The sequence below is a fragment of the Oncorhynchus clarkii genome, chromosome 3 (assembly GCF_045791955.1).
Source record: "Oncorhynchus clarkii lewisi isolate Uvic-CL-2024 chromosome 3, UVic_Ocla_1.0, whole genome shotgun sequence".
In the NCBI taxonomy this organism is placed as follows: Eukaryota; Metazoa; Chordata; class Actinopteri; order Salmoniformes; family Salmonidae; genus Oncorhynchus; species Oncorhynchus clarkii.
This window is the reverse complement of record NC_092149.1, coordinates 86,971,680-87,110,375: the sequence shown is the minus strand read 5'-3', so window position 1 is coordinate 87,110,375 and position 138,696 is coordinate 86,971,680. Positions and strand designations below refer to the sequence as shown.

The 138,696-nt window shown below is 43.1% G+C and overlaps 4 protein-coding genes across 5 annotated transcripts in view; 3 read left to right on the top strand and 1 right to left on the bottom strand.

Annotated features, from left to right (window-relative positions):
• The first annotated feature begins 35,098 nt into the window (after window positions 1-35,098).
• On the top strand, window positions 35,099-38,677 carry LOC139405536 (tubulin alpha chain-like). The gene is made up of 4 exons (XM_071147949.1): window positions 35,099-35,209; window positions 36,803-37,025; window positions 37,132-37,280; window positions 37,544-38,677. The coding sequence occupies exons 1-4, from the start codon at window positions 35,207-35,209 to the stop codon at window positions 38,519-38,521; spliced, it is 1,353 nt and encodes a 450-aa protein (XP_071004050.1). The 5' UTR covers window positions 35,099-35,206; the 3' UTR covers window positions 38,522-38,677.
• A 9,211-nt stretch (window positions 38,678-47,888) lies between these two features.
• Window positions 47,889-51,705, top strand: LOC139405535 (tubulin alpha chain-like). Its single transcript, XM_071147948.1, has 4 exons — window positions 47,889-47,999; window positions 49,426-49,648; window positions 50,173-50,321; window positions 50,570-51,705. Exons 1-4 carry the CDS (start codon window positions 47,997-47,999, stop codon window positions 51,545-51,547), a joined length of 1,353 nt encoding a protein of 450 aa, XP_071004049.1. The 5' UTR covers window positions 47,889-47,996; the 3' UTR covers window positions 51,548-51,705.
• Window positions 51,706-53,802: 2,097 nt separating this feature from the next.
• LOC139405534 (dnaJ homolog subfamily B member 6-like) lies at window positions 53,803-102,001 on the top strand. Of its 2 annotated transcripts, XM_071147947.1 has the most exons (11): window positions 53,803-54,086; window positions 58,848-58,937; window positions 72,808-72,917; window positions 73,035-73,091; window positions 78,056-78,172; window positions 81,754-81,855; window positions 83,267-83,402; window positions 83,570-83,640; window positions 83,798-84,133; window positions 100,434-100,507; window positions 101,689-101,707. In XM_071147947.1, exons 2-10 carry the CDS (start codon window positions 58,873-58,875, stop codon window positions 100,460-100,462), a joined length of 1,023 nt encoding a protein of 340 aa, XP_071004048.1. In that variant the 5' UTR covers window positions 53,803-54,086; window positions 58,848-58,872; the 3' UTR covers window positions 100,463-100,507; window positions 101,689-101,707. The 2 variants fall into 2 exon arrangements, with proteins under 2 accessions (XP_071004048.1, XP_071004047.1); XM_071147946.1 differs by having other exon boundaries at window positions 100,434-102,001.
• An 8,668-nt stretch (window positions 102,002-110,669) lies between these two features.
• Window positions 110,670-138,696, bottom strand: part of LOC139406202 (receptor-type tyrosine-protein phosphatase-like N) — a 93,075-nt gene continuing 65,048 nt past the window's right edge. Inside the window, exons 13-23 of the mRNA XM_071148709.1 lie at window positions 125,856-126,065; window positions 120,644-120,892; window positions 118,251-118,398; window positions 117,329-117,402; window positions 117,134-117,215; window positions 116,611-116,726; window positions 115,061-115,227; window positions 112,526-112,579; window positions 111,357-111,421; window positions 111,135-111,208; window positions 110,670-111,022 (exon numbers count right to left, since the gene is read on the bottom strand). Of these exons, the coding sequence (XP_071004810.1) occupies window positions 110,951-111,022; window positions 111,135-111,208; window positions 111,357-111,421; window positions 112,526-112,579; window positions 115,061-115,227; window positions 116,611-116,726; window positions 117,134-117,215; window positions 117,329-117,402; window positions 118,251-118,398; window positions 120,644-120,892; window positions 125,856-126,065 (1,311 nt within the window). The 3' untranslated portion in view covers window positions 110,670-110,950. The remainder of the gene's footprint in view (window positions 111,023-111,134; window positions 111,209-111,356; window positions 111,422-112,525; window positions 112,580-115,060; window positions 115,228-116,610; window positions 116,727-117,133; window positions 117,216-117,328; window positions 117,403-118,250; window positions 118,399-120,643; window positions 120,893-125,855; window positions 126,066-138,696) is intronic.

Here is a 138,696-nt window from a genome sequence, read left to right as displayed (position 1 = left end):
AGACTTGATACCCTAATTGATACCCTAATTGATACCCTAATTGATACCCTAATTGATACCCTAATTGATACCCTAATTGATACCCTAATCGATACACTAATTGATACCCTAATTGATACCCCAATTGATACCCTAATTGATACCCTAATTGATACCCTAATCGATACACTAATTGATACCCTAATTGATACCCTAATTGATACCCCAATTGATACCCTAATTGATACCCTAATTGATACCCTAATCGATACACTAATTGATACCCTAATTGATACCCTAATTGATACCCTAATCGATACACTAATTGATACCCTAATTGATACCCCAATTGATACCCTAATTGATACACTAATTGATACCCTAATTGATACACTAATTGATACACTAAAGTAACGCACTTAAAGGGATGAGGGGGCCATTTTGGAGTTAAAATAGTATGTTCTGCTCTCTCTATTTAAAGTCAACATGAGGGATGGTTTATTACAGTTTGAGTGAGGGATGGTTTATTAGTCAGTTAGCATGAAGGATGGTTTATTAGTCAGTCAGCATGAAGGATGGTTTATTAGTTAGCATGAAGGATGGTTTATTAGTCAGTTAGCATGAAGGATGGTTTATTAGTCAGTTAGCATGAAGGATGGTTTATTAGTCAGTTAGCATGAAGGGTGGTTTATTAGTCAGTTAGCATGAAGGATGGTTTATTAGTCAGTTAGCATGAAGGATGGTTTATTAGTTAGCATGAAGGATGGTTTATTAGTTAGCATGAAGGATGGTTTATTAGTCAGTTAGCATGAGGGATGGTTTATTAGTCAGTTAGCATGAAGGATGGTTTATTAGTCAGTCAGCATGAGGGATGGTTTATTAGTCAGTTAGCATGAGGGATGGTTTATTAGTCAGTTAGCATGAAGGATGGTTTATTAGTTAGCATGAAGGATGGTTTATTAGTCAGTTAGCATGAAGGATGGTTTATTAGTCAGTCAGCATGAAGGATGGTTTATTAGTCAGTCAGCATGAAGGATGGTTTATTAGTCAGTTAGCATGAGGGATGGTTTATTAGTCAGTCAGCATGAAGGATGGTTTATTAGTCAGTTAGCATGAGGGATGGTTTATTAGTCAGTTAGCATGAGGGATGGTTTATTAGTCAGTCAGCATGAAGGATGGTTTATTAGTCAGTTAGCATGAGGGATGGTTTATTAGTCAGTTAGCATGAAGGGTGGTTTATTAGTCAGTTAGCATGAGGGATGGTTTATTAGTCAGTTAGCATGAGGGATGGTTTATTAGTCAGTCAGCATGAAGGATGGTTTATTAGTCAGTTAGCATGAAGGATGGTTTATTAGTCAGTCAGCATGAAGGATGGTTTATTAGTCAGTCAGCATGAAGGATGGTTTATTAGTCAGTTAGCATGAGGGATGGTTTATTAGTCAGTCAGCATGAAGGATGGTTTATTAGTCAGTCAGCATGAAGGATGGTTTATTAGTCAGTTAGCATGAGGGATGGTTTATTAGTCAGTCAGCATGAAGGATGGTTTATTAGTCAGTTAGCATGAGGGATGGTTTATTAGTCAGTTAGCATGAGGGATGGTTTATTAGTTAGCATGAAGGATGGTTTATTAGTCAGTCAGCATGAAGGATGGTTTATTAGTCAGTCAGCATGAGGGATGGTTTATTAGTTATCATGAAGGATGGTTTATTAGTTATCATGAAGGATGGTTTATTAGTCAGTTAGCATGAGGGATGGTTTATTAGTCAGTTAGCATGAAGGATGGTTTATTAGTCAGTTAGCATGAGGGATGGTTTATTAGTTAGCATGAAGGATGGTTTATTAGTCAGTCAGCATGAAGGATGGTTTATTAGTCAGTTAGCATGAGGGATGGTTTATTAGTTAGCATGAAGGATGGTTTATTAGTCAGTCAGCATGAAGGATGGTTTATTAGTCAGTTAGCATGAAGGATGGTTTATTAGTCAGTTAGCATGAATGATGGTTTATTAGTCAGTTAGCATGAAGGATGGTTTATTAGTCAGTCAACATGAAGGATGGTTTATTAGTCAGTCAGCATGAAGGATGGTTTATTAGTCAGTCAGCATGAAGGACGGTTTATTAGTCAGTCAGCATGAAGGATGGTTTATTAGTCAGTCAGCATGAAGGATGGTTTATTAGTCAGTTAGCATGAGGGATGGTTTATTAGTTATCATGAGGGATGGTTTATTAGTCAGTCAGCATGAAGGGTGGTTTATTAGTCAGTTAGCATGAGGGATGGTTTATTAGTCAGTCAGCATGAAGGGTGGTTTATTAGTCAGTTAGCGTAAGGGATGGTTTATTAGTCAGTTAGCATGAAGGGTGGTTTATTAGTCAGTCAGCATGAAGGATGGTTCATTACAGTTAGCCTGAGGAATGGTTCCTTACAGTTAGCATAAGGGATGGTTCATTAGTCAGTTAGCATTCAATGCATTAAATAATCTAAGTCGAATAAATGAAACTATTCAAGACAGAATGAAATTCCTGTTTTAAGGCAGTAGCTACTTACCAATGAGGAAGCTCTATTTTAAGGCAGTAGCCACTTACCAATGAGGAAGCTCTATTTTAAGGCAGTAGCTACTTACCAATGAGGAAGCTCTATTTTAAGGCAGTAGCTACTTACCAATGAGGAAGCTCTATTTTAAGGCAGTAGCCACTTAACAATGAGGAAGCTCTATTTTAAGGCAGTAGCTACTTACCAATGAGGAAGCTCTATTTTAAGGCAGTAGCTACTTACCAATGAGGAAGCTCTATTTTAAGGCAGTAGCCACTTACCAATGAGGAAGCTCTAGTTTAAGGCAGTAGCCACTTACCAATGAGGAAGCTTTAGTTTAAGGCAGTAGCCACTTACCAATGAGGAAGCTCTATTTTGAGGCAGTAGCCACTTACCAATGAGGAAGCTCTATTTTAAGGCAGTAGCTACTTACCAATATCTGCTACCAATATCTGCTATCTGAGCAGCTAACCGATCGCTGCAGCTGTACATAGTCTATTGGTAAATAGCCCACCCATTTTCACCTACCTCATCCCCATACTGTTTTTATTTATTTATTTTTCTGCTCTTTTGCACACCAATATCTCTACCTGTACATAACCATCTGATCATTTATCACTCCAGTGTTAATCTGCATAATTGTAATTATTCGCCTACCTTCTCATGCCTTTTGCACACAATGTATATATAGACTCCCCTTTTTTCTACTGTGTTATTGACTTGTTAATTGTTTACTCCATGTGTAACTCTGTGTTGTCTGTTCACACTGCTATGCCTTATCTTGGCCAGGTCGCAGTTGCAAATGAGAACTTGTTCTCAACTAGCCTACCTGGTTAAATAAAGGTGAAATAAAAAAATAAATAAAAAAAAACCAATGAGGAAGCTCTATTTTAAGGCAGTAGCTAATGACCAATGAGGAAGCTCTATTTTAAGGCAGTAGCTAATGACCAATGAGGAAGCTCTATTTTAAGGCAGTAGCTAATGACCAATGAGGAAGCTCTATTTTAAGGCAGTAGCTACTTACCAATGAGGAAGCTCTATCTACTCTGTGCTGGAAAGACAGGTTTCTAACGTTGAATTTGAAAACCATAAAGCTTAACGATGAGGTAGAGCAGTCTTATAGTCCGCAGACTCTGATACAATAAGAATAAGAACTCCATGTGACCAGGTTTATGGGGTAGCTTGTCTCCTGGCTGGGGTGTCTGTGGTGAGGTTTATGGGGTAGCTTGTCTCCTGGCTGGGTGTTGTGAGGAGGAGTGTCTGTGGTGAGGTTTATGGGGTAGCTTGTCTCCTGGCTGGGGTGTTGTGAGGAGGAGTGTCTGTGGTGAGGTTTATGGGGTAGCTTGTCTCCTGGCTGGGTGTTGTGAGGAGGAGTGTCTGTGGTGAGGTTTATGGGGTAGCTTGTCTCCTGGCTGGGGTGTTGTGAGGAGGAGTGTCTGTGGTGAGGTTTATGGGGTAGCTTGTCTCCTTGCTGGGGTGTTGTGAGGAGGACTGTCTGCGGTGTTTGCCGAGGAGATTGATTAGGACAAAGAGTGAGGCACAACATTACTTTAATCCGGCCGACCGACCACCGACAGCTGTAAATCCACTGACCAGAACAATCTCTGATGATGGGTTTTATATGTACAGACAGTAACAATATAACGGCCTCCATATCAGATGTGTTACCATTCCATGTGTACAACTACCTACGTCATAACATTTGACTTAACTTCCTCACCTTAATATTCATCTTGTGGAGAGGCCAGAACAATCTCTGATGATGGGTTTTATATGTACTGACACAGGGTGATAGACGGCCCTGGTCTTAAGATGTGTTCTGTTCTATGTGCTTTATAGGAGCCGTGTGACTCGGTTGGTAGAGCGTGGTACTTGTAACGTCAGGGTTGTAGGTTCGATTCCCACGGGGGACCAGTATGGAGAATGTATCACTACTGTAAGAGCGTATGCTAAATGGGCTCCTGAGTGGCGCAGCTGTCTGAGAAACTGCATCTCAGTGCAAGGGGCGTCACTACAGTCCCTGGTTCAAATCCAGGTGGTATCACATGTGATTGGAAGTTCCTTAGGGTGGCTCACAATTGGCCCAGTGTTTTCCGGGGCAGGCCGTCATTGTAAATAAGAATTAGTTCTTAACTGACTTGCCTAGTTAAATAAAGATTTTTTTTATTTTTATACTCAAGTGTAATCATAACATTTCACTTTACATTAATACAGGAAAAGTCTCATACCAACATCCTCCACTAAAATGTACCTTGTGGATGGAGTTGGTGAGGTTCAATACAAAAAGTTGAGGTTTACTAGAGTAACTAACCACTGGCACATGTTGCCTTCAGTCCAGGTGGAGATGAAACTCTACTGATGTGGCATTACTGACCTCTAGTGGAATTCCTATGACACTACATCTAGCCAGCAGATAGAGGCACTGGGACAATCTCAATTGCATTCTCCACACATCCTCTTCTCTCTCTCTCTCTCACCTCCTTCTCAAAACCCATTGGAGGAAGAAGGTCAGAGAGGCGGGAACTCTGACCTTCTCTTCCAATAGGTTTTTGAGAAGGAGGTGAGACGCGAGGACGTGAGGAATCAAGGAAATACAGTTGAGATTTCAGGGCTTGATCCTTGATGAGGTCATACAAAATTGCAGTATAGGCATCAACAATATTGGTACGGCATACTTCATTAATATGAGGGAGATAAATAAGTCATAATGTATGTATGACGTGTGTGCATGTAATCAGCAAATACATGGTTGATGCTTGGTCAAACCTCAAAATGTCAGTATACTGCTGCAGTAGGATAATATACTAGGAGCTAAATTAGCATGTGTAGGCAGCTGGATTAATCACTGGTCAATTTAAAGGTAGAATCTATAAGTCAATGGTTAACATCACCTGGTGGAAACAATTTATCAAGTCGTGGTGTTTACAATATATGGTTTCTTCCCTGGTTCCTCTCTAGGTTTCTTCCTTTCTAGGGAGTTGTTCCTCATAGCCTGGTTCCTCTCTAGGTTTCTTCCTTTCCAGGGAGTTTTTCCTCATAGCCTGGTTCCTCTCTAGGTTTCTTCCTTTCCAGCGAGTTGTTCCTCATAGCCTGGTTCCTCTCTAGGTTTCTTCCTTTCCAGCGAGTTTTTCCTCATAGCCTGGTTCCTCTCTAGGTTTCTTCCTTTCCAGCGAGTTTTTCCTCATAGCCTGGTTCCTCTCTAGGTTTCTTCCTTTCCAGGGAGTTTTTCCACATAGCCTGGTTCCTCTCTAGGTTTCTTCCTTTCTAGGAAGTTTTTCCTCATAGCCTGGTTCCTCTCTAGGTTTCTTCCTTTCCAGGGAGTTTTTCCTCATAGCCTGGTTCCTCTCTAGGTTTCTTCCTAGGTTTCTTCCTTTCCAGCGAGTTTTTCCTCATAGCCTGGTTCCTCTCTAGGTTTCTTCCTTTCCAGGGAGTTTTTCCACATAGCCTGGTTCCTCTCTAGGTTTCTTCCTTTCCAGGGAGTTTTTCCTCATAGCCTGGTTCCTCTCTAGGTTTCTTCCTAGGTTTCTTCCTTTCCAGCGAGTTTTTCCTCATAGCCTGGTTCCTTTGAGATATCAGCTGATGTAAGAAGGGCTTTATAAATACATTTGATTTGGATTTCATTTGTAAAAAATACATTTTTTTTAAAAGAAAACAAAGAGAGAAAAAAAATATATGTATATTTTGAGGATAACTTTATTGAGCTTGGACAAAGCGGGAAAAAGCCTCATTATAAAAACTAGCATGTTCCTGTACAGCTTCTGCTTTGGCAGAATAAAATAAGTAAATAATATAACCAATAAAACAGTGATGGAGAATAACTCTGTCAACAACAAAAAAAAGGCAAAAGTCAAATCAGGAAGAAAAGGGGTTACGTTTCAGTGTTACAGCAGTTTTATGTTCTAAGAAATGTGAATTGTATGATATGAATATTAAATTCAGTGTTAAAGACATAGAAGTTAAACTCATGTTAGATAATGCAGAGACATGACTCCTTTGGGCTCCTTTGGCAACTCATCTTGTAACATACATTTGGTTTAATTCGGTCTCACCACCAAATTGATGTTGTTTAAGCAAACCAAATGGCACTATTTTTTTATTGACGGATAGCCAGAGGCACCAACACTCTGACATAATTTACAAATAAAGCATGTGTGTTTAGGGATGACCAGGGATGTTCTCTGTTTAGTGAGTACTCCAGATCAGAGACAGTAGGGATGACCAGGGATGTTCTCTGTTTAGTGAGTCCTCCAGATCAGAGGCAGTAGGGATGACCAGGGATGTTCTCTGTTTAGTGAGTACTCCAGATCAGAGACAGTAGGGATGACCAGGGATGTTCTCTGTTTAGTGAGTCCTCCAGATCAGAGGCAGTAGGGATGACCAGGGATGTTCTCTGTTTAGTGAGTCCTCCAGATCAGAGGCAGTAGGGATGACCAGGGATGTTCTCTGTTTAGTGAGTCCTCCAGATCAGAGGCAGTAGGGAGGACCAGGGATGTTCTCTGTTTAGTGAGTCCTCCAGACCAGAGGCAGTAGGGATGACCAGGGATGTTCTCTGTTTAGTGAGTCCTCCAGATCAGAGGCAGTAGGGAGGACCAGGGATGTTCTCTGTTTAGTGAGTCCTCCAGACCAGAGGCAGTAGGGATGACCAGGGATGTTCTCTGTTTAGTGAGTCCTCCAGATCAGAGACAGTAGGGATGACCAGGGATGTTCTCTGTTTAGTGAGTCCTCCAGATCAGAGGCAGTAGGGATGACCAGGGATGTTCTCTGTTTAGTGAGTACTCCAGATCAGAGACAGTAGGGATGACCAGGGATGTTCTCTGTTTAGTGAGTCCTCCAGATCAGAGGCAGTAGGGATGACCAGGGATGTTCTCTGTTTAGTGAGTACTCCAGATCAGAGACAGTAGGGATGACCAGGGATGTTCTCTGTTTAGTGAGTCCTCCAGACCAGAGACAGTAGGGATGACCAGGGATGTTCTCTGTTTAGTGAGTCCTCCAGATCAGAGGCAGTAGAGATGACCAGGGATGTTCTCTGTTTAGTGACTCCTCCAGATCAGAGGCAGTAGGGATGACCAGGGATGTTCTCTGTTTAGTGAGTCCTCCAGATCAGAGGCAGTAGGGATGACCAGGGATGTTCTCTGTTTAGTGAGTCCTCCAGATCAGAGGCAGTAGGGAGGACCAGGGATGTTCTCTGTTTAGTGAGCCCTCCAGATCAGAGGCAGTATGACCAGGGATGTTCTCTGTTTAGTGAGTCCTCCAGATCAGAGGCAGTAGGGATGACCAGGGATGTTCTCTGTTTAGTGACTCCTCCAGATCAGAGGCAGTAGGGATGACCAGGGATGTTCTCTGTTTAGTGAGTCCTCCAGATCAGAGGCAGTAGGGAGGACCAGGGATGTTCTCTGTTTAGTGAGTCCTCCAGACCAGAGGCAGTAGGGATGACCAGGGATGTTCTCTGTTTAGTGAGTCCTCCAGATCAGAGACAGTATGACCAGGGATGTTATCTGTTTAGTGAGTCCTCCAGATCAGAGACAGTATGACCAGGGATGTTCTCTGTTTAGTGAGTCCTCCAGATCAGAGGCAGTAGCGATGACCAGGGATGTTCTCTGTTTAGTGAGTCCTCCAGATCAGAGGCAGTAGGGATGACCAGGGATGTTCTCTGTTTAGTGACTCCTCCAGATCAGAGGCAGTAGGGATGACCAGGGATGTTCTCTGTTTAGTGAGTCCTCCAGATCAGAGGCAGTAGGGAGGACCAGGGATGTTCTCTGTTTAGTGAGTCCTCCAGACCAGAGGCAGTAGGGATGACCAGGGATGTTCTCTGTTTAGTGAGTCCTCCAGATCAGAGACAGTATGACCAGGGATGTTCTCTGTTTAGTGAGTCCTCCAGATCAGAGACAGTATGACCAGGGATGTTCTCTGTTTAGTGAGTCCTCCAGATCAGAGGCAGTAGCGATGACCAGGGATGTTCTCTGTTTAGTGAGTCCTCCAGATCAGAGGCAGTAGGGATGACCAGGGATGTTCTCTGTTTAGTGAGTCCTCCAGATCAGAGGCAGTAGGGATGACCAGGGATGTTCTCTGTTTAGTGAGTCCTCCAGATCAGAGGCAGTAGGGATGACCAGGGATGTTCTCTGTTTAGTGAGTCCTCCAGATCAGAGACAGTAGGGATGACCAGGGATGTTCTCTGTTTAGTGAGTCCTCCAGATCAGAGGCAGTAGGGATGACCAGGGATGTTCTCTGTTTAGTGAGTCCTCCAGATCAGAGGCAGTAGGGATGACCAGGGATGTTCTCTGTTTAGTGAGTCCTCCAGATCAGAGACAGTAGGGAGGACCAGACATGCTCTCTTGATAAGTGTGTGAATTGGACCATTTTCCTGTCCAAATGTAACGAGCACTTTTGGGTGTCATGGAAAATGTATGGAGTAAAAAGTACATTATTATATTTAGGAATGTATTGAAGTAAAAGTTATGAAAAATATAAATAGTAAAGTACAGATAACCCACTGCTCACAATGGGCCCGTTGAGATTTTAATATAGTCTCCGGTAGGTGGAGACAGAGATTCAGAGAGAGAAGATGAACGTAAGGAGAGAGAGAGGGTGGGAGGGGGAGAGAGAGAGAGAGAGAGAGAAGATGAACGTAAGGAGAGAGATATGGTGGGAGGGAGAGAGAGAGAGAGAGAGAGTGGTTAGAGAGAGAGAGGGTGGGAGGGAGGGAGAGAGAGAGAGAGAGAGAGAGAGAGTGGGTGGGAGGGAAAGAGGGGAGAGAGAGGGCGGGAGGGAGGGAGGGAGAGAGAGAGAGTGGTTAGAGAGAGAGAGGGTGGGAGGGAGGGAGAGAGAGAGAGAGAGTGGGTGGGAGGGAGAGAGGGGAGAGAGAGGGCGGGAGGGAGGGAGGGAGGGAGAGAGAGAGAGTGGTTAGAGAGAGAGAGGGTGGGAGGGAGAGAGAGTGGTTATAGAGAGAGAGGGTGAGAGAGAGAGAGAGAGAGAGAGAGAGAGAGAGAGAGAGAAATAGAGGGTGGGAGGTAGAGAGAGAGAGAGAGAGAGCGAGAAAGAGAGAGAGAGAGGGTGGGAGGGAGAGAGAGAGAAAGAGAGAGAGGGTGGGAGGTAGACAGAGAGAGAGAGAGAGAAATAAAGGGTGGGAGGTAGAGAGAGAGAGAGAGAGAGAGAGAGAGAGAGAGAAAGAGAGAGAGAGAGGGTGGGTGGGTGGGAGAGAGAGAGACAGCTGATGCAGCTGTTGTTGAGGCTCATGTTTATGACATTGGAGAAAGGGGTTGCTACCTCTTGCTGCTCTTCTATGGGTACAAAATGCCTCTTGTAGGCCAGCCAGGAGTCAAACTTAACAGTATATATTTGCCTCGTAATAACTGGTTTGCATTAGCCTCTCCCTTCTAAGCACACAGAGAAGTAGTGGTCACTTTACAAGGTGACGGAGTCCAAACTGACATCTAGGTGGCCAGACCGGTTTGTCACCAAGACAGGACAGGACAGGGCAGGACAGGACATGGCAGGACAGGGCAGGGCAGGACAGGGCAGGACATGGCAGGACAGGGCAGGACAGGGCAGGACAGGACAGGACGGGGCAGGACAGGACAGGACAGGGCAGGACAGGGCAGGGCAGGGCAGGACAGGGCAGGGCAGGGCAGGGCAGGGCAGGACAGGACAGGACAGGACGGGGCAGAACAGGGCAGGGCAGGGCAGGACAGGGCAGGACAGGACAGGGCAGGACAGGGCAGGGCAGGGCAGGGCAGGACAGGACAGGACAGGGCAGGGCAGGGCAGGGCAGGGCAGGGCAGGGCAGGACAGGACAGGACAGGGCAGGACAGGGCAGGGCAGGGCAGGACAGGGCAGGACAGGGCAGGGCAGGGCAGGACAGGGCAGGACAGGGCAGGACAGGGCAGGGCAGGACAGGGCAGGGCAGGACAGGGCAGGACAGGGCAGTCTATCAGACAAACAGTACGGTGTCTCAGTATATATTTGTCTCGTAATAACTGGTTACAAACAGTACGGTACATACAGTACGTGTCTCCCAAATGACCACCTATTCCATTGAGAACTTATTTTGATCAGAACCCTATGGGCCAAAAGTGGTGCCAAGTAGAACCATACAGGGTTCTTTGATTTGTCCCCATTGGGGAACCCTGATGCTAGGTAGAACACGTTGCAGAGGGTTCCTCTGTAAATGGGTCTACCTAGAAGCATCTATGTAAAGTTCTTCATAGAACCCTCTATAAATGGTTCCACCAAGAACCATTTCATTATCTAAAGGTTCTTCATAGAACCCTCTATAAATGGTTCTACCAAGAACCATTTTATTATCTAAAGGTTCTTCGTAGAACCCTCTATAAATGGTTCTACCAAGAACCCTTTTATTATCTAAAAGTTCTTCATAGAACCCTCTATAAATGGTTCTACCAAGAACCCTTTTATTATCTAAAAGTTCTTCATAGAACCCTCTATAAATGGTTCTACCAAGAACCATTTTATTATCTAAAGGTTCTTCGTAGAACCCTCTATAAATGGTTCTACCAAGAACCCTTTTATTATCTAAAGGTTCTTCGTAGAACCCTCTATAAATGGTTCTACCAAGAACCATTTTATTATCTAAAGCACATATGTCAGAGTCAAGGCCCGCGGGCCACATCCGGCCCGCAAGAAGGTTTTTTACGGCCCCTGGGATGATCTTGATTTATTATTAGAACCGGCCCGCAGCAAGCCGGCAGCCCGCAGATCTTTTACACGCACCAATACTACATTTCCCACAATGCAAAGGTGACGCACCGAGCAGTAGGCTGCTTCATTTCAATATTTATTGGCACAGCAGTCGTCAGCATCACAGTAAAATTAACTTTCAGATACCCATCAAAAATGGCAAAACGGAAGGTGGATACTGAGAACCGGGGGTTTCAAACAAGGTGGGAGTCGGAGTATATGTTCACGAAGGTAGCTGGAAAACCTGTGTGTCTTCTGTGTGGAGAAAGTGTGGCGGTACTGAAAGAGTATAATCTGAGACGACATTATGAAACGAAACACGCGGACAAAAACAAGAATATGGACATGGAACAAAGGCTACAAAAGGCAGAGGAATTAAAACGAGGCCTCAAATCTCGACAGGCTCTGTTCAAAAAAGCCAAATCACAAGGCCAGGCTGCTGTCAAGGCCAGTTTTATTTTGGCAGAAGAGATCGCTAAATCAGCCCGGCCATTTACGGAGGGGGATTTCATCAAAAACTGCATGATTAAAGTTTGTGACGAAGTTTGCCCAGAAAAAAGGCAACTCTTTTTAAATGTGAGTCTGAGCAGAAACACCATTGCCGAGAGAGTAGACCAGTTGTCCATCAATCTAAAAGAGCAGCTTGTGAAAAAGGGAAAAGATGTTATTGCATATTCCTTGGCTGTGGATGAGAGCACCGACATTTCTGACATTGCCCAGTTGTCAATTTTCATCCGCGGAGTGGACTCCAACCTAAGCGTGACAGAGGAGTTTTTGGCTTTACGTCCTATGCATGGCACAACTACGGGGCATGATTTGTATGAAGAGGTGTCAAGATGTGTAAATGAGATGGAGCTGCCTTGGGAAAAACTCGTGGGTTTGACAACCGACGGAGCACCTGCGATGTGTGGACACAGGAGCGGACTGGTGGCGAAGATACGGGAAAAGATGCAAGAGGAAAACGCGACAGGTGAGCTGACAGCTTATCATTGTATCATACACCAGGAAGCGTTGTGCGGTAAAGCCTTGAAAATGGAGCATGTAATGAGCATCATCACGCGCACAGTTAACTTTATCAGAGCCAAAGGTTTGAATCACCGCCAGTTCAAGGCATTTCTGACGGAGTTAGAAACGGAGCATGGTGATTTGCCTTATCACACAGAGGTGCGATGGCTAAGCCAGGGAAAGGTGCTTCAAAGATGTTTCGAGCTTCGTGAGGAGATTTGTCTGTTCTTGGACAGCAAAGGGAAAGACACAACACAACTCCGAGACGAAATGTTTCTGTGTGAAATGGCTTTTCTGTGTGACATTACGAGTCATCTGAATGCAATAAACTTGCAGCTGCAGGGTCGGGATCGTGTCATCTCTGATATGTACAGTCCAGTGAAGGCATTTAAAACCAAACTGACTCTGTGGGAGACGCAGATGCGGAAAGAAAATTTGAGCCACTTTCCCAGCTGCCAGACCATGAAAGAGAAGCTCTCTACCAGTGCGTTCCCGAGCACACAGTTGGCTGATAAAATAGGTATGCTTGCCGCTGACTTTCGACGCCGATTTGCTGACTTTGAAGCACAAAAAAGCAGGTTGGAACTGCTCGGTAACCCATTTGCTGTTGACGTGGAAAGCTCACCACCAAACCTCCAAATGGAGTTGATTGACCTCCAATGCAATGATGCACTGAGGGCAAAATATGCGGCAGTGGGTGCTGCGGAGTTCGCCCGTTTCCTCCCCGGCACAATGCCCCAGCTGCGCATCCAGGCTGCTCAAACGTTGTCTATGTTTGGCAGCACATACCTGTGTGAACAACTGTTTTCTTTGATGAACCTGAACAAAACATCACACAGAAGTCGACTTACTGCTGAACACCTCCACTCAATTCTGAGGATTTCTTCAGCTCAGAGCCTTACCCCGAACATTGATGAACTTGTGGAAAAGATGGGACACCACCAAGTATCACCCTCAACCTCAAACAAGTGAACATTACTGTGCAATCACATATTTAGAGTTTTTACTCAGTTCAAGTTTAAAAGTTAAAATTTAATATTTGTTTTCACTGCATGTTACTTCTCCTTAAACAAAGTGTTGTTTTTGATTAATAGATTTTTGCACTTTATTTTTTTGTATTTCAATCCAATTATATTTTAAAAATATTTCAGTTGAGTGGATGATAGAAAATTGCTATTATTGTTTTTTCTTTGAAGTAAATTTAGCCCACTTTTGCTAAAATAGAAAATATAGTCTACTGATGGTGCCTTGAATACCGGTTTCTTTCATTTAATGTTCATGTTATGGGGATATTTATATAAAGGAAATTTGTCTTTTGTGTCTGTTGAAAATTAAAGATTACTGACAGAGCCATAAGAAAATATTGCTTTATTTATCTGATCATATTGTAATATATTTGTTAGGTTTTCAGTAGGTTCAATTAGGTTCACTAGACTATATGCGTCATTTAAAAAATTTTCAATGAACATTCGAACAGTCCGGCCCTCGTCTTGTAGCTGATTTTTTTATTTGGCCCTCCGTCCATTTGACTTTGACACCCCTGATCTAAAGGTTCTTCGTAGAACCCTCTATAAATGGTTCTACCAAGAACCCTTTTATTATCTAAAGGTTCTTCGTAGAACCCTCTATAAATGGTTCCACCAAGAACCATTTTATCTTTGAAGGGTTCTTCCTACTATTTTTAAACCTGTCCCATTGCAGCTAATCCCCTGGAGACGGAGTGATGGACAGCGGCCTACTGGGGAGAAGATCATCACGACGTTTGGGCAACGCTTGCCAGGCCAGGGCCCCAGCTGGCTGCTACTTCTAGGGAACTCTCAGCATCTGTTAACCTTATTGTTGTTTTAAATAGAACCTTTTCCTGGAAGAAGATGCATATGCTCCTTAACGGGTCATTTTGTCAAAAATGTGAAAATGAAAAAAAAAATAATAACAATGCAGAAGTAGATGAAATGATCAAACTTAACAAAATGGCATCTTCAAATGTTGAAAAACTTGTGTTAAATAGGCACCCTGGAGCCAACTTCTTCCAAGATGATGCCTGTTCTTTCCAAGATGATGCCTGTTCTTTCCAAGATGATGCCTGTTCTTTCCAAGATGATGCCTGTTCTTTCCAAGATGATGCCTGTTCTTTCCAAGATGATGCCTGTTCTTTCCAAGATGATGCCTGTTCTTTCCAAGATGATGCCTGTTCTTTCCAAGATGATGCCTGTTCTTTCCAAGATGAGGCCTGTTCTTTCCAATATGAGGCCTGTTCTTTCCAAGATGATGTGTGTTCTTTCCAAGATGTTGCCTGTTCTTCCAAGATGATGCCTGTTCTTTCCAAGATGATGCCTGATCTTCCAAGGAGAAAATCTTCTTTCAAAGAAGTCAGAGTCAACCTCTCCTGACTTGCTGTACTCACCAGGAAGTCACCACCCCAAATCCAGCTAGACAGAAACTCAGCTCTATCAAACCTTAAAGTGCTAGTTATCTAAGACAACTTCATGCATCATCTATCAAACGTTCAAGTAACCACATCACAGGGTTAGGGAGATTACAACTGTGCAGTAGTCTGTGGTTCTAGCCTTGATAAACCCGCCTTGAACGTTGTTGCTCACCAATGAAGTGATGAGTTCAGTTTGGTTTAACCAGGCTATCTTGAGGTTCAGAGGAGGCTGCAAAAAAACTCAGGAAGGCCCGAAATAACCTATAATAACCTCAGGCTGGTCATTAAAAATAGACTCTGATTTCAGACGTTTGAAAAAGTCCTGAGAACATGGATATATAGGGGGCGACAGGTAGCCTAGTGGTTAGAGTCTAGTGGTTAGAGCGCTGGGCCAGTAACCTGCAGGTAGCCTAGTGGTTAGAGTCTAGTGGTTAGAGCGCTGGGCCAGTAATCTGCAGGTAGCCTAGTGGTTAGAGTCTAGTGGTCAGAGCGCTGGGCCAGTAACCTGCAGGTAGTCTAGTGGTTAGAGTGTTGGGCCAGTAACATGCAGGTAGCCTAATGGTTAGAGTCTAGTGGTTAGAGCGCTGGGCCAGTAACCTGCAGGTAGCCTAGTGCTTAGAGTCTAGTGGTTAGAGTGTTGGGCCAGTAACCTGCAGGTAGCCTAGTGGTTAGAGTCTAGTGGTTAGAGCGCTGGGCCAGTAACCTGCAGGTAGCCTAGTGGTTAGAGTCTAGTGGTTAGAGTGTTGGGCCAGTAACCTGCAGGTAGCCTAGTGGTTAGAGTCTAGTGGTCAGAGTGTTGGGCCAGTAACCTGCAGGTAGTCTAGTGGTTAGAGTCTAGGGGTCAGAGTGTTGGGCCAGTAACCTGCAGGTAGCCTAATGGTTAGAGTCTAGGGGTCAGAGTGTTGGGCCAGTAACATGCAGGTATTCTAGTGGTTAGAGTCTAGTGGTCAGAGTGTTGGGCCAGTAACCTGCAGGTAGTCTAGTGGTTAGTGTTGGGCCAGTAACCTGCAGGTAGCCTAGTGGTTAGAGTCTAGTGGTCAGAGTGTTGGGCCAGTAACCTGCAGGTAGCCTAATGGTTAGAGTCTAGTGGTCAGAGTGTTGGGCCAGTAACCTGCAGGTAGTCTAGTGGTTAGAGTCTAGTGGTTAGAGTCTAGTGGTTAGAGTGTTGGGCCAGTAACCTGCAGGTAGCCTAGTGGTTAGAGTCTAGTGGTTAGAGTGTTGGGCCAGTAACCTGCAGATAGTCTAGTGGTTAGAGTGTTGGGCCAGTAACCTGCAGGTAGCCTAATGGTTAGAGTCTAGTGGTCAGAGTGTTGGGCCAGTAACCTGCAGGTAGTCTAGGGGTCAGAGTGTTGGGCCAGTAACATGCAGGTATTCTAGTGGTTAGAGTCTAGTGGTCAGAGTGTTGGGCCAGTAACCTGCAGGTAGTCTAGGGGTCAGAGTGTTGGGCCAGTAACATGCAGGTATTCTAGGGGTCAGAGTGTTGGGCCAGTAACCTGCAGGTAGTCTAGGGGTCAGAGTGTTGGGCCAGTAACCTGCAGGTAGTCTAGGGGTCAGAGTGTTGGGCCAGTAACATGCAGGTATTCTAGGGGTCAGAGTGTTGGGCCAGTAACCTGCAGGTAGTCTAGGGGTCAGAGTGTTGGGCCAGTAACCTGCAGGTAGTCTAGGGGTCAGAGTGTTGGGCCAGTAACCTGCAGGTAGCCTAATGGTTAGAGTCTAGTGGTCAGAGTGTTGGGCCAGTAACCTGCAGGTAGCCTAATGGTTAGAGTCTAGTGGTTAGAGCGCTGGGCCAGTAACCTGCAGGTAGCCTAGTGGTTAGAGTCTAGTGGTTAGAGCGTTGGGCCAGTAACCTGCAGGTAGCCTAGTGGTTAGAGCGCTGGGCCAGTAACATGCAGGTAGTCTAGTGGTTAGAGTACTGGGCCACTAACCTGCAGGTAGCCTAGTGGTTAGAGTCTAGTGGTTAGAGTCTAGTGGTTAGAGCACTGGGCCAGTAACCTGCAGGTAGCCTAGTGGTTAGAGTCTAGTGGTTAGAGCGCTGGGCCAGTAACATGCAGGTAGTCTAGGGGTTAGAGGCAGGTAGCCTAGTGGTTAGAGTCTAGTCGTTAGAGTACTGGGCCAGTAACCTGCAGGTAGCCTAGTGGTTAGAGTCTAGTGGTTAGAGTGTTGGGTCACTAACATGCAGGTAGCCTAGTGGTTAGAGTCTAGTGGTTAGAGTCTAGTGGTTAGAGTGTTAGGCCAGTAACCAGCAGGTAGCCTAGTGGTTAGAGCGCTGGGCCAGTAACATGCAGGTAGCCTAGTGGTTAGAGTGTTGGGACAGTAACCTGCAGGTAGCCTAGTGGTTAGAGTCTAGTGGTCAGAGTGTTGGGCCAGCAACATGCAGGTAGCCTAGTGGTTAGAGTCTAGTGGTCAGAGTGTTGGGCCAGTAACATGCAGGTATTCTAGTGGTTAGAGTCTAGTGGTCAGAGTGTTGGGCCAGTAACCTGCAGGTAGTCTAGTGGTTAGAGTGTTGGGCCAGTAACCTGCAGGTAGCCTAGTGGTTAGAGTCTAGTGGTCAGAGTGTTGGGCCAGTAACCTGCAGGTAGCCTAGTGGTTAGAGTCTAGCGGTCAGAGTGTTGGGCCAGCAACATGCAGGTAGCCTAGTGGTTAGAGTCTAGTGGTCAGAGTGTTGGGCCAGTAACATGCAGGTATTCTAGTGGTTAGAGTCTAGTGGTCAGAGTGTTGGGCCAGTAACCTGCAGGTAGTCTAGTGGTTAGAGTGTTGGGCCAGTAACCTGCAGGTAGCCTAGTGGTTAGAGTCTAGTGGTCACAGTGTTGGGCCAGTAACCTGCAGGTAGTCTAGGGGTTAGAGTCTAGTGGTCAGAGTGTTGGGCCAGTAACCTGCAGGTAGCCTAGTGGTTAGAGTCTAGGGGTCAGAGTGTTGGGCCAGTAACCTGCAGGTAGTCTAGGGGTTAGAGTCTAGTGGTTAGAGTGTTGGGCCAGTAACATGCAGGTAGGTTGGAGTCATTAAAACCCATTTTTCAACCACTCCACAAATGTCTTGTTAACAAACTATAGTTTTGGAAAGTCGGTAAGGACATCTACTTCGTACATGACACAAGTAATTTTTCCAACAATTACTTACAGACAGATTATTTCACTTATAATTCACTGTATCACAATTCCAGTGGGTCAGAAGTTTACATACACTAAGTTGACTGTGCCTTTAAACAGTTTGGAAAATTCCAGAAAATTATGTCATGGCTTTAGAAGCTTCTGATAGGCTAATTGACATCATTTGAGTCAATTGGAGGTGTACCTGTGGATGTATTTCAAGGCCTACCTTCAACTGATGCTAATTACTCAGTGCCTCTTTGCTTGACATCATGGGAAAATCAAAAGAAATCAGCCAAAAAATGTTAGAGAAATGTTCAAACGCCTGAAGGTACCACGATCATCTGTATAAACAATAGTACGCAAGTATAAACACCATGGGACCACGCACTAGTGACAAGGCCATACATTGCTTTCAGTCAGATGGCATCAGGACACTTTCTTCTGACCGTCTTTAAGGAATAGAGAAGGGGGAGTGTGTGTCTGTCTGTCTGTCTGGTCTGTCTGTCTGGTCTGTCTGTCTGTCTGTCTGTCTGTCTGTCTGTCTGTCTGTCTGTCTGTCTGTCTGTCTGTCTGTCTGTCTGTCTGTCTGTCTGTCTGTCTGTCTGTGGGGTTATTGGTCCTTCATTACACTTTAGAATCTGTAATTGAAGATTTCTCAACACACCCTGGAACACAACAACAAATCTGCAATTCCTGTCCTGCAAAACAACATGTTGGTTATTGATAGTGTGGCTCAAAAAACGAGACACACCCTAAACCTAATTCGCTCACTCTCTCCGTCAGTAAGAGAAGTCGACAGCAGGCTAAGTAAATATTTGAGTGTTGGCATATTCTAATATTGTATAGTAAGAATCAGTAATTTACTGGAATTACAGTAAATTTGTTCCTGGTCAGTTCTATTTTTTTTTTTATTTTAAAGGGTTTCAATAAACATCTTCCCATAATGATTCAATACATCGTCCTGATAAATGCATTAGCAATTCACATGTAGTCTACACTGCTGTAATATGGCATGTTTCTCTTAAACTACAGTAGAGGTTTATTTTCGATGAGTCAGTGTACTTCTCCTGAGTTCCACACTGTACAGATTGCGATGCATCCCCCTGAACCGTCTGTCGGGGGGTTTTGGGGAGGAATTAAACATTGCGCATGTGTTATATAAGTATTCATACACATAGCTCATATAAACAAAGACATTCCGTCGTAAGAACACATACACCCAGCCACAAGACTGACCCCCTCTATTGGTCGGATGCTCAGGATAAGGCTCTGCACCAATGGGGCTTCTGCTCTGGCTAGAGCAAGGTCCGCCTCCAACCCTCCGACCAGTCAAGAAGACCGAAACGACAAGACTCCACCTACTTTATTCTATGTATAAAAATGAATGTAACCGTTGTATAGGCCTCTTTTTCACCTGGCTCAAGATATCTCTGACTCATTAAAACTGTCTTTTGTTACAACTGAAATCCACTCTGTCCAGCGTCAGTGATTCGGTCTCAACTCTCCAGTTTTTGAACACTAACACATGTGAGCTGTGCGTATCATGCAAGAATTTGAATGGTCAATAGTCTCGAAACGACGATAAAACATGAAGAAGTTTCGCATTATGTTTCTACAAATGAAATGAATAATATTAACAGAAATTGAATAACACACATGTTAAAACACTGATGTATTCTACATATAAACATTTCCATATCGACAATTCCAAATGACAATGTAAACTCACTCACAATTGTGCTTTTGAAGTATCGGTGTCTTGTCTAGACGGGGGGGGGGGGGGGGGGGGGGGGGGGGGGGGGCATGTTTAACGAGGTTGTTTGTTTAACGAGGGGGGGGGGACCACATTCTCGCTGAGACCGTTAATGTGGTCTAGTTTAAACCGGTGGGGAGTCATCCCTCGTAGCCGCACACGGAACGGGACCGACTCCGTCCACCGCAGCGTTTCATCTACGGAGACGTTCCAGTCACCGCGCACGACGCTAGACAGCGGTACGTTACCGTGGACCGCTTAGGCCGCACATTGTGACTCACTTATCGGCAGTATAAATGTCACGGTCGTCCTCCTCTCCATCTGAAGAGGAGAGGCGAGATGGATCGGAAGACCAAAATGCGGCGTGGTAAGTGTCCATGGTAAATCTTTAATCAAGAAAGACTGAACACTATACAAACGAGTAACAAAAACAATAAACCAAATTCGACCGTGAAGCTACAAAATGAGACCTGTGCTGAAACAAGACATCAACATAGACAATCACCCACAAACAAACAGTGCAACCCAGGCTACCTAAGTATGATTCTCAATCAGAGACAACTAATGACACCTGCCTCTGATTGAGAACCATACATACTAGGCCGAAACATAGAAATACCCCAAAACATAGAAAAACAAACATAGACTGCCCACCCAACTCACGCCCTGACCATACTAACTAAATACAAAACAACGGAAATACAGGTCAGAACGTGACAATAAAGCAGCATGTTCGATTGTGAGCTATAATTTTAATGAGGTTTTTTCGTCCCTTATTTTTTATTTTTTACTTCTATTGTATTTCTAAAGTAAAACACCACAAACTCATGTCGGGAAAAGAAAAAAGGCGAAACTAACCTATAAAAACCTTAATGCATCTAGCCTGTCTCTTCCACCAATCCAATGGTCTCTTATGGACAGAAAAGAGCAGAGGCTCTGATCTGATCAGGTCCATTATCTACTGAGTTGCGAGTCAAGAATTCAGCACAGCAGGTTTGTATGAAGGTCTGGTTATTAAATGGGTTAAATAGTTCAATAGGAAAAACCTCTGAAACGACCTGTTTCCAATTGTCCACATGGCTGGGAGAACCTATTCAGGTAACTAAATACATTTTGAAAATGTACAAAAAAACGATGTATTATTAGCTAACTAACTCAAATGAGTTTCTAAATGAGCTATCGAGCCAACTTCACATACTGTATAGATAGCTAGCTAAGGGAATGAAATATCACCATCTACCTAACTTCATTTCAGATAACTATCTTGATGTATTTATCACTGTTAAAACAAACTCCAAATGCATTTGTAGGTAGCTAGCGAACAGCCATGGAGGAGGGTGAAAGGAGAGCAGCCCCAACTGTCAGTGAGAGAGGAGGCTATTCTGGAAAGGGCAGGTACTTTTGTGTAGTTCCTGTCCCTATAAGTAAGGACGGAGATAATAGTAACATAATATTCAGTGTGGTGTAATTTGACTATAATGAAGTGTGTTTCTTGTGAGGTTTTCTGTCCTCGGATAAAGAGCTCTATGAAAGCCTGTCTACATATGAAGAGGTCCCAATGAAGAGCAGTGGTTCTCAGTCCTAGGGGACTCAAAGAGGGGCACATTGTTGTTTTTGCCTCAGCACTGCACAGCTGATTCAAATGATCAACTCATCATGAAGCTTCAAGTGGTATTTATGTATTCATTTGTGATGCTATCCTTGATATGATCCTGTCATTGTCACATGCTACACATGCACATATGAGTGCCCATGTATCTATCAATCCAATGTTATCATGATTTGTTATCAGGGATATTATACTTTAGTAATCCACAATGACCTGGTGATGTAACAGTCTAATAATTACATTGTCTTCCATATTCCTACAGATACCTTGTGACTGGAGATTCCTTCAAAACGATTGCCTACAATTAACGTGTAGGGCACTGCAAGGTTGGGTGACCAGGGCACTGCAAGGTTGGGTGACCAGGGCCATCTGGGAGGGTGGGTGACCAGGGCCATCTGGGAGGGTGGGTGACCAGGGCCATCTGGGAGGGTGGGTGACCAGGGCCATCTGGGAGGGTGGGTGACCAGGGCCATCTGGGAGGGTGGGTGACCAGGGCCATCTGGGAGGGTGGGTGACCAGGGCCATCTGGGAGGGTGGGTGACCAGGGCCATCTGGGAGGGTGGGTGACCAGGGCCATCTGGGAGGGTGGGTGACCAGGGCCATCTGGGAGGGTGGGTGATCAGGGCCATCTGGGAGGGTGGGTGACCAGGGCCATCTGGGAGGGTGGGTGATCAGGGCCATCTGGGAGGGTGGGTGACCAGGGCCATCTGGGAGGGTGGGTATAATTTGTGTAACGTTTCAACTAGAATCTGTTCCAAAAACTCGGTAAATTAAAAGGATGCCAACAAAACAACGCGTACAAAGTAGAATGATCAAATCACCTAGCTAACTAGCTGCCAAATAGGACAAACTCAACGAAATGTCCCTACCTGGTATCTTATTCTGCCGCTATACAACTTTATATACGTTGTTTGTTGGCAACCTTGTTATTTAACAAAGTTTTTGGAACAGATTCCTGTTGGAACGTTCCACAAATTATACCCACCCCATCTGGGACTGCCTCCTGGAGGAATTCAGGTGTGTGAAGGCTACCTGTGTCCTGCGTAACTTCATGAGGATGGACACGAGGACCAGGAGGGGATCTGCAGCTCGCCGCCGCCGCCGTGTCCCAGGGGAGGAGTCTGCTGCTCTGCAGGATGTTTCAAGGATGGGCTCCAGCAACGCAGCAAGACAGGAAATCCGTGTGTGTGAGATATTCAGCTCCTACTTCTAGGAAGAGGGTGCTGTTCCCTGGCAACACCATAGACTACACTATGCACAACCAAAGGCTCTTTTAAGAGCCATTCACATTGCAATAAGAGTATTCTTCCATTTACTTAGCTATGTTAACTGCATTTATTCAATTCCCAGCTTCTCTCCCTTTGATTTCTACTTCTCAGGCGAGGGTGCTGTTTAGGTAAGGGTGTGATGTCTGTGCAAAAACAAAAACAGGTTATTTTTAAATCACCCATATTGAAAAAAATGTAGAACAACTAGACACCCTATAACCCACTCCTACACACTCGTGTATCAATCTGATTGATGGATTGTGTTGTGCAGTTAGCAGGCTCAGGTGTATAACTGTGGCTCCTTCCACCTTCAAATAATAGGCAAGAGGGCCAATCGTGGAGAATAGTAAAACACTTCATTATTTCTATAACTACACTGTATGGTTGGTCCTCGTGCGTCTGTACATGTTCTTCAGCATAAAGTCCTCTGCAGCCACTTAGTGTGGTGTGGACACCAGGTGAGGCCACACACAGATTCCTGTTGAACACTGTCACTTTAACTACCTTATTATCTCAATAAGTCTCTCTCCTTCACTTCATCCCTCTCTCCTCTTCTCCCTAAATCCTCTAGGGTTATATCAGCTGTGTCGGTGAACCCCCCCTGCATCTGCACTGGCTACATAGAGGGCAACAGCATGATCAGAGGTGAGAGGTCACTTGGTCAGGTCAACAGGAAGTATTATTAAGGAGATGCTTTACATTGAAATACAGATAGAGATGCAGTAGTCCCAGAGTTAATGATCCCAGGTCAGTTTATATTATACAGGAAGTATTATTAAAGAGATGTAGTAGTCCCAGAGTTAATGATCCCAGGTCAGTTTATATTATACAGGAAGTATTACTAAAGAGATGTAGTAGTCCCAGAGTTAATGATCCCAGGTCAGTTTATATTATACAGGAAGTCTTATTAAAGAGATGTAGTAGTCCCAGAGTTAATGATCCCAGGTCAGTTTATATTATACAGGAAGTATTATTAAAGAGATGTAGTAGTCCCAGAGTTAATGATCCCAGGTCAGTTTATATTATACAGGAAGTATTACTAAAGAGATGCAGTAGTCCCAGAGTTAATGATCCCAGGTCAGTTTATATTATACAGGAAGTATTACTAAAGAGATGTAGTAGTCCCAGAGTTAATGATCCCAGGTCAGTTTATATTATACAGGAAGTCTTATTAAAGAGATGTAGTAGTCCCAGAGTTAATGATCCCAGGTCAGTTTATATTATACAGGAAGTATTATTAAAGAGATGTAGTAGTCCCAGAGTTAATGATCCCAGGTCAGTTTATATTATACAGGAAGTCTTATTAAAGAGATGTAGTAGTCCCAGAGTTAATGATCCCAGGTCAGTTTATATTATACAGGAAGTATTATTAAAGAGATGTAGTAGTCCCAGAGTTAATGATCCCAGGTCAGTTTATATTATACAGGAAGTCTTATTAAAGAGATGTAGTAGTCCCAGAGTTAATGATCCCAGGTCAGTTTATATTATACAGGAAGTATTACTAAAGAGATGTAGTAGTCCCAGAGTTAATGATCCCAGGTCAGTTTATATTATACAGGAAGTCTTATTAAAGACATGTAGTAGTCCCAGAGTTAATGATCCCAGGTCAGTTTATATTATACAGGAAGTATTATTAAAGAGATGTAGTAGTCCCAGAGTTAATGATCCCAGGTCAGTTTATATTATACAGGAAGTATTACTAAAGAGATGCAGTAGTCCCAGAGTTAATGATCCCAGGTCAGTTTATATTATACAGGAAGTATTACTAAAGAGATGTAGTAGTCCCAGAGTTAATGATCCCAGGTCAGTTTATATTATACAGGAAGTCTTATTAAAGAGATGTAGTAGTCCCAGAGTTAATGATCCCAGGTCAGTTTATATTATACAGGAAGTATTATTAAAGAGATGTAGTAGTCCCAGAGTTAATGATCCCAGGTCAGTTTATATTATACAGGAAGTATTATTAAAGAGATGTAGTAGTCCCAGAGTTAATGATCCCAGGTCAGTTTATATTATACAGGAAGTCTTATTAAAGAGATGTAGTAGTCCCAGAGTTAATGATCCCAGGTCAGTTTATATTATACCGGAAGTATTATTAAAGAGATGTAGTAGTCCCAGAGTTAATGATCCCAGGTCAGTTTATATTATACAGGAAGTCTTATTAAAGAGATGTAGTAGTCCCAGAGTTAATGATCCCAGGTCAGTTTTGCATTTCACCTGATTAATATGATGACTAACGATGTTAGAATAAAAACAACATGTCATCTCTCTCCATCTGTCTCTCGTCTGCAGATATGTTTTGATGTGAGACAATGGAAGAGGGTATAATAATGTTCTGCTCCGGCTGTTAGAAAAGGGAGTAGGTTTACTAGCTAGATAGGGCTATGGGATGACATTATACACATATTCTCCAGTTTAAAACCCTGGAGAGGAGCACTATGAAGACAGGCGGAGAGATTATGGTCAGGGCTGTCTAATTCTAATTCAAGTGAAGCCTGTTTCTTTGTGATGTCTGTCCTCAGATGTGGAAAGCCTGTCTGCAGATGAAGAGGTCTCAGTAAATGTCCCAAGAGACTGCTGCCACATTCTTGTATGCCAAGGGTTGTAAAAGCAATAAATAAACTTCAGTTAGTGCTAAATACGACTGCTAGAATCCTGACTAGAACCCCAAAATTTGATCGTATTACTCCAGTGCTAGCCTCTCTACACTGGCTTCCTGTTAAGGCAAGGTTTTACTGCTAACCTACAAAGCATTACATGGGCTTGCTCCTACCTATCTCTCTGATTTGGTCCTGCCGTACATACCTATACGTACGCTACGGTCACAAGACGCAGGCCTCCTAATTGTCCCTAGAATTTCTAAGCAGACAGCTGGAGGCAGGGCTTTCTCCAATAGAGCTCAATTTTTATGGAATGGTCTGCCTACCCATGTGAGAGACGCAAACTCGGTCTCAACCTTTAAGTCTTTACTGAAGACTCATCTCTTCAGTGGGTCATATGATTGAGTGTAGTCTGGCCCAAGAGTGGGATGGTGAACGGAAAGGCTCTGGAGCAACGAACCCCCCCTGCTGTCTCTGCCTGGCCGGTTCCCCTCTTTCCACTGGGATTCTCTGCCTCTAACCCTATTACAGGGGCTGAGTCACTGACTTACTGGTGCTCTTTCATACCGTCCCTAGGAGGGGTGCGTTACTTGAGTGGGTTGAGTCACTGATGTGATCTTCCTGTCTGGGTTGGAGCCCCCCCTTGGGTTGTGCCGTGGCGAAGATCTTTGTGGGCTATTCTCGGCCTTGTCTCGGGATGGTAAGTTGGTGGTTGAAGATATCCCTCTAGTGGTGTGTGGGCTGTGCTTTGGCAAAGTGGGTGGGGTTATATCCTGCCTGTTTGGCCCTGTCCGGGGGTATCATCGGATGGGGCCACAGTGTCTCCTGACCCCTCCTGTCTCAGCCTCCAGTATTTATGCTGCAGTAGTTTATGTGTCGGGGGGCTCGGGTCAGTTTGTTATATCTGGAGTACTTCTCCTGTCTTATCCGGTGTCCTGTGTGAATTTAAGTATGCTCTCTCTAATTCGCTCTCTTCTCTCTCTCTTTCTTTCTCTCTCTCTGGCAGGAGCTGAGCCCTAGGACCATGCCTCAGGACTACCTGGCATGATGACTCCTTGCTGTCCCCAGTCCACCTGGCCGTGCTGCTCTTCCAGTTTCAACTGTTCTGCCTGTGATTATTAATATTTAACCATGCTGGTCATTTATGAACATTTGAACATCTTGGCCATGTTCTGTTATAATCTCCACCCGGCACAGCCAGAAGAGGACTGGCCACCCCTCATAGCCTGGTTCCTCTCTAGGTTTCTTCCTAAGTTTTGGCCTTTCTAGGGAGTTTTTCCTAGAAGTTATAAAATACAATCTTACAGTGTTAAGCTTTCACAAGGCATTTCAGAGAAACAAGATTGTCATTTTGGTAAGTATAGAACGGAGTCATGAGTGCATTCAGGTTCCGTGTTCAGTGTTCAGTGTTCAGTGTTCAGTGTTCCGTGTTCCGTGTTCAGTGTTCCGTGTTCAGTGTTCCGTGTTCCGTGGCAAATTCTTCTTCACAAATAGACAAACGTTCTGTTCAGAACAACCCCAAAAGGGTATGACGCCATGTCATCTTGTAACTGTACATCAAACATATTGATCATAAACGTTGACACTGTGTATGATATAAATATGTGCGAAGTGCAGACCCGGGTGTTTTAACTTGCTTGTATGATATTAAAGTGGTATTTATTATCTTCAACGTCTCATCTTTCAAAAATACATCGAGACGTCTTAATTTACAACATTTCCCTCACTCAGAGGGAGGGGCAAAAGTAGCGGGAAAAATACTTATTTTACACCATAATTTGCAAATAAATTCATTAAAAATCCTACAATGTGATTTTCTGAAAAAAAAAATCTCATTTTGTCTGTCATAGTTGAAGTGTACCGATGATGAAAATCACAGGCCTCTCTCATCTTTTTAAGTGGGAGAACTTGCACAATTGGTGGCTGACTAAATACTTTTTTGCCCCACTGTATAGGGCCTAACTGAGCCAAGCTGTACTGGGCTGGCCTGGTTTGTCTCTCAGCCAAAAGCCATACAGAGTTGTGAAGCACAGAGACTGTGAGCTTTGGTATCATTTATTATATATTATATATTATAGCATGTTATTTGTACAGTGACTGCTTTCCAATTGAAGTGCCTATCAGTGCTCAAATCAGGCCATTCTCAACCCGTGTATAAGATAGCAGGGAGAATGATCCAAATCACAGGAAACACATGAAGTCACACGTATAACTATCTCAACAATAGCAATCTTGACTCGGTACAGAAACAGCTTTTGTTTAAGAGCTATTGAACATTGAAATCCGTAATATTAATTTTTTGTTGTTGTTAAAAAAACAAACAATAAAACAAAGACGTTGATTGTTCGCCATCCTCCCCTAATTCAGATTCACATTTTCATAATTATGGCATGAAACTGAATATCTAATACAACAAAAAAAATGGTATACCCTTTATTTACCTAGGCAAGTCAGTTAAAAACAAATTCTTATTTTCAGTGACGACCTAGGAACAGTGGGTTAACTGGTCTAGGAACAGTGGGTTTAACTGCCTGTTCAGGGGCGAAATGACAGATTTGTACCTTGTCAGCTCAGGGGTTTGAACTTGCAACCTTCCGGTTGCTAGTCCACCGCTCTAGCCACTAGGTTACCCTGCCGCCTCTACACTCTAACCACTAGGCTACCCTGCCGCCTCTACACTCTAACCACTAGGTTACCCTGCTGCCTCTACACTCTAACCACTAGGTTACCCTGCCGCCTCTACACTCTAACCACTAGGCTACCCTGCCGCCCCTACACTCTAACCACTAGGCTACCCTGCCGCCCCTACACTCTAACCACTAGGTTACCCTGCCGCCTCTACACTCTAACCACTAGGCTACCCTGCCGCCTCTACACTCTAACCACTAGGCTACCCTGCCGCCTCTACACTCTAACCACTAGGTTACCCTGCCACCTCTACACTCTAACCACTAGGTTACCCTGCCGCCTCTACACTCTAACCACTAGGCTACCCTGCCACCTCTACACTCTAACCACTAGGCTACCCTGCCACCTCTACACTCTAACCACTAGGTTACCCTGCCGCCTCTACACTCTAACCACTAGGTTACCCTGCCGCCTCTACACTCTAACCACTAGGCTACCCTGGTGCTATACTGTATGTAGGAATGACATCATGGAAGGGATCCCTCCTACTGCAGTGTACTGACTTACCGTAGGCGTCTGTAGGCTAGCCATAGAGAATGATATTAGGGCTCTAGTAGTCAAACTACTACTACTGGTGACCCTTTTGGAATCATGTGCAAACGGGTCATCAGGAGAGATCAGCCAATCGTGAAGAAGAAAATGGACTACTTCAAAATGGAGATAGCATCGATGGCGCTGCCCATTCTGTCACAGACGCCATTATGGCACGGATACATTGACGATGCCTCTTTCCGTCTCCGAGGCTAGCCGAGGCTATTGGCAGGTAAAATCCGCTGCGTCATTTTTAGCCAAGGAGTGACTCAATTATTGATATTCGGTAGTGATTCAACCCAACATTTCTGCTGAACTTGTACATTTATGCTGATTACATCTTGACTGAGATGGATCTCCCTTGGGTGGGAGCCTCTCCAGCAACAAACTTGGTATGAAATACTATTAATGACTGGGCTATTTTCTCCTATCATTTTCACTTACCAAACATCACATAGTGGATAAGTTGAAACATTTTTACATTCAGCATCACTATATACGTAGTATTCATTATAAATGAATTACTGAAACTAAATGTTTTTAAGGCCCACGTTTTATGATAATTATTTATAAGCAGATCTTCTAGATGTATTGTATTATGTATTTTACAGAGGGGGCAAACTGACGACCAGACAAAGATTTCCCCCCCATATTCTCCCTAGCAAGTGGTTCCTTCCAAGGTGCACAGAGCAAAGAGATGCCTATGCTGGAAGTTAGATCATGTTTCTATGCTACCCATGTTTCTATGCTACCCATGTTTCTATGCTACCCATGTTTCTATGCTACCCATGTGTCTATGCTACCCATGTGCCTATGCTACCCATGTGTCTATGCTACCCATGTTTCTATGCTACCCATGTTTCTATGCTACCCATGTGTCTATGCTACCCATGTGTCTATGCTACCCATGTGTCTATGCTACCCATGTTTCTATGCTACCCATGTGTCTATGCTACCCATGTTTCTATGCTACCCATGTTTCTATGCTACCCATGTTTCTATGCTACCCATGTTTCTATGCTACCCATGTGTCTATGCTACCCATGTGTCTATGCTACCCATGTGTCTATGTGTCTACCCATGTGTCTATGCTACCCATGTGTCTATGCTACCCATGTTTCTATGCTACCCATGTGTCTATGCTACCCATGTGTCTATGCTATCCATGTTTCTATGCTACCCATGTTTCTATGCTACCCATGTTTCTATGCTACCCATGTGTCTATGCTACCCATGTGTCTATGCTACCCATGTGTCTATGCTATCCATGTTTCTATGCTACCCATGTTTCTATGCTACCCATGTTTCTATGCTACCCATGTGTCTATGCTACCCATGTTTCTATGCTACCCATGTTTCTATGCTACCCATGTGTCTATGCTACCCATGTGTCTATGCTACCCATGTGTCTATGCTACCCATGTGTCTATGCTACCCATGTTTCTTTATTCTTACATTTTTTTTCACCTTTATTTAACCAGGGAGGCCAGTTGAGAACAAGTTCTCATTTACAACTGCGACCTGGCCAAGATAAAGCAAAGCAGTGCGACACAGACAACAACACAGAGTTAGTTACACGTGGGATAAATGGCTAGGCTATCCATGTTTCTAGACTATCCATTGAATAACTGACATTGAATTCATTTCCCAGGAATAAGGCTTCATTATCATGCCTTTTAAAGCTTATTTTCTACGAATCTTTTGAGAGGCTATAGGTGTAACCCAACACCCTTATTTTGTGTCGCCCCTCCCATCCCCATCCCCTCCCCCACCTGTCTCCCGTCCCCTACTCCTCCCCCACACTCTTCTCCCCTAGACAATCCCTCTCCTCTTGCCCACTATTCCCCCCTAACCCACCCTTTTCTCCCTCCCCTCTCTTCCCCACCTCACCCCTCCCTCATCCGTCTCCCCCTCCCCCACGCTTCTCCCCTACACCATCCCTTCGTCTTTGTCCTCGTTGTTTTCATAACAGGGTTTTTCCTGAATTGCAGTGGCATTTTTTACTAAATGTACTGAATAAAGACTCACATTTCTTTCAATATTTTACCCAGATTTGAGCAGAGTTACAGCAAAGCATATTAAGTTTATTGTAACAAAGAGCCACCAGTCAGGAGGATACAGACAGCTCAAGAGGTATGCTTAGATGTACAGAAAAATAAGACATATACTGTATTTTACATAGAATTAAGCTTATGGCTCTAGATTTTGGTGCTTAAAAAAATGCACAATTCTCCAACTTACAAATGGGATGGGGGGGGGGGGCCTAGCCCCCCTCCAGACCACTCCCCATCAGTCCTCATGTACTCTGTGCCCCCCTCTCAGATTTGTGGGGTGCATGACTCCCCTGATAGATCACATCACTCTAATAAATACTTTTTAAAGGGTTAAATTCCTTAGATTTGAGCATCTGTGGCTTCCATTGAACCAAAATCCTCAATAAACAAAAAAAAATGTCTAATTGCTGTTATCACTCCTACTGGTGACACAATGTTATCATAATGGTCAATATTATTTAATGTCATTAAGCTGCCATATTAGTTGATTTAGGCCAGTAAGATGTGCCCATTGTGGCTTAGTTGGTAGAGCATGTACCACCATAGTTATTTATTCACCCATTATTTCTATCTCTACTTTGCACATTCTTCCACTGCAAATCTACCATTCCAGTGTTTTACTTGCTATATTGTATTTACTTTGCCACCATGGCCTTTGTTTTGCCTTTATCTCCCTTATCTCACCTCACTTGCTCACATCGTATATAGACTCGTTTATACTGTATTATTGACTGTATGTTTGTTTTATTCCATGTGTAACTCTGTGTCGTTGTATGTGTCGAACTGCTTTGCTTTATCTTGGCCAGGTCGCAATTGTAAATGAGAACTTGTTCTCAACTTGCCTACCTGGTTAAATAAAGGTGTTCTCAACATGCCTACCTGGTTAAATAAAGGTCTTCTCAACTAGCCTACCTGGTTAAATAAAGGTGTTCTCAACTAGCCTACCTGGTTAAATAGAGGTGTTCTCAACTAGCCTACCTGGTTAAATAAAGGTGTTCTCAACTAGCCTACCTGGTTAAATAAAGGTGTTCTCAACTAGCCTACCTGGTTAAATAAAGGTGTTCTCAACTAGCCTACCTGGTTAAATAAAGGTGTTCTCAACTAGCCTACCTGGTTAAATAAAGGTGTTCTCAACTAGCCTACCTGGTTAAATAAAGGTGTTCTCAACTAGCCTCCCTGGTTAAATAAAGGTGTTCTCAACTAGCCTACCTGGTTAAATAAAGGTGTTCTCAACTAGCCTACCTGGTTAAATAAAGGTGTTCTCAACTAGCCTACCTGGTTAAATAAAGGTGTTCTCAACTAGCCTACCTGGTTAAATAAAGGTGTTCTCAACTAGCCTACCTGGTTAAATAAAGGTGTTCTCAACTAGCCTACCTGGTTAAATAAAGGTGTTCTCAACTAGCCTCCCTGGTTAAATAAAGGTGTTCTCAACTAGCCTACCTGGTTAAATAAAGGTGTTCTCAACTAGCCTACCTGGTTAAATAAAGGTGTTCTCAACTAGCCTACCTGGTTAAATAAAGGTGTTCTCAACTAGCCTACCTGGTTAAATAAAGGTGTTCTCAACTAGCCTACCTGGTTAAATAGAGGTGTTCTCAACTAGCCTACCTGGTTAAATAAAGGTGTTCTCAACTAGCCTACCTGGTTAAATAAAGGTGTTCTCAACTAGTCTACCTGGTTAAATAAAGGTGTTCTCAACTAGCCTACCTGGTTAAATAAAGGTGTTCTCAACTAGCCTACCTGGTTAAATAAAGGTGTTCTCAACTTGCCTACCTGGTTAAATAAAGGTGTTCTCAACTAGCCTACCTGGTTAAATAAAGGTGTTCTCAACTAGCCTACCTGGTTAAATAAAGGTGTTCTCAACTAGCCTACCTGGTTAAATAAAGGTGTTCTCAACTTGCCTACCTGGTTAAATAAAGGTGTTCTCAACTAGCCTACCTGGTTAAATAAAGGTGTTCTCAACTAGCCTACCTGGTTAAATAAAGGTGTTCTCAACTAGCCTCCCTGGTTAAATAAAGGTGTTCTCAACTAGCCTACCTGGTTAAATAAAGGTGTTCTCAACTGGCCTACCTGGTTAAATAAAGGTGTTCTCAACTAGCCTACCTGGTTAAATAAAGGTGTTCTCAACTAGCCTACCTGGTTAAATAAAGGTGTTCTCAACTGGCCTACCTGGTTAAATAAAGGTGTTCTCAACTAGCCTACCTGGTTAAATAAAGGTGTTCTCAACTAGCCTACCTGGTTAAATAAAGGTGTTCTCAACTGGCCTACCTGGTTAAATAAAGGTGTTCTCAACTAGCCTACCTGGTTAAATAAAGGTGTTCTCAACTAGCCTCCCTGGTTAAATAAAGGTGTTCTCAACTAGCCTACCTGGTTAAATAAAGGTGTTCTCAACTAGCCTACCTGGTTAAATAAAGGTGTTCTCAACTGGCCTACCTGGTTAAATAAAGGTGTTCTCAACTAGCCTACCTGGTTAAATAAAGGTGTTCTCAACTAGCCTACCTGGTTAAATAAAGGTGTTCTCAACTAGCCTACCTGGTTAAATAAAGGTGTTCTCAACTAGCCTACCTGGTTAAATAAAGGTGTTCTCAACTAGCCTACCTGGTTAAATAAAGGTGTTCTCAACTAGCCTACCTGGTTAAATAAAGGTGTTCTCAACTGGCCTACCTGGTTAAATAAAGGTGTTCTCAACTAGCCTACCTGGTTAAATAAAGGTGTTCTCAACTAGCCTACCTGGTTAAATAAAGGTGTTCTCAACTAGCCTACCTGGTTAAATAAAGGTGTTCTCAACTAGCCTACCTGGTTAAATAAAGGTGTTCTCAACTAGCCTACCTGGTTAAATAAAGGTGTTCTCAACTAGCCTACCTGGTTAAATAAAGGTGTTCTCAACTAGCCTACCTGGTTAAATAAAGGTGTTCTCAACTAGCCTACCTGGTTAAATAAAGGTGTTCTCAACTAGCCTCCCTGGTTAAATAAAGGTGTTCTCAACTAGCCTACCTGGTTAAATAAAGGTGTTCTCAACTAGCCTACCTGGTTAAATAAAGGTGTTCTCAACTAGCCTACCTGGTTAAATAAAGGTGTTCTCAACTAGCCTACCTGGTTAAATAAAGGTGTTCTCAACTAGCCTACCTGGTTAAATAAAGGTGTTCTCAACTAGCCTACCTGGTTAAATAAAGGTGTTCTCAACTAGCCTCCCTGGTTAAATAAAGGTGTTCTCAACTAGCCTACCTGGTTAAATAAAGGTGTTCTCAACTAGCCTACCTGGTTAAATAAAGGTGTTCTCAACTGGCCTACCTGGTTAAATAAAGGTGTTCTCAACTAGCCTACCTGGTTAAATAAAGGTGTTCTCAACTAGCCTACCTGGTTAAATAAAGGTGTTCTCAACTAGCCTACCTGGTTAAATAAAGGTGTTCTCAACTAGCCTACCTGGTTAAATAAAGGTGTTCTCAACTAGCCTACCTGGTTAAATAAAGGTGTTCTCAACTAGCCTACCTGGTTAAATAAAGGTGTTCTCAACTGGCCTACCTGGTTAAATAAAGGTGTTCTCAACTAGCCTACCTGGTTAAATAAAGGTGTTCTCAACTAGCCTACCTGGTTAAATAAAGGTGTTCTCAACTAGCCTACCTGGTTAAATAAAGGTGTTCTCAACTAGCCTACCTGGTTAAATAAAGGTGTTCTCAACTAGCCTACCTGGTTAAATAAAGGTGTTCTCAACTATTCTACCTGGTTAAATAACGGTGTTCTCAACTAGCCTCCCTGGTTAAATAAAGGTGTTCTCAACTAGCCTACCTGGTTAAATAAAGGTGTTCTCAACTAGCCTACCTGGTTAAATAAAGGTGTTCTCAACTAGCCTACCTGGTTAAATAAAGGTGTTCTCAACTGGCCTACCTGGTTAAATAAAGGTGTTCTCAACTAGCCTACCTGGTTAAATAAAGGTGTTCTCAACTAGCCTACCTGGTTAAATAAAGGTGTTCTCAACTAGCCTACCTGGTTAAATAAAGGTGTTCTCAACTAGCCTACCTGGTTAAATAAAGGTGTTCTCAACTAGCCTACCTGGTTAAATAAAGGTGTTCTCAACTAGCCTACCTGGTTAAATAAAGGTGTTCTCAACTGGCCTACCTGGTTAAATAAAGGTGAAATAAATAAAAGGTTGTGGGTTCATTTCCCACAAGGGATCAGTATTAAAAAAAAGTCACAAAAAAAATGTACTCACTACGGCAAGTTGCTCTGGATAACAGTGTCTGCTAAAATGTAATGTAAAAAATAGAGTTATTTTCCTTAAGTACCATTCTAGTTTGTTCAGCCATCCCTATCAGAAAAAATGAATAGGGTTTTGGAATAGAGGCCAGACATGAGGTCTGAGGTTCACACCGGTTTAGGAGATCTTATATGTTTTGTTTTATGAGATAATATCAGTCAGTTAACATGACTTATGAATTATGAAATCTTTATGTGCTTTGTGTAAAAAAAAAAAAAAAAATGTATTACACCAATGCTTCAAAATGCACAAAACAAAGAGTGAAGTTAGCTAATGAAGATAATCTCATAGAACAAAACGTATAAAATATCCTATATCTGTGTTTACCACATAACCCATGTTCGGCCTTTATCGAACGAAATCCCTACAAAAACGTAATTCATTTTCATCCAACGAACCATGTCGGAGTTAATGCCTACAAAAAGACGCCATTACTATTTCTCTCCACGCAACAGCAATTCGAGAACGACCCACCAACGGTGTCCCCAGCCAACCAGATTCTGATGTAGCTTCCTGAAGGAGGAGGGACTTGTTCTTTTCACACCAACCGTGTCCCCAGCCAACCAGACTCTGATGTAGCTTCCTGAAGGAGGAGGGACTTACTAACTTACTGCCTGTCTGTCTGCTTTCCAGGCATATAAAAACCCCACCTCTTCCTTTCTCCGACAGTTCTGCCTTCTCTTCTGAATCCTCGACGTCAGCCTGTGAAGGAAAAGAAAACTAGACAAAATGGTGAGTGCTGACGCAGATTATAAAATAATTGATGTATTTATTTCACATGGTATTCAAACGAAAATGATAGGATTAGATAGAGTTGAAAAGCATGTGGACGATGGATTCTGTTATATAAAGACCATGGAGGTGGCACATGCCTGAAACTAGTTTTGCCAATTACTTATTCATTTTGTCATTGCCTAGTTAAATAAAGGTTAAATTTAATTACAACGTCAGTGTACTCATCGTTCTATAAAGTATTTAGAACGTACTGTTTTAGTAAAAATGAATGCAGTAAGAAATAAATAACGTACCAAGTTCACCCATCCTGAGAATGTAATCTAATGCGCAGTTGGCTTTGATTCCCGCCCTTAACTATCTCATTATCAGCGGATTCTCTGCGTTGCCTGTTCTTCATATGTCGATGTTAGTGTTATGTATACAGCTAATTAAGGATGCATGGGATTTACAATTATTTATGTAAAATAAAACATGTAAAAAAAAATTAAATGTATATTTGTTTGAAATAATCTATAGCTGTACATCCAATGTGGGTCATTGTTCTACTTGTTCATAGACTGTCCATTGTTTAAATGCATTTTTTTTTTAAACACAGCTTCAGGACAAAAACACGGATTGCAGATTTTTTTGAAAATTATATTACAAAAATTTCTTTTTTTAGAAAAAAGAGATTTCGGCATTTCAAAGAGGATGACATGACGCTAAGAAAAGAAGCGGTTTAGGATGGTAGCCATTTTCTGTGAGATCTGTCGCTGTTCCACTGCAGTTGGTGCGCAGCTGGTTGGAGGGAGAAAAGGAGAGTAGGGGGTGGCGCACAGGAACAAGGCACACCTTTTCGTCTCTGCTCCTCTGCTCTTAAAGATACAGGGTCATTAAAAAAACGCCTCTAATGGCAGGATTTGCAAGATAACTTACAGTATGAGTGTCGTATACCAAAGATGGTGACCAAGAGGATAGCCTAGCCAATGTGTTTGAGAGCATCAAAACGATGGCTGACTGATCTACAAATTAACTTTCATCATAAATAGAGACTATTATTTGTAGATCAGTCAGTCACAATTGACCCTTGATACGTTGTGTTTTTGATCCTCTTGGATAGAGCCAATGACTTTGAATAAAATCAAATGTATTTAACTAGGTAAGTCAGTTAAGAATACATGCTTATCTACATTGACGGCCTACACCGCGCTCGCCAGCTTGGAAGTCCTAAAATGTAAACGAGATCCTTCTGCTTCGTTCAACCTCCCCTAAGGGGGAACGAATGGGGTTTTGGAATAACCTCAGACCTTATGTTTGGTGTTTTAACACTGGTTTAGGAGATTTTTTGTATTTTTTATTACCAACTCTAGATGCTTAAATTCACAAAGTTACGTTAGGGCATTATATTACTGTAATAGATAGATACTAGATAGACAAAAGGGAAATGGAGCAAGCAAGGTTGTCTTTTAGTAGGAGTTTTTTTTAAACTATCATGTTAGTTTACTCTTTATTCTATGAAACGGCTTTAAACCTGAACATTTGAACATTTGCCTAGGCATGATTTGATTCAAGTTTCCATGTGGTTGATCTCTTGTACCTCCTCTCTTTCAGCGTGAGTGTATTTCCATGCATGTGGGCCAAGCCGGAGTCCAGATGGGTAATGCCTGTTGGGAGCTGTACTGCCTGGAGCATGGGATCCAGCCGGACGGACAGATGCCCAGTGACAAGACTCGTGGCGGTGGAGACGACTCCTTCAACACCTTCTTCAGTGAGACCGGAGCCGGAAAGCATGTCCCCCGAGCCATCTTCGTTGACCTGGAGCCCACTGTCATCGGTAAGATGAGACATCCTACAGGAAGTCTATTGGTTCATAATCTTTTAACTGAGTTGATTTTAATATTCTGTCTGAAGATATTCTGACTCTACCTTTTGTCTTTCAGATGAGGTGAGGACTGGTATCTATCGCCAGCTGTTCCACCCTGAGCAGCTGATCACTGGTAAGGAGGATGCTGCCAACAACTACGCCCGCGGTCACTACACCATCGGCAAGGAGATCATTGACATCGTGCTGGACAGGACACGCAAACTGGTGAGTCATCATTCTGAAATGGGGTTCTAGTTAGGTTTCTACAGGGAACCTTTTTCCTTCAAGGTTCTTCTATGGAAGAAGGTTATCTAAAAGGTGTTTTTTTTTGGGGTGGTCCTACCTAGAAGATAAAGGGTTATTTCACAGGAACAAGCAAAAAAAAAAACTTTGTTTTCTGGGTAAACTGGGCAAACAGGTTCTCTATTGTATTCTTACTGGCGTAACATCATATGTCGTGAATGTTATTGTACCATTTCTCCATTCAGGCTGACCAGTGTACAGGTCTCCAGGGGTTCCTCATCTTCCACAGCTTCGGAGGAGGCACCGGTTCTGGTTTCACCTCCCTGCTGATGGAACGTCTGTCTGTGGACTACGGAAAGAAGTCTAAACTTGAGTTCGCCGTTTACCCAGCTCCCCAGGTGTCCACGGCTGTGGTGGAGCCCTACAACTCCATCCTGACCACTCACACCACCCTGGAACACTCTGACTGTGCCTTCATGGTGGACAATGAGGCCATCTATGACATCTGCCGTAGGAACCTCGATATTGAGCGTCCCTCGTACACCAACCTCAACAGGCTCATTGGTCAGATCGTCTCCTCCATCACTGCCTCCCTGCGTTTCGATGGAGCCCTGAATGTTGATCTGACAGAGTTCCAGACCAACTTGGTGCCCTACCCCCGTATCCACTTCCCTCTGGCCACCTATGCCCCAGTCATCTCCGCTGAGAAGGCCTATCACGAGCAGCTGTCAGTCGCTGACATCACCAACGCCTGCTTCGAGCCGGCCAATCAGATGGTGAAGTGTGACCCTCGTCACGGCAAATACATGGCCTGCTGTCTCCTGTACCGTGGTGACGTTGTTCCCAAAGATGTCAACTCTGCCATCGCTGCCATCAAAACCAAGAGGAGTATCCAGTTTGTGGACTGGTGTCCCACTGGCTTCAAGGTGGGTATCAACTACCAGCCCCCTACGGTGGTTCCTGGAGGAGACCTGGCCAAGGTCCAGAGGGCTGTGTGCATGCTGAGTAACACCACAGCCATCGCTGAGGCCTGGGCCCGTCTGGACCACAAGTTCGACTTGATGTATGCCAAGAGAGCCTTTGTGCACTGGTACGTTGGTGAGGGCATGGAGGAGGGAGAGTTCTCTGAGGCCAGAGAGGACATGGCAGCCCTGGAGAAGGACTATGAAGAGGTGGGCACTGACAGCGTGGGAGAAGAGGATGAGGAGGGAGAGGAATATTAAAGGGTTAAACAAACTAGGTGTTTGCCGCCCTACATTCCAACACTGTTGGAGTCCTACACTTAACGTGACAGCAACACATTCCCCACTGCCGTGGTAACAGTCTGTTACACCTAGTCATGTTGTGTCAGGGTTCTCAATAAACGCACCATAAACCAACTCCATAAACGTCATGTCTCCTGTCTAGATGGAAAATAGAATGTCAAATGAGTTTGGGTTTTTTTTGGGGGGGAGGAGAATCTGTGGGGCTTTTTGCAGAGGCCACCACCTACTGCTGTCAATATTAACGCTGTTGTAACCTACTGAAGTGGCACAGGTAAAAAATCACAATCATATTTTATCCTCTGAGTGACTCATTAAACTTGATTTTTTTTTGGGGGGGGGAATCTATGGATATTTGGTAGTGATTCAACCCAACATTTCTGCTGAACTTCTACATGAATGCTGATTGCAACTATATTGAGCTGAATCCCCCTTGGGTGGGAGCCTCTCTAGCAGCGAAGGTGGTACTCTGCCTCCATCCTGTACTCACTGATATTTGACTGGGCTATTTGCTCTGGCCATTTCCACCTAGCAAACATCACATACACAGGGACATGTTGCAGCTCTAGTGTTCTCATCTGCAATCAGGAGGTGGCACAGTAACCAAATGTCTTTATAAAGTGCTTATACAGAAACCCAGCCTAAAACGGCAAGCAATGCAGATGTAGAAGCATGGGGCTAGGAAAACTCCCTAGAAAAGCAGGAACCTCGCGAGAGGAACCAGGCTATGAGGGGTGGCCAGTCCTCTTCTGGCTGTGCTGGGTGGAGATTATAACAATGTGGCCAAGATGTTCGTAGATGACCAGCAGGGTCAGATAGTAATCTGTGGTTGTAGAGGGTCAGCACCTCCGAAGTAACTCAGTTGGTTTTTCATAGCCGATCATTCGGAGTGTCTCTACCACTCCTGTCTCTGGAGTTGAACAGCAGGTCTGAGACGGGTAGCACGTCCGGTGAACAGGTCAGGGTTCCAAAGCAGCAGGCAGAACAGATGAAACTGGAGCAGCAGCACGACCAGGTGGACTGGGGACAGCAAGGAGTCACCATGCCAGGTAGTCCTGAGGCATGGTCCCAAGACTGGGTACAGCAAGGAGTCATCAGGCCAGGTAGTCCTGAAGCATGGTCCTAGGGCTCAGGACTGGGGACAGCATGGAGTCATCAGGTAGGTAGGTCCCAGGGCTCAAGTCCTCCAGGAGGGGTGGGAGAGAGAATTAGGAGCGTACTTGTGGGAAATGTACAAGGACTGACGCCATAGAGATTTCTAGAGATCTCTGCTTGGAATGAACCTGTTTTAGCATAGATATCGCCATTAAAGGCTTCCATCTAGTAGTCAGCTGGGTGGGGATGCTTATGGTGTGTACGGGTAGCCTAGTGGTTAGAGCGTTGGACTAGTAACCGAAAGGTTGCAAGTTCATATCCCGAGCTGACAAGGTACAAATCTGTCATTCTGCCCCTGAACAGGCAGCACCTAGGCCGTCATTGAAAATAAGAATTTGTTCCTAACTGACTTGCCTGGTTAAATAAATGATCAGAGCATTGTCTTCAAAGTTTTGGTTCAAGACTGCATCACAGCAGGTGGTGGAAAATCATCAATAAATACAAAATACATAACCTAAATGGCAAATCACACACCATAATGGGACAATCGCTATAACTGACACCTGTCCTGTATCATTTAATTCTGGCTTCTTTCTCATCAGTGGTGTATAGAATGCCTATGTGCCTAACACCAACCCAGTGGTTTTCAACCTGTGGGTACTGCAGTTGGTCTGCAATTTACTTTTTAAAATGCTTTTTTTTTTGTAGATATATTTTTATAGAATTTTGTCATATAATATTTTTTTCAATGAAGAGCAATAAACAATGCCATTTAGTATATATTTTTTTGGGTCTCAAACCAATAAGTTACGAACCTTCTACCAGTTCCATGAGTTACGGACCTTCTAGCAGCTCCATGAGTTACGGACCTTCTAGCAGCTCCATGAGTTACGGACCTTCTAGCAGCTCCATGAGTTACAGACCTTCTAGCAGCTCCATGAGTTACAGACCTTCTAGCAGCTCCATGAGTTACAGACCTTCTAGCAGCTCCATGAGTTACGGACCTTCTAGCAGCTCCATGAGTTACAGACCTTCTAGCAGTTCCATGAGTTACGGACCTTCTAGCAGTTCCATGAGTTACGGACCTTCTAGCAGCTCCATGAGTTACAGACCTTCTAGCAGCTCCATGAGTTACAGACCTAGCAGCTCCATGAGTTATAGACCTTCTAGCAGCTCCATGAGTTACAGACCTTCTAGCAGCTCCATGAGTTACAGACCTTCTACCAGTTCCATGAGTTACGGACCTTCTAGCAGCTCCATGAGTTACAGACCTTCTAGCAGCTCCATGAGTTACAGACCTTCTAGCAGCTCCATGAGTTACAGACCTAGCAGCTCCATGAGTTATAGACCTTCTAGCAGCTCCATGAGTTACAGACCTTCTAGCAGCTCCATGAGTTCCAGACCTTCTAGCAGCTCCATGAGTTACAGACCTTCTAGCAGCTCCATGAGTTACAGACCTAGCAGCTCCAGCTCTAGCAGCTCCTTCCTCGGAGACGAGGCCTACCCCAAAGTATTTAATGAAATTCCATTTTGCCTCTGTTGTCATTCAGTAAAACGTCTTAAGGATCGGACAATTTTTTTCTCCAATTTTAGCCTAAAATGACATACCCAAATCTAACTGCCTGTAGCTCAGGACCAGAAGCAAGGATATACATATTCGTGATGCCATTTGAGAGGAAACACTTTGAAGGTTGTGGAAATGTGAAATTGATGTAGGAGAATATAACAATATAGATCTGGTAAAAGATAATACAAAGAAAAAAAAACATTTATTTTCCTTTTTTTGTTTTCTATCAACTTTCAAATTAAAGAGAAAGGCCATTATATCATTAAGTAGTCTAGGCGCGATATACATTTTGGCCACTAGATGGCAGTAGCGTATGTCCAAAGTTTTACACTGATCCAATTAACCATTGCATTACTGTTCAAAATGTTGTCTCAAATCTGCACAAATGTGCTGAATTGGTCAATTGATACATTTTCAAGTACATAACTATAGAGAACATCTAAAAATGATATGGTAATGAAAAATGTAAGTTTACACACTTCCAGGAATGTCCTAAATTGTGGATAATTAGCTTCCCTTCAGAAAATACGCTAACCTAACTAATACACTAATCTAGATGGGATGACCAGACACAGCAGGGGTTCAAACTGTAGAACCCAGTTCCTACATTTGAATATAAATATTAATTTGATCAAACAAAACTATGCTACATTTGATCTCTGGGACCCTCAGAATCACAAATCAGAGCCAGATTACTGAATGTAGGTACATTATTTACCTTCAGAGGTGAATGTATCAAACCAGTTGCCGTGATAAAAGTGTTATTGTACACTCTCCTCAAACAATAGCATGTTATTTTTTCACTGTAATAGCTACTGTTAATTAACAAAAGTTTAAGCTTTCTGTTTTAATATAATACATGTCTATGTCCTGGGAAATGTTCATGTCACTTACAACGTTGTGCTAATCACGTTAGCTCAACCGTCCCGCTTTGGGGATACCGATCCCGTATTATCCAATACCTAATATTAGATCATGGGAAACTGAGTGAACAAATAACACAACAATTACATTTAGTTCATAAACAAAGTTATGCAACACCCAATGCCCGTGTGTGAAAAGTAATTGCCCCCTGACACTCAATAACTGGTTGTGCCACTCCAACCAAACACTTCCTGTAGTTGTTGATGAGTCTCTCAAGTCACATTTTGGCCCACTCTTCCATGCAGAACTGCTCTACATTCATCATCTACATCCTACATCCATCAACTACATCCTACATCCATCAACTACATCCTACATCACCATCTACATCCACCATCTACATCCACCATCTACATCCATCATCTACATCCATCATCTACATCCATCATCTACATCCTACATCCACCACCTACATCCATCATCTACATCCATCATCTACATCCTACATCCACAATCTACATCCATCATCTACATCCATCATCTACATCCATCATCTACATCCATCATCTACATCCATCATCTACATCCATCATCTACATCCTACATCCACAATCTACATCCATCATCTACATCCATCATCTACATCCATCATCTACATCCTACATCCATCATCTACATCCATCATCTACATCCTACATCCACAATCTACATCCATCATCTACATCCATCATCTACATCCATCATCTACATCCTACATCCACAATCTACATCCATCATCTACATCCATCATCTACATCCTACATCCATCATCAACATCCACAATCTACATCCATCATCTACATCCACAATCTACATCCATCATCTACATCCATCATCTACATCCTACATCCACAATCTACATCCATCATCTACATCCATCATCTACATCCTACATCCATCATCTACATCCACAATCTACATCCATCATCTACATCCACAATCTACATCCATCATCTACATCCATCATCTACATCCTACATCCACAATCTACATCCACAATCTACATCCATCATCTACATCCACCATCTACATCCACCATCTACATCCATCATCTACATCCACAATCTACATCCGTCATCTACATCCACAATCTACATCCATCATCTACATCCATCATCTACATCCTACATCCACAATCTACATCCATCATCTACATCCATCATCTACATCCTACATCCATTATCTACATCCACCACCTACATCCACCATCTACATCCTACATCCATTATCTACATCCATCATCTACATCCATCTTCTACATCCATCATCTACATCCTACATCCATTATCTACATCCACCATCTACATCCATCATCTACATCCATCATCTGCATCCTACATCCACCATCTACATCCATCATCTACATCCATCCTGACACTCAATAACTGGTTGTGCCACTCCAACCAAACACTTCCTGTAGTTGTTGATGAGTCTCTCAAGTCACATTTTGGCCCACTCTTCCATGCAGAACTGCTCTACATTCATCATCTACATCCTACATCCATCAACTACATCCTACATCCATCAACTACATCCTACATCACCATCTACATCCACCATCTACATCCACCATCTACATCCATCATCTACATCCATCATCTACATCCATCATCTACATCCTACATCCATCATCTACATCCACCACCTACATCCATCATCTACATCCACCATCTACATCCATCATCTACATCCACCATCTACATCCATCATCTACATCCACAATCTACATCCATCATCTACATCCATCATCTACATCCATCATCTACATCCTACATCCACAATCTACATCCATCGTCTACATCCGTCATCTACATCCATCATCTACATCCTACATCCATCATCTACATCCATCATCTACATCCTACATCCACAATCTACATCCATCATCTACATCCATCATCTACATCCATCATCTACATCCATCATCTACATCCATCATCTACATCCTACATCCACAATCTACATCCATCACCTACATCCACAATCTACATCCATCATCTACATCCATCATCTACATCCTACATCCATCATCTACATCCACAATCTACATCCATCATCTACATCCACAATCTACATCCATCATCTACATCCATCATCTACATCCATCATCTACATCCTACATCCACAATCTACATCCATCATCTACATCCATCATCTACATCCACCACCTACATCCATCATCTACATCCTACATCCACAATCTACATCCATCATCTACATCCACCATCTACATCCACCATCTACATCCACCATCTACATCCATCATCTACATCCACAATCTACATCCATCATCTACATCCATCATCTACATCCACCACCTACATCCACCATCTACATCCTACATCCATCATCTACATCCATCATCTACATCCATCTTCTACATCCATCATCTACATCCTACATCCATTATCTACATCCACCATCTACATCCATCATCTACATCCATCATCTGCATCCTACATCCACCATCTACATCCATCATCTACATCCATCATCTACATCCTACATCCACCATCTACATCCATCATCTACATCCATCATCTACATCCATCATCTACATCCACCATCTACATCCACCATCTACATCCATAACCTACATCCATCATCTACATCCATCATCTACATCCATCATCTACATCCATCATCTACATCCTACATCCATTATCTACATCCACCATCTACATCCATCAGCTACATCCATCATCTACATCCTACATCCACTATCTACATCCATCATCTACATCCTACATCCACCATCTACATCCACTATCTACATCCATCATCTACATCCATCATCTACATCCATCATCTACATCCTACATCCACCATCTACATCCATCATCTACATCCATCATCTACATCCATCATCTACATCCATCATCTACATCCACCATCTACATCCATCATCTACATCCTACATCCACCATCTACATCCACCATCTACATCCTACATCCACCATCTACATCCATCATCTACATCCATCATCTACATCCTACATCCACCATCTACATCCATCATCTACATCCATCATCTACATCCTACATCCTCATCTCCATCCTACATCCATCAGCTACATCCTACATCCATCATCTACATCCTACATCCATCAGCTACATCCTACATTCATCATCTCCATCCTACATCCATTCTTACATCCTACATCCATCAACTACGTCCTACATCCATCATCTAAATCCTACATCCATCACCTCCATCCTAAATCCATCAGCTACATCCTACATCCATCAGCTACATCCTACATCCATCATCTACATCCATCCTTACATCCTACATCCATCAGCAACATCCTACATCCATCCTTACATCCTACATCCATCCATCCTTGATGTAGCAAAATGCTTGTGTTCCTAGCTCCAACAGTGCAGTTGTATCTAACAGTTCACTACAACACTCAATAATTTAATTAAGAAAAATATAAATAATAGATTGAGAAATGTCGGAGTGGCATTGACTAAAACACAGTAGAATAGAATACAGTATATACATATGAGATGAGTAAAGCAAAGTGACTAGTATTCCATTAATAAAGTGACCAGTGATTACAAGGTGACCTAGGGGTTAGAGTGTAGAGGTGGCAGGTAGCCTAGTGGTTAGAGTGTAGAGGTGGCAGGTACCATAGTGGTTAGAGTGTAGAGGTGGCAGGTAGCCTAGTGGTTAGAGTGTAGTTCCTCCCTGTAGGCTGTCTCGCCATCCCATCATCCATCCAACCATCCATCGTTACATCCATCCTTACATCCATCCAACCATCCATCCTTACATCCATCCAACCATCCATCATTACATCCATCCAACCAACCATCCATCCAGCCATCCATCGTTACATCCATCCTTACATCCATCCAACCATCCATCCTTACATCCATCCAACCATCCATCATTACATCCATCCATCCATCCAGCCATCCATCGTTACATCCATCCTTACATCCATCCAACCATCCATCCTTACATCCGTCCAACCAACCATCCAACCATCCAACCATCCATCCTTACGTCCATCCTTACATCCATCCTTACATCCATCCATCCAACCATCCATCCTTACAATCAACCATCCACCCTTACATCCATCCTTACATACGTCCAGCCATCCATCCTCACATCCATCCTTACATCCATCCTTACATCCATCCTTACATACATCCAGCCATCCATCCTTACATCCATCCAAGCATCCATCCTTACATCCATCCTTACATACATCCAGCCATCCATCCTTACATCCATCCAAGCATCCATCCTTACATCCGTCCAGCCATCCATCCTTACATCCATCCTTACATCCATCCAACCATCCATCCTTACATCCATCCAACCAACCATCCATCCTTACATCCATCCTTACATCTGTCCAACCAACCATCCAACCATCCATCCTTACATCCTTACATCCATCCTTACATCCATCCATCCATCCATCCAACCATCCATCCTTACATCCGTCCAACCAACCATCCAACCATCCAACCATCCTTACATCCATCCTTACATCCATCCATCCATCCATCCATCCAACCATCCATCCTTACATCCGTCCAACCAACCATCCAACCATCCAACCATCCTTACATCCTCTCCTCTCCTCTCCTCTCCTCTCCTCTCCTCTCCTCTCCTCTCCTCTCCTCTCCTCTCCTCTCCTCTCCTCTCCTCCATCTCTCTCCCCTCTCCCCTACACCACCCTCTCCTCTCTCCTCTCTCCTCTCCTCTCCCCTTCCTCTCCTCTCCGCTCACCTACACCACCCTCTCCTCTCCTCCCCTCTCCCCTATACCACCCTCTCTCCTCTCCTCTCCCCTCCCTCTCCTCTCCCCTCCCCCCTCCCCTACACCACCCTCTCCTCTTCTCCCCTCTCCCATCCACCACCCTCTCCTCTCTCCTCTCCCCTACACCACCCTCTCCTCTCCTCTCTCCCCTCACCCCTCCTCTCCCCATCACCCCTCCCCCTTGTGTAGCCTCTCCATACCATCCAGCTGTCTCTGACTTCATGACAGCTAGAGCAGGGAGTGACTAGTGTTGTCTGTATCACCCCGTTCTATCACAGCCTCAGCTATGACAGAACAATAGACCAATTGTTATCTGTCAACAACAAAAAAGATTTATCTTCAATAAATTAAACCGATCCCTGACTATTACCATTTTGAGGGTTATAACCACAAAAAAATTAATTTGGTTATGATTTGGTTATCATATCAGGAAGCCACCAGCATCTTCTTGTTTACATAAAAATATGCTTTTCTAAAACCCTCTCTGCTATACAATTTATTTTGGCAATTTTGAGAAAGAGAACTGTTATTCAGTTTAACGTGGACTGTATTTTTCGGCTGTTGAAACAGTCAATGCAAACTGTGTTTGACAGGCAGGCTGTGTCGAAATCTTCACAGACCCCACCCTATGTAGTACCTCCCGTAAACGTGCCACAGTGTCAAATTACAAAAAAAGGATTTGAGTGGTGTGAAAACATCCACACACATACGATATGTGTATATATATATATATTTATTTTTTACCAGATATTTCTAAGCAACTATCTCAGTCCAGGAAGTGCTATCTCATAGTTCAACACACATTAGTCTTCCCTGCCAGGAAGCCGACTGTCTCCCAGCTCAATACCCATCATTCTTCTCTGCATAGAGAAAGTGAACCCGGTCAGCCTCTGTCTGTGTGAAGGAGGAGGGACTTGTTTCTTTTCATACCAACAGTGTCTCCCGCCAACCAGACTCTGCTGTAGCTTACTGCCTGTCTGTCTGCTTTCCAGGCATATAAAAACCCCACCTCTTCCTTTCTCCGACAGTTCTGCCTTCTCTTCTGAATCCTCGACGTCAGCCTGTGAAGGAAAAGAAAACTAGACAAAATGGTGAGTGCTGACAGCTGACATAGATTCTTTCTTTCTGAAGGGAAATCTGTTATTCTGTTACATAAAGATCATATGATTCTCTGCATTTCCTCTTTTATTTTTTTTTATATATATAGATTTCAGATATTATGTTTACTACTGATAAGGGATAAATGTGATTTATTGTAAATTTAGGTTAAAAAAAAAGATATTATGCAAAATAAATCTGACAGAATGATAGCCATACATCAAATGTGAGTAATATTTTAGTGTTTAACTGTCTCTGTAATTAGTCATTGTTCTACTTGATCATAGACTATTCACTGTTTAGATAGAAAACCTCAAATAGCTTAGGATAGAAACGTTATTTTTCTGTAGATTATTATTCTTTTTTAACATGTTTTTATGATGTTTCTGCAATTGTGAGAGAAGGATGGAATGAGTACAAAGGAGAACAGGGAGGAGCAGTCTGGGATGGTAGCCATTTTCTCTGTTAGGATCTTGTGAGAGATATCTCTGGCTGAAACACTGCAATGGGTGTGCAGCTGGACCGGACAGAGGGAAGAGAGGAGGAGTAGTGGGAGGAGTAAGGGGAGTGGCCCACAGTAACAAGGCACACCTTATTCTCTTCTGGTCCTCTGCTCTTAAAGAGACAGTGTCATTAAAAAAAACGGTAACTCGTCAAAATGGCAGATAGAGGATTTGAAAAAATGGCGTTGGACATTCCTATGGGGGAAATAAATGGGGGAAAGAATGGGGTTTTGGAATAGACGCCAAAAATAAAGTCTGAGGTTAACACAGGCTTAGGAGATCTGGTACGTTTTGTTCTATGAGATAATACCAGTCAGTTATTAAAACCTTTATGAATTATAAAGCCTTTATGTGCTTTTTTTAATGACATAAATCTTTAAAAAAGTGATTATTATTCTCATAGAACAAAATGTAAAACATCTCCTAAGCCTGTGTTAACCTCAGACCTTATTTTCGGCATTTTCTATTAAAATGAAAAAAAAAAACATTAATTTTTTTCACTGTCATCTTTAGGCCAATGAGCCATGGTGGATTTAGTCTCTGTTAATGGCTACCAAACGGACGCCATATACTCAAGATGGCGGTCACACTTTTTAGCCGAATCCAACCGGGATAGCCTAGTGTAGCCAATGACTTTGCTTAAATGTCATTTTGCTTAATGGGTGCCCGTATCCCTCCTGTGTTTATTTATTCTTTAGATTTCACTTTCACTTTCAATATGGACCTTACAGTAATATATTGATGATTGCTTTTTGCAGCGATACAATTACAATCGAGACTGTCTGAAATGGCTTTCAAAACTTTATTTTTATCAATTCACTCCTTCAACACTCCAACTTCACTGTCTTAAATGTGTATACACCTGATTTGATTCAAGTTTCCATGTGGTTGATCTCTTGTACCTCCTCTCTTTCAGCGTGAGTGTATTTCCATGCATGTGGGCCAAGCCGGAGTCCAGATGGGTAATGCCTGTTGGGAGCTGTACTGCCTGGAGCATGGGATCCAGCCGGACGGACAGATGCCCAGTGACAAGACTTGTGGAGGTGGAGACGACTCCTTCAACACCTTCTTCAGTGAGACCGGAGCCGGAAAGCATGTCCCCCGAGCCATCTTCGTTGACCTGGAGCCCACTGTCATCGGTAAGATGAGACAAACTAGAGAAAGCTCATCTTTGAATGTGCTGTTTTGATTATTCTGTCCAAAGATATTCTGAATATTCGGATATTCCAAACATTCAGATATTAGGATTTCCGAATATTCAGATATTAGGATTTCCGAATATTCAGATATTAGGATTTCCGAACATTCAGATATTAGGATTTCTGAATATTCAGATATTAGGATTTCCGAATATTCAGATATTAGGATTTCCGAATATTCAGATATTAGGATTTCCGAATATTCAGATATCAGGATTTCCGAATATTCAGATATCAGGATTTCCGAATATTCAAGATATTCGGATATCCCAAACATTCAGATATTCGGATTTCCGAATATTCAGATATTAGGATTTCCGAATATTCAGATATCAGGATTTACGAATATTCAGATATCAGGATTTCCGAATATTCAGATATTAGGATTTACGAATATTCCGGATACTTGGATATTCTCATATTTGCAATATCCTGACATTTGGAATTTACCTTTTGTCTTTTAGATGAGGTGAGGACAGGTACCTATCGCCAGCTGTTCCACCCTGAGCAGCTGATCACTGGTAAGGAGGATGCTGCCAACAACTACGCCCGCGGTCACTACACCATCGGCAAGGAGATCATTGACCTGGTTCTGGACAGGACACGCAAACTGGTGAGTTATTCTTGATAACATAGAGTTCTACCTATGGTTCTGCTTAAGGGACAGGGTTCTAGATGGGTTTTAAAGGTTATGTGTAGGGTAATAAGGTTCTACCTGGAACCATGAAAGGGATCTTCTAAAAGGACGAGCCAAAAACCTTTTATGTTTCTGGGTAAAACTGGGCAAACAGGTTCTCCATTGTATTCTTACTGGCGTAACATCATATGTCGTGAATGTTATTGTACCATTTCTCCATTCAGGCTGACCAGTGTACAGGTCTCCAGGGGTTCCTCATCTTCCACAGCTTCGGAGGAGGCACCGGTTCTGGTTTCACCTCCCTGCTGATGGAACGTCTGTCTGTGGACTACGGAAAGAAGTCTAAGCTTGAGTTCGCCGTTTACCCAGCTCCCCAGGTGTCCACGGCTGTGGTGGAGCCCTACAACTCCATCCTGACCACTCACACCACCCTGGAACACTCTGACTGTGCCTTCATGGTGGACAATGAGGCCATCTATGACATCTGCCGCAGGAACCTCGATATTGAGCGTCCCTCGTACACCAACCTCAACAGGCTCATTGGTCAGATCGTCTCCTCCATCACTGCCTCCCTGCGATTCGATGGAGCCCTGAATGTTGATCTGACAGAGTTCCAGACCAACTTGGTGCCCTACCCCCGTATCCACTTCCCTCTGGCCACCTATGCCCCAGTCATCTCCGCTGAGAAGGCCTATCACGAGCAGCTGTCAGTCGCTGACATCACCAATGCCTGCTTCGAGCCAGCCAATCAGATGGTGAAGTGTGACCCTCGTCACGGCAAATACATGGCCTGCTGTCTCTTGTACCGTGGTGACGTTGTTCCCAAAGATGTCAACTCTGCCATCGCTGCCATCAAGACCAAACGTACCATCCAGTTTGTGGACTGGTGTCCCACTGGGTTCAAAGTGGGCATCAACTACCAGCCCCCAACAGCAGTTCCTGGAGGAGACCTGGCCAAGGTCCAGAGGGCTGTGTGCATGCTGAGTAACACCACAGCCATCGCTGAGGCCTGGGCCCGTCTGGACCACAAGTTCGACTTGATGTATGCCAAGAGAGCCTTCGTGCACTGGTACGTTGGTGAGGGCATGGAGGAGGGAGAGTTCTCTGAGGCCAGAGAAGACATGGCAGCCCTGGAGAAGGACTATGAAGAGGTGGGCACTGACAGCGTGGGAGAAGAGGATGAGGAGGGAGAGGAATATTAAAGGGTTAAACAAACTAGGTGTTTGCCGCCCTACATTCCAACACTGTTGGAGTCCTACACTTAACGTGACAGCAACACATTCCCCACTGCCGTGGTAACGGTCTCTGTTACACCTAGTCATGTTGTGTCAGGGTTCTCAATAAACGCATCATAAACCAACTCATCTGTAACTGTACGTGGTTATTTTTAGTCTCAACGATGACTATGATTGACTTTCAAATAAGCAGCCCGTAAGAACTAAATCTTTGAAAAGGGCAGGCTGCAGCTTCAAATAACATTGTTTTATGTCTGCTAGAGTAGAACAGGTTTGATGTCCACTAGACTAGAACAGGGTTGATGTCTGCTAGAGTAGAACAGGTTTGATGTCCACTAGACTAGAACAGGTTTGATGTCTGCTAGAGTAGAACAGGTTTTATGTCTGCTAGAGTAGAACAGGTTTGATGTCCACTAGACTAGAACAGGTTTGATGTCTGCTAGAGTAGAACAGGTTTGATGTCTGCTAGAGTAGAACAGGCTTCATGTCTGCTAGACTAGAACAGGTTTGATGTCTGCTAGAGTAGAACAGGCTTCATGTCCACTAGACTAGAACAGGTTTGATGTCTGCTAGAGTAGAACAGGCTTTATGTCTGCTAGAGTAGAACAGGTTTGATGTCTGCTAGAGTAGAACAGGCTTCATGTCTGCTAGAGTAGAACAGGCTTTATGTCGGCTAGAGTAGAACAGGTTTGATGTCTGCTAGAGTAGAACAGGCTTCATGTCTGCTAGAGTAGAACAGGCTTTATGTCGGCTAGAGTAGAACAGGTTTGATGTCTGCTAGAGTAGAACAGGCTTCATGTCTGCTAGAGTAGAACAGGCTTTATGTCGGCTAGAGTAGAACAGGCTTCATGTCTGCTAGACTAGAACAGGTTTGATGTCTACTAGACTAGAACAGGCTTTATGTCTGCTAGAGTAGAAAAGGCTTCATGTCTGCTAGACTAGAACAGGTTTGATGTCTACTAGACTAGAACAGGTTTGATGTCTACTAGACTAGAACAGGCTTCATGTCTACTAGACTAGAACAGGTTTGATGTCTACTAGACTAGAACAGGTTTGATGTCTACTAGACTAGAACAGGTTTGATGTCTACTAGACTAGAACAGGTTTGATGTCTGCTAGACTAGAACAGGGTTGATGTCTACTAGACTAGAACAGGCTTCATGTCTACTAGACTAGAACAGGTTTGATGTCTACTAGACTAGAACAGGTTTGATGTCTGCTAGACTAGAACAGGTTTGATGTCTACTAGACTAGAACAGGTTTGATGTATACTAGACTAGAACAGGCTTTATGTCTGCTAGACTAGAACAGGTTTGATGTCTACTAGACTAGAACAGGTTTGATGTCTGCTAGACTAGAACAGGTTGGATGTCTACTAGACTAGAACAGGTTTGATGTCTACTAGACTAGAACAGGTTTGATGTCTGCTAGACTAGAACAGGGTTGATGTCTGCTAGACTAGAACAGGCTTTATGTCTGCTAGAGTAGAACAGGCCTAGAAGGTATACAGTTTAAGTCACACCCAGAGATGTTAGTACCACTATGAACTCTAAAATGTCACTCCACACACAGATTCAGATGGAAAAGTGACATAGATGTTTAATTTAAGGATTCTTTAAAAAAAAGTGCACTATGTTGGCTACTTACACAGTGTTTTATACATGCTCACTATGAAGAAGAAGACTAGAATAATGTCAATATGAAATGTCTAAGCAGCGTTTTGATACTGCTCTGCATATTTCCATAAATGTTCTTCTAAGATGGGCTTTGTTACAGTTACAAACGACAATGTCCAGACCAACGTCTGTCCTTCTGCTATTTCTTTATCCAGCCACTAGATGGCAGCAGTGACAACTGAAGGACCGTGAGGGATTCTCTACTATCAGCAGCCTGTGTGGAAATGGCTCTGGAACTGTTGTTAACTTTTAGCATTACTGCCAAATCAAGAAATGTAGGAATTACGCTCCATTAAATCCTTACACGAAGCATTTTTTGTATAATAAATCATGGAGGTATATATAGGTGTCAAATTAAAATGTTTGGTACTGTGTCTAATTCAGTTCACTCTGGTATATGGGATTACGTTTAGTTATGTTCCCTTGAGTTGGGTTAGTTGCCTAAATGCCGATATATTATTTTTCCCCCCTAGTACAACTATCAGACAGGGCGGGGAGTGTAGTGGTAAAACACTGGCATGTTCTAGACGTTCTATTTTCCTCTCTGTCGACGCTCAGCTGACTGTGACGTGGTCATGTGGAGATATACCAAGAGGTGTCGAGGCAGGGGGACTGCGGCGTTATGGTGCGGGCCAGGCCACAGAGGAATACGGGCAACGAATTCACTATAGGAGCCTTTAGACATTCTGAAATACTGTATCATTCTTCCGTGGACAGTTGGACCCACCTCTGTTCGCCTGTCTCGAAGCTCTCCATAATCATTCATTTCCCATTTTCAATTAAGAAGAGAGATTGAGACACCGAAAGCAGTTGCTGGTACTCCTAAAAAGGTACAGTAGGCTATCCATATTCATTATCCTTTCATGCGTAGGCTTATTTATTTTACGTGTGGACTTTCTGTCAAGTTATGTAGCCTACCAGTTGTCTTTCTCTTTCAGCTCGGGTCCAGACAATACACATCGACATTATAATGTTCGGTTCCCTACACGCTTAACACATGAGGCAATATTTAGTTACGATGTGTTCACGTCTTAAAATTGAAACATTTGTCTAGTCTGAAACGTTCCAATTTGCAAGTGTAACATATCGTTTAAATCTCACACCCTAGCTCCGGCGGCCCGACGCATGTGTTGTATGTATGTATGTATGTATGTATGTGTGTGTGTGTGTGTGTGTTGGTGGCAGCTGTCATATGTCAGGTCTCTCTCTCGGGAGGAGCTGGAAATAACCAAATAATATTGTTGTCGGGCTTCCAGAGAACTCAGAGGCACATTGCCAACCTCAGGGGGAATACCCGTGGATGGTCACTGTCATTAGTTTACCTCACAGGTCCAGCTGTCAGCGGTTTGTTCTGTTGGTGCTGGAAGGATTGATACAGGCTACATAACGGTCCACTCTGAATGATATCATTAGTCATTGTAGATGCATGAGCCCACGAGTCATATCCCACCAGTTGAAGACAAAAGATAAATAAAGGTTGAATAAAATAAACATAAACAGTGTATCAGTACAGTAATACAACTGGACTAGTGGCCCACTAAACTCTTAAGGAAATACAAAACAATGTATGTAAAAGAAAAGGCCATTAAACAGTAATGATGCTCACAGATTGTTCCTTTAACAAGTTATCCTATTATAAGTTATCCTTTAGCAAGTTATCCTATTATAAGTTATCCTTTAGCAAGTTATCCTATTATAAGTTATCCTTTAACAAGTTATCCTATTATAAGTTATCCTTTAACAAGTTATCCTATTATAAGTTATCCTATAATAAGTTATCCTATTATAAGTTATCCTATTATAAGTTATCATATTATAAGTTATCCTATTATAAGTTATCCTATTATAAGTTATCCTATAATAAGTTATCCTATAATAAGTTATCCTATAATAAGTTATCCTATTATAAGTTATCCTATTATAAGTTATCCTATTATAAGTTATCCTATTATAAGTTATCCTATTATAAGTTATCCTATTATAAGATATCCTATTATAAGTTATCCTTTAATAAGTTATCCTATTACATGTTATCCTATTACACGTTATCCTATTACAAGTTATCCTATCATAAGTTATCCTATCATAAGTTATCCTATTATGTTATCCTATTATAAGTTATCCTACTACAAGTTATCCTATTATATCTTAAGCTTTTAAGTATGTCATAAGATGAGATGAAATGGGACACACACTTACAGTGAAGAAGGAACTGAAAATATCAGCTGAAATACCGGTGGACGGTAACAGTAATTAGTTTACCGTATAGACCCCCACCGTTAGCGGTTGGTTTGGCTGGTCTTGGACAGTAATTAGTTTACCGTATAGACCCCCACCGTTAGCGGTTGGTTCGGCTGGTCTTGGGCAGTAATTAGTTTACCGTATAGACCCCCACCGTTAGCGGTTGGTTCGGCTGGTCTTGGACAGTAATTAGTTTACCGTATAGACCCCCACCGTTAGCGGTTGGTTCGGCTGGTCTTGGACAGTAATTAGTTTACCGTATAGACCCCCACCGTTAGCGGTTGGTTCGGCTGGTCTTGGACAGTAATTAGTTTACCGTATAGACCCCCACCGTTAGCGGTTGGTTCGGCTGGTCTTGGACAGTAATTAGTTTACCGTATAGACCCCCACCGTTAGCGGTTGGTTCGGCTGGTCTTGGACAGTAATTAGTTTACCGTATAGACCCCCACCGTTAGCGGTTGGTTCGGCTGGTCTTGGACAGTAATTAGTTTACCGTATAGACCCCCACCGTTAGCGGTTGGTTCGGCTGGTCTTGGACAGTAATTCGTTTACCGTATAGACCCCCACCGTTAGCGGTTGGTTCGGCTGGTCTTGGACAGTAATTAGTTTACCGTATAGACCCCCACCGTTAGCGGTTGGTTCGGCTGGTCTTGGACAGTAATTAGTTTACCGTATAGACCCCCACCGTTAGCGGTTGGTTCGGCTGGTCTTGGACAGTAATTAGTTTACCGTATAGACCCCCACCGTTAGCGGTTGGTTCGGCTGGTCTTGGACAGTAATTAGTTTACCGTATAGACCCCCACCGTTAGCGGTTGGTTCGGCTGGTCTTGGACAGTAATTAGTTTACCGTATAGACCCCCACCGTTAGCGGTTGGTTCGGCTGGTCTTGGACAGTAATTAGTTTACCGTATAGACCCCCACCGTTAGCGGTTGGTTCGGCTGGTCTTGGACAGTAATTAGTTTACCGTATAGACCCCCACCGTTAGCGGTTGGTTCGGCTGGTCTTGGACAGTAATTAGTTTACCGTATAGACCCCCACCGTTAGCGGTTGGTTCGGCTGGTCTTGGACAGTAATTAGTTTACCGTATAGACCCCCACTGTTAGCGGTTGGTTCGGCTGGTCTTGGACAGTAATTAGTTTACCGTATAGACCCCCACCGTTAGCGGTTGGTTCGGCTGGTCTTGGACAGTAATTAGTTTACCGTATAGACCCCCACCGTTAGCGGTTGGTTCGGCTGGTCTTGGACAGTAATTAGTTTACCGTATAGACCCCCACCGTTAGCGGTTGGTTCGGCTGGTCTTGGACAGTAATTAGTTTACCGTATAGACCCCCACCGTTAGCGGTTGGTTCGGCTGGTCTTGGACAGTAATTAGTTTACCGTATAGACCCCCACCGTTAGCGGTTGGTTCGGCTGGTCTTGGACAGTAATTAGTTTACCGTATAGACCCCCACCGTTAGCGGTTGGTTCGGCTGGTCTTGGACAGTAATTAGTTTACCGTATAGACCCCCACCGTTAGCGGTTGGTTCGGCTGGTCTTGGACAGTAATTAGTTTACCGTATAGACCCCCACCGTTAGCGGTTGGTTCGGCTGGTCTTGGACAGTAATTAGTTTATCGTATAGACCCTCACCGTTAGCGGTTGGTTCGGCTGGTCTTGGACAGTAATTAGTTTACCGTATAGACCCCCACCGTTAGCGGTTGGTTCGGCTGGTCTTGGACAGTAATTAGTTTACCGTATAGACCCCCACCGTTAGCGGTTGGTTCGGCTGGTCTTGGACAGTAATTAGTTTACCGTATAGACCCCCATCGTTAGCGGTGGGTTCGGCTGGTCTTGGACAGTAATTAGTTTACCGTATAGACCCCCACCGTTAGCGGTGGGTTCGGCTGGTCTTGGACAGTAATTAGTTTACCGTATAGACCCCCACCGTTAGCGGTTGGTTCGGCTGGTCTTGGAGAGTAATTAGTTTACCGTATAGACCCCCACCGTTAGCGGTTGGTTCGGCTGGTCTTGGACAGTAATTAGTTTACCGTATAGACCCCCACCGTTAGCGGTTGTTTCGGCTGGTCTTGGACAGTAATTAGTTTACCGTATAGACCCCCACCGTTAGCGGTTGGTTCGGCTGGTCTTGGACAGTAATTAGTTTACCGTATAGACCCCCACCGTTAGCGGTTGGTTCGGCTGGTCTTGGATAGATTGATTCAGACTACCGAACGCCCCCCCCCCCCCACCGTTAGCGGTTGGTTCGGCTGGTCTTGGACAGTAATTAGTTTACCGTATAGACCCCCACCGTTAGCGGTTGGTTCGGCTGGTCTTGGATAGATTGATTCAGACTACAGAACGCCCCCCCCCCCCCCCCCAGCGTTAGCGGTTGGTTCGGCTGGTCTTGGATAGATTGATTCAGACTACAGAACGCCCCCCCCCCCCCCCCCACACCGTTAGCGGTTGGTTCGGCTGGTCTTGGATAGATTGATTCAGACTACAGAACGCCCCCCCCCCCTCCTGCGTTAGCGGTTGGTTCGGCTGGTCTTGGATAGATTGATTCAGACTACAGAACGCCCCCCCCCCCCCCCCCCCCACCGTTAGTGGTTGGTTCGGCTGGTCTTGGATAGATTGATTCAGACTACAGAACGCCCCCCCCCCCCCAGCGTTAGCGGGTGGTTCGGCTGGTCTTGGATAGATTGATTCAGACTACAGAACGCCCCCCCCCCCCCCCCCCCCACCGTTAGCGGTTGGTTCGGCTGGTCTTGGATAGATTGATTCAGACTACAGAACGCCCCCCCCCCCCCCCCCACCGTTAGCGGTTGGTTCGGCTGGTCTTGGATAGATTGATTCAGACTACAGAACGCCCCCCCCCCCCCCACCGTTAGCGGTTGGTTCGGCTGGTCTTGGATAGATTGATTCAGACCACAGAACCCCCCCCCCCCCCCCCCCCACCGTTAGCGGTTGGTTCGGCTGGTCTTGGATAGATTGATTCAGACTACAGAACGCCCCCCCCCCCCCCCCCCCAGCGTTAGCGGTTGGTTCGGCTGGTCTTGGATAGATTGATTCAGACTACAGAACGCCCCTCCCCCCCAGCGTTAGCGGGTGGTTCGGCTGGTCTTGGATGGATTGATTCGGACTACAGAAGGCTACGCTGCCACCTCTACACCCTAACCACTAGGCTACCAGCCTCCTCTACACTCTAACCACTAGGCTACGCTGCCGCCACCCCTATATGAGATGGGTCGTACAGTTACCATAAAGGGTCTAAACAGATTCGTTCACCAGACCACTTGATGCCTTTTGAGAAACCACTTGAGTGTATTCTACTCTGATGAGGTTGTTGTTGTTGTTGTTGTTGTCGTCAACAGTTGCAGTGGGGTGAGTGAAGAAGACATGACGGATTATTATGATGTTCTGGGAGTGTCACGAAGCGCCTCTCCAGAGGACGTGAAGAAGGCGTAAGTACAGGATTCATGCTATATTTTATTATTTGACCGGGGTCAGTCTTATTGAGATTAAACATGTCTTTTACAAGACAGACCAAAACAGCAGCAATACAAAGGGTTTTTCAGACACATTAACAATATAAAACAGAAAGCTGTACAGTTACAAAAAAACAAACGTACATCTAGACATTGACCAGCTGCTTTGGGTAGGTGTACACAGCATCTAGAGGTCAAAACATTGACCAGCTGCTTTGGGTAGGTGTACACAGCATCTAGAGGTCAAAACATTGACCAGCTGCTTTGGGGAGGGGTACACAACTTCTAGAGGTCAAAACATTGACCAGCTGCTTTGGGTAGGTGCACACAACTTCTAGAGGTCAAACCATTGACCAGCTGCTTTGGGGAGGTGTACACAACTTCTAGAGGTCAAAACATTGACCAGCTGCTTTGGGTAGGTGCACACAACTTCTAGAGGTCAAACCATTGACCAGCTGCTTTGGGGAGGTGTACACAACTTCTAGAGATCAAAACATTGACCAGCTGCTTTGGGGAGGTGCACACAACTTCTAGAGATCAAAACATTGACCAGCTGCTTTGGGTAGGTGCACACAACTTCTAGAGATCAAAACATTGACCAGCTGCTTTGGGGAGGTGTACACAACTTCTAGAGATCAAAACATTGACCAGCTGCTTTGGGGAGGTGCACACAACTTCTAGAGATCAAAACATTGACCAGCTGCTTTGGGTAGGTGCACACAACTTCTAGAGATCAAAACATTGACCAGCTGCTTTGGGGAGGTGTACACAACTTCTAGAGATCAAAACATTGACCAGCTGCTTTGGGGAGGTGCACACAACTTCTAGAGATCAAAACATTGACCAGCTGCTTTGGGGAGGTGTACACAACTTCTAGAGGCCAAAACATTGACCAGCTGCTTTGGGGAGGTGCACACAACTTCTAGAGATCAAAACATTGACCAGCTGCTTTGGGGAGGTGCACACAACTTCTAGAGGTCAAAACATTGACCAGCTGCTTTGGGGAGGTGCACACAACTTCTAGAGATCAAAACATTGACCAGCTGCTTTGGGGAGGGGTACACAACTTCTACAGGTCAAAACATTGACCAGCTGCTTTGGGGAGGTGTACACAACTTCTAGAGATCAAAACATTGACCAGCTGCTTTGGGGAGGGGTACACAACTTCTAGAGATCAAAACATTGACCAGCTGCTTTGGGGAGGTGTACACAACTTCTAGAGATCAAAACATTGACCAGCTGCTTTGGGGAGGTGTATACAACTTCTAGAGATCAAAACATTGACCAGCTGCTTTGGGGAGGTGTACACAACTTCTAGAGGTCAAAACATTGACCAGCTGCTTTGGGTAGGTGTACACAACTTCTAGAGGTCAAAACATTGACCAGCTGCTTTGGGTAGGTGTACACAACTTCTAGAGATCAAAACATTGACCAGCTGCTTTGGGTAGGTGTACGCAATATCTAGAGGTCAAAACAACGACCAGCTTTATGTAGGTGTACACAATATCTAGAGGTCAAAACATTGACCAGCTGCTTTGGGTAGGTGTACACAACTTCTAGAGGTCAAAACATTGACCAGCTGCTTTGGGTAGGTGTACACAATATCTAGAGGTCAAAACATTGACCAGCTGCTTTGGGTAGGTGTACACAACTTCTACAGGTCAAAACATTGACCAGCTGCTTTGGGGAGGTGTACACAACTTCTAGAGATCAAAACATTGACCAGCTGCTTTGGGGAGGGGTACACAACTTCTAGAGATCAAAACATTGACCAGCTGCTTTGGGGAGGTGTACACAACTTCTAGAGATCAAAACATTGACCAGCTGCTTTGGGGAGGTGTATACAACTTCTAGAGATCAAAACATTGACCAGCTGCTTTGGGGAGGTGTACACAACTTCTAGAGGTCAAAACATTGACCAGCTGCTTTGGGTAGGTGTACACAACTTCTAGAGGTCAAAACATTGACCAGCTGCTTTGGGTAGGTGTACACAACTTCTAGAGATCAAAACATTGACCAGCTGCTTTGGGTAGGTGTACACAATATCTAGAGGTCAAAACAACGACCAGCTTTATGTAGGTGTACACAATATCTAGAGGTCAAAACATTGACCAGCTGCTTTGGGTAGGTGTACACAACTTCTAGAGGTCAAAACATTGACCAGCTGCTTTGGGTAGGTGTACACAATATCTAGAGGTCAAAACATTGACCAGCTGCTTTGGGTAGGTGTACACAACTTCTAGAGGTCAAAACACTGACCAGCTGCTTTGGGTAGGTGCACACAACTTCTAGAGGTCAAAACATTGACCAGCTGCTTTGGGGAGGTGTACACAACTTCTAGAGGTCAAAACATTGACCAGCTGCTTTGAGGAGGGGTACACAACTTCTAGAGGTCAAAACATTGACCAGCTGCTTTGGGTAGGTGTACACAACTTCTAGAGGTCAAAACATTGACCAGCTGCTTTGGGTAGGTGTACACAACTTCTACAGGTCAAAACATTGACCAGCTGCTTTGGGGAGGGGTACACAACATCTAGAGGTCAAAACATTGACAGTCCCCCACTCCATTCTATACGGTGTAGTTACAGGTTAAATAGTAGACTGGTGAGGTTTATCTGTCTAGTTAGTTACAGGTTAAATAGTAGACTGGGGTGGTTTATCTGTCTAGTTACAGGTTAAATAGTAGACTGGTGAGGTTTATCTGTCTAGTTAGTTACAGGTTAAATAGTAGACTGGTGAGGTTTATCTGTCTAGTTAGTTACAGGTTAAATAGTAGACTGGTGAGGTTTATCTGTCTAGTTAGTTACAGGTTAAATAGTAGACTGGTGAGGTTTATCTGTCTAGTTAGTTACAGGTTAAATAGTAGACTGGTGAGGTTTATCTGTCTAGTTATTTACAGGTTAAATAGTAGACTGGTGTGGTTTATCTGTCTAGTTAGTTACAGGTTAAATAGTAGACTGGTGAGGTTTATCTGTCTAGTTAGTTACAGGTTAAATAGTAGACTGGTGAGGTTTATCTGTCTAGTTAGTTACAGGTTAAATAGTAGACTGGTGAGGTTTATCTGTCTAGTTAGTTACAGGTTAAATAGTAGACTGGTGAGGTTTATCTGTCTAGTTAGTTACAGGTTAAATAGTAGACTGGTGTGGTTTATCTGTCTAGTTAGTTACAGGTTAAATAGTAGACTGGTGTGGTTTATCTGTCTAGTTAGTTACAGGTTAAATAGTAGACTGGTGAGGTTTATCTGTCTAGTTAGTTACAGGTTAAATAGTAGCCTGGTGTGGTTTATCTGTCTAGTTAGTTACAGGTTAAATAGTAGACTGGTGAGGTTTATCTGTCTATTTACAGGTTAAATAGTAGACTGGTGTGGTTTATCTGTCTAGTTATTTACAGGTTAAATAGTAGACTGGTGAGGTTTATCTGTCTAGTTAGTTACAGGTTAAATAGTAGACTGGGGTGGTTTATCTGTCTAGTTACAGGTTAAATAGTAGACTGGTGAGGTTTATCTGTCTAGTTAGTTACAGGTTAAATAGTAGACTGGTGAGGTTTATCTGTCTAGTTAGTTACAGGTTAAATAGTAGACTGGTGAGGTTTATCTGTCTAGTTAGTTACAGGTTAAATAGTAGACTGGTGAGGTTTATCTGTCTAGTTATTTACAGGTTAAATAGTAGACTGGTGTGGTTTATCTGTCTAGTTAGTTACAGGTTAAATAGTAGACTGGTGAGGTTTATCTGTCTAGTTAGTTACAGGTTAAATAGTAGACTGGTGTGGTTTATCTGTCTAGTTAGTTACAGGTTAAATAGTAGACTGGTGAGGTTTATCTGTCTATTTACAGGTTAAATAGTAGACTGGTGAGGTTTATCTGTCTAGTTAGTTACAGGTTAAATAGTAGACTGGTGAGGTTTATCTGTCTAGTTAGTTACAGGTTAAATAGTAGACTGGTGAGGTTTATCTGTCTAGTTATTTACAGGTTAAATAGTAGACTGGTGTGGTTTATCTGTCTAGTTAGTTACAGGTTAAATAGTAGACTGGTGAGGTTTATCTGTCTAGTTACAGGTTAAATAGTAGACTGGTGTGGTTTATCTGTCTAGTTAGTTACAGGTTAAATAGTAGACTGGTGAGGTTTATCTGTCTAGTTAGTTACAGGTTAAATAGTAGACTGGGGTGGTTTATCTGTCTAGTTAGTTACAGGTTACATAGTAGACTGGTGTGGTTTATCTGTCTAGTTAGTTACAGGTTAAATAGTAGACTGGTGTGGTTTATCTGTCTAGTTACAGGTTAAATAGTAGACTGGTGAGGTTTATCTGTCTAGTTAGTTACAGGTTAAATAGTAGACTGGTGAGGTTTATCTGTCTAGTTACAGGTTAAATAGTAGACTGGTGAGGTTTATCTGTCTAGTTACAGGTTAAATAGTAGACTGGTGAGGTTTATCTGTCTATTTACAGGTTAAATAGTAGACTGGTGAGGTTTATCTGTCTATTTACAGGTTAAATAGTAGACTGGTGTGGTTTATCTGTCTAGTTAGTTACAGGTTAAATAGTAGACTGGTGAGGTTTATCTGTCTAGTTAGTTACAGGTTAAATAGTAGACTGGTGAGGTTTATCTGTCTAGTTAGTTACAGGTTAAATAGTAGACTGGTGTGGTTTATCTGTCTAGTTAGTTACAGGTTAAATAGTAGACTGGTGAGGTTTATCTGTCTAGTTAGTTACAGGTTAAATAGTAGACTGGTGAGGTTTATCTGTCTAGTTAGTTACAGGTTAAATAGTAGACTGGTGAGGTTTATCTGTCTAGTTACAGGTTAAATAGTAGACTGGTGAGGTTTATCTGTCTAGTTAGTTACAGGTTAAATAGTAGACTGGTGAGGTTTATCTGTCTAGTTAGTTACAGGTTAAATAGTAGACTGGTGTGGTTTATCTGTCTAGTTAGTTACAGGTTAAATAGTAGACTGGTGTGGTTTATCTGTCTAGTTAGTTACAGGTTACATAGTAGACTGGTGAGGTTTATCTGTCTAGTTAGTTACAGGTTAAATAGTAGACTGGTGAGGTTTATCTGTCTAGTTACAGGTTAAATAGTAGACTGGTGAGGTTTATCTGTCTAGTTAGTTACAGGTTAAATAGTAGACTGGTGAGGTTTATCTGTCTAGTTAGTTACAGGTTAAATAGTAGACTGGTGTGGTTTATCTGTCTAGTTAGTTACAGGTTAAATAGTAGACTGGTGAGGTTTATCTGTCTAGTTAGTTACAGGTTAAATAGTAGACTGGTGAGGTTTATCTGTCTAGTTAGTTACAGGTTAAATAGTAGACTGGTGAGGTTTATCTGTCTAGTTAGTTACAGGTTAAATAGTAGACTGGTGAGGTTTATCTGTCTAGTTAGTTACAGGTTAAATAGTAGACTGGTGAGGTTTATCTGTCTAGTTACAGGTTAAATAGTAGACTGGTGTGGTTTATCTGTCTAGTTAGTTACAGGTTAAATAGTAGACTGGTGTGGTTTATCTGTCTAGTTAGTTACAGGTTAAATAGTAGACTGGTGTGGTTTATCTGTCTAGTTAGTTACAGGTTAAATAGTAGACTGGTGAGGTTTATCTGTCTAGTTAGTTACAGGTTAAATAGTAGACTGGTGAGGTTTATCTGTCTAGTTATTTACAGGTTACATAGTAGACTGGTGAGGTTTATCTGTCTAGTTAGTTACAGGTTAAATCGTAGACTGGTGTGGTTTATCTGTCTAGTTAGTTACAGGTTAAATAGTAGACTGGTGAGGTTTATCTGTCTAGTTACAGGTTAAATAGTAGACTGGTGAGGTTTATCTGTCTAGTTACAGGTTAAATAGTAGACTGGTGAGGTTTATCTGTCTAGTTACAGGTTAAATAGTAGACTGGTGAGGTTTATCTGTCTAGTTACAGGTTAAATAGTAGACTGGTGTGGTTTATCTGTCTAGTTAGTTACAGGTTAAATAGTAGACTGGTGAGGTTTATCTGTCTAGTTAGTTACAGGTTAAATAGTAGACTGGTGAGGTTTATCTGTCTAGTTAGTTACAGGTTAAATAGTAGACTGGTGAGGTTTATCTGTCTAGTTACAGGTTAAATAGTAGACTGGTGAGGTTTATCTGTCTAGTTAGTTACAGGTTAAATAGTAGACTGGTGTGGTTTATCTGTCTAGTTAGTTACAGGTTAAATAGTAGACTGGTGAGGTTTATCTGTCTAGTTAGTTACAGGTTAAATAGTAGACTGGTGAGGTTTATCTGTCTAGTTACAGGTTAAATAGTAGACTGGTGAGGTGTATCTGTCTAGTTAGTTACAGGTTAAATAGTAGACTGGTGAGGTTTATCTGTCTAGTTAGTTACAGGTTAAATAGTAGACTGGTGAGGTTTATCTGTCTAGTTACAGGTTAAATAGTAGACTGGTGAGGTTTATCTGTCTAGTTACAGGTTAAATAGTAGACTGGTGAGGTTTATCTGTCTAGTTAGTTACAGGTTAAATAGTAGACTGGTGAGGTTTATCTGTCTAGTTACAGGTTAAATAGTAGACTGGTGAGGTTTATCTGTCTAGTTAGTTACAGGTTAAATAGTAGACTGGTGTGGTTTATCTGTCTAGTTAGTTACAGGTTAAATAGTAGACTGGTGAGGTTTATCTGTCTAGTTAGTTACAGGTTAAATAGTAGACTGGTGTGGTTTATCTGTCTAGTTACAGGTTAAATAGTAGACTGGTGAGGTTTATCTGTCTAGTTAGTTACAGGTTAAATAGTAGACTGGTGAGGTTTATCTGTCTAGTTACAGGTTAAATAGTAGACTGGTGTGGTTTATCTGTCTAGTTAGTTACAGGTTAAATAGTAGACTGGTGAGGTTTATCTGTCTAGTTAGTTACAGGTTAAATAGTAGACTGGTGAGGTTTATCTGTCTAGTTACAGGTTAAATAGTAGACTGGTGAGGTTTATCTGTCTAGTTACAGGTTAAATAGTAGACTGGTGTGGTTTATCTGTCTAGTTACAGGTTAAATAGTAGACTGGTGTGGTTTATCTGTCTAGTTAGTTACAGGTTAAATAGTAGACTGGTGTGGTTTATCTGTCTAGTTAGTTACAGGTTAAATAGTAGACTGGTGAGGTTTATCTGTCTAGTTAGTTACAGGTTAAATAGTAGACTGGTGAGGTTTATCTGTCTAGTTACAGGTTAAATAGTAGACTGGTGAGGTTTATCTGTCTAGTTACAGGTTAAATAGTAGACTGGTGTGGTTTATCTGTCTAGTTACAGGTTAAATAGTAGACTGGTGAGGTTTATCTGTCTAGTTACAGGTTAAATAGTAGACTGGTGAGGTTTATCTGTCTAGTTAGTTACAGGTTAAATAGTAGACTGGTGTGGTTTATCTGTCTAGTTAGTTACAGGTTACATAGTAGACTGGTGAGGTTTATCTGTCTAGTTAGTTACAGGTTAAATAGTAGACTGGTGTGGTTTATCTGTCTAGTTAGTTACAGGTTAAATAGTAGACTGGTGAGGTTTATCTGTCTAGTTAGTTACAGGTTAAATAGTAGACTGGTGAGGTTTATCTGTCTAGTTAGTTACAGGTTAAATAGTAGACTGGTGAGGTTTATCTGTCTAGTTAGTTACAGGTTAAATAGTAGACTGGTGTGGTTTATCTGTCTAGTTAGTTACAGGTTAAATAGTAGACTGGTGAGGTTTATCTGTCTAGTTAGTTACAGGTTAAATAGTAGACTGGTGAGGTTTATCTGTCTAGTTAGTTACAGGTTAAATAGTAGACTGGTGAGGTTTATCTGTCTAGTTAGTTACAGGTTAAATAGTAGACTGGTGAGGTTTATCTGTCTAGTTAGTTACAGGTTAAATAGTAGACTGGTGAGGTTTATCTGTCTAGTTACAGGTTAAATAGTAGACTGGTGAGGTTTATCTGTCTAGTTACAGGTTAAATAGTAGACTGGTGAGGTTTATCTGTCTAGTTAGTTACAGGTTAAATAGTAGACTGGTGAGGTTTATCTGTCTAGTTAGTTACAGGTTAAATAGTAGACTGGTGAGGTTTATCTGTCTAGTTAGTTACAGGTTAAATAGTAGACTGGTGAGGTTTATCTGTCTAGTTACAGGTTAAATAGTAGACTGGTGAGGTTTATCTGTCTAGTTAGTTACAGGTTAAATAGTAGACTGGTGAGGTTTATCTGTCTAGTTAGTTACAGGTTAAATAGTAGACTGGTGTGGTTTATCTGTCTAGTTAGTTACAGGTTAAATAGTAGACTGGTGTGGTTTATCTGTCTAGTTAGTTACAGGTTAAATAGTAGACTGGTGAGGTTTATCTGTCTAGTTAGTTACAGGTTAAATAGTAGACTGGTGTGGTTTATCTGTCTAGTTACAGGTTAAATAGTAGACTGGTGTGGTTTATCTGTCTAGTTAGTTACAGGTTAAATATTAGACTGGTGAGGTTTATCTGTCTAGTTAGTTACAGGTTAAATAGTAGACTGGTGAGGTTTATCTGTCTAGTTAGTTACAGGTTAAATAGTAGACTGGTGAGGTTTATCTGTCTAGTTAGTTACAGGTTAAATAGTAGACTGGTGAGGTTTATCTGTCTAGTTACAGGTTAAATAGTAGACTGGTGAGGTTTATCTGTCTAGTTAGTTACAGGTTAAATAGTAGACTGGTGAGGTTTATCTGTCTAGTTAGTTACAGGTTAAATAGTAGACTAGTGTGGTTTATCTGTCTAGTTAGTTACAGGTTAAATAGTAGACTGGTGAGGTTTATCTGTCTAGTTAGTTACAGGTTAAATAGTAGACTGGTGTGGTTTATCTGTCTAGTTAGTTACAGGTTAAATAGTAGACTGGTGAGGTTTATCTGTCTAGTTAGTTACAGGTTAAATAGTAGACTGGTGAGGTTTTTCTGTCTAGTTACAGGTTAAATAGTAGACTGGTGAGGTTTATCTGTCTAGTTAGTTACAGGTTAAATAGTAGACTGGTGAGGTTTATCTGTCTAGTTAGTTACAGGTTAAATAGTAGACTGGTGTGGTTTATCTGTCTAGTTAGTTACAGGTTAAATAGTAGACTGGTGAGGTTTATCTGTCTAGTTAGTTACAGGTTAAATAGTAGACTGGTGAGGTTTATCTGTCTAGTTAGTTACAGGTTAAATAGTAGACTGGTGTGGTTTATCTGTCTAGTTAGTTACAGGTTAAATAGTAGACTGGTGAGGTTTATCTGTCTAGTTAGTTACAGGTTAAATAGTAGACTGGTGTGGTTTATCTGTCTAGTTAGTTACAGGTTAAATAGTAGACTGGTGAGGTTTATCTCTCTAGTTAGTTACAGGTTAAATAGTAGACTGGTGAGGTTTATCTGTCTAGTTAGTTACAGGTTAAATAGTAGACTGGTGAGGTTTATCTGTCTAGTTAGTTACAGGTTAAATAGTAGACTGGTGTGGTTTATCTGTCTAGTTAGTTACAGGTTAAATAGTAGACTGGTGTGGTTTATCTGTCTAGTTAGTTACAGGTTAAATAGTAGACTGGTGTGGTTTATCTGTCTAGTTAGTTACAGGTTAAATAGTAGACTGGTGAGGTTTATCTGTCTAGTTACAGGTTAAATAGTAGACTGGTGTGGTTTATCTGTCTAGTTAGTTACAGGTTAAATAGTAGACTGGTGAGGTTTATCTGTCTAGTTAGTTACAGGTTAAATAGTAGACTGGTGAGGTTTATCTGTCTAGTTACAGGTTAAATAGTAGACTGGTGAGGTTTATCTGTCTAGTTACAGGTTAAATAGTAGACTGGTGAGGTTTATCTGTCTAGTTAGTTATAGGTTAAATAGTAGACTGGTGTGGTTTATCTGTCTAGTTAGTTACAGGTTAAATAGTAGACTGGTGAGGTTTATCTGTCTAGTTAGTTACAGGTTAAATAGTAGACTGGTGAGGTTTATCTGTCTAGTTAGTTACAGGTTAAATAGTAGACTGGTGTGGTTTATCTGTCTAGTTAGTTACAGGTTAAATAGTAGACTGGTTTGGTTTATCTGTCTAGTTAGTTACAGGTTAAATAGTAGACTGGTGTGGTTTATCTGTCTAGTTAGTTACAGGTTAAATAGTAGACTGGTGAGGTTTATCTGTCTAGTTACAGGTTAAATAGTAGACTGGTGTGGTTTATCTGTCTAGTTAGTTACAGGTTAAATAGTAGACTGGTGAGGTTTATCTGTCTAGTTACAGGTTAAATAGTAGACTGGTGTGGTTTATCTGTCTAGTTAGTTACAGGTTAAATAGTAGACTGGTGAGGTTTATCTGTCTAGTTAGTTACAGGTTAAATAGTAGACTGGTGAGGTTTATCTGTCTAGTTACAGGTTAAATAGTAGACTGGTGTGGTTTATCTGTCTAGTTAGTTACAGGTTAAATAGTAGACTGGTGTGGTTTATCTGTCTAGTTAGTTACAGGTTAAATAGTAGACTGGTGAGGTTTATCTGTCTAGTTACAGGTTAAATAGTAGACTGGTGAGGTTTATCTGTCTAGTTACAGGTTAAATAGTAGACTGGTGTGGTTTATCTGTCTAGTTACAGGTTAAATAGTAGACTGGTGAGGTTTATCTGTCTAGTTAGTTACAGGTTAAATAGTAGACTGGTGAGGTTTATCTGTCTAGTTACAGGTTAAATAGTAGACTGGTGTGGTTTATCTGTCTAGTTAGTTACAGGTTAAATAGTAGACTGGTGAGGTTTATCTGTCTAGTTAGTTACAGGTTAAATAGTAGCATGGTGAGGTTTATCTGTCTAGTTACAGGTTAAATAGTAGACTGGTGTGGTTTATCTGTCTAGTTACAGGTTAAATAGTAGACTGGTGAGGTTTATCTGTCTAGTTACAGGTTAAATAGTAGACTGGTGTGGTTTATCTGTCTAGTTAGTTACAGGTTAAATAGTAGACTGGTGTGGTTTATCTGTCTAGTTAGTTACAGGTTAAATAGTAGACTGGTGTGGTTTATCTGTCTAGTTAGTTACAGGTTAAATAGTAGACTGGTGTGGTTTATCTGTCTAGTTACAGGTTAAATAGTAGACTGGTGAGGTTTATCTGTCTAGTTAGTTACAGGTTAAGTAGTAGAATGGTGAGGTTTATCTGTATATCCTTACGGTAGCTATTGATAGCTCAACCACACAGACTGATAGAGTTACTGGACAGACACAGAAACCTTTTTAAACATGAATTACTCAATGTATCCCAAATTATACCCTATACCCTATGTAGTGCACTACTTTAGACCATAGCCCTATGGAACCCTATTCCCTATAATGTGCACTACTTTAGACCAGAGCCCTATAGAACCCTATTCCCTATATAGTGCACTACTTTAGACCAGAGCCCTATAGAACCCTATTCCCTATATAGTGCACTACTTTAGACCAGAGCCCTATGGAACCCTATTCCCTATAATGTGCACTACTTTAGACCAGAGCCCTATGGCACCCTATTCCCTATATTGTGCACTACTTTAGACCAGAGCCCTATGGCACCCTATTCCCTATATTGTGCACTACTTTTGACCAACGCCAGACAGTGAAGTGCACTATGTAGGGAATAGTGTGCCATTTGGGATGCACACTCCGTTTCATGACTCAACACAGTTTAAATAAGGATGATTCATCCCCATCCGTCTCTCTCTCGCTCTCTGTCTCTCTGTCTCTACCTCTGTCTGTCTGTCTCTCTCTCTGCCTCTCTCTCTGTCTGTCTGTCTCTCTCTCTCTCTCTCTCTCTCTCTCTCTCTCTCTCTCACTCTGTCTCTCTCTCTTTCTCTCTCTCTCTCTCTCTCTCTCTCTCTCTCTCTCTCTCTGTCTCTACCTCTGTCTCTCCCTGTCTCTCTCTCTCTCTCTCTCTCTCTGTCTGTCTGTCTCTCTCTCTCTCTCTCTGTCGCTCTCTCTCTCTCTCTCTCTGTCTCTCTCTCTGTCTCTCTGTCGCTCTGTCTCTCTCTGTCTCTCTCTCTCTCTCTGTCTCTCACTGTCGCTCTGTCTCTCTCTGTCTCTCTCTGTCTCTCTCGCTCTCTCTCTCTCTCTCTCTTTGTCACCTGGACGGGCATTGAGTTACCAACGATCCTCTTTCTTTAAGCTCAATGCTCAGATTTTGTCTCCTGCATCAGATGTTGTGTCCTGTCAGTCTTCTGCATACAGTGGGGCAAAAAAGTATTTAGTCAGCCACCAATTGTGCAAGTTCTCCCACTTAAAAAGATGAGAGGCCTGTGATTTTCATCATAGGTACACTTCAACTACGACAGACAAAATTAGAAAAAAAAATCCAGAAAATCACATTATTTGGTCACCTACAAACAAGCAAGATTTCTGGCTCTCACAAACCTGAAACTTCTTCTTTAAGAGGCTCCTCTGTCCTCCACTCATTACCTGTATTAATGGCACCTGTTTGAACTTGTTATCAGTATAAAAGACACCTGTCCACAACCTCAAACAGTCACACTCCAAACTCCACTATGGCCAAGACCAAAGAGCTGTCAAAGGACACCAGAAACAAAATTGTAGACCTGCACCAGGCTGGGAAGACTGAATCTGCAATAGGTAAGCAGCTTGGTTTGAAGAAATCAACTGTGGGAGCAATTATTAGGAAATGAAAGACATACAAGACCACTGATAATCTCCCTCGATCTGGGGCTCCACGCAAGATCTCACCCCGTGGGGTTAAAATGATCACAAGAACGGTGAGCAAAAATCCCAGAACCACACAGGGGGACCTAGTGAATGACCTGCAGAGAGCTGGGACCAAAGTAACAAAGCCTACCATCAGTAACACACTACGCCGCCAGGGACTCAAATCCTGCAGTGCCAGACGTGTCCCCCTGCTTAAGCCAGTACATGTCCAGGCCCGTCTGAAGTTTGCTACAGAGCATTTGGATGATCCAGAAGAAGATTGGGAGAATGTCATATGGTCAGATGAAACCAAAATATAACTTTTTGGTAAAAACTCAACTCGTCGTGTTTGGAGGACAAAGAATGCTGAGTTGCATCAAAAAAACACCATACCTACTGTGAAGCATGGGGGTGGAAACATCATGCTTTGGGGCTGTTTTTCTGCAAAGTGACCAGGACGACTGATCTGTGTAAAATAAAGAATGAATGGGACCATGTATCGTGAGATTTTGAGTGAAAACCTCCTTCCATAAGCAAGGGCATTGAAGATGAAACGTGGCTGGGTCTTTCAGCATGACAATGATCCCAAACACACCGCCCGGGCAACGAAGGAGTGGCTTTGTAAGAAGCATTTCAAGGTCCTGGAGTGGCCTAGCCAGTCTCCAGATCTCAACCCCATAGAAAATCTTTGGAGGGAGTTGAAAGTCCGTGTTTCCCAGCAACAGCCCCAAAACATCACTGCTCTAGAGGAGATCTGCATGGAGGAATGGGCCAAAATACCAGCAACAGTTTGTGAAAACCTTGTGAAGACTTACAGAAAACGTTTGACCTCTGTCATTGTCAACAAAGGGTATATAACAAAGTATTGAGAAACTTTTGTTATTGACTAAATACTTATTTTCCACCATAATTTGCAAATAAATTCATTAAAAATCCTACAATGTGATTTTCTGGATTTTTTTTCTCATGTCGTCTGTCATAGTTGAAGTGTACCTATGATGGAAATTACAGGCCTCTCTCATCTTTTTAAGTGGGAGAACTTGCACAATTGGTGGCTGACTAAATACTTTTTTGCCCCACTGTATGTTTCCTATAGTCTTCTATAGTATTTTAGGCTTGTCCTCTGTTTTGCTGTCCCCTCCAAAAGGGAAGACTTTTGTCTTCAAACGTTGATCTCAAAATAAGACGCTGCTTTAATACATTTCCTTTATAGGCCAACAATGTAGCTATTGAAAATGGTTACTTGTGGTATTGAATATGTCACTGTGTTTGTGTGTGAAGGTACAGGAAACAGGCTCTGCGATGGCATCCGGACAAGAACCCAGACAACAAGGAGGAGGCAGAGGGGAAGTTTAAGGAGCTGGCTGAGGCCTATGAAGTTCTGTCAGATCGTAAGACAAACCTCAACCTGGTTTAAACCTATAATTAACCTAATTATTACCCCTTCTCCACTGTTCTGTGGACTTCGTGTTTAACAACAGTGAGAATACGTCTCCTTATCTTTACAGGGAGAAAACGAGAGGCGTATGATACCTATGGCAAAGACCGAATTCCCAACAACACAGGTGAAGGAATCTTATCTGCTCTATCTCTTGTGATTCTGTTTCTAAAACACGTTTTGAGGTATCCCTTATGGGATACGCCTTAGGACGAGTCACAAGCTCCAAGTATGCAATCACACAGCGTCTGTTGGAGAAAGACTGGTCAAGTGTCGAATGAGGTTAGCCCCTCTCCTCCGTAAAGGGAGCCACTCGTTCGCCAACTGGTCATTCTCGCCTGTCTTCCTTGCGGAAGTGACTGCGTTCACTAAAAAAACTCCCCTTAGCACGACTAGATTCCTGTCTTCCTACTGAACCATTATCAGAGGAACCGTGAGGTTAACGCTGCTGAATGTAGGACCGTGAGGTTAACACTGCTGAATGTAGGACCGTGAGGTTAACACTGCTGAATGTAGGACCGTGAGGTTAACTCTGCTGAATGTAGGACCGTGAGGTTAACTCTGCTGAATGTAGGACCATGAGGTTAACTCTGCTGAATGTAGGACCATGAGGTTAACTCTGCTGAATGTAGGACCGTGAGGTTAACTCTGCTGAATGTAGGACCTTGAGGTTAACTCTGCTGAATGTAGGACCATGAGGTTAACTCTGCTGAATGTAGGACCATGAGGTTAACTCTGCTGAATGTAGGACCATGAGGTTAACTCTGCTGAATGTAGGACCGTGAGGTTAACTCTGCTGAATGTAGGACCGTGAGGTTAACTCTGCTGAATGTAGGACCTTGAGGTTAACCTGCTGAATGTAGGACCGTGAGGTTAACTCTGCTGAATGTAGGACCGTGAGGTTAACTCTGCTGAATGTCAGTCTCAGTTTAGCTAATGCCACATGGCTAGCTATTGAGCCTTGGTTAGCCCTTGCCGCAAAGACTTTAGCTAACTTGGCTAGCTAGCTGCAAGGCTAGATAACCACACAAAGGGCTCAACTTGCCCAGCCTCTCGGACAAGGAAAAGGCTATCACGGCTAACAAACTGTTTGGGCCTTCTGACGCTACCATGCGACAAAAGTTTGAAGGTGAAGCCTCAAACTTCTTCTTACCCTGTAGACCTAGGTACCGTGGCAACTTTGTCTACCCTCCACAAAGCAAGGAGGGGGCAACTTCTATACTTCTGAAACCCCTTGTTCAGCACCTCATCTCTATGCATCTGCTCACAGGGAAGACTCACTCAACCCTCCCCCCAGCTCTTCCCTCAGTCGCCACCAATCACCGTCCCCAAATACCAGTCTTTCAACCGCCGACAGATACAAAAATAAGTATCTGTCGCATCCATGCGGCTTGCCAAGAGCACAGAACCAAAAAATAGAAAATAACGGGGTAACTTTTCTCTAACGTCACCAGAAGGGTGTTCCGGCACCCCTGGCGTGCGAGAGTCATTAGACTATTTGGAGTCTTGAAGCGCATGTCCATCGCTGGGTCTTGTCCACAGTCACAGAGGGATGTAGACTGCAGTTCACTGCTATGAAACCACCCGTTTTCAACAGAGTTTTCATTTGAACAGCGATTGGCGACTCGGCTCGCATACTAGAGCAGGAAAAAACAAACAGTTGATTAAGCGAAGGGGCTATCAGAGCATTACCATTAATGGTAGAGAGCCAGAGCCGTATGCTTACTTTCAACGTGCTCTCTCACTCTATTCATCAAGGCGACTGGTTCAGTTCAGTCAACATGCAAGAATGCTTATTTTAATAGGAGGTTTCTCAGGTTTGCCTTTTTGAGGCACAGCCTACGAATACGTTCGCTGTTCCCTTCAGGCTAGCACCAACTCCCTGTTTGTTCAGCAAGTGTGTGGAGACGGCACTACCGCCCCTGAGAACCAAGAGTCTCCGCCTACATAGTCAATTACCTGCGTTGCCCCCCTACACAGCAGCAAGCGCTTTGAGACACGCCTTTCCTCGTAACTACAGTTCAAGACAAACCAGACCTGGCGTTAGGCTGGATTCTCTCTCTTATTGGGCTATTGGATGGCCCTTGCCCTGTTCTGCAAGGGGGGCGCTGCGTCATGCTCACAATGTGTCTCCGAGTGCTGGGGTTGATGGTATCCACCGTCTCAGTAGTGTCCACAGGGACTATTGAGAATGAGAGGCTTTCAGCGTTGGGTGGCTGCCCTTCGTCTGTGTCCAACACCAACGCCAGCGCAACTGTCAGCTAGCGGTGACCGAGGACGGTCTCTCAGCTCTTCGTCACTGGAGGAGCCCCTCCATCTTCATTTCAGGCACTTCCCCTGTCATCCCCCCCCCCCCCCCCCCCGTCATCCGCTGTCATCCGCTCTTCACCCCCTGTCATTAAGGAAAGGGGGTGACGACAGATGTGTCACTCAGAGGGTGGGGGCGCAGTTCGCGAGAGAAGAGCAATAAACGAATTGTGGTCCCCACAGCTCTGCCACGCGTATATAAATGACCTTTGAACTGCTGACAGTGTTTAATGCATTGATACACTTTCTGCCCTTTCCTTTGAATTTGTCACATCCTTGTAAGGGGCGGACAATACGACTGCCAGGGTGGCACAGGGTGGCACACGCTCTTCTGTATCTACACAGACTACTGTTGTGGTATACATCAACCGCCAGGGTGGCACACGCTCTTCTGTGTCTACACAGACTACTGTTGTGGTGTACATCAACCGCCAGGGTGGCACACGCTCCTCTGTGTCTACACAGACTACTGTTGTGGTTTACATCAACCGCCAGGGTGGCACACGCTCCTCTGTGTATACACAGACTACTGTTGTGGTGTACATCAACCGCCAGGGTGGCACACGCTCTTCTGTGTCTACACAGACTACTGTTTTGGTATACATCAACCCCCAGGGTGGCACACACTCTTCTGTGTCTACACAGACTACTGTTGTGGTGTACATCAACCGCCAGGGTGGCACACACAGACTACTGTTGTGGTGTACATCAACCGCCAGGGTGGCACACGCTCTTCTGTGTCTACACAGACTTACTGTTAAGATTATTCTGTGGAGCAGAGCATACCTACTTTTACTATGCGTGACTCAAGTCCCAGGTGTATTGAATGTGAAACTTTTTGTCCAGAGGGAATCCCCTATATGGGGGAGATTCCATTCCCTCGGCCCAGTTTTTCAAAAGTTACCTACGCGGATTTCAGCGGTCAGATAGGATTAAATGTTAGAATTTAAATTGAAAAAATAAATAAATAACTGAAATATGAAATAAAAAAAACTGAAAGCTTCTGATCCTCCAGATAGGGGTAAGGATTTGTTCATCCAATCTGACCTTTGACCAAAATTCAAAAGACAGTCATTAGGATAGTTTTGATGCTGAAAATCTGGATTATCTTGATCCAAGGGTGAATTCAGGGTGGATTTAGAAAAGATGAAGGGCACTAAATCCAAGAAATGTGAGGAAGTTTAGAACAGTTTCTTACATGTGAATTTTTATTTCACTAGGTGAGTCAAACAGTGGGTTAACTGCCTTGTTCAGGGGTAGAACACAGATTTGTACCTTGTCAGCTCAGGGGATTTGAGTTTGCAACCTTTCGGTTCCAAGTCCAACACTCTAACCACTAGGGTACCCTGCCGCCTCTACACTCTAACCACTAGGCTACCCTGCCGCCTCTACACTCTAACCACTAGGCTACCCTGCCGCCTCTACACTCTAACCACTAGGGTACCCTGCCGCCTCTACACTCTAACCACTAGGCTACCCTGCCGCCTCTACACTCTAACCACTAGGCTACCCTGCCGCCTCTACACTCTAACCACTAGGCTACCCTGCCGCCTCTACACTCTAACCACTATGCTACCCTGTCACCCCCAAAGGTTTATGTTAAATTGACTGTAGTATAGGTATGTGATCAGTTGTTATATTGAGAAGTGTCAAATAAATGCATCTACACACTTATAAGTGGATATGCAGGCTCTATTATATTCTAGGTATCTTTATTCATGTAGTTTACTCATCTCAGTTTCCCTATGACAGTGTAGAAGTAGTAACACAACCTGTCCAGTAGATGGCGAGGTGCCTGTTCAAATCACAGAAAGGCCAGATTGTGACATCTGGATCAGAATGATCCTATCCGATTATGTTCTGAAAAATAACAAATAAATAAAAAAGTCTCAAAAACAGCCAGATCAGATCTGATCGTGCTAATAGCAAAACAGAGGATTACAGAATCCGGATATTTATAAACCCAGATTTAAAATGTTGACATTTTTTAGCCCATAATGTCTAGCCACCATAGATCTCTTCGCACTTGGACGCGTTATCACACCCTTGCAATTACAATGGTTTCGTCTTAGAGCTTATGCTTTCAACCCGCCTCCATTTACTTCTTCGAAAGAAGGGCGTTTCCACTGTTTATGTCCAGCACCTACTTGGATGGCACAAGAGTGACCAAGACTTTGTGTCTTGGGCGACCTCCTGCAATTAATTGCACCTTCATTGGCGTATACCGTCCTCAGTGTTCGGAGGGGTGATGCTGTTAGAACTACCCCGGTTTCGGGAGACCAGGTCTGCGTCACGGGAATTGGCCATACACCATAATAAGGGACACGTGGTTCTGTGAGAATACGAGTGAGATGTGTGACCACTTTTTCCCGTAAAAAAGGAAGAGCGGTACGTTCGTGAATGACCAATCGGCAGGCGTTGTGGCTCTTTTGTTTATGGAGGAGAGCTGTTCACCTCATTCGCCACTTGACCTGTCTGTCTCCAACAGACGCTTTGTGATTGGATACTTTGAGCTTGTGACCCTGCCCTAAGATGTATCCCATAAGTGACATCTCACTGTATTCTCATAGAACCAGGGGTTTACGCAAGTCAAATTTTATAGAGTTGTCTACAATTACATCATCTATTCTATTCTGTTCTGTTTTTGATCAACAATGTTGGTAGTGTCCCTATTAATCAATCAAAATGTATCCCCTCCCTCCCTCCCTCCCTCCCTCCCTCCCTCCCTCCCTCCCTCCCTCCCTCCCTCCCTCCCTCCCTCCCTCCCTCCCTCCCTCCCACCAGGCTCCAGTAGCCATCCCACTCCAGAAGACTTCCCAGGGTTCACCTTTACATTCCGGAGTCCAGAGGAAGTGTTTCAGGAATTCTTTGGAGGCCAGGATCCTTTTGCAAATTTCTTCGGTGGGTCTGACCAATATCCTACGGTCCTTCAACAATATCCTACGTCTTTATGTGTTCCTTAGTCGAGGCTAAATCTGACCGGGAAACCAGTCCGTAGGTGAATCGCAGCAGTTCACACAAAGCAGAACACTACCTGCTTCTTCTATGTTTCATAGTCTCTCTGATATCTCTGTCCTCATAGTCTCTCTGTTATCACTGTCCTCATAGTCTCTCTGATATCTCTGTCCTCATAGTCTCTCTGTTATCACTGTCCTCATAGTCTCTCTGTTATCACTGTCCTCATAGTCTCTCTGTTATCACTGTCCTCATAGTCTCTCTGATATCTCTGTCCTCATAGTCTCTCTGTTATCACTGTCCTCATAGTCTCTCTGTTATCACTGTCCTCATAGTCTCTCTGTTATCACTGTCCTCATAGTCTCTCTGTTATCACTGTCCTCATAGTCTCTCTGTTATCACTGTCCTCATAGTCTCTCTGATATCGCTGTCCTCATAGTCTCTCTGTTATCACTGTCCTCATAGTCTCTCTGTTATCACTGTCCTCATAGTCTCTCTGTTATCACTGTCCTCATAGTCTCTCTGTTATCACTGTCCTCATAGTCTCTCTGTTATCACTGTCCTCATAGTCTCTCTGTTATCACTGTCCTCGTCCTCATAGCCTCTCTGTTATCACTGTCCTCATAGTCTCTCTGTTATCACTGTCCTCATAGCCTCTCTGTTATCACTGTCCTCATAGCCTCTCTGTTATCACTGTCCTCATAGTCTCTCTGTTATCACTGTCCTCATAGTCTCTCTGTTATCACTGTCCTCATAGTCTCTCTGTTATCACTGTCCTCATAGCCTCCCTGTTATCACTGTCCTCATAGTCTCTCTGTTATCACTGTCCTCATAGTCTCTCTGTTATCACTGTCCTCAGTCTCTCTGTTATCACTGTCCTCATAGTCTCTCTGTTATCACTGTCCTCATAGTCTCTCTGTTATCACTGTCCTCATAGTCTCTCTGTTATCACTGTCCTCATAGTATCTCTGTTATCACTGTCCTCATAGTCTCTCAGTTATCACTGTCCTCATAGTCTCTCTGTTATCACTGTCCTCATAGTCTCTCTGTTATCACTGTCCTCATAGTCTCTATGTTATCACTGTCCTCATAGTCTCTCTGTTATCACTGTCCTCATAGTGTCTCTGTTATCACTGTCCTCATAGTCTCTCTGTTATCACTGTCCTCATAGTCTCTCTGTTATCACTGTCCTCATAGTCTCTCTGTTATCACTGTCCTCATAGTCTCTCTGTTATCACTGTCCTCATAGTCTCTCTGTTATCACTGTCCTCATAGTCTCTCTGTTATCACTGTCCTCATAGTCTCTCTGTTATCACTGTCCTCATAGTCTCTCTGTTCTCACTGTCCTCATAGTCTCTCTGTTATCACTGTCCTCATAGTCTCTCTGTTATCACTGTCCTCATAGTCTCTCTGTTATCACTGTCCTCATAGTCTCTCTGTTATCACTGTCCTCGTCCTCATAGCCTCTCTGTTATCACTGTCCTCATAGTCTCTCTGTTATCACTGTCCTCATAGCCTCTCTGTTATCACTGTCCTCATAGCCTCTCTGTTATCACTGTCCTCATAGTCTCTCTGTTATCACTGTCCTCATAGTCTCTCTGTTATCACTGTCCTTATAGTCTCTCTGTTATCACTGTCCTCATAGCCTCCCTGTTATCACTGTCCTCATAGTCTCTCTGTTATCACTGTCCTCATAGTCTCTCTGTTATCACTGTCCTCAGTCTCTCTGTTATCACTGTCCTCATAGTCTCTCTGTTATCACTGTCCTCATAGTCTCTCTGTTATCACTGTCCTCATAGTCTCTCTGTTATCACTGTCCTCATAGTATCTCTGTTATCACTGTCCTCATAGTCTCTCAGTTATCACTGTCCTCATAGTCTCTCTGTTATCACTGTCCTCATAGTCTCTCTGTTATCACTGTCCTCATAGTCTCTCTGTTATCACTGTCCTCATAGTCTCTCTGTTATCACTGTCCTCATAGTGTCTCTGTTATCACTGTCCTCATAGTCTCTCTGTTATCACTGTCCTCATAGTCTCTCTGTTATCACTGTCCTCATAGTCTCTCTGTTATCACTGTCCTCATAGTCTCTCTGTTATCACTGTCCTCATAGTCTCTCTGTTATCACTGTCCTCATAGTCTCTCTGTTATCACTGTCCTCATAGTCTCTCTGTTATCACTGTCCTCATAGTCTCTCTGTTCTCACTGTCCTCATAGTCTCTCTGTTATCACTGTCCTCATAGTGTCTCTGTTATCACTGTCCTCATAGTCTCTCTGTTATCACTGTCCTCATAGTCTCTCTGTTATCACTGTCCTCATAGCCTCTCTGTTATCACTGTCCTCATAGCCTCTCTGTTATCACTGTCCTCATAGTCTCTCTGTTATCACTGTCCTCATAGTCTCGCTGTTATCACTGTCCTCATAGTCTCTCTGTTATCACTGTCCTCATAGCCTCCCTGTTATCACTGTCCTCATAGTCTCTCTGTTATCACTGTCCTCATAGTCTCTCTGTTATCACTGTCCTCAGTCTCTCTGTTATCACTGTCCTCATAGTCTCTCTGTTATCACTGTCCTCATAGTCTCTCTGTTATCACTGTCCTCATAGTCTCTCTGTTATCACTGTCCTCATAGTCTCTCTGTTATCACTGTCCTCATAGTCTCTCTGTTATCACTGTCCTCATAGTCTCTCTGTTATCACTGTCCTCATAGTCTCTCTGTTATCACTGTCCTCATAGCCTCTCTGTTATCACTGTCCTCATAGTCTCTCTGTTAACACTGTCCTCATAGTCTCTCTGTTATCACTGTCCTCATAGTCTCTCTGTTATCACTGTCCTCATAGTCTCTCTGTTATCACTGTCCTCATAGTCTCTCTGTTATCACTGTCCTCATAGTCTCTCTGTTATCTCTGTTCTCATAGTCTCTCTGTTATCACTGTTCTCATAGTCTCTGTTATCACTGTCCTCATAGTCTCTGTTATCACTGTCCTCATAGTCTCTCTGTTGTTACTGGCCTCATAGTCTCTCTGTTATCACTGTCCTCATAGTTTCTCTGTTATCACTGTCCTCAGTCTCTCTGTTGTTACTGTCCTCATAGTCTCTCTGTTATCACTGTCCTCATAGTCTCTCTGTTATCACTGTCCTCATAGTCTCTCTGTTATCACTGTCCTTAGTCTCTCTGTTATCACTGTCCTCATAGTCTCTCTGTTATCATTGTCCTCATAGTCTCTCTGTTATCACTGTCCTCATAGTCTCTCTGTTATCACTGTCCTCATAGTCTCTCTGTTAAAACTGTCCTCATAGTCTCCCTGTTATCTCTGTCGTCATAGTCTCTCTGTTATCTCTGTCCTCATAGTCTCTGTTATCTCTGTCCTCAGTGTCTCTGTTATCACTGTCCTCATAGTCTCTCTGTTATCACTGTCCCCATAGTCTCTCTGTTGTTACTGTCCCCATAGTCTCTCTGTTATCTCTGTCCCCATAGTCTCTCTGTTATCTCTGTCCTCATAGTCTCTCTGTTATCTCTGTCCTCTCAGATGACTTTGCCTTCGGAGGTGGGATGCACAGTGGCTTCCATGGACATCCTGGCACTTCGAGGCTCGGCCCAAGCCGGTTTTTCTCCTTTCCCTCTGCTGGAGGTCCGTAATAAAACAATATCTGGATCCCAAATGTCACCCTATTCCCTATGTAGTGCACTACGTTAGACTGCACTGATAGGGCTCTGGTCAAAACTAGTGCACTATGTAGAGAACAGGGTGTCATTTGGGACACAATTCCATAATAAGAGGGTTTTAACACATGTATTACACAGTTAACACATTTATTACACAGTTACAACACAATACAATCAGCTCCAGTCACAGTATAGTTTATCTGACTGGTCCTCGTCCTCCCTCCTTCACAGTGCATGACTTCACCTCTTCCTCCTCCTCCCTCCTTCACGGTGCATGACTTCCCTTCTTCCTCCCTCCTTCACAGTGCATGACTTCACCTCTTCCTCCTCCTCCCTCCTTCACGGTGCATGACTTCCCCTCTTCCTCCCTCCTTCACAGTGCATGACTTCACCTCTTCCTCCCTCCTTCACGGTGCATGACTTCACCTCTTCCTCGTCCTCCTTCACAGTGCATGACTTCACCTCATCCTCCCTCCTTCACGGTGCATGACTTCACCTCTTCCTCCCTCCTTCACAGTGCATGACTTCACCTCTTCCTCCTCCTTCCTCCGTCACAGTGCACGACTTCACCTCTTCCTCCTCCTCCCTCCTTCACGGTGCATGACTTCACCTCTTCCTCCTCCTCCCTCCTTTACGGTGCATGACTTCCCCTCTTCCTCCCTCCTTCACGGTGCATGACTTCACCTCTTCCTCTTCCTCCCTCCTTCACAGTGCATGACTTCACCTCTTCCTCCTCCTTCCTCCTTCACAGTGCACGACTTCACCTCTTCCTCCCTCCTTCACAGTGCATGACTTCACCTCTTCCTCCGCCTTCCTCCTTCACAGTGCATGACTTCACCTCTTCCTCCTCCTCCTCCCTCTTTCACAATGCATGACTTCACCTCTTCCTCCTCCTCCCTCTTTCACAGTGCATGACTTCACCTCTTCCTTCTCCTCCCTCTTTCACAGTGCATGACTTCACCTCTTCCTCTTCCTCCCTCTTTCACAGTGCATGAATTCACCTCTTCCTCCCTATTTCACAGTGCATGACTTCACCTCTTCCTCCTCCTTCCTCCTTCACAGTGCACGACTTCACCTCTTCCTCCTCCTCCCTCCTTCACGGTGCATGACTTCACCTCTTCCTCCTCCTCCCTCCTTCACGGTGCATGACTTCCCCTCTTCCTCCCTCCTTCACAGTGCATGACTTCACCTCTTCCTCCTCCTCCTCCCTCTTTCACAGTGCATGAATTCACCTATTCCTCCCTATTTCACAGTGCATGACTTCACCTCTTCCTCCTCCTCCTCCTCCTCCCTCTTTCACAGTGCATGACTTCACCTCTTCCTCTTCCTCCCTCTTTCACAGTGCATGAATTCACCTCTTCCTCCCTATTTCACAGTGCATGACTTCACCTCGTCCTCGTCCTCCATGGCTGGAATGGATTGGATGGACAGCATCGGAGGAGGGATGGGAAATTTCAAGTCTGTCTCCACCTCTACGCGTGTCATCAACGGCAAACGCACCGCCACCAAGAAGTCAGTAAATCTGCATCCCAATTTGCACCATAAACCCTATTTAGTGTAAAACAAATGGTCCCATTTGTTCCAGTGTTTGTGTCTCTGCATGGTCATGTGAGGGAAACATATTTACTGGTTCCCTAAATATGATGATATGGGCGGTGACTGACTGTTCTTGTCAACAGGATCAAAGAAAACGGTCAGGAGAGAACAGAGATCGAGGAAGACGGGGTCTTGAAGACGGTGCTCATCAATGGTAATCCATCCACCCTGTGTCCCTCCCTCCCTCCCCTCATCCAGTCCCTTGTCAACTGTTCCTGACTAGCTGTGTCTGGGTTATTCTTCCTCCTGTCACCCTCCTAACCCCTCCTGTCCCCCTCCTAACCCCCTCCTGTCCCCCTCCTTTCCCCCAGGTGTGGAGGATGAGTTGGCCTTGGCTCTGGAGCTCAGCAAGAGAGACCACCTGCCCCCTAGTCAACCCTCACAGACTCCCAGGCAACACCTTCAGCAGCAGGCAGAGAGGGCGTTACCTGTGGAGCTCCAGACCCAGACCCATCCACACCGACCCATCTCCGGCCCCCGGTCTATGGCCCAGCGCTCCTTCAGCTCAGCCCCCTACTTCCACTACCCTGACGTCCCCAGGGAGGAAGAGGATGATGATGAAGATCTCCAGATGGCCCTGGCCTACAGCCTGTCTGAGATGGAGGCCCAGCAGAGAGCGTCGGCTTCAGCACCAGACGTCATCTCAGGTGCTGGGGGTGTGGTGATGGTAGAGGTTGGGGGTGAGGCGGGGGTTGGGGTGGGGAGAGTGGTCCTAGACCTTGGCCCAGGCCAGTCAACAGCACCAAAGAAGAGGTCAGGGTCAGGGGACATGTCACCACACAGCAGCCCCTCTCCACTGGACCACAGGGGGCTCCTCAACCACCTCCAGGAGCAGGGAGCCACTGAGGAGCCGGCTGCTAAAACCACCAGCAGCTCCACTGTGAAAAATAAAAAGTGTGGTTGTATGGTGTGTTGAGTGTGTGTGGTGAGTGTGTGTGATTGTGTGTGTGAGTGTGTGGTGTGTGTGTGAGAGTGTGTGTGGTGAGTGTGTGTGTGGTGAGTGAGTGTGAGTGTATGGTGAGTGTGTGGTGTGTGTGTGTGTGTGTGAGTGTGTGTGTTCTCAGAGATCAAACTCTACTCCAGTGTTTATGTGTTTTCCCCTTTTTGAAGTGTGTGCCTTGGCCCATTAGATGTATATAAAGCTGTCCGAGGGCCTTGTACAGTGTTGTGTTGTGACTGCCTTGCTGTGTTCTCAGATGGCCACTTTTCACAATGTAGCCAACCAGCCAATAAATCTACAATGATCCCAGTTTACAGTATGTCTGTATATCAAGTCTGGGGGTTACAATTAACATCATGTCTTCATGTGTCAAGTCCACAGTCCCTTTTCTAAAGGAGCGTAGAAATAGAATGTCTATGAGTTTACCTGTCAAAATGCCGTGGTCAGACGGGCTTTTTCCCCTTTCTACTCATTCTATTTCTAGGAGTTGGATAGAATTCACTAGGAACAAAAACGTGCCTTGCGCTTTTATTGTCACGTGCACACGTTTAAAAAAAATAAAAAATCTTTACATTTATTTTGAATTTTACCCCCTATTTATGGTATCCAATTGTTACGATCTTGTCTCATCACTACAACTCCCGTACAGGCTCGGGAGAGACAAAGGTTGAAAGTCATGCGTCCTCCGATACACAACCCAACCAAGCCGCACTCCTTCTTAAACACAGCGCACATCCAACCCGGAAGCCAGCCGCACCAATGTGTCGGAGGAAACACCGTGCACCTGGCGACCTGGTTAGCGTGCACTGCACCCGGCCCACCACAGGAGTCGCTAGTCCGCGATGAGACAATGATACCGGCCAAACCCTCCCCTAACACGAACGACGCTAGGCCAATTGTGCGTCGCTCCATGGACCTCTGCGACAGAGCCTGGGCTCGAACCCAGAGTCTCTGGTGGTACAGCTAGCACTGCGATGCAGGCGCCCTAGACCACTGCATAACCCGGGAGGCTACGTGCACACGTTTGATTGTCACGTGCACACGTTTTATTGTCACGTGCACACGTTTTATTGTCACGTGCAGACGTTTTATTGTCAAGTGCATAAGTACAGTGAAATGCTTAACTTGCGAGCTCTACCCAACAGTGCAGTAATCAATATCAAAATATTATAACTAAAAATAAAAACATTAGAAATAAGAAATTAAAGAGGAAGCTTTATACTGGCTCAGTGTTCAGTACCTCAGAGAGGAAGCTTTATACTGGCTCAGTGTTCAGTACCTCAGAGATGAAGCTTTATACTGGCTCAGTGTTCAGTACCTCAGAGATGAAGCTTTATACTGGCTCAGTGTTCAGTACCTCAGAGATGAAGCTTTATACTGGCTCAGTGTTCAGTACCTCAGAGATGAAGCTTTATACTGGCTCAGTGTTCAGTACCTCAGAGATGAAGCTTTATACTGGCTCAGTGTTCAGTACCTCAGAGATTAAGCTTTATACTGGCTCAGTGTTCAGTACCTCAGAGATGAAGCTTTATACTGGCTCAGTGTTCAGTACCTCACTAGCTCAGAGATGAAGCTTTATACTGGCTCAGTGTTCAGTGCCTCACTAGCTCAGAGAGGAAGCTTTATACAAGGTCACTGCCAGTACCACATTTACAATGTGCAGGGGTAATGTAGTATTGAGGTAGATATGGACATGTAGTCAAGGATACTGGCGTATTGAGGTAGATAAGGACATATAGGCAGGGATACTGGCGTATTGATGTAGATATGGGCATATAGGCAGGGATACTGGAGTATTGAGGTAGATATGGGCATATAGACAGGGATACTGGCGTATTGAGGTAGATAAGGACATATAGGCAGGGATACTGGAGTATTGAGGTAGATATGGACATATAGGCAGGGATACTGGAGTATTGAGGTAGATATGGACATATAGGCAGGGATACTGGCGTATTGAGGTAGATAAGGACATATAGGCAGGGATACTGGCATATAAAGGGATTTCTTGAAAGTGAGACTGGTAGCAGAAAATAATGACTGGTATATAAATAATAATATAGATAATGATAAATGATGATAATAATAATGATAATAATAATATTATTATGAATAATGATAATGATAATATTAATAATGATAATATTAATAATGATAATGATAATATATTAATAATAATAATGATAATAACACCAATGATCAAAATAATAATAATATTATTATAAATAACAATAATGATACTTATTATATTATTAATAATAAAATAATAATATAAATAATTATAATAATGATAATATAATAATAATGATAATATAATAAGAATAATGATGACAATAATGATAATATAACGATAATAATGATAATATTAATAATAATTATGATAATAATGATAATATAACGATAATGATAATATTAATGATAATTATGATAATAATAATGAACATATAATGTAAATATTAATAATGATAATGATAATAATAATAATAATATTAATAATAATGATAATAATAATGATAATATTAATAATAATAATGATAATAACAATAGTAATGATGGTAAATGACAATAATGATAATAACAATAGTAATGATAATAATGAAAATAATGATAATAACAATAGTAATGATAATAATAATAATATTAATAATGATTATTAATAATGATAAAAATAATGAAAATAATGATAATAGCAATAGTAATGATAATAATGATAATATTAATAATAATGATAATGATAATATAAATCATAATAATAATGATAATAACAATAGTAATGATAATAATGATAATAATAATGATGATAATTTTAATACCAGCGATACTATTAATAATAATAATGTTCATAATAGTGATAATAATTATAATAATAATAATAACAATGATAATGATAATAATCATAACAATGATAATGATAATAATGATAATAATTATGATAATAATAATGATAATAATAATAATCAACGGTATGGCATCAGAATAAGTTGTGGGTTCATGTTAGTGTGTGTGTGGTGGTGAGTGTGTGGTGGTGTGTGTGTGTGTGTGTGTGTGAGTGTATGCGTCCTGGTGTTAGTGTGAGTGTGTGTGTAAGTGTGTCAGTGTAGGTGTGTTTTCACAGTGAGGGAGGTCTTCACATGTTTAGTTAACCAGCATTTACACTGCCTTTAGAAAGTATTCATACCCCTAGACTTATTCCACATTTTGGTATGTGGAATAAGATTTCAAAATTAATAAATAAAAAATAATTCTCACCAATCTACACCCATCCGTCAATACATGTTAGAATCACATTTGGCCGTGATTACAGCTGTGAGACTTCCTGGGTAAGTTTCTATGAGCTTTGAATAGCTGGATTGTATCATATTATTCTTAAAAAAAACTTAAAGCCATTTTAGAGTTTTGCCATAGATTTTCCATCAGAATTAAGTCCAATTAAGTCCAAACTGTAAGTAGTCTTCTTGGTAAGCAAGATGTGGCCTTGTGTTTTAGGTTATTATCCTAATGAAAGGTTAATTCATCTCCCAGTGTCTGGTGGAAACCAGGTGTTCCTCTATGATTTTGTATGTGCTTAGCTCCTTTCCGTGAATTTATTTTATCCCAAAATACTCTCCAGTCCTTAATGATTACAAGCATACCCATAACATGATGCAGCCACCACTATGCTTGGAAATATGGAAAGAGGTACTCAGTAATGTGTTGTGTTGTATTGATAACACTTTGTATTCAGGACAAAAAGTGAATTGCTTTGCCACATTTTTTTGCAGGATTATTTTAGTGCCTTGTTGCAAACAAGATGCATGTTTTGAATGTGTTTTTGTTGTTGTACAGGCTTCCTTATTTTCAATCTGTCATTTAGTTTAGTATTATGGAGTAACTACAGTGTTGTTTATCCATACTCAGTGTTCTCCTATCACAGCCATTCAACTCTGTAACTGTTTTAAAGTCACCATTGGCTTCATGGTGAAATCCATGAGTGGTTTCCTTCCTCTCCGGCAACTGAGTTAGGAAGGACGCCTGTATCTTTTGTAGTGACTGTGTGTATTGATATACCATCTAAAGTGTAATTAATAACTTCACTATGCTCAAATGGATATTCAGTATCTGCTTTTGATATGTTTACCCATCTACCAATAGGTGCCCTTCATTGCGAGGCATTAAAAAAACCTCCCTGATCATTATGGTTGAATCTGTGTTTGAAATTCACTGCTCGACCTTACAGATAATTGTATGTACAGAGATGTACAGAGATGCAGAGATGAGCTAGTCATTCAAAAATAATGTTAAACACTATTATTGCACACAGAGTGAGTCCATGCAACTTATTATGTGACTTGTTAAGCACATTTTTACTCCTGGACTTATTTAGGCTTACCATAACAATGGGCTTTAATACTTATTGACTCAGGATATTTCAGCTTTTCATTTTTTATCCTTTTCGAAAAACATAATTTGCTTATGGGGTCATTGGCTCAGCATAGTCCGGGTTAGAGGAGGGTTTGGTCAGGGTAGCCTGTCATTGAAAACTAAGAAATTGTTCTTAACTGACTTGCCAAGTTACATAAAGGTTAAACAAATAGCCTCAACAGCACTCTGTAGGGTAGAGCCACGGTGTTGCCGGAGGACAGCTAGCTTCCGTCCTCCTCTTGGTACATTGACTTCAATACAAATCCCAGGAGGCTCATGGTTCTCACCCCCTTCCATAGACTTACTCAGTAATTATGACAACTTCCAGAGGCCATCTTCCAACCTATCAGAGCTCTTGCAGCATGACCTGACATGTTGTCCACCCAATCAAAGGATCAGAGAAATAACCTAGTACTGAAAGCATAAGCTACAGCTAGCTAGCACTGCAGTGCATCAAATGTGGCGAGTAGTTGACTCAGAGAGAAAGTCAATAATTGAACAGTTTAGAACAACTTAATTTCTTTAAAAATGAAGGAGAAGAAAGAGAAATGTAGTAATCCACTATAAGTTTCACTCATTTAGCTAGTAAATGCAGTTTAGTTATTCAAACACCCTGCTCAAACAGAAGAATGCTATGTTAGCTAGCTGGCTATGACTATCCAACACAACACTGGAACTTTTCCAAGTCAAGGTAAGCTTTTGGTTTTATTAATTGAATGCCACCGGAGCCCGCCGGTGTATCTGCTTACTGATTATACACGGTTACTGCATGGTTGTAACGGGTTTACTAACGCATTTGTTCTGTTAGCTATGACTAGGATGTTACTTTAGCTAATATGGGGACAACGATGTAGGCTGTGTTTTTTTCTCTCGCTTGGTCACACACAGCTGATGTGTTGTTCATTGAGGTCCACAAACAAACGTTTGAGAGGAGGAGAGTGTTGCTCTGAAAGTGACCTTGTTTTGATGGCGCGTTGGGTTAGCTAATCCGAGTTTATCATTTTAAAAGGCTAATTGATCATTAGAAAACCCCTTTTGCAATTTTGTTAGCAGAGCTGAAAACTGTTGGTCTGATTAAAGAAGCAATAATACTGACCTTCCTTAGACTAGTTGAGTATCTAGAGCATCAGCATTTGTGGGTTCGATTACAGGCTCAAAATGGCTAGAAACAAATAACTTTCTTCTGAAAATACGGCAGTCTATTCTTGTTCTGAGAAATTAAGGCTATTCCATGCGAGAAATTGCCAAGGAACTGACGATCTGATACAACGCTTTCTCCTACTCCCTTCACAGAATGACACAAACGGGTTCTAAACAGAATAGAAAGAGGAGTGGGAGGCCCCGGTGCACAACTGAGCAAAAGGACAAGTACATTAGAGTGTCTAGTTTGAGAAACAGACGCCTGAAGCAACACAGCCTCTCCTTCAGCCGACCATTTTTCTAAGGAGCGCAAGGTACTTCCTGTTTGAGCTTTTGTTTGTAATCTGGAAGCAGGAGTATAGAGTCATAATCCGACTTGCCAAGGGGGGGGAGGGGGCTTGTACAGTGCCTTGCAAAAGTATCCATCCCCCTTGCGGTTTTTCCTATTTTGTTGCATAACAACCTGTACTTGAAATGGATTTTATTTGGATTTCATGTAATGGACATACACAAAATAGTCCAAATTGGTGAAGTGAAATTTAAAAAATAACTTGTTTAAACAAAATCAAAAATAAACTGAAAAGTGGTTTATGCATATGTATTCAACCCCTTTGCTATGAAGCCCCTAAATAAGATCTGGTGCAACCAATTAACTTCAGAAGTAACATAATTAGAGTGCACACAGGTGGACTTAATTTAAGTGTCACATGATCTCAGTATATATACAACTGTTCTGAAAGGCCCCAGAGTCTGCAACACCACTAAGAAAGGGGCACCACCATGCAAGCGACACTATGAAGACCAAGGAGTTCTCCAAACAGGTCAGGGACAAAGTTGTGGAGAAGTACAGATCAGGGTTGGGTTATAAAAAATATACGAAACTTTGAACATCCCAAGGAACACCATTACATCTATTATTAAAAAATGGAAAGAATATGGCACCACAACAAACCTGCCAAGAGAGGGCCGCCCAACAAAACTCACAGACCAGGCAAGGAGAGCATTAATCAGAGAGGTAACAAAGAGACCAAAGATAACCCTGAAGGAGCTGCAAAGCTCCACAGCATAGATTGGAGTATCTGTTCATAGGACCACTTTAAACCGTGCACTCCACAGAGCTGGGCTTTACGGAAGAGTGGCCAGAAAAAAGCCATTGCATAAAGAAAAAATAAGTAAACACGTTTGATGTTCACCAAAAGGCACATGGGAGATTCCCCAAACATATGGAAGAAGGTTTTCTGGTCAGATGAGACTAAAATTGATTTTTTGGCCATCAAGGAAAATGCTATGTCTGGCGCAAACCCAACACCGCTCATCACCCCAAGAAAACCATCCCCACAATGAAGCATGGTGGTGGCAGCATCATGTTGTGGGGATGTTTTTCATCGGCAGGGACTCAGACACTGGTCAGAATTGAAGGAATGATGGACGGCGCTAAATACAGGGAAATTCTTGAGGGAAACCTGTTTCAGTCTTCCAGAGATTTGAGACTGGGACGGAGATTCACCTTCCAGCAGGACAATGACCCTAAGCATACTGCAAAAGCAACAATCGAGTGGTTTAAAGGGAGACATTTAAATGTCTTGGAATGGCCTAGTCAAAGCTCAGACCTCAATCCAATTGAGAATCTGTGGTATGACTTAAAGATTGTTGTACACCAGCGGAACCAATTCAACTTGAAGGAGCTGGAGCAGTTTTGCCTTGAAGAATGATTTGCCAAGCTTATAGAGACATACCCCAAGAGACATGCAGCTGTAATTGCTGCAAAAGGTGGCTCTACAAAGTTTTGACTTTGGGGGGTTAATAGTTATGCACGCTCAAGTTCTCCATTTTTGCCTTATTTATTGTTTGTTTCACAATAAATAAATAAATGCATCTTCAAAGTGGTAGGCATGTTGTGTAAATCAAATGATACAAGCCCCCCCAAAATATCTATTTTAATTCCAGGTTGTAAGGGGTAGAGGATCTGCGATCTAAGATTATATCGCCCCCTAGTGGTGAAGGAGACGTGTTGATAGAAGTGATTTTTTTATTCAAAAAACACTCAAACAAAATAACAAAAGCGAAAACGAAAGCGCACAGTTCTGTCAGGCTAAGACACTAAACAGAAAACAAGATCCCACAACCTAATGGTGGGAAAAAGGCTGCCTAAGTATGATACCCAATCAGAGACAACGATAGACAGCTGCCTCTGATTGGGAACCACACTCGGCCAAAAACAAAGAAACAGAAGACATGGAATTTCCCACCCGAGTCACATCCTGACCTAACCAAACATAGAGAATAATAAGAATCTCTAAGGTCAGGACGTGACAGTTCCAGGCTGTTTTTATATTGATTAGTGTTCAAGGCTGTTTTAAATTGAGGCACAGAGTTAATATAGTTTTATATTGAGGTACAGAGTTAATATAGTTTTATATTGAGGTACAGAGTTAATATAGTTTTATATTGAGGTACAGAGTTAAAGCTTCTGAGCTGCAAATAGCAGAAGAACTGAGACTGCCCTGCCCTGCCCTGCCCTGCCCTGCCCTGCCCTGCCCTGCCTCTAGACCCAAACTGTTACAGACCTATATCCATCCTGCCCTGCCTCTAGACCCAAACTGTTACAGACCTATATCTATCCTGCCCTGCCCTGCCTCTAGACCCAAACTGTTAATGACCTATATCCATCCTGCTCTGCCTTTCTAAAGTATTTGAAAGCCAAGTTAATAAACAGATCACTGACCATTTAGAATCCCACCGTACCTTCTCCGCTGTGCAATCCGGTTTCCGAGCCGGTCACGGGGGAACCTCAGCCACGCTCAAGGTACTAAATGATATCATAACCGCCATTTCTTTATTTTCCAAGTGGGAGAGCCATTGGTTTCCCAAAATTAATCTTATAACCAGAAAAGTAACTGAAGTCATTAAATATCTGAATGAACATTGGGACAGAGAATAAACTCTGCTCGTTTCATAACCAAAGCAAATAAGAAGGGAGATTGAGGACACCCTTGTTTTGTGCCTCTACCTATGAGGAAGGGATGCAATACTGTGCCGTTTATAGGAACACCCGCTTGAGAGGCTGAGTAAATAAGTCTGACCCAGTCAGTGAGTGCCTCTCCAAAAGACAATTGTTGCAGTCTTAAAAAGATGGTACCACTCAATTCTATCAAATGCTTTTTTTTTTTCGGTATCTAATGTCACCACTAGAGCATCCCCTTTCTTTGGCTTTAGCATACTGCAGTACTTCTAACAATCTCCAGGCAGAGTAGGACTGCCTATTTTGCACAAATCAGTTGGGTCTGGAACCACAATAGTGGGCATAATAGGATTTAGCCTCAAAGTAAATAACGAATCAGCGTCATCATTATCAATCACCTGAATAAACATCTGCAGCTGATAGTACAGAATTATTACACTCTGAATTGGAAATAAGGAAGCTGGAATGAAACTGGCTTGGGATTGGAGATATGGATAGACCCAGCAGTACATTCCTGAACTAAATCAGTGGTAATCCGGGGAACCAGGAAGAAGTCAATCCTGCGGTATGATTTATGCAGATTAGAATACCATGTATCATTTCTATTGGCAAGATTGAAAAGTTTCCACACATCTGTTAGACCAGGGGTGTCAAAGTCAAATGGACGGAGGGCCAAATAAAAAAATCAGCTACAAGACGAGGGCCGGACTGTTCGAATGTTCATTGAAAAATTTTTAAATGACGCATATAGTCTAGTGAACCTAATTGAACCTACGGAAAACCTAACAAATATATTACAATATGATCAGATAAATAAAGCAATATTTTCTTATGGCTCTGTCAGTAATCTTTAATTTTCAACAGACACAAAAGACAAATTTCCTTTATATAAATATCCCCATAACATGAACATTAAATGAAAGAAACCGGTATTCAAGGCACCATCAGTAGACTATATTTTCTATTTTAGCAAAAGTGGGCTAAATTTACTTCAAAGAAAAAACAATAATAGCAATTTTCTATCATCCACTCAACTGAAATATTTTTAAAATATAATTGGATTGAAATACAAAAAAATAAAGTGCAAAAATCTATTAATCAAAAACAACACTTTGTTTAAGGAGAAGTAACATGCAGTGAAAACAAATATTAAATTTTAACTTTTAAACTTGAACTGAGTAAAAACTCTAAATATGTGATTGCACAGTAATGTTCACTTGTTTGAGGTTGAGGGTGATACTTGGTGGTGTCCCATCTTTTCCACAAGTTCATCAATGTTCGGGGTAAGGCTCTGAGCTGAAGAAATCCTCAGAATTGAGTGGAGGTGTTCAGCAGTAAGTCGACTTCTGTGTGATGTTTTGTTCAGGTTCATCAAAGAAAACAGTTGTTCACACAGGTATGTGCTGCCAAACATAGACAACGTTTGAGCAGCCTGGATGCGCAGCTGGGGCATTGTGCCGGGGAGGAAACGGGCGAACTCCGCAGCACCCACTGCCGCATATTTTGCCCTCAGTGCATCATTGCATTGGAGGTCAATCAACTCCATTTGGAGGTTTGGTGGTGAGCTTTCCACGTCAACAGCAAATGGGTTACCGAGCAGTTCCAACCTGCTTTTTTGTGCTTCAAAGTCAGCAAATCGGCGTCGAAAGTCAGCGGCAAGCATACCTATTTTATCAGCCAACTGTGTGCTCGGGAACGCACTGGTAGAGAGCTTCTCTTTCATGGTCTGGCAGCTGGGAAAGTGGCTCAAATTTTCTTTCCGCATCTGCGTCTCCCACAGAGTCAGTTTGGTTTTAAATGCCTTCACTGTACTGTACATATCAGAGATGACACGATCCCGACCCTGCAGCTGCAAGTTTATTGCATTCAGATGACTCGTAATGTCACACAGAAAAGCCATTTCACACAGAAACATTTCGTCTCGGAGTTGTGTTGTGTCTTTCCCTTTGCTGTCCAAGAACAGACAAATCTCCTCACGAAGCTCGAAACATCTTTGAAGCACCTTTCCCTGGCTTAGCCATCGCACCTCTGTGTGATAAGGCAAATCACCATGCTCCGTTTCTAACTCCGTCAGAAATGCCTTGAACTGGCGGTGATTCAAACCTTTGGCTCTGATAAAGTTAACTGTGCGCGTGATGATGCTCATTACATGCTCCATTTTCAAGGCTTTACCGCACAACGCTTCCTGGTGTATGATACAATGATAAGCTGTCAGCTCACCTGTCGCGTTTTCCTCTTGCATCTTTTCCCGTATCTTCGCCACCAGTCCGCTCCTGTGTCCACACATCGCAGGTGCTCCGTCGGTTGTCAAACCCACGAGTTTTTCCCAAGGCAGCTCCATCTCATTTACACATCTTGACACCTCTTCATACAAATCATGCCCCGTAGTTGTGCCATGCATAGGACGTAAAGCCAAAAACTCCTCTGTCACGCTTAGGTTGGAGTCCACTCCGCGGATGAAAATTGACAACTGGGCAATGTCAGAAATGTCGGTGCTCTCATCCACAGCCAAGGAATATGCAATAAAATCTTTTCCCTTTTTCACAAGCTGCTCTTTTAGATTGATGGACAACTGGTCTACTCTCTCGGCAATGGTGTTTCTGCTCAGACTCACATTTAAAAAGAGTTGCCTTTTTTCTGGGCAAACTTCGTCACAAACTTTAATCATGCAGTTTTTGATGAAATCCCCCTCCGTAAATGGCCGGGCTGATTTAGCGATCTCTTCTGCCAAAATAAAACTGGCCTTGACAGCAGCCTGGCCTTGTGATTTGGCTTTTTTGAACAGAGCCTGTCGAGATTTGAGGCCTCGTTTTAATTCCTCTGCCTTTTGTAGCCTTTGTTCCATGTCCATATTCTTGTTTTTGTCCGCGTGTTTCGTTTCATAATGTCGTCTCAGATTATACTCTTTCAGTACCGCCACACTTTCTCCACACAGAAGACACACAGGTTTTCCAGCTACCTTCGTGAACATATACTCCGACTCCCACCTTGTTTGAAACCCCCGGTTCTCAGTATCCACCTTCCGTTTTGCCATTTTTGATGGGTATCTGAAAGTTAATTTTACTGTGATGCTGACGACTGCTGTGCCAATAAATATTGAAATGAAGCAGCCTACTGCTCGGTGCGTCACCTTTGCATTGTGGGAAATGTAGTATTGGTGCGTGTAAAAGATCTGCGGGCTGCCGGCTTGCTGCGGGCCGGTTCTAATAATAAATCAAGATCATCCCAGGGGCCGTAAAAAACCTTCTTGCGGGCCGGATGTGGCCCGCGGGCCTTGACTCTGACATATGTGTGTTAGACCAATCACATCTAACATTTGGTGTATAGTTTTTGACCTAGAGCCTATCTTTAGTGTAGTAGGCTTTGGTTGCTTGTCAAGATTCACACCGAGTCCAGCATTCCAATCACCACCAAAATAACAGCTATACTCCAAAACCAGATGTATTAATCTGGTGAAAGAGAGCCATGTAGGAAAACCTAGCAGCCTCATAATAATCAACTTTTATTTATTTAAATGTGTATTTATTTCACCTTTATTTAAGTAGGCAAGTCAGTTAAGAACAAAGTCTTATTTACAATGACAGCCTGGATATAATACCTTTACGAGGCAAAGTGTCTAGGATCAGGTCCCTCTTGTTATTAATTAGGACGTTAAGGGGCAACACTGATCCTAGATCAGCACTATAACTCTGAGACACTTTGTGAATACAGGCTCTGATTAAGTTCTAGATTCCTAGATCAGCACTATAACTCTGAGACACTTTGTGAATACAGGCTCTGATTAAGTTCTAGATTCCTAGATCAGCACTATAACTCTGAGACACTTTGTGAATACAGGCTCTGATTAAGTTCTAGATTCCTAGATCAGCACTATAACTCTGAGACACTTTGTGAATACAGGCTCTGATTAAGTTCTAGATTCCTAGATCAGCACTATAACTCTGAGACACTTTGTGAATACAGGCTCTGATTAAGTTCTAGATTCCTAGAGCAGCACTATAACTCTGAGACACTTTGTGAATAGAGACTCTGATTAAGTTCTAGATTCCTAGATCAGCACTATAACTCTGAGACACTTTGTGAATACAGGCTCTGATTAAGTTCTAGATTCCTAGAGCAGCACTATAACTCTGAGACACTTTGTGAATACAGGCTCTGATTAAGTTCTAGATTCCTAGATCAGCACTATAACTCTGAGACACTTTGTGAATACAGGCTCTGATTAAGTTCTAGATTCCTAGAGCAGCAGCACTATAACTCCGAGACACTTTGTGAATACAGGCTCTGATTAAGTTCTAGATTCCTAGAGCAGCACTATAACTCTGAGACACTTTGTGAATACAGGCTCTGATTAAGTTCTAGATTCCTAGATCAGCACTATAACTCTGAGACACTTTGTGAATACAGGCTCTGATTAAGTTCTAGATTCCTAGATCAGCACTATAACTCTGAGACACTTTGTGAATACAGGCTCTGATTAAGTTCTAGATTCCTAGAGCAGCACTATAACTCTGAGACACTTTGTGAATATCAAATCAAATCAAATCAAATTTATTTATATAGCCCTTCGTACATCAGCTGATATCTCAAAGTGCTGTACAGAAACCCAGCCTAAATCCCCAAACAGCAAGCAATGCAGGTGTAGAAGCACGGTGGCTAGGAAAAACTCCCTAGAAAGGCCAAAACCTAGGAAGAAACCTAGAGAGGAACCAGGCTATGTGGGGTGGCCAGTCCTCTTCTGGCTGTGCCGGGTGGAGATTATAACAAAACATGGTCAAGATGTTCAAATGTTCATAAATGACCAGCATGGTCGAATAATAATAAGGCAGAATAGTTGAAACTGGAGCAGCAGCACAGTCAGGTGGACTGGGGACAGCAAGGAGTCATCATGTCAGGTATTCCTGGGGCATGGTCCTATGGCTCAGGTCCTCCGAGAGAGAGAAAGAAAGAGAGAATTAGAGAGAGCATATGTGGGATGGCCAGTCCTTTTCTGGCTGTGCCGGGTGGAGAATACAGGCTCTGATTAAGTTCTAGATTCCTAGAGCAGCACTATAACTCTGAGACACTTTGTGAATACAGGCTCTGATTAAGTTCTAGATTCCTAGATCAGCACTATAACTCTGAGACACTTTGTGAATACAGGCTCTGATTAAGTTCTAGATTCCTAGAGCAGCACTATAACTCCGAGACACTTTGTGAATACAGGCTCTGATTAAGTTCTAGATTCCTAGAGCAGCACTATAACTCTGAGACACTTTGTGAATACAGGCTCTGATTAAGTTCTAGATTCCTAGATCAGCACTATAACTCTGAGACACTTTGTGAATACAGGCTCTGATTAAGTTCTAGATTCCTAGATCAGCACTATAACTCTGAGACACTTTGTGAATACAGGCTCTGATTAAGTTCTAGATTCCTAGATCAGCACTATAACTCTGAGACACTTTGTGAATACAGGCTCTGATTAAGTTCTAGATTCCTAGATCAGCACTATAACTCTGAGACACTTTGTGAATACAGGCTCTGATTAAGTTCTAGATTCCTAGATCAGCACTATAACTCTGAGACACTTTGTGAATACAGGCTCTGATTAAGTTCTAGATTCCTAGATCAGCACTATAACTCTGAGACACTTTGTGAATACAGGCTCTGATTAAGTTCTAGATTCCTAGATCAGCACTATAACTCTGAGACACTTTGTGAATACAGGCTCTGATTAAGTTCTAGATTCCTAGATCAGCACTATAACTCTGAGACACTTTGTGAATACAGGCTCTGATTAAGTTCTAGATTCCTAGATCAGCACTATAACTCTGAGACACTTTGTGAATACAGGCTCTGATTAAGTTCTAGATTCCTAGAGCAGCACTATAACTCTGAGACACTTTGTGAATACAGACTCTGATTAAGTTCTAGATTCCTAGATCAGCACTATAACTCTGAGACACTTTGTGAATACAGGCTCTGATTAAGTTCTAGATTCCTAGAGCAGCACTATAACTCTGAGACACTTTGTGAATACAGGCTCTGATTAAGTTCTAGATTCCTAGATCAGCACTATAACTCTGAGACACTTTGTGAATACAGGCTCTGATTAAGTTCTAGATTCCTAGAGCAGCACTATAACTCCGAGACACTTTGTGAATACAGGCTCTGATTAAGTTCTAGATTCCTAGAGCAGCACTATAACTCTGAGACACTTTGTGAATACAGGCTCTGATTAAGTTCTAGATTCCTAGATCAGCACTATAACTCTCAGACACTTTGTGAATACAGGCTCTGATTAAGTTCTAGATTCCTAGATCAGCACTATAACTCTGAGACACTTTGTGAATACAGACTCTGATTAAGTTCTAGATTCCTAGATCAGCACTATAACTCTGAGACACTTTGTGAATACAGGCTCTGATTAAGTTCTAGATTCCTAGATCAGCACTATAACTCTGAGACACTTTGTGAATACAGGCTCTGATTAAGTTCTAGATTCCTAGATCAGCACTATAACTCTGAGACACTTTGTGAATACAGGCTCTGATTAAGTTCTAGATTCCTAGATCAGCACTATAACTCTGAGACACTTTGTGAATACAGGCTCTGATTAAGTTCTAGATTCCTAGATCAGCACTATAACTCTGAGACACTTTGTGAATACAGGCTCTGATTAAGTTCTAGATTCCTAGATCAGCACTATAACTCTGAGACACTTTGTGAATACAGGCTCTGATTAAGTTCTAGATTCCTAGATCAGCACTATAACTCTGAGACACTTTGTGAATACAGGCTCTGATTAAGTTCTAGATTCCTAGAGCAGCACTATAACTCTGAGACACTTTGTGAATACAGACTCTGATTAAGTTCTAGATTCCTAGATCAGCACTATAACTCTGAGACACTTTATGAATACAGGCTCTGATTAAGTTCTAGATTCCTAGATCAGCACTATAACTCTGAGACACTTTGTGAATACAGGCTCTGATTAAGTTCTAGAATACAGGCTCTGATTAAGTTCTAGAATACAGGCTCTGATTAAGTTCTAGAATACAGGCTCTGATTAAGTTCTAGAATACAGGCTCTGATTAAGTTCTAGAATACAGGCTCTGATTAAGTTCTAGAATACAGGCTCTGATTAAGTTCTAGAATACAGGCTCTGATTAAGTTCTAGAATACAGGCTCTGATTAAGTTCTGGAATACAGGCTCTGATTAAGTTCTAGAATACAGGCTCTGATTAAGTTCTAGAATACAGGCTCTGATTAAGTTCTAGAATACAGGCTCTGATTAAGTTCTAGATTCCCCTAGATGTATTTATTATTTTGTTCTGGTCTTTTGGTTTTGGCTAGATGGGGTACAGCTACGGACAGAAGTGACTTTAGCTCAAATTTCTACAGTTGTCCCCGAAGCGACTGGACCATGCAACTTTTGGTCAGTCGTTGTACTCCATCTAGCCAAAACCTGGCGTTTTTTTCTCTGTGTCACTCTTCTTACTTGCTGTGCTTCCTGTTTCAGACTCACACTTCCAGGCCTTCACGGGCTGATCTGATTGGCCGTTGCCCGTCTGACCCCTGACCTCTGAGCCTGAGGTAAAGCCCAAACAAAACAGTCTCCTCCTCCATCATCAGCTCCTCCCACCTTCACTGTTGCGTCATCCAACCCTTCATCCCATCCTGCACCCCGTCACCCCTAGAACACCACTAAACTCTGGGTCCCACCAGCAGCCCATCTGTTTACTCTCCAAACCACGACCTACCCTGGGTTTTGCCCTCCGATACTCCCCGTAGTAGAAGACCTGAGTAGTAGACCTCTGGTTATCACAAGAGAACATAGAGGATATAGAAGAGAACGTACAACTGATTTTTTTTTGCTGTGTTTACAGTAGGATGTAGGGAAGTTAATATAACCTATTCAAAGGTGAGAATGGGTGAACCTTGGAGAGGGAGGCAGGATGAACAGATTGGGGGTAGATGTCAGGGTTTGATTACAGGATAACTAGTAACTAGTTAACCGAGGATGAACAGGATAGCTAGTAACTAGTTAACCGAGGATGAACAGGATAGCTAGTAACTAGTTAACCAATGATGAACAGAATAGCTAGTAACTAGTTAACCGAGGATGAACAGGATATCTAGTAGCTAGTTATCCCAAGATGAACAGGATAGCTAGTAGCTAGTTAACAGAGGATGAACAGGATAGCCAGTAACTAGTTAACCGAGGATGAACAGGATAGCTAGTAACTAGTTAACCGAGGATGAACAGGATAGCTAGTAACTAGTTAACCGAGGATGAACAGGATAGCTAGTAACTAGTTAACCGAGGATGAACAGGATAGCTAGTAACTAGTTAACCGAGGATGAACAGGATAGCTAGTAACTAGTTAACCGAGGATGAACAGGATAGCTAGTAGCTAGTTATCCCAAGATGAACAGGATAGCTAGTAGCTAGTTAACCGAGGATGAACAGGATAGCTAGTAACTAGTTATCCCAAGATGAACAGGATAGCTAGTAGCTAGTTAACTGAGGATGAACAGGATAGTTAGTAGCTAGTTAACCCAAGATGAACAAGATAGCTAGTAGCTAGTTAACACAAGATGAACAGGTTTGCTACGAGCTAGTTAACCCAAGATGAACAAGGTAGCTAGTTAACCCAAGATGAACAGATTGGGATAGATACGTATAGATGTAGACTAGAGAGAGGTGTGCTGTAACTCCCAGCAGCCTTTGCTGTGGCTCTAATGTTGCGTCCATATCCGTTTGCTCCCAACAGGTCAAAGGTCAAATCTCCCTGGCGTACTGTACCAGCTGATCCACACTTTTCAAAGTTTTATTTGAAAAAGAAAATTAAACTGACAAAAACAAATGTATGTACTTTGTATGTGTGAGTGTGTGTCTGTGTGTATATAGCTAAATTAAATAAAGACTCTTTGTAAAGTATTTTCAACCATAAGTAACTCATCCACATTAAATAATTGGCATTTTAACGTGTCTTATAAGAGAAGTGTCCTGGAAAGCATTTTAAACCACGACTACATGTTTCAATACCATGTAAATGTATGATAATAAAGTTATCTATATATGAATTGAAAAGCTGATCAATTTGCCACACACCTTGAATGTTAGCCTGGTTGTACCAGACTGAAACTTTACACCGAGCAACCCCTCACATCAACAACACGTGAATGTATGTACGAATGAAAACACATGGTTATTTCTCCACTTCCTGCTACATCTGGTCTCCAATTCAGGGACCAACCAGGACCAACCCTGCTTAGCTTCAGAGGTAAACCAACAGTGCTATGTTGCTGAAGTGAATGTGCCAAAACTCGCAACTGGAGAAAAGGCAGCGTAAGCAAAGACCAGGGTAACATTACCCAAGACCAGGGTAATATTACCCAAGACCAGGGTAATATTACCCAAGACCAGGGTAACATTACCCAAGACCAGGGTAACATTACCCAAGACCAGGGTAATATTACCCAAGACCAGGGTAATATTACCCAAGACCAGGGTAACATTACCCAAGACCAGGGTAACATAACCCAAGACCAGGGTAACATTACCCAAGACCAGGGTAACATTACCCAAGACCAGGGTAATATTACCCAAGACCAGGGTAACATTACCCAAGACCAGGGTAATATTACCCAAGACCAGGGTAACATTACCCAAGACCAGGGTAACATTACCCAAGACCATGGTAACATTACCCAAGACCAGGGTGACATTACCCAAGACCAGGGTAATATTACCCAAGACCAGGGTAACATTACCCAAGACCAGGGCAACATTACCCAAGACCAGGGCAACATTACCCAAGACCAGGGTAACATTACCCAAGACTAGGGTAACATTACCCAAGACCAGGGTAACATTACCCAAGACCAGGGTAACATTACCCAAGACCAGGGCAACATTACCCAAGACCAGGGCAACATTACCCAAGACCAGGGTAACATTACCCAAGATATCGAAAATTCTAGGAAAGAGGGAGGCGTTTTATTTAATTTGGTTCTTATAAAAGAAATTGGCTAAAAATATGTATCTTTTCGTCTCTCTGTGTTTCATAATATCTCACCGGAGAAAGCATCCTAGCGAGCGAAACAGTTCCCCTCTGTCTCTCTACGTGTAGACCATCTATCTGATACTGTCTGGTCCAAACGAGAAGGACATTGTTGCCGCCCGTAGCATAGAAGGCAAATGGAAGCCAGCGAGCATCTGGCCTCCCTTCATAAAAAAAAGAGTATACAAAATTAGCCAATCAGCGTTGAGATAAACTGAGCTTGCTCAACTGTGAATGGTCTTAGTGACCCTCCTCCCCAAACAAGTGTGAAGGGAAGCCATCTTGGATTTGGCATCACTCCTATCAAATCCCATGGAGAGCAACTTGAACTGTTGCATCTCATTGTGTTGTTGTCCTCCAGTGGGTAGCTAGCTAGCCAGCTAGCTAAGACCTTTTCTTAAATTAGCCACGGATGGAGATAGGGATGTGGCTTAACTTCATTCTCCGTACTGGTCAATAATTACAACGCCGATTCTGATCCACTCATTAATTCCTGGTCTGAGAGGATGGAAGTTCAATATGTAGCTAGATGTAGAAGGCTAATGTTAACTAGCTAATGTTGGAAGTTAGGCTAGCGAGCGTTTTAGCCAGGTAGCCTAGGACAACAAAAACTATAAGTGTGTACTGTATGACTGAGTGATAGACCGTTTCAGCAACATGAAAGAGAGGAGGATGGCATTGGTGTTTCTCTACAAGTATAGTGAGTCAACATGTTTTCTACTCGCACGAACGCACACACACACACACACACACACACACACACACACACACACACACACACACACACAAAACCCAGAAATCAGAACCATGGACAGCCACATCATATTTAGCTTACGTTGATTGGACTACATAGTTTTTGGTATAATTTAGTTGTCACTGTATTAGACTAAGCAGAGATGATTTTATATTGAAATGGTGCTGGAATAGAGGAGGCAGCTCCTGTTTTCTGTGCGACCTGCGATAACTCTCTGTGGTTCTAAATCAATAGTTGTTTAGTGGTCCGAACGTCTGGTACTGTAGGTCAGGTAACTGTCTGGTGCTGTAGGTCAGGTAACTGTCTGGTGCTGTAGGTCAGGTAACTGTCTGGTACTGTAGGTCAGGTAACTGTCTGGTACTGTAGGTCAGGTAACTGTCTGGTGCTGTAGGTCAGGTAACTGTCTGGTGCTGTAGGTCAGGTAACTGTCTGGTGCTGTAGGTCAGGTAACTGTCTGGTGCTGTAGGTCAGGTAACTGTCTGGTGCTGTAGGTCAGGTAACTGTCTGGTACTGTAGGTCAGGTAACTGTCTGGTACTGTAGGTCAGGTAACTGTCTGGTACTGTAGGTCAGGTAACTGTCTGGTACTGTAGGTCAGGTAACTGTCTGGTACTGTAGGTGCTGTAGGTCAGGTAACTGTCTGGTACTGTAGGTCAGGTAACTGTCTGGTATTGTACATTAACTTGACCGTGCTGTAGGTCAGGTAACTGTCTGGTACTGTAGGTCAGGTAACTGTCTGGTACTGTAGGTCAGGTAACTGTCTGGTACTGTAGGTCAGGTAACTGTCTGGTACTGTAGGTCAGGTAACTGTCTGGTACTGTAGGTCAGGTAACTGTCTGGTACTGTAGGTCAGGTAACTGTCTGGTGCTGTAGGTCAGGTAACTGTCTGGTGCTGTAGGTCAGGTAACTGTCTGGTGCTGTAGGTCAGGTAACTGTCTGGTACTGTAGGTCAGGTAACTGTCTGGTACTGTAGGTCAGGTAACTGTCTGGTACTGTAGGTCAGGTAACTGTCTGGTGCTGTAGGTCAGGTAACTGTCTGGTACTGTAGGTCAGGTAACTGTCTGGTGCTGTAGGTCAGGTAACTGTCTGGTGCTGTAGGTCAGGTAACTGTCTGGTGTTGTAGGTCAGGTAACTGTCTGGTACTGTAGGTCAGGTAACTGTCTGGTACTGTAGGTCAGGTAACTGTCTGGTGCTGTAGGTCAGGTAACTGTCTGGTACTGTAGGTCAGGTAACTGTCTGGTACTGTAGGTCAGGTAACTGTCTGGTGCTGTAGGTCAGGTAACTGTCTGGTACTGTAGGTCAGGTAACTGTCTGGTGCTGTAGGTCAGGTAACTGTCTGGTACTGTAGGTCAGGTAACTGTCTGGTACTGTACATTAACTTGACCGTGCTGTAGGTCAGGTAACTGTCTGGTACTGTAGGTCAGGTAACTGTCTGGTACTGTAGGTCAGGTAACTGTCTGGTACTGTAGGTCAGGTAACTGTCTGGTACTGTAGGTCAGGTAACTGTCTGGTACTGTAGGTCAGGTAACTGTCTGGTACTGTAGGTCAGGTAACTGTCTGGTACTGTAGGTCAGGTAACTGTCTGGTACTGTAGGTGCTGTAGGTCAGGTAACTGTCTGGTACTGTAGGTCAGGTAACTGTCTGGTGCTGTAGGTCAGGTAACTGTCTGGTGCTGTAGGTCAGGTAACTGTCTGGTGTTGTAGGTCAGGTAACTGTCTGGTACTGTAGGTCAGGTAACTGTCTGGTACTGTAGGTCAGGTAACTGTCTGGTGCTGTAGGTCAGGTAACTGTCTGGTACTGTAGGTCAGGTAACTGTCTGGTACTGTAGGTCAGGTAACTGTCTGGTACTGTACATTAACTTGACCGTGCTGTAGGTCAGGTAACTGTCTGGTACTGTAGGTCAGGTAACTGTCTGGTACTGTAGGTCAGGTAACTGTCTGGTACTGTAGGTCAGGTAACTGTCTGGTACTGTAGGTCAGGTAACTGTCTGGTACTGTAGGTCAGGTAACTGTCTGGTGCTGTAGGTCAGGTAACTGTCTGGTACTGTACATTAACTTGACCGTGCTGTAGGTCAGGTAACTAACTGTCTGGTACTGTAGGTCAGGTAACTGTCTGGTACTGTAGGTCAGGTAACTGTCTGGTACTGTACATTAACTTGACTGTGCTGTAGGTCAGGTAACTGTCTGGTACTGTAGGTCAGGTAACTGTCTGGTACTCTACATTAACTTGACCGTGCTGTAGGTCAGGTAACTGTCTGGTACTGTAGGTCAGGTAACTGTCTGGTACTCTACATTAACTTGACTGTGCTGTAGGTCAGGTAACTGTCTGGTACTGTAGGTCAGGTAACTGTCTGGTACTGTACATTAACCAGGTAACTGTCTGGTACTCTACATTAACTTGACTGTGCTGTAGGTCAGGTAACTGTCTGGTACTGTACAGTAACTTGACCGTGCTGTAGAACTGTCTGGTACTGTAGGTCAGGTAACTGTCTGGTACTGTAGGTCAGGTAACTGTCTGGTACTCTACATTAACTTGACCGTGCTGTAGGTCAGGTAACTGTCTGGTACTGTAGGTCAGGTAACTGTCTGGTACTCTACATTAACTTGACTGTGCTGTAGGTCAGGTAACTGTCTGGTACTGTACAGTAACTTGACCGTGCTGTAGAACTGTCTGGTACTGTAGGTCAGGTAACTGTCTGGTACTGTAGGTCAGGTAACTGTCTGGTACTGTAGGTCAGGTAACTGTCTGGTACTGTAGGTCAGGTAACTGTCTGGTGCTGTAGGTCAGGTAACTGTCTGGTACTGTAGGTCAGGTAACTGTCTGGTGCTGTAGGTCAGGTAACTGTCTGGTACTGTAGGTCAGGTAACTGTCTGGTACTGTACATTAACTTGACCGTGCTGTAGGTCAGGTAACTGTCTGGTACTGTAGGTCAGGTAACTGTCTGGTACTGTAGGTCAGGTAACTGTCTGGTACTGTAGGTCAGGTAACTGTCTGGTACTGTAGGTCAGGTAACTGTCTGGTACTGTAGGTCAGGTAACTGTCTGGTACTGTAGGTCAGGTAACTGTCTGGTACTGTAGGTCAGGTAACTGTCTGGTGCTGTAGGTCAGGTAACTGTCTGGTACTGTAGGTCAGGTAACTGTCTGGTACTGTACATTAACCAGGTAACTGTCTGGTACTGTACATTAACCAGGTAACTGTCTGGTACTGTACATGCAATATGCTGTTGTGGACTTCACTGGACAGAAGTTGCTAGCCGGGTTTTGTTATAAAACAAAGGAGTGGTTGAATTTATTCTTATTGTCTCGGGCCTCTAATATATATCAGGGTCACAAGGCATATGCACTAACAGGTTATAGAGAGAACAATGCAAGTATCACAACACGTAGTATGTTATATGGTTGTAATATGGGGGGAGGGGGCTTGGCCTCCCCAGTGATTTTACCCATGCACTGCTACTGAATTTAATACATGTGCAAATATGGTTTCAACATGTGAAATTCAACCTGAACTTGTGAAAATAGCTATTTCACATATGAAACTGGTTGATTAGACGTTGTTTCTACGTCATTTGAACAACTGTGATTCAGTGTGATTCAACTGAATAAACATGAAAGGGGAAAGGGGGGAGACCTAGTCAGTTGTACAACTGAATGCATTCAACTGAAATGTGTCTTCCTGCATTTAACCTGAATCAGAGAGGTGTGTCTTCCTGCATTTAACCCAACCCCTCTGAATCAGAGAGGTGTGTCTTCCTGCATTTAACTCAACCCCTCTGAATTAGAGAGGTATGTCTTCCTGCATTTAACCCAACCCCTCTGAATCAGAGAGGTGTGTCTTCCTGCATTTAACTCAACCCCTCTGAATCAGAGAGGTGTATCTTCCTGCATTTAACCCAACCCCTCTGAAACAGAGAGGTGTATCTTCCTGCATTTAACCCAACCCCTCTGAATCAGAGGTGTGTCTTCCTGCATTTAACCCAACCCCTCTGAATCAGAGAGGTGTGTCTTCCTGCATTTAACCCCTCTGAATCAGAGAGGTGTGTCTTCCTGCATTTAACTCAACCCCTCTGAATCAGAGAGGTGTGTCTTCCTGCATTTAACCCCTCTGAATCAGAGAGGTGTGTCTTCCTGCATTTAACTCAACCCCTCTGAATCAGAGAGGTGTGTCTTCCTGCATTTAACTCAACCCCTCTGAATCAGAGAGGTGTGTCTTCCTGCATTTAACCCAACCCCTCTGAATCAGAGAGGTGTGTCTTCCTGCATTTAACTCAACCCCTCTGAATCAGAGAGGTGTGTCTTCCTGCATTTAACCCAACCCCTCTGAATCAGAGAGGTGTGTCTTCCTGCATTTAACCCAACCCCTCTGAATTAGAGAGGTATGTCTTCCTGCATTTAACCCAACCCCTCTGAATTAGAGAGGTGTGTCTTCCTGCATTTAACTCAACCCCTCTGAATCAGAGAGGTGTGTCTTCCTGCATTTAACCCAACCCCTCTGTATCAGAGAGGTGTGTCTTCCTGCATTTAACTCAACCCCTCTGAATCAGAGAGGTGTGTCTTCCTGCATTTAACTCAACCCCTCTGCATCAGAGGTGCAAAAAATCTGATTGGCTTTGCAAAAAGTCATCAGCGTACAGGAATTTGTTGATTTGACTCTGAATTCACGTTAATTTGGCAACTTAATACTAGATGTTGTAGTGACGTCTGTGTCCAGTGGGACAGCTTTCACTCTGGTTTAACCTGGCCAGCTGAATACATTGGTTCCTAATGGTTACCTGTCAGTATTATGGGATGTAGGGATGTAGACATTGGTTCCTAATGGTTACCTGTCAGTATTATGGGATGTAGGGATGTAGACATTGGTTCCTAAAGGTTACCTGTCAGTATTATGGGATGTAGACATTGGTTCCTAATGGTTACCTGTCAGTATTATGGGATGTAGGGATGTAGACATTGGTTCCTAATGTTTACCTGTCCGTATTATGGGATGTAGAAATTGGTTCCTAATGGTTACCTGTCAGTATTATGAGATGTAGACATTGGTTCCTAATGGTTACCTGTCAGTATTATGGGATGTAGGGATGTAGACATTGGTTCCTAATGGTTACCTGTCAGTATTATGGGATGTAGACATTGGTTCCTAATGGTTACCTGTCAGTATTATGGGATGTAGACATTGGTTCCTAATGGTTACCTGTCAGTATTATGGGATATAGACATTGGTTGCTAATGGTTACCTGTCAGTATTATGGGATGTAGACATTGGTTCCTAATGGTTACTAGTCAGTATTATGGGATGTGAATGGAAAAGAACACAGTCAGACCCCTCTATGCTGTTGCACCACATCACGATAGAGATTTAATTACATACATTGAGTGAAAAATATTTTTATAGTTGTTTTCTATGTGTTGCTACATTAATAAACATATAATAAATAATCAGGTGAGTTATTTACAATAAACACAGAGGTTTTACAGTAACATTGAAGACACTAATTGATATGATTCAGATGTGAGTGACTAGATAGTGTACAGTAATAGTTCAATTACAAAATGAATATATATTAATCATTGGGTTTAGAGTTCAACTTAGAGGTAAACGCCTGCCCCTTAGAGGTAAACGCCAGCCCCTTAGAGGTAAACGCCTGCCCCTTAGAGGTAAACGCCAGCCCCTTAGAGGTAAACGCCAGCCCCTTAGAGGTAAACGCCAGCCCCTTAGAGGTAAACGCCTGCCCCTTAGAGGTAAACGCCAGCCCCTTAGAGGTAAACGCCAGCCCCTTAGAGGTAAACGCCTGCCCCTTAGAGGTAAACGCCAGCCCCTTAGAGGTAAACGCCAGCCCCTTAGAGGTAAACGCCTGCCCCTTAGAGGTAAACGCCAGCCCCTTAGAGGTAAACGCCAGCCCCTTAGAGGTAAACGCCTGCCCCTTAGAGGTAAACGCCAGCCCCTTAGAGGTAAACGCAAGCCCCTTAGAGGTAAACGCCTGCCCCTTAGAGGTAAACGCAAGCCCCTTAGAGGTAAACGCCTGCCCCTTAGAGGTAAACGCCATCCCCTTAGAAGTAAACGCCTGCCCCTTAGAGGTAAACGCCATCCCCTTAGAGGTAAACGCCTGCCCCTTAGAGGTAAACGCCAGCCCCTTAGAGAAACTGGTGTAACGTATTGTACACTAGTATGTCACTCACTTCATCCTCACCATAGTGAGGGTCTCTGTCTTCTTGCATAAACAAGCCACAGGCCTCATGCTGTTATGTTATATGGATGGATACCTTCTAGAGTACAATGTGGTTTTAAACAACATCTCCATGACAACAGAACAGGAGGGATCATGGTAATACAACATCTCCATGACAACAGAACAGGAGGGATCATGGTAATACAACATCTCCATGACACCAGAACAGGAGGGATCATGGTAATATAACATCACCATGACAACAGAACAGGAGGAATCATGGTAATACAACATCTCCATGACAACAGAACAGGAGGGATCATGGTAATACAACATCTCCATGACAACAGAACAGGAGGGATCATGGTAATACAACATCTCCATGACAACAGAACAGGAGGGATCATGGTAATACAACATCTCCATGACAACAGAACAGGAGGGATCATGGTAATACAACATCTCCATGACAACAGAACAGGAGGGATCATGGTAATACAACATCTCCATGACAACAGAACAGGAGGGATCATGGTAATTGTAATATCTCTAGTGAGACATGACTGAGAATCAGAGCAAGGAGAAATGTTACAGAATCAAGTCACAGTATTTTAAGACTAAAATCGAATAACAAGACACTGTAAAGGGGTCCTACTGTACATTTAAAGTGTTTTTGCCTGAACGGAATAATCTACAGGATTTTTTAAAACCTCATTTAATTCCATTATGAATGCATAATGATAGCAGCCTGGCCTCAGATCTGTTTGTTCGGTCTTGCTGACTCCTAGGGTCATTGGTGTAGTAGTAATGGACTCTGGGAAATGTAGTTCCTCCCTGGTTGTGTATCTGGATGTAGAGGAAGGGTTAATAATGGCCATAGAAATAGAATTACTAGATCGTCAACAACCCGTCAGACCACAGCAGTGTGAATGGTACAATCATGGGGGACACTCAATATGGCCGTCATTGGTATTATGATGCATAACTTTCATGGTAATTCTAGTTGTAAGGTTCTGGCACACGAGGTGGTAGAGGTGGTAGACACATGGCTCACTGTGGCAGAGCCTTCAGGATGGCATTGACCTCTTCTGCCACGGCAGTCAGTGCAAACTCAAACTGATCCTGGAGAGGGTGCCAGAAAGCGAGGGAGACTGTCAGAGATACAAACGCACGCATGCACGCACACAGACAGATCATGCTGCTGCCATGAGATATATAGTTGAGAAGGCCATACCTTGGTGCGGACTAAGTTCGGTCTCTGATCCCGAATGTGTTCCAATGTCGCAGCAATATCAATCTCCTTCACGCCTGGAAACACACAGTACGCATTACGACATATCACATTCGCCAACAAGGAATCTCTGACTCGTAATACTATCCTGGTGTCTATCCAGTGATATAAACTACAAGGCCAGACTATCAAAGACGTCTGACAAGATCAAGATGTCTGACTCACCCTTAGCCATGCGATTGAGGACCATGTCAATAAGGATGTAGGTTCCCGTTCTGCCAGTGCCGTCACTGTACGAGACAGGGAATACCTCGTCAGATCACACGGCACGTCATAAAGACCGCAGAAATGGGATCTATAGAACGGGTGTCCCTATTCAATGATGTCATAATGGGTGGACAGGCAGCCATTGCGTGTGTCTGCATGAGTTTTCCAGTCAAATTGTCAGGGTTAGAGGTTCCAAGACCCTTTTAAAAACGTTTTTTAATAAAAAAAAAAATGTAATCTAATTGTAACATTATGTCATAAAGCGCACATTTTAAACTTACAAAAATAACATGTTTTCCAATATAAAAGAGGTTAAAGAAAAAATATATATATTGTAAGTGCCTATTAAGTGTAAAATAAAGTAACAGACTACTGTAATTTCATCTTAAATCAGCCAAAAATCCCCTCGTGACAGAGGGAATGGACTCTTCTGTCTAATTGGGAATGGCAATCGAATGCCAGCTTCACAATTTTTTTATTTTTTTTGTCAAAACGTTTCTCTCTAAGGGTAGTAGGGTTGACGTGCTACGTTCGACCCGTTCTGTGTTTCCTCCACAAATGACAAAGAGGCTAAAGGCTAAAACAAGAAGAGTACAACCTGCTTTTACACTATGATTTGACTATTAGATGTTTCAGTGTTTCTTTTGAAAATTTGTTTCAAAAATAAATTGTTTCTCCATATTAAAATGAGAGTTCAGTTCACAAAACAGGGTTGATCTTAAAATGATGGACAGACGTAAATTAATAATCTTCAATAATTACTTTGCCAAAGCAACAAAATAAACTAGGGATTTACAATGATGATGACAACTTTGAGAATTTTTTTTGGGGGGGTTTAAGTGGGTTAAAATCTTCTTGGAAGTCACAGAAGATGCACAGAGGGACATGTCAAATGCTGAATTATTTGCACTTCAGCAAGTCTTCATTCATATTTACAATCAGATTTATTATGGTCTATATTAAAAGAGCCCTTCATTTAATATAACATGTTTGTTTTTTAAATTCAATATTGTTGCACAATTTCTACTTAAAATATCAAAAGGGATGCAAATGTCTGTTCTACCTGTTTGTGCTGCACAGCCAACTTCTATGGCCCTTTGTCGATGAAGACACTGAGCTAAGTTTACCTGCAGTGGACGATGATGGGGCAGGATCGAGCTCTGTAGCACCTATTCACCTTCCTGTTGGAGGGAGGCAGAGGACAGGAAGGGAGGAAGGGAGAGAGAGAGGGGTGGGTGGGAGAGAGGGAGGGGTGGGAGAGAGGGAGGGGTGGGAGAGAGGGAGGAGGAGGTGGGAGGGAGGGAGGGGGTGGGAGTGAGGGAGGGAGGGGGTGAGAGAGAGGGAGGGGTGGGAGAGAGGGAGGGGTGGGTGGGAGAGAGGGAGGGGTGGGTGGGAGAGAGTGAGGGGTGGGAGAGAGGGAGGGGAGGGAGAGAGGGAGGGGGTGGGAGAGAGGGAGGGGAGGGAGAGAGGGAAGGTGTGTGAGAGAGGGAGGGGTGGGTGGGTGGGAGAGAGGGAGGGGAGGGAGAGAGGGAGGGAGGGAGGGGCATGGAGGGAGGAGGGATAGAGAATATTTCATAAAATATCATTTTAGCTGACAAGTTTAAATTGGGTACTGCAGTACTGTGTTACATTTCTACTGTACTGATCTTAAACCATACACAGAAAAACAAAATGCCAAACTCTGCCTGCCTAAAGGATAACAATTCAAGTTAGTCATAAAACAATAGTCTTTGAGGTTGAGGTTAGAGAAGCTCAACCCTTCAGTGGACAGGACAGAAAGTGAGGGAGGAGTAGAGGAGGGAAGGAAGAAAGGGATGATGGAAGGAAGGAAGGAAGAATGGATAAAAGGAAGGAAGGTTAGAAGGAAGGAAGGAAGGAAGGAAGGAAGAATGGAAGGTTAGAAGGAAGGATGGAAGGAAGGAAAGATGGAAGGATGGAAAAAAGGATGGAAGGATGTAAGGAAGGTTAGAAGGAAGGATGGAAGGAAGGAAAGATGGAAGGAAGGTTAGAAGGAAGGATGGAAGGAAGGAAAGATGGAAGGAAGGAAAGATGGAAGGAAGGAAGGATGGAAGGAAGGAAGGATGGAAGGAAGGAAGGAAGGATGGAAGAAAATAAGAAAGGGGGAGGAGACTGATGGACTATCCGGCCAGCGTCGACTCCTGCTGCAGTCACACCTGCCAATAATCATTTTTGTGACTATGCAACTGGACCCAGACTACTAGCTGCAAATCACAAAAATGACACTGGGAGATGTGGGAACCCCAAGGGCCAATAGCTGACCACCGTCACTGAGAGAGAGGGACGGAGAGATATAGATGGTTGGAACGAGAGATGGCTAGAGGAAGAGAGGGACAATCAGGGAGGGACAACTAAAAATGAAGGCTAATATACAGTACACGGGTTTCATTAATCCTGTCAGGGTCAAGGGTCAAGGAGGCTAGGTCATACAGGACCCTATGGGGCATCACTGGCCATATGATAGTGAAAAGGACATCACACTGTTTGCTTAGCGAGTACCGCTTCCTCCCGATTCGGTTCATACCCGAGGCTCTAACCCTGGACCTCTGCCTTGCAAACAGACACGACCGCCCTCCCGAAGCTTCTTATCCTATTCGGCAGTGCAAGAGGAGACACCTGAGGCTGAGGAGTGAGTTTCACAGACCCCCATCTGCTACTAGGTTACAGCTACAGTATCATACACAGTAGAACCAGGGAGACAGGGACACATAGGCCGGATAGGTGCAGTGAAATATATTGACACATAGACCAGATAGGTGCAGTGAAATATATTGTCACATAGACCAGATAGGTGCAGTGAAATATATTGTCACATAGACCAGATAGGTGCAGTGAAATATATTGACACAGACCAGATAGGTGCAGTGAAATATATTGTCACATAGACCAGATAGGTGCAGTGAAATATATTGTCACATAGACCAGATAGGTGCAGTGAAATATATTGACACATATACCAGATAGGTGCAGTGAAATATATTGACACATATACCAGATAGGTGCAGTGAAATATATTGACACATAGACCAGATAGGTGCAGTGAAATATATTGTCACATAGACCAGATAGGTGCAGTGAAATATATTGACACATAGACCAGATAGGTGCAGTGAAATATATTGTCACATAGACCAGATAGGTGCAGTGAAATATATTGTCACATAGACCAGATAGGTGCAGTGAAATATATTGTCACATAGACCAGATAGGTGCAGTGAAATATATTGACACATATACCAGATAGGTGCAGTGAAATATATTGTCACATAGACCAGATAGGTGCCGTTGAAATATATTGACACATAGACCAGATAGGTGGAGTGAAATATATTGACACATAGACCAGATAGGTGCAGTGAAATATATTGACACATAGACCAGATAGGTGCGGTGAAATATATTGTCACATAGACCAGATAGGTGCAGTGAAATATATTGACACATAGACCAGATAGGTGCAGTGAAACATATTGTTTTACAGGGTCAGGCATATAGTAGTATGGCGCACCCTATGGCAAATTAGGGTCAAGTGTCTTGCTCAAGGACACATTGACAGAATTTTTCACCTTGACGGCTCTGATATTTATATCAGCAACCTTTCAGTTACTGGCCCAAAGCTCTAACCTCGAGGTTATTTGCAGTACCTGCGGAAGTCCAGCAGAGGGCGTGTTGAGGTAGGGATTCCGTTGGAGGGCCAGCTGAGCAGGTGGAACTGTGTCAAGGTACGAGTCTCCTGGGTCTGAACGTTCTTCAGGTAGAAACTACGAACCAGGAAGTCTTTACACCAGATGTGTTCAGAGACCAAATTCACCTGGTAGGGAATATCCATAGAGATATATAATACAAATTCACCTGGTAGAACATTTTTGCTCTGACCTGGGGACTGTGAAAAGACCCCTGGTGGCATGTCTGGTGGAGTAAGTGTTGGTGTCAGTGCTGTGTGTAAATTGACTATGTAAACAATTTGGGATTTTCAACACATTCATTTTTCTCCTCAACTCTTAGCCAAGAGAGACTGGCAGCATAGTATTTATATCAGCCCTCTGATTACAATGAAGAGTAAGACTTGCCGCTCTGTTCTGGGCCAGCTGCAGCTTAACTAGGTCTTTCTTTGCAGCACTGGACCATATGACTGGACAATAATCAAGATTAGATAAAACTAGAGCCTGCAGGACTTGCTTTTTGGAGTGTCAAAAAAGCAGAGCATCTCTATATTACAGACATACCTCTCCCCATCTCTTTATTACGGACAGACCTCTCCCCCATCTCTTTATTACGGACAGACCTCTCCCCATCTCTTTATTACGGACAGACCTCTCCCCATCTCTATATTACAGACATACCTCTCCCCATCTCTTTATTACAGACAGACCTCTCCCCATCTTTACAACCATTGAATCTATATGTTTTGACCATGACAGTGTACAATCTAAGGTAACACCAAGTAATTCAGTTTCCTCAACTTGTTCAACAGCCACACCATTCATTATCAGATTCAGCTGAGGTCTAGAACTTAGGGAATGATTTGTACCAAATAAAATTATCTTAGTTTTAGAGATGTTCAGGACCAGTTTATTACTGGCCACCCATTCCAAAAACAGACTGCAACTCTTTGTTAAGAGTTTCAGGGACTTCATTAGCTGTGGTTGCTGATGCATACATGGTCAAATCATCAGCATACATGGACAGAAAGGCTTTTTTTTTTAAATGCCAGTGGCAAGTCATTGGTAAAAATAGGAAAGAGTAGAGGGCCTAGAGAGCTGCCCTGCGGTACACCACACTTTACCTGTTTTACATTAGAGACACTTCTATTAAAGAAAACCCTTTGAGTTCTATTAGATAGATGGCTCTGAATCCAGGATATGACAGAAGTTGAAAAGCCACAACACAAGTTCTCAACAACATAATATCAAAGGCTGCACTGAAATCTAACAGTACAGCTCCCACAATCTTCGTATTATCAATTTCTTTCAACCTATCATCAGTCATTAGTGTCAGTGCAGTACATGTTGAGTGCCCCTTCTCTATAAGCATGCAAAGTATGTTGTTAATTTTTTTAACAGAGAAATAGCATTGTATTTGGTCAAACACAAAGAAAACTAAGAAGAAGAACAACAATAAAAAGATTCAAACACACACACACACACACCACACACACACCAGCTTGTGTCTATCCAGAGTCAAACCCCCTCACCTCGTAGATGTGGTAGAGGGAGGATCCCTCGTCAGGCCAGTAGCGAACACACTGAATCTCTCCATCCTCAACCAGGGCTGTCATCATCACTATCACTGTACAGCCATTCTCCCAGACTGTCTATAGAACAACACAGCAGTTACAAAAGCAGTGTACTATACCGGCACATTGTGAGATATCTGTGTCAAATGTACTACTACACAACAAATACACAGTATTGGTCACCTTTGACTACCACAGTCTTTAGTGTTAGCAATAATGTTTCCTCAGTGTACTGTGTGCCACTGATCTGCCAGAAGTCAACGATGGTGTGTGTCACTGATCTGCCAGAAGTCAATGATGGTGTGTGCCACTGATCTGCCAGAAGTCAACGATGGTGTGTGCCACTGATCTGCCAGAAGTCAACGATGGTGTGTGCCACTGACCTGCCAGAAGTCAGCGATGGTGTGTGCTACTGACCTGCCAGAAGTCAGCGATGGTGTGTGCTACTGACCTGCCAGAAGTCAGCGATGGTGTGTGCTACTGACCTGCCAGAAGTCAGCGATTGTGTGTGCCAGTGGTCCCTGGGTGGCGATGTAAGCAGGCAGCCGAGGGTCATGGTCAATCTGGGGTTTACAGAGAGAGAATAATAATGATATTTGTGACGTGTGACATTGTGTCAACCACGGGACAAAGTCTACACCATCACCATCTTAAGAGTAGCAGTCAGAGATCTTACTATGGTGCTGGCGTTAATGTAGTCTTCCTTGGTGGAGTTGCTCTCCGCCTTCAGTTTCACACGGGAATGATCATCTGGAATAGAACAGATAGTAACTGACCAAGCTGTACAGGAAAAACAGAACAGATAGTAACAGACCATGCTGTACAGGAGGATCAGAACAGATAGTAACAGACCAAGCTGTACAGGAGGATCAGAACAGATAGTAACAGACCAAGCTGTACAGGAGGATCAGAACAGATAGTAACAGACCAAGCTGTACAGGAGGATCAGAACAGATAGTAACAGACCAAGCTGTACAGGAGGACCAGAACAGATAGTAACAGACCAAGCTGTACAGGAGGATCAGAACAGATAGTAACAGACCAAGCTGTACAGGAGGATCAGAACAGATAGTAACAGACCAAGCTGTACAGGAGGATCAGAACAGATAGTAACAGACCAAGCTGTACAGGAGGATCAGAACAGATAGTAACAGACCAAGCTGTACAGGAGGATCAGAACAGATAGTAACAGACCAAGCTGTACAGGAGGATCAGAACAGATAGTAACAGACCAAGCTGTACAGGAGGATCAGAACAGATAGTAACAGACCAAGCTGTACAGGAGGATCAGAACAGATAGTAACAGACCAAGCTGTACAGGAGGATCAGAACAGATAGTAACAGACCAAGCTGTACAGAAATAAGGTGCCAATCCAACACAGTTTAATTAACGGCCTGTGAACAGCAATATACTTTTAAAGGCATTTCCCCTGACATTCAGCTCTGAGATCACGTTTGCTGTAAACGCTACGGATGCCAGCTCAAGCAGAAATCCACATTAAGTCAACCACAGCGAACAGGTTATTCGTCTGAGTCTATTTGAATCCCAGCCTGAGACCGGAGGAGGATAAACCCGAGGAGAGGTATGTAAGACTCACAGGGAAGAGAGTCCGAACAGCGGTTCTTCTCCAGGTGGGCTTCACTCTGTGCTACAGTGACAACACTGGGTTCGGCCTGGTAGGAACAAAGATCCTCCCACTCCTTCAGCAGACGGTCCTTATTCTCCAGATGATCCTCCATATAGGCCTGGGGCAGAGAGGAACACTAACGTTAAGAGGAGAGTTCAGGATCTCCTCCCCATTCTCATGGGATATTCTACTAGCTGTAACAGATATTCTACTAGCTGTAACAGATATTCTACTAGTTGTAACAGATATTCTACTAGCTGTAACAGATATTCTACTAGCTGTAACAGATATTCTACTAGCTGTAACAGATATTCTACTAGCTGTAACAGATATTCTACTAGTTGTAACAGATATTCTACTAGTTGTAACAGATATTCTACTAGCTGTAACAGATATTCTACTAGCTGTAACAGATATTCTACTAGCTGTAACAGATATTCTACTAGCTGTAACAGATATTCTACTAGCTGTAACAGATATTCTACTAGCTGTAACAGATATTCCACTAGCTGTAACAGATATTCCACTAGATGTAACAGATATTCTACTAGCTGTAACAGATATTCTACTAGCTGTAACAGATATTCTACTAGCTGTAACAGATATTCTACTAGCTGTAACAGATATTCTACTAGCTGTAACAGATATTCTACTAGCTGTAACAGATATTCCACTTGCTGTAACAGATATTCCACTAGCTGTAACAGATATTCTACTAGCTGTAACAGATATTCTACTAGCTTTAACAGATATTCTACTAGCTGTAACAGATATTCTACTAGCTGTAACAGATATTCTACTAGCTGTAACAGATATTCTACTAGCTGTAACAGATATTCTACTAGCTGTAACAGATATTCCACTAGCTGTAACAGATATTCTACTAGCTGTAACAGATATTCTACTAGCTGTAACAGATATTCTACTAGCTGTAACAGATATTCTACTAGCTGTAACAGATATTCTACTAGCTGTAACAGATATTCTACTAGCTGTAACAGATATTCTACTAGCTGTAACAGTGTGTTTTGATGAAAGCTCCAGAACGTCATCATTATTAAACAATGAGGATAAGCTTCCTGGTCACAGATTAAACCCGGTCCTGGTCACAGATTAAACCTGGTCCTGGTCACAGATTAAACCCGGTCCTGGTCACAGATTAAACTCGGTCCTGGTCACAGATTAAACCCGGTCCTGGTCACAGATTAAACCCGGTCTTGGTCACAGATTAAACCCGGTCCTGGTCACAGATTAAACCCGGTCCTGGTCACAGATTGAACCCACTGTTTTTTAGGTCAATGCCACATGTTGAGTTGATGACTCCATACCCTCTGACCCTCTGACCAGTAGTCAATATAATGACCCCATACCCTCTGATACTGACCAGTAGTAAATATAATGACCCCATACCCTCTGATACTGACCAGTAGTAAATATAATGACCCCATACCCTCTGATACTGACCAATAATACATATAATGACCCCATACCCTCTGATACTGACCAGTAGTCAATATAATGACCCCATACCCTCTGATACTGACCAGTAGTAAATATAATGACCCCATACCCTCTGATACTGACCAGTAGTAAATATAATGACCCCATACCCTTTTATACTGTCCAGTAGTAAATATAATGACCCCTTACCCTCTGATACTGACCAGTAGTCAATATAATGACCCCATACCCTCTGATACTGACCAGTAGTAAATATAATGACCCCATACCCTCTGATACTGACCAGTAGTAAATATAATGACCCCATACCCTCTGATACTGACCAATAGTAAATATAATGACCCCATACCCTCTGATACTGACCAGTAGTAAATATAATGACCCCATACCCTCTGATACTGACCAGTAGTAAATATAATGACCCCATACCCTCTGATACTGACCAGTAGTAAATATAATGACCCCATACCCTCTGATACTGACCAGTAGTAAATATAATGACCCCATACCCTCTGATACTGACCAGTAGTAAATATAATGACCCCATACTCTCTGATACTGACCAGTAGTAAATATATTGACCCCATACCATCTGATACTGACCAGTAGTAAATATAATGACCCCATGCCCTCTGATACTGGCCAGTAGTAAATATAATGACCCCATGCCCTCTGATACTGACCAGTAGTAAATATAATGACCCCATACCCTCTGATACTGACCAGTAGTAAATATAATGACCCCATACCCTCTGATACTGACCAGTAGTAAATATAATGACCCCATACCCTCTCATACTGACCAGTAGTAAATATAATGACCCCATACCCTCTGATACTGGCCAATAGTAAACATAATGACCCCATACCCTCTGATACTGTCCAGTAGTAAATATAATGACCCCATGCCCTCTCATACTGACCAGTATCATGTGACCAGTAGAGATGTCCATGTTGGACTGGGCGGGCTCCTCGCTCCAGGAGGGCGTACTGCTGTGTGAGGAGGGGCTGTGTTGTGGGCCGTCACTGAACTGGGATGACACACTGCTCACCCTGGAGGTGTCTGTCCCCCTCCGACCCCCCGCTCCCCCGCCCACCGCCTCCTGACGACTGAATGACGGCTTGGCTGCCATGTGCTGCCTGCAGAGCTCCTGAGAAAGTCAACAGAGAGAGAGAGAGAGAGAGAGAGAGAGAGATTCCACTAAACAAGATGTTAATCACTTTCATCAGCCCATAAATATGATTATATCGTCACAACTTCTGAGAAAATTAACAAAGACATTTAAAACGAGAAGCTAATTGTGTATCATCATTTTCATCTGCGATAATCATCGTTCGTTGTTAACACCTATATTATTATGACTCCTCCGGTTTACTATCATCCTCATTTGCTGTAAACATCTTCATCATTATGACACCTGTTCACTATCATCTTCGTCATGTGTCATGTGAAGCAGAGGAAGTAGTTTGGTGATCGTTGTCACAATAATGAAGGTGTATTCTATTCCATCATGATCGTCATAATCATCACTATGATTGAGACCCCCTCAGTCTTTCATGTTAACCTTACCTATAACCTCTAACATCCCCCTTACCGGTGACAGACCGGGAGAACTAGAGGTTTAACTTGGAAAGGAACTCTCATTCCAGGTGGAGCTAACTACACTGCTCAAAAAAAATAAAGGGAACACTAAAATAACACATCCTAGATCTGAATGAATTAAATTTTCTTATTAAATACTTTTTTCTTTACATAGTTGAATGTGCTGACAACAAAATCACACAAAAATTATCAATGCAAATCAAATTTATCAACCCATGGGGGTCTGGATTTGGAGTCACACTCAAAATTAAAGTGGAAAACCACACTACAGGCTGATCCAACTTTGATGTAATGTCCTTAAAACAAGTCAAAATGAGGCTCAGTAGTGTGTGTGGCCTCCACGTGCCTGTATGACCTCCCTACAATGCCTGGGCATGCTCCTGATGAGGTGGTGGATGGTCTCCTGAGGGATCTCCTCCCAGACCTGGACTAAAGCATCCGCCAACTCCTGGACAGTCTGTGGTGCAACGTGGCGTTGGTAGATGGAGCGAGACATGATGTCCCAGATGTGCTCAATTGGATTCAGGTCTGGGGAACGGGCGGGCCAGTCCATAGAATCAATGCCTTCCTCTTGCAGGAACTGCTGACACACTCCAGCCACATGAGGTCTAGAATTTTCTTGCATTAGGAGGAATCCAGGGCCAACCTCACCAGCATATGGTCTCACAAGGGGTCTGAGGATCTCATCTCGGTACCTAATGGCAGTCAGACTACCTCTGGCGAGCACATGGAGGGCTGTGCGGCCCCCAAAGAAATGCCACCCCACACCATGACTGACCCACTGCCAAACCGGTCATGATGGAGGATGTTGCAGGCAGCAGAATGTTCTCCACGGCGTCTCCAGACTGTCACGTCTGTCACAGAATCATAAAACACGGGACGAGATGTTAAAAACTGTCCATTGTGCCAATAGATGGAATGCACTCGCATGAGATTTGCCGTGATGTTGACAGAGTGGCATGGGAGGTTTATTTCTTAGACTGGGTTAAGATGTCAATTTTGGGACACATCCTCAGTAGTGTGCCTTCGAATCAGTGGGTGTTTCGGCCTTTAATCACTAAACACTCTCATCAAAGGTGGCCAGCTAAAGGGTGATCAAGCCTTAGCTTGTGTCCCATGCCCAATTATGATGTCCCACGGGACTATGCAAGGCAGGGGCGTCCTCTTCCCTGAGCCAGTCCTACAGCTGACCGCATACCTCATATACCCTCCTCAAGTTGGAGGGATCTGAATTGGGTTCTCAGGTGGGGGTGGGGGGTCATGAAGTTATAGCCCAGCAAGGGTCCTTCCGTTTGATCCAGATCCACTGGCTGCCTCTTTCAGCTGCTTGAGAAACTGCTCTGACGGTCTGCCGCAGAGCCTGTCCATGGATTCCAAGTTCTTTCAGCAACCTGATGGTGGAAGAAGCCACGAATCCTCTGCATCCCACTTCAACTGGCCAGACTTTTGCATTCCAGCCACGCTGAGTTGCGTCTGCTGCCAACTCTGTGTAACGCAGTTTCTTACGCTCGTAGGCCTCTTCAACAGAGTTTTCCCACGGGACTGTGAGCTCTATGATGTACACAGCCTTTCGTGAAGGGGACCAGAGTACCATGTCTGGCCTAAGGTTGGTAGAAGCAATCTCAGGTGGAAAAATTAGTTGCTGGCCAATATCGACAAGCATCTTCCAGTCCCGGGCCATGGCTAGGTGTCCAGTTTCTGGCTTTGTAGGAGGATACTTGGGCCTTTTCTGTCCCTCCCGGATGAATGTTGTTGTTTTGACGGGATTGCTTGTTTTTGGAGGTAATGAATTGGTTGCACTCCTCTTGGTCTCAAGTGCTGCAGCCAGGCTCTTGAGGACCTGATTGTGCCTCCAGGTGTAGCGGCCTTGTGAGAGGCTGGTCTTGCAACCTGTCATTATATGCCTGAGAGTCGCTGGAGCTGGGCAGAGGGGGCAGGTCGAGTCCTCGCCATACCATTGATGTAGATTTTTTGGCACATCATAAACAGTAGATGTAGATTTTTAAGCACATCATAAACAGCTCTTATGATGAAGCTGATGTTGCTTGCCTCCATTTGCCAAAGCTCACTCCAGTTGATCTTTCTCCTCTCCAGGCCTTCCCACCGCGTCCATTGCCCTTGTTTAGCAAGAGAGACAGCCTTTGCACTTCTTGCAGTCTCCTCCTGTCTGCGCACCTCCTCGACCACCAGCTTCCTGCGTTCAGATGTTGTTGCCTTATGGAACGTTGGTTTGCTTGCTGCCAGGCCAAAGCCTCCTCTTCCATGCTGGATATTCCCCACAATGTCTTGGTGTCTCAGGGCTGATGTTGCTTGCTGCACAGCCTTGGATGATGTCCATTTCCGTCCAGTTTGTAGGGGAGGTGCAGCCTTGCTAATGGTCTGGTCTTTGGAGTCCTTCAATGTCATCTGAAGTCTTACTTTAGAGCACTTGTACTCCTCCGTTAGACTTGTAAGAGGTAGTTCAAGGACCCCTTTGCCATAGAGGCCGATGTTACTCAAGCATCGTGGGACACCCAGCCATTTCTTCACGTATGAGGTAATGGTTCGCTCCATCTTCTCCACTGTTGTTATTGGGACCTCATAGACGGTGAGTGGCCACATTACCCGGGGGAGAAGTCCAAACTGTAGGCACCAAAGCTTGAGCCTCCCAGGCAGTAGGGTCTTGTTGATGTTCTCAAGACCGTCGGCGATGTCCTGCCTTACTTGCTGCACTTGATCTTTATCCCGGAGGCTTTCATTGTACCATCTACCCAGGCTCTTGATGGGTTGCTCAGACACCGTTGGTATCGGGTCATCTCCAATGCAGAACCTCACATCTTTAAGCTGTCCCTTGACTATGGAAATGCTTCGAGATTTGCTTGGCTTGATTTTCATCCGGGCCCACTTGATGTTATCCTGCAGTTTTGCAAGTAGCCGCCTGGTGCATGCTGCAGTGGTGGTCAGTGTAGTCATGTCATCCATGTATGCTCGGATAGGTGGGAGACGGAGCCCTTCCTTAGTTCTCTCACCGCCGACCACCCATCTCGATGCCCTGATGATGACTTCCATGGCCATAGTGAAGGCCAGAGGAGAAATTGTACAGCCTGCCATTATGCCTACTTCCAAGCGCTGCCATGTTGTTGTGAAGTCAGGTGTTGTGAAACACAATTGCAGGTCTTGGAAATAGGCCTTTACCAGTGTAGTGATGGGTTCTGGTACGTGGAAAAAGTTGAAGGATTCCCAGAGGAGTTCATGGGGAACTGAGCCAAAGGCATTGGCCAGGTCGAGGAAGATGACATAGAGGTCTCTCTTGTCCTTCTTAGCTGTTTGGATCTGGTGCCAAATCATACTAGTATGTTCCAGGCAACCAGAGAAACCAGGAATGCCTGCTTTCTGTACAGATGTATCAATGTACTTGTTCCTTTCCAGATAAGTGGACAGCCTCTGTGCTATTATACTGAAAATGTCACATGTGCGTTTGAGCAGACACATGCACATTTGTGGCCTGCTGGAGGTCATTTTGCAGGGCTCTGGCAGTGCTCCTCCTGCTCCTCCTTGTACAAAGGCGGAGGTAGCGGTCCTGCTGCTGGGTTGTTGCCCTCCTACGGCCTCCTCCACGTCTCCTGATGTACTGGCCTGTCTCCTGGTAGCGCCTCCATGCTCTGGACACTACGCTGACAGACACAGCAAACCTGCTTGCCACAGCTCGCATTGATGTTCCATCCTGGTTGATCTGCACTAGCTGAGCCACTTGTGTGGGTTGTAGACTCTGTCTCATGCTACCACTAGAGTGAAAGCTCCGCCAGCATTCAAAAGTGACCAAAACATCAGCCAGGAAGCATAGGAACTGAGAAATGGTCTGTGATTACCACCTGCAGCACCTACCTTTATTGGGAGTGTCTTGCTAATTGCCTATAATTTCCACCTGTTGTCTATTCCATTTGCACAACAGCATGTGAAATTTATTGTCAATCAGTGTTGCTTCCTAATTGGACAGTTTGATTTCACAGAAGTGTGATTGACTTGGAGTTACATTGTGTTGTTTAAGTGTTCCCTTTATTTTTTTGAGCAGTGTATAACTATTTGAATACAGACCCCCTAAAAAGGACTACTTTTTAAAGCTATTTGAATACAGATCTAAGAAAGTAACTACTTTTCTGAAACTATTGGAATGGCTGCCTTCAACTAACGGCAGGGCTGTAAAGAGAATGAATAGAGCACACAGCATCCCATAATACTCTCCTGAATGTCCGTTGCCTCAGGTGTACATAAGTCAAACCAATTAACCAATTATCTATATATATTTTCAATATGAAATCCACAAACAGAATTAAAAAAAAAGGAATTTAGATTAAAAGTTTGGTGAAAATAATGACAGAATTCCTTTAGATTGATGACTTTTTGCAAATCCAATGTTTTCCAACGTCATCAAATGTTTTGGTTGAAATTACGTGCACCAACGCTTTAGAAGTAGTTCTCTATATAAAGAATAGGGTGTCATTTGGGACAAAGTACCTCCTGACCTCTCCTACCTGGTAGTCAACGTGTGTCTCCGGTCCTCCCTCTGGTCCAAGGCCCAGTTTCCCTGAGGCCAGCTGCTTGGCGTGGTGTCGGAGACAGGCGATGGTCAACGCTACCACCACCACCCCGCCCACACACGCCATGGACACCAGCGTCAGTACCAGCCCACTGGAGCCCCCCCTCACCCGCGTGGCATGGAGCAGCCCATGACCCTCGCTCCTCTGTAGGGGGTGGGGGGAGAGAGAGAGAAAGAGAGAGAGAGGGAGACAGAGAGAGAGAGAGGGAGACAGAGAGAGCGAGAGAGAGACAGAGACAGGGAGACAGAGAGAGAGAGAGAGAGAGATAGAGAGACAGAGAGAGAGAGAGAGAGAGAGAGAGAGAGAGAGAGAGAGAGAGAGAGAGAGAGAGAGAGAGAGAGAGAGACAGAGACAGAGACAGAGAGAGAGAGAGAGAGAGAGAGAGAGAGGAAGGAAGGAAGGAAAGGGGTCAAGGGAAATAGGAAAGAGAAAGATTCATGTCGACAAAGATACCTGTTTGTTTACATGTACACTACTGTTCAAAAGTTTGGGGTGACTTAGAAATAACCTTGTTAATTAAATAACACAGCTGAAAACTGCGGTGTCGATTACCAATTAGGATCTCTGGCTAAAAATACTTGAATCAGTCATAGAGCCCATCGCCCTTCGTTGTTGTGAGGTCTGGGGTCCGACACCAACCAAGAATTCACAAAATGGGACAAACACCAAATTGAGACTCTGTATGCAGAATTATCCTCTGTGTACAACGGAAAGCTTTGACTATGTACAGACTCAGTGAGCATAGCCTTGCTATTGAGAAAGGCCACCGTAGGCAGACCTGGCTCTCAAGAGAAGACAGGCTATGTGCTCACTGCCCACAAAATGAGATGGAAACTGAGCTGCACTTCCTAACCTCCTGCCAAATATATATAGACATTTTAACTAGGTAAGTGAGTTATGAACATATTCTTACTTCCAATGATGGCCTAGAAACAGTGGGTTAACTGCCTTCCGGTTACTGGCCCAAAACTCTAACCACCTGCTAGCTGCTACCCACGGCTGAAGCAGTAGCTACTCTTCGTCCACACAGAACATGAAACATAATACAGAACATTAATAGACATGAAAAGCTCAGGACAGAACTAAAAAGGCACGTAGCCTACATGTCAATACAGAAAAACACACTGTGAGAGACGTTGTGCCGTGAGGTGTTGCTTGATCTGTTTTTTGAAACCAGGTTTGCTGTTTATTTGAGCAATATGAGATGGAATGGAGTTCCATACAATAACGGATCTATATAATACTGTACATTTCCTTGAATTTGTTCTAGGTTTGGGGACTGTGAAAAGACCCCTGGTGGCATGTCTGGTGGGGTGTGTAAGTCAGAGCTGTGTGTAACTTGACTATCCAAACAATTTGGGATTTTCACTTTTGTTTATTGTCTACTTCACTTGCTTTGGCAATGTAAACATATGTTTCCCATGCCAATAAAGCCCCTTATATTGAAACTGAATTGAGAGAGAGAAAGAGAGATAGAGAGCGAGAGCACAGCATGATACCACCCCCTGTCTGTTGAAGCTGGTGTCTGGCAGCCTCAGTGGGGGAGGACTGGGCCAGGCTTCTTCCATGGCAACAGAGAAATGCTCGGTGTAATGTGTGGTCGTTAGGGGAAGAGGCGCCCTGCTCACTCTCTAGTGATCCAACCTACACCTCACTAACTAACACCCTGGACATTCAACCCAATTTTCTCTCTATATCTCTCTCTCTCTATCTCTCTATCTCTCTCTCCCTCCCCTCTCCCTCCCTCTTCTTAAAATGTCCCGGGGAGGGGGAGCATGAATGGACTGTGGTACGGAGGGGACAGGGCTTCGGACTAGGGCTCCTCACCTGCTACTCCAGAGGGGTCCTCGAAGGGAGTGCGTGTCGCACCCTATTCCCTATATAGTGCACTACTTTAGACCAGAACCTTATTCCCTATATAGTGCACTACTATAGACCAGAGCCCTATTCCCTATATAGTGCACTACTTTAGACCAGAGCCCTATTCCCTATATAGTAAACTACTTTAGACCAGAGCCCTATTCCTTATATAGTGCACTACTATAGACCAGAGCCCTATGGGAATAGGTTGCCATTGCCATTGCCACACAGTTTTGGGGTGTTAGGAGAGGTAACGGTTAGGATTTGTAGAGGCCAGGGAGAGATGGGGGTAGGGGTTAAGAGTTGTAGAGAGGGGGTAAGGTCCTTGGGGGTAGGGGTTAGGAGTTGTAGAGAGGGGGTAAGGTCCTTGGGGGTAGGGGTTAGGAGTTGTAGAGAGGGGGTAAGGTCCTTGGGGGTAGGGGTTAGGAGTTGTAGAGAGGGGGTAAGGTCCTGGGAGGTAGGGGTTAAGAGTTGTAGAGAGGGGGTAAGGTCCTTGGGGGTAGGGGTTAGGAGTTGTAGAGAGGGGGTAAGGTCCTGGAGGGGGGGTAGGGGTTAAGAGTTGTAGAGATGGGGTAAGGTCCTGGGGGGTAGGGGTTAAGAGTTGTAGAGATGGGGTAAGGTCCTGGGGGGTAGGGGTTAAGAGTTGTAGAGATGGGGTAAGGTCCTGGGGGGTAGGGGTTAAGAGTTGTAGAGATGGGGTAAGGTCCTGGGGGGTAGGGGTTAAGAGTTGTAGAGATGGGGTAAGGTCCTGGGGGGTAGGGGTTAAGAGTTGTAGAGATGGGGTAAGGTCCTGGAGGGGGGGTAGGGGTTAAGAGTTGTAGAGATGGGGTAAGGTTCTGAGGGGGAGGGGTTAAGAGTTGTAGAGAGGGGGTTAAGAGTTGTAGAGAGGGTCCTCGGAGGGGCAGTGAATATAACGAATACATTACTGATGTCTGACCCCACTAAACACTAGTCAGCAACATAGCAGTATAACACAAGAAACAAGGAACAAAACACCAAATAACTAAATCAGCCAGGGTTCCAGGCCCCCCCTCTATCACCTCTTCAACCCCTGACCCTTGACCTCTAACCCTTCTCAGCCACTCAGTCAGCCACAGATAATCCCTGATTAACATCACTGCAGCCGGCGTAGGCAGAACCACTGACATTAACATGATCACAATAATGATCACAATAATGATCACAATAATGATCACAATAATGACCACAATAATGATCACAATAATGATCACAATAATGACCACAATAATGATCACAATAATGATCACAATAATGATCACAATAATGACCACAATAATGATCACAATAATGATCACAATAATGATCACAATAATGATCACAATAATGACCACAATAATGATCACAATAATGACCACAATAATGATCACAATAATGACCACAATAATGCTGAAAATGGCAATATTTTTTTTTTATTCATACAATCAACACATTCTTTAGAAAGTAAAAGTGACTCATTGTTGAGGAATGATTAGCTGTTATCTGCAGGGCCAGTAACGGGAGGCAGACACGTTACATCATCACGTCTTTCATCACAGTGCCAAACCGACCCTGTAACCACAGCAACCCCCACCCACCCCACCAGCTGGCACCTCTAGCTGAGGTGAGAGCAGAGAGAGAAAAGAGCACACTACATACTGTTTAACCTTCTAAAGCACAACTACTAAAAAGGAGTGAACGGTAGAGACACAGTTGCCCCCTAAACACGATCTTCTCTTGCCCTTAAACACCATGTTTTGGTGTTATTGTCTTTGATTGTATTCAGCCTAGCTGATAAATTGTGGTATTCAATTTTATTGTTTCAATAAAATGAAGAAAATAACTCTAAAATAATGCATCAAACATTATTCATGTGAAGTCAATATCATTAGATGTATTGGTACTATTATATGACATTTTAATTCACCAGCAGTCCCATTATATGACATTTTAATTCACCAGCAGGCCTATTATATAAACATCACTAATTCACCAGCAGTCCTATTATATAAACATCACTAATTCACCAGCAGGCCTATTATATAAACATCACTAATTCACCAGCAGTCCTATTATATAAACATCACTAATTCACCAGCAGGCCTATTATATAAACATGACTAATTCACCAGCAGGCCTATTATATAAACATGACTAATTCACCAGCAGGCCTATTATATAAACATGACTAATTCACCAGCAGGCTTATTATATAAACATGACTAATTCACCAGCAGGCCTATTATATAAACATCACTAATTCACCAGAAGGCTTATTATATAAACATCACTAATTCACCAGCAGGCCTATTATATAAACATGACTAATTCACCAGGAGGCCTATTATATAAACATGACTAATTCACCAGCAGGCCTATTATATAAACATGACTAATTCACCAGCAGGCCTATTATATAAACATGACTAATTCACCAGAAGGCTTATTATATAAACATGACTAATTCACCAGCAGGCCTATTATGTAAACATGACTAATTCACCAGGAGGCCTATTATATAAACATCACTAATTCACCAGAAGGCCTATTATATAAATCTTTCCAGGTTATTCTGTAACCAAAAATCAATTAATTCAAGTTGTTCCTTTTGATCAACTGAATGCATTCATATAACAAGCACTTAGTTATGCATTTTAATTGGAAATTACCTGTAGCAGGCCTAGGTTTAAATTATGCAGGTGTATTAATGAATAGGCTTTAAATGTTGGCTAATTATTTATTAGTATTATCATCGTTATAATACATTTCATTTCAGGCTATGTTATTAGTAGTTTGCCTATATGTGTTCATAGAAAATGTCCTCTCGTTTTTTTGACAGTCTACATTGTTTTTATTAATTTATTTAGTTGGAAAATAAGAATCCATCGCATCCTTACGATATGAGCAATGAGGCCCAAAACGTTTGTTTCTACTAAAATAATTGTACTTTAAGTAGTCCTGAAAGAAGCTGCCCTTGTACTTAGTTCTGAGTGAGTCGTCTACTCAATGTAATATTTAGCACAAATGTAAAAAAAAAAATGTAAGTTGTTAAACCATAAAGCTTGACTCATACAGACCAATTCATTTCACAAAAAATATATATATATCTAGAGACTGAAAATAACACTCACCACAATCCATCCTACATTTCAGCACCGGGGCGGTTTCCACCCGGATCAACCTCTGCATCTCTCCTGAATCAGATACGGCTAATGTGGCCGGTAGAGCACTGGAGGAGCTCTTTCTCTTTCTTCCACTCATGATGCACGACCCAATATCACATTTAAGTTCCGACAAGCCCCTGATATCACGAATAATACCCGGAAAAAGTCATTTGAAAAGGATTGTGGAAACTTGTAGCAAGTAGCCTAGGCCTACACTCAAGCAAAGAGGAAGGGAAAGGGAAATAAATAAACATGTGCTTCTCCCTCTCTCTCTCTCTCTGCGCTCTCCCGGCCTCTAGCTCTCCTTCAAACTCCATTCAACCGACGCCGCCACTTGTGTCACTTCAAAAAGGCACAGCTCCACATGTTGCTTTTTGGGATGGGGAGAGTAACGGAGGTGGGGGCGGGTCGGGTTTGATGTCTTGGATAGGATAGGCAGTCTGTGGGAGCGAACAGAACAGCAGCAGGGGCAGACTGGGACAAGAATTTGGCCCTGGCATTTTATCCACACCAGCCCACATCACTGAGCACACCGTCAACTCTTAAAGGGAAACACTATCATCTCTTAAAGGGGAATGGAAACACTATCATCTCTTAAAGGGAAACACTATCATCTCTTAAAGGGAAACACTATCATCTCTTAAAGGGAAACACTATCATCTCTTAAAGGGGAATGGAAACACTATCATCTCTTAAAGGGGAATGGAAACACTATCATCTCTTAAAGGGGAATGAAAACACTATCAACTCTTAAAGGGGAATGAAAACACTATCAACTCTTAAAGGGGAATGGAAACACTATCATCTCTTAAAGGGGAATGGAAACACTATCATCTCTTAAAGGGGAATGGAAACACTATCATCTCTTAAAGGGGAATGGAAACACTATCATCTCTTAAAGGGGCATGAAAACACTATCATCTCTTAAAGGGGAATGGAAACACTATCATCTCTTAAAGGGGAATGGAAACACTATCATCTCTTAAAGGGGCATGAAAACACTATCAACTCTTAAAGGGGAATGGAAACACTATAATCTCTTAAAGGGGAATGGAAACACTATCAACTCTTAAAGGGGAATGAAAACACTATCAACTCTTAAAGGGGAATGAAAACACTATCAACTCTTAAAGGGGAATGGAAACACTATCATCTCTTAAAGGGGAATGGAAACACTATCATCTCTTAAAGGGGAATGGAAACACTATCAACTCTTAAAGGGAAACACTATCATCTCTTAAAGGGAAACACTTTCTTCTCTTAAAGGGAAACACTAACATCTCTTAAAGGGGAATGGAAACACTATCATCTCTTAAAGGGAAACACTATCATCTCTTAAAGGGGAATGGAAACACTATCATCTCTTAAAGGGGAATGGAAACACTATCATCTCTTAAAGGGGAATGGAAACACTATCATCTCTTAAAGGGGAATGAAAACACTATCAACTCTTAAAGGGGAATGGAAACACTATCATCTCTTAAAGGGGAATGAAAACACTATCATCTCTTAAAGGGGAATGGAAACACTATCAACTCTTAAAGGGGAATGGAAACACTATCAACTCTTAAAGGGGAATGGAAACACTATCATCTCTTAAAGGGGAATGGAAACACTATCAACTCTTAAAGGGGAATGGAAACACTATCAACTCTTAAAGGGGAATGGAAACACTATCATCTCTTAAAGGGGAATGGAAACACTATCAACTCTTAAAGGGGAATGAAAACACTATCAACTCTTAAAGGGGAATGGAAACACTATCAACTCTTAAAGGGGAATGGAAACACTATCATCTCTTAAAGGGGAATGGAAACACTATCAACTCTTAAAGGGGAATGGAAACACTATCAACTCTTAAAGGGGAATGGAAACACTTTAGGAAGTAAATCTAAACAAAGAGATGTATTCAATCCACTAATACTAAACATGTGTATTTAACACAAAAACATCTCTATATTTAGTATTTTTTATCGTCAACTATGTTAATTTGAGCTATGGTCAGCTCCATCTCAAATTGCCATAGTAACGACTGACGCCAGTGTGTCACTGGCAGGAATCAACAAATTGTCTGTGTTATCGAAGACAGTGAGGTTAGGGGCGGACAACGAAGATGGCAACAACAAGTAGTAATTCAAACATGAACTGTATAGCACCAGGCTAGATGAATTAGAACTACCTGGCATGATGACTCCTTGCTGTCCCCAGTCCACCTGGTCGTGCTGCTGCTCCAGTTTCAACTGTTCTGCCTGCGGCTGTGGAACCCTGACCTGTTCACCGGATGTGCTACTTGTCCCAGACCTGTTGTTTTCAACTCTCTACAGACAGCAGGAGTGGTAGAGATACTCTGAATGATCGGCTATGAAAAGCCAACTGACAGTTACTCCTGAGGTGCTGACTTGTTGCACCCTCTACAACCACTGTGATTATTATTATTTGACCCTGCTGGTCATTTATGAACATTTGAACATCTTGGCCATGTTCTGTTATAATCTCCACACAGCACAGCCAGAAGAGGACTGGCCACCCCACATAGCCTGGTTCCTCTCTAGGTTTCTTCCTACGTTTTTGCCTTTCTAGGGAGTTTTTCCTAGCCACCGTGCTTCTACACCTGCATTGCTTGCTGTTTGGGGGTTTTAGGCTGGGTTTCTGTACAGCACTTTGTGACATCAGCTGATGTAAGAAGGGCTTTATAAATACATTTGATTTGAACTACACAACAGATGGAGCTGACGGAGAGTGAGAACAGTGAAGACCAGAACTCGCTGTATGAACCTCAGCGCTCAGAATCACCATCACAGTGTGAGCCAAGATATACTATCGATCACTTTGGGTGAGCGGGATGGTGTTCACGAAAAACGGAATAGGAGCAGGCCATTCAGCAGTGAATTCAAAAGATACACCCCATCCACAAAGGGAATCGAAGTAGAATTGTTTTTCCGCAGATTTATTTTTGACTCGTTTCAACGAATGTGATACCTTGTCCAAGGTCCGGCTGTTTCGACTCTCTCTCTCTCTCAACACATGAATGTTTCGACTCTCTCTCTCTCAACATATTAATGTTTCGACTCTCTCTCTCAACATATTAATGTTTCGACTCTCTCTCTCTCAACATACGAATGTTTCGACTCTCTCTCTCTCAACATAGGAATGTTTCGACTCTCTCTCTCTCTCAACATATGAATGTTTCGACTCTCTCTCTCTCAACATACGAATGTTTCGACTCTCTCTCTCTCTCTCAACATACGAATGTTTTGACTCTCTCTCTCTCAACATACGAATGTTTCAACTCTCTCTCTCTCTCTCAACATACGAATGTTTTGACTCTCTCTCTCTCAACATACGAATGTTTCGACTCTCTCTCTCTCTCTCAACATACGAATGTTTTGACTCTCTCTCTCTCAACATACGAATGTTTCAACTCTCTCTCTCTCAACATATGAATGTTTAGACTCTCTCTCTCTCAACACATGAATGTTTCGACTCTCTCTCTCAACATATGAATGTTTCGACTCTCTCTCTCTCAACATATGAATGTTTCGACTCTTTCTCTCTCTCAACATATTAATGTTTCGACTCTCTCTCTCTCAACATATGAATGTTTCGACTCTCTCTCTCTCAACATACGTATGATCAGCTATGAAAAGCCAACTGACATTTGCTCCTGAGGTGTTGAACTGTTGCACCTTCTATAATCACTGTGGTTATTATTTCTGATGTAAAAAGGGCTTTTTGTAAAATATATTTGATTGATTGATTGATTGTTTGCTGTGCTGGATGTTGTCTATTCACTGACTGTCTGAGTGATGGGACATTTATATAGTATCTGTAACAATTTTTGTTGTGTATTTAATCTGCATTTTAATTTCTTGAAGTGTCAATCAGCAGTAGAAACAGTGTCTCCCTGCTCCTCTTTGGGTAAAAAGCTGATTGATGCCTGGCCTGGAGAAATGTAACCACTCTCAGATTAATAGACAGAGCTATAGATACAAGGACTGACCATCCATGATATCAACATTGTAATCCTGTTTCTATGGTCTGTTTCCACTACCATGTACCCAGTTTGCTTTGGATAAAGGTGTCTGCTGAATGGCATATATTATTAGTCTACTTTGACACCGGCCAACTAACTAGTGTAGTTACCATTCATTTCCACTAGATGGCAGCCAAAGCTCTAGTTACCATTAATTTCCACTAGATGGCGGCTGAAGCTCTAGTTACCATTAATTTCCACTAGATGGCGGCTGAAGTCACTAGTCTAGCGACTGGGACACGGGGTTTGTGTGTGCGTTGAAAGCAGTTTTCATCTTCAAAGAAAGTTAATCTGGTTACGCTTGAACCTGTTATAGTGGACAAGCTAAGTAATATTTTTACACAAGGTACAGGCATCCATGGCTTTATTTATAGATTTACTAAAAAAAAAAAATTCTTCAAACTTTTCTTCACCTTTTATTTTACGACAGGGATCTTAGACCATTCCACCATACAGAATCCGTCCAGATCCTTGATATTCTTCATCAGTAATTATGGACTGTCCTCTTTCAATTCCAACCACAGGTTTTCAATGGGGTTGAAGTCCGGAGACTGAGATGGCCATTGCAAAATGTTCATTTTTGTGGTCAATTAACCATTTCTTTGTGGATTTTGATGTGTGCTTGGGGTTATTGTCTGGCAGCAAGACACGTTCATTACAGGAATAATGACGGTAGATAATGCTCTTTACTGTTTGACCAAATCATGGTTTTAACCACACACCCCCAAAATAGGAGGTTTTGAGTGAGGTGATAATGTAGAATGGGCTCTTTCTACCTATATGTACATATTACCTCAATTTCTTTGACTAACCTGTGCCCTGTACCGTAACACCCTGTATGTAGCCACCACATTGACTCTGTACCGTAACACCCTGTATATAGTCTCCACATTGACTCTGTACTGTAACACCCTGTATATAGCCTCCACATTGACTCTGTACCGGTACCCCCTGTATATAGCCTCCACATTGACTCTGTACCGTAACACCCTGTATTTAGCCTCCACATTGACTCTGTACCGTAACACCCTGTATATAGCCTCCACATTGACTCTGTACCGTAACACCCTGTATATAGCCTCCACATTGACTCTGTACCGTAACACCCTGTATATAGCCTCCACATTGACTCTGTACCGTAACACCCTGTATATAGCCTCCACATTGACTCTGTACCGTAACACCCTGTATATAGCCTCCACATTGACTCTGTACCGTAACACCCTGTATATAGCCTCCACATTGACTCTGTAACGTAATACCCTGTATATAGCCTCCACATTGACTCTGTACCGTAACACCCTGTATATAGCCTCCACATTGACTCTGTACCGTAATACCCTGTATATAGCCTCCACATAGACTTTGTACCGTAATACCCTGTATATAGCCTCCACATAGACTCTGTACCGTAATACCCTGTATATAGCCTCCACAATGACTCTGTACTTGTACCCCCTGTATATAGCCTCCACATAGACTCTGTACCGTAATACCCTGTATATATCCTCCACATTGACTCTGTACCGTAATACCCTGTATATATCCTCCACATTGACTCTGTACCGTAACACCCTGTATATAGCCTCCACATTGACTCTGTACCGTAATACCCTGTATTTAGCCTCCACATAGACTCTGTACCGTAACACCCTGTATATAGCCTCCACATTGACTCTGTACCGTAACACCCTGTATATAGCCTCCACATAGACTCTGTACCGTAACACCCTGTATATAGCCTCCACATTGACTCTGTACCGTAACACCCTGTATATAGCCTCCACATTGACTCTGTACCGTAACACCCTGTATATAGCCTCCACATTGACCCTGTACCGTAACACCCTGTGTATAGCCTCCACATTGACTCTGTACCGTAACACCCTGTGTATAGCCTCCACATTGACTCTGTACCATAACACCCTGTATATATACCTGTATTGTTATTTTACTGCTGCTGTTTTTATTTATTTGTTACTTTTATTTTCTATTTTTTACTTAACACTTATTTTTCTTAAAATTTCATTGCAGGTTAGGAGAATTAGGTTAAGGTTAGGAAAAGAGCTGGGGTTAGCCAAGGCCTCTTGATAGGTGCCTGGGCGTTGCCCATTGATCAACCAAAGGCTCGTTATAGGTTAGTATGACAGAGAAATTGAGTAAAAATCATAAATCTTAACAGGCCCATGGGGCTGCCAACCATGTCACCTTTTACATTGTCTTATTTTTGTAAAAAAGCATATTTTTGTGTGTCAATTTTGACCAGCGCATCCAACTATCAATTGAATTTACCACAGGTAGAATCAAGTTGTAGAAACATCTCAAAGGTGATCAATTTTCAAGTTTTTTATTTGTGCAAACATTTCTAAAAAACAGTTTTTGCTTTGTCATTATGGGGTATTGTGTGTAGATTGATGAGGGAAAAACATTTATTTAACCCATTTTAGAATGAGGCTGTAACGTAACAAAATGTGGAAAAAGTCAAGGGGTCTGAATACTTTCCGAATGCACTGTATGTGAAGGGATGAAAACACATGAGAACAAATGACTCAGTGCCAGTGCTATCCAGGGTCCTTAAGACATCCCTACCCTAACCCTACTCTTACCTTATGTCACACCCTGATCTGTTTCACTTGTCTTTGTGCTCGTCTCCACCCCCCTCCAGGTGTCGCCCGTCTTCCTCATTATCCCCAGTGTATTTATACCCGTGTTCTCTGTTTGTCTGTTGCCAGCGTTTTTGTTTTGACTGTACTCCTGTTTCCTGTTTTCTAGTTTTCCCGGTTGTTGATCATTCTGCCTACCTGACCCTGAGCCTGCCTGCCGTTCTGTACCTTACAGACTTTGCCCTGGATTACTGACCTCTGCCTGCCTTTGACCTGTCGTTTGCCTGCCCCCTGTTTCATAAATAAACATTTATTATTTCAAACGGTCTACATCTGGGTCTTATCCTGAGGTCTGATACCTTAACCCCTAACCTTACTGTAACCGTAACCGTAACCCTTACCGTAACTCTAACCGTAAAGCTTACCATATCTCTAACCGTAAACCTTACCATATCTCTAACCGTAAACCTTACCATATCTCTAACCGTAAACCTTACCGTAACTCTAAACGTAAACCTTACCGTAACTCTAACCTCACCGTAACCCTAACTGTACACCTTACCGTAACCTTAACCGTAAACCTTACCGTAACTCTAACCGTAAACCTTACCATATCTCTAACCGTAAACCTTACCATATCTCTAACCGTAAACCTTACCGTAACTCTAACCGTAAACCTTACCATATCTCTAACCGTAAACCTTACCATATCTCTAACCGTAAACCTTACCGTAACTCTAACCGTAAACCTTACCATATCTCTAACCGTAAACCTTACCATATCTCTAACCGTAAACCTTACCGTAACTCTAACCATAAACATTACCGTAACTGTAAACCTTATCGTAACTCTAACTCTAACTGTAAACCTTAGAGGGGGAGAAGAGAGAGGAGAGAGAGGAGTGGGGGAAGAGAGAGGAGAGAGAGGAGAGGGGGAATAGAGAGGAGAGGGGGAAGAGAGAGTAGACGGGGGAAGAGAGAGGAGTAGGGGAAGAGAGAGAGGAGTGGGGGAAGAGAGAGAGGAGTGGGGGAAGAGAGAGGAGAGAGAGGAGAGGGGAAGAGAGAGGAGAGAGAGGAGAGGGGGAAGAGAGAGGAGAGGGGGAAGAGAGAGGAGAGAG

Coding starts and splice junctions, on each gene's coding strand:
- LOC139405536 (XM_071147949.1), top strand. Junction 37,026..37,131: donor CCTGGAGCCCACTGTCATCG/GTAAGATGAGAC, acceptor TTTGTCTTTCAG/ATGAGGTGAGGACTGGTATC. Junction 37,281..37,543: donor TGGACAGGACACGCAAACTG/GTGAGTCATCAT, acceptor TTCTCCATTCAG/GCTGACCAGTGTACAGGTCT.
- LOC139405535 (XM_071147948.1), top strand. Junction 49,649..50,172: donor CCTGGAGCCCACTGTCATCG/GTAAGATGAGAC, acceptor TTTGTCTTTTAG/ATGAGGTGAGGACAGGTACC. Junction 50,322..50,569: donor TGGACAGGACACGCAAACTG/GTGAGTTATTCT, acceptor TTCTCCATTCAG/GCTGACCAGTGTACAGGTCT.
- LOC139405534 (XM_071147946.1), top strand. CDS start 58,873: ATGACGGATTATTATGATGTTCTGGGAGTGTCACGAAGCGCCTCTCCA. Junction 72,918..73,034: donor CTATGAAGTTCTGTCAGATC/GTAAGACAAACC, acceptor TTATCTTTACAG/GGAGAAAACGAGAGGCGTAT. Junction 83,641..83,797: donor GAAGACGGTGCTCATCAATG/GTAATCCATCCA, acceptor CCTTTCCCCCAG/GTGTGGAGGATGAGTTGGCC.